The sequence below is a fragment of the Neltuma alba genome, unplaced genomic scaffold (assembly GCF_004799145.2).
Source record: "Neltuma alba isolate B1F8T4 unplaced genomic scaffold, ASM479914v2 tig00013210_pilon, whole genome shotgun sequence".
Taxonomy (NCBI): Eukaryota; Viridiplantae; Streptophyta; class Magnoliopsida; order Fabales; family Fabaceae; genus Neltuma; species Neltuma alba.
This window is the reverse complement of record NW_021637515.1, coordinates 147,440-291,618: the sequence shown is the minus strand read 5'-3', so window position 1 is coordinate 291,618 and position 144,179 is coordinate 147,440. Positions and strand designations below refer to the sequence as shown.

Below are 144,179 nucleotides of genomic sequence, written 5' to 3'. Positions count from 1 at the left end.
TCTCGTAAAAATATAATCAATAAACTCAACAAACTTTTCAGCAATTAAGGAAGATCCCAAAATAAATTGATGAAAACAAAGACTTGGAACTCCCAATATTTTGAACAACCCACAAAATCAATATGACCCTCCTCAGTAAGAGTCAAGTTTGTTAGAGAATGAAGTGACAGGTGATTACTCAAAGTGGTCTCCCCATGCTTATCATCATCATTACACAAACCAAATCTACATGTGAAGTCTCATTAGGCAACATGTCCTTACTATTTAAGTGCACATCCAACTCAAGATTTCCCCCACACTTATTTCTCAACAACATCCTCGTTAAACAGTCATGTCAAGGACCCAAGTAATATCAGTAGAATCAAAAGAAACACTACCTTTATCATGTAAAGCATTAATACACAAATGAGCATCCACACTCAAAGAGGATGTATTATCTTTGAACTCAATAATGGATGGGAATTCAACCAATCTCTTCATCAATTTCATCATCAGAATCATCTTGCTTAAATTCTCTATCGACCCACAAAAAATCAATAGAATTTGAATCAGAGGTATAGGAAGAAGTATCAACACATGAATTGCAAGATGCAACATTATTTGACTCAATAGAACCAGTCAATCCAGAAACATCATCAGTGCATGCATATTTGGTTACTGTACTATTCATGTCATCATGTGAGACGGTAGGAGCAAAAGGATATGGATCATTAGAGGGTGAAAATGTGCTATCATATGATAATTCACCATTTGTTTCCAATTCTCCAATTCTCCACTTTCCAGTCGCTATTGCATTAGACAACTGCTGAATTTGAGTTTGTAGAGTCTGAATCGCTTGATTGTGTCGCAATTCCCTTTCTTCAACTTGTTTAGTAGGATTTGCATCATAGTTTCCAGCTTGTTCTCTAACTTTAAGTCTTCTTGAATAGGCATAACTTGATGGACATATCCAAGATTTGAGGTAATCTTGCCACATTGGAATATTAGTCATAGTCTCCACATACTCTCTATTCTTGAATATGGATCATATCCTGTGTCACATCATGGACATAATGATAAGGCATAGAAATATAAGAATGATTTTCATAAGGAGAAGCATTCCAAGCCATCACAAATTTAAGATCAAAACATCAACACCAATAAAAGAAAAAGAAAACTAAACTAGCAAAAGAAGGTTGAAAAAAAAAAATCAGAAAATTAAAGAAGAAAACCTGGAAAATTGAAAAAAATTATAAAGAAAATTCGAAAAAATAAAAAAATAGAAAACTCAATGAAATGGTTGAATTTGTCTAAAATAACCCAGCCCTGATACCTAAAGGTATCAAAATTGATCAGCACACCCAAAGATGTTAAGAACCCAAATCTTACAAAAATCTGGGCAGTGAAAAGTTAATTTTCAGAGCAGGTGAATTAGCAAAATCAACCAAAAATAGAACAGGTAAAAAGAAAAATAAATCAAGGCAAACGGCGCCAAAATTGATGATGCCTTTTGTCGTCAAAGCACTCAATTAAACTAGGTCCCAATTAATTTGTAGTTTAGGGTCGACCTAGGTCATTACTTCCAAGGAGCAAGTTATGGGTTTCTTTAGGTAAAAATTTAGGTGATAAAAAAATGCAATAAATTGGACCTAAACTAAAATGCAAAATTCTAACTCTAAATGCAAGATGCAAATATCCTAAAATCTATATGAAAATTAAATTAAACTAAATGAATGCAATGCAATTTTTGGGGGGTTTTTTTGAAGGAAAATAAAAATAATGAATAAAGAAAATTAATCAGAAAGAAAAGAAAATTAAGAAGTGAAAATTGAGAAGTTCTCTTCAGGTAAGGTAGAGGGGACAACTTAGGATTTGCATGGATTTAACCTTCATAACCTTAATCAGTTAATTAGACCAAAGGGAAGTGATAAGAGAGTGGAATTAATAAACTTAATCACCTATTTGAAACAAAGGGAACCCTCAAATTCAAAAACCCTTAAACCATTAGAGAACTCATAACAGTGTAAGGTTGGTTAATTAAGCCTATTAAAACCAATGAAGATAATTCAATTAATTTTGGAATTTATGTTTGAAATTATCCAGCTAAACAACTAGACAATTAACCAACTTAATTAAACAATTAAGAGGCAAAAGAACCCAAATTTTGCAATTCAAACCACATTGATAATTAAACTCATAATGAAAACTCAATTATAAATTCAATTAACAATGCAAAGGTTCTAAACATAAATTCCAACAAGTATCTTGGCACAAATAAGATCCAAATATCAATTTAATCCAAGAATAAAATCGACAATCTAGAACTAAATTGTCTCAACAAAATTACAACTTGAACTCATTTAAAACTAAACAATTTCAAGTCCTTGAATTAAAAAGATAAATGAAACATCACTCCCTTGTGGTCTTCAAGTGCTAGCCCAAGGCTCTAGTCTCCTCCATGCTCCTCCCAAGTTGCCTCCCTATAAGCTTAAGCTTCCATCAAAATGTCTCTTCCTCCAAACTTGTTAGATGCCACGGCCATGAATGATGGGTGTAGATGAGAAGCTGTGCGTGCAGTGAGAAAAAAATGAATGGATGATGATGAGGGGTGATGATGACTGTTGGGTGGACGTGGAATGAAAAGGAAAAATGGAAAAGGGCGTGAGGCTAGAGGAGTAGCGGTGAAAGGGGAAGATTTGACGTTGGGTTGATGATGGTGTGAATGGAGATGGAAAGAGAGTGATATGTAGGCGTGCTAGAGGGATTATTTTAGGAGAGAAAAGGAAATTTTCTTGGATCCAAAACTCAAGCCCATTAGTAATTAACTGACCCACTTGATATTAGCCATTGGATTGTGCTTAAATTCCAAGAAACAATCTTGCACCATTGGATTTCCCATATACTCTTTCTTGACCTACAAGAATTTAAGTGCATCTATTAATGTAGATTATATCCAAATAAAATATAATCTCTATCAAAATTAAATATTAGATATGCACAAAAATTAGGCAAGAAATTGCAAAACTTTCTAAAACTAATCTTTCTAAAAATATGAGACTTGTTTCCAAAGAAATAGGAAAAATTGATTCCAAGTCAAAAATAGGAAAGCACAAAATATCTATATTTTTAATCCAAAATCTTACTTTTTATGCAAAATCCAAAAATCAAAAAATTTATCCAATAATGCATAAAAAATCTAATTAAGCTCAAAATTATCATTTAAATTCTAATTTAATGTGGGATAAAATGTATAAAAATTGGGTTTTATCAATTCCCCCACACTTAGCCTTTGCACTCCTGAGCAAAGCAAATGAAGACCAAAGAACAAAGGAAAAATCTAACAAAGGTGAATGTTCCAATTACAAGAAAAAGCAAGCCAAAGCATTCAACATCTCTCTTATCCAAGTGATCTTCTCATGAATCAAGAAAACAAATATCATGGCAATTTACTTAACAAAGGGGAATCTAAATCAGAAATCCCTCACCAAGGTTAATGTGTATGTCACTCATCACTCAAAAGTGTATTGGCTTGTGTTTACACTCACAATCATCCTACCCAATCCTCTTTCCATAGGCTTGACAAGAATCTAAATTGTCCACCAATCATAAAGTAATTACAAGTATAAATCAAAAGGACTTTTATTAGGTTGTAATGGGGCTAAGGTAAATAAAGAAAGGATAGAGTGTTTGGGAAAACAAAGGTGAACATCTTAGGAAATGAAGAGAGTCAATAAAAAATATAATGGAATGCAAGAAACTAAACTAAATTTGAATTGGGTCATTCTTTTTCTTCTTCTTTCTGCTTTTCTCTTCTTCTTTTTTCTCCCCCTTTTTTTTTTTAAACTTTCTTAGGCCGTTATATATATGCTCTTTTGACGCGAACCTTCATATTGGTGATACAAAGGCCCGGTTACTCAAGCATGGATAACTCCTTGGCACCAAGATGCTATTAGCACGCTCATAGCTCTTACTGGCCGTTTGACATGAAGATCGACATTGGTGATGAAGATCCCCGGTTACTAAGCACGGCTTAAACTAGAGGAGCGGAATCTTTTTACAATATTTTTTTCCTTCTTGTTTTTTTTTTTCAAATTGACCCAAACCATAACTCCAAATGTGTTTCTCCATCCCAAGCACATATAATATAACACTCTTCAACTCCTAAGACATTTAGAAGGGGTAGAATTTTTTTTTTTTTGGCTATGGGTTAAGGGAAAAAAAATATGAAGGCTCAAAAGGGGTTAAGCAAAGGATAAATGCAGAAAAGGGTAGGCTTTTGGCTTATCTGGCTAGAAAAATTAAAATGAATGCCTTTATCATCTTTATGAATGCAAATGCACAAACGTGGTCTCAAACAAGATTCAAGTCAAGTTCTAGATTGAGAAAAGAGATAGGAGTATACACACATGAAATGAAGACACGTATCAGGCTCAAAACCTCACTAGGTACATGATTGCTAGCTTAAATTCACCTAAGTCAAATCCATTGCCACTTAGCTTATCCGCTCAAAACATGATCAATCACTTTTCAAATCAAGAATGCATCATACTTGAATCACTTCAAACTTGCAATCTTCACATTCAGAATAAAACAAACAAACAAAAATTTTGAACAGAAAATTTCTTTCTTTTCTTGAAAATAAGAAACAAAAACCAAAGTAAAAACCAAGATATTTTTCTTTTCCTCATTTTAAAAACAAAAAATAAAAACCAAAAATAGGAACAAAATCCCTCCTCCACACTTAAACCATGCATTGTCCTCAATGTGAAATGCACATCTAACCAATACCAACAAGTAACGCAAGTAAAAGAGGAAGGGAGGAATACGACCAGATGAGCAGAAGTTTGAAGATCCAAATGAAGCATTAGAGTTGGCATATCTCCTTTGTCTGGTGGCAAGTCACATGAAAGCACCATTGGTATTTGCTTTTGATGTTCAAAAGACATTATCTCCTTCTTTAAGATCCTCAAAAAACGCTTTAATTCAAGTATGGAAGGTGTCTGGATAGGAGGAATCAATTCATATACCTGCACAAAACCATGACTCCAAGCAATATCCTGTCTCGTAAAAATATAATCAATAAACTCAACAAACTTTTCAGCAATTAAGGAAGATCCCAAAATAAATTGATGAAAACAAAGACTTGGAACTCCCAAATATTTTGAACAACCCACAAAATCAATATGACCCTCCTCAGTAAGAGTCAAGTTTGTTAGAGAATGAAGTGACAGGTGATTACTCAAAGTGGTCTCCCCATGCTTATCATCATCATTACACAAACCAAATTCTACATGTGAAGTCTCATTAGGCAACATGTCCTTACTATTTAAGTGCACATCCAACTCAAGATTTCCCCCACACTTATTCTCAACAACATCCTCGTTAACAACAGTCATGTCAAGGACACAAGTAATATCAGTAGAATCAAAAGAAACACTACCTTTATCATGTAAAGCATTAATACACAAATGAGCATCCACACTCAAAGAGGATGTATTATCTTTGAACTCAATAATGGATGGGAATTCAACAACAATCTCTTCATCAATTTCATCATCAGAATCATCTTGCTTAAAATTCTCTATCGACCCACAAAAATCAATAGAATTTGAATCAGAGGTATAGGAAGAAGTATCAACACATGAATTGCAAGATGCAACATTATTTGACTCAATAGAACCAGTCAATCCAGAAACATCATCAGTGCATGCATATTTGGTTACTGTACTATTCATGTCATCATGTGAGACGGTAGGAGCAAAAGGATATGGATCATTAGAGGGTGAAAATGTGCTATCATATGATAATTCACCATTTGTTTCCAATTCTCCACTTTCCAAGTCGCTAATTGCATTAGACAACTGCTGAATTTGAGTTTGTAGAGTCTGAATCGCTTGATTGTGTCGCAATTCCCTTTCTTCAAACTTGTTTAGTAGGATTTGCATCATAGTTTCCAGCTTGTTCTCTAACTTTAAGTCTTCTTGAATAGGCATAACTTGATGGACATATCCAAGATTTGAGTAATCTTGCCACATTGGAATATTAGTCATAGTCTCCAACATACTCTCTATTCTTGAATATGGATCATATCCCTGTGTCACATCATGGACATAATGATAAGGCATAGAAATATAAGAATGATTTTCATAAGGAGAAGCATTCCAAGCCATCACAAATTTAAGATCAAAAACATCAACACAAATAAAAGAAAAAGGAAAACTAAACTAGCAAAAGAAGGTTGAAAAAAAAAATCAGAAAAATTAAAGAAGAAAAACCTGGAAAATTGAAAAAAAATTATAAAGAAAATTCGAAAAAAATAAAAAAAATAGAAAACTCAATGAAAATGGTTGAATTTGTCTAAAATAACCCAGCCCTGATACCTAAAGGTATCAAAATTGATCAGCACACCCAAAGATGTTAAGAACCCAAATCTTACAAAAATCTGGGCAGTGAAAAGTTAATTTTCAGAGCAGGATGAATTAGCAAAATCAACCAAAAATAGAACAGGTAATAAAGAGAAAATAAAATACAAAGAAAAAAAATGCAGGAAAAACAAGATAAATCACCTAGAACTCAAACCTAAACTTTAACCATTGCTCCCCGGCAACGGCGCCAAAATTGATGATGCCTTTTGTCGTCAAAGCACTCAATTAAACTAGGTCCCAATTAATTTGTAGTTTAGGGTCAACCTAGGTTATTACTTCCAAGGAGCAAGTTATGGGTTTCTTTAGGTAAAAATTTAGGTGATAAAAAAATGCAATAAATCGGACCTAAACTAAAATGCAAAATTCTAACTCTAAAATGCAAGATGCAAATATCCTAAAATCTATATGAAAATTAAATTAAACTAAATGAATGCAATGCAATTTTTGGGGGGTTTTTTTTGAAGGAAAATAAAAATAATGAATAAAGAAAATTAATCAGAAAGAAAAGAAAATTAAGAAGTGAAAATTGAGAAGTTCTCTTCAGGTAAGGTAGAGGGGACAACTTAGGATTTGCATGGATTTAACCTTCATAGCCTTAATCAGTTAATTAGACCAAAGGGAAGTGATAAGAGAGTGGAATTAATAAACTTAATCACCTATTTGAAACAAAGGGAACCCTCAAATTCAAAAACCCTTAAACCATTAGAGAACTCATAACAGTGTAAGGTTGGTTAATTAAGCCTATTAAAACCAATGAAGATAATTCAATTTAATTTTGGAATTTATGTTTGAAATTATCCAGCTAAACAACTAGACAATTAACCAACTTAATTAAACAATTAAGAGGCAAAAGAACCCAAATTTTGCAATTCAAACCACATTGATAATTAAACTCATAATGAAAACTCAATTATAAATTCAATTAACAATGCAAAGGTTCTAAACATAAATTCCAACAAGTATCTTGGCATAAATAAGATCCAAATATCAATTTAATCCAAGAATAAAATCGACAATCTAGAACTAAATTGTCTCAACAAAATTACAACTTGAACTCATTTAAAACTAAACAATTTCAAGTCCTTGAATTAAAAAGATAAATGAAACATCACTCCCTTGTGGTCTTCAAGTGCTAGCCCAAGGCTCTAGTCTCCTCCATGCTCCTCCCAAGTTGCCTCCCTATAAGCTTAAGCTTCCATCAAAATGTCTCTTCCTCCAAACTTGTTAGATGCCACGGCCATGAATGATGGGTGTAGATGAGAAGCTGTGCGTGCAGTGAGAAAAAAATGAATGGATGATGATGAGGGGTGATGATGACTGTTGGGTGGACGTGGAATGAAAAGGAAAAATGGAAAAGGGCGTGAGGCTAGAGGAGTAGCGGTGAAAGGGGAAGATTTGACGTTGGGTTGATGATGGTGTGAATGGAGATGGAAAGAGAGTGATATGTAGGCGTGCTAGAGGGATTATTTTAGGAGAGAAAAGGAAATTTTCTTGGATCCAAAACTCAAGCCCATTAGTAATTAACTGACCCACTTGATATTAGCCATTGGATTGTGCTTAAATTCCAAGAAACAATCTTGCACCATTGGATTTCCCATATACTCTTTCTTGACCTACAAGAATTTAAGTGCATCTATTAATGTAGATTATATCCAAATAAAATATAATCTCTATCAAAATTAAATATTAGATATGCACAAAAATTAGGCAAGAAATTGCAAAACTTTCTAAAACTAATCTTTCTAAAAATATGAGACTTGTTTCCAAAGAAATAGGAAAAATTGATTCCAAGTCAAAAATAGGAAAGCACAAAATATCTATATTTTTAATCCAAAATCTTACTTTTTATGCAAAATCCAAAAATCAAAAAATTTATCCAATAATGCATAAAAAATCTAATTAAGCTCAAAATTATCATTTAAATTCTAATTTAATGTGGGATAAAATGTATAAAAATTGGGTTTTATCAGCAAGGCAAGGCAAGGGCTATCTGAACTCTTCTTTATGTTTATCTTTATATACATCATTCAATCATAGGATTGAAATAAAGACTTTCCTTTCTACTTTGTTCCTAGTTACTAGAAGTAGAATTAAAAAAAAAAAGAAGAAGGAAGTCTCAGGATGAAATTCCCATTACTGGTTCTTGTGATATTACTTATTATTGCTTAAGGATTTACTTACTTAATAGATCATCTAGAGTCAAGAATAGAATCTTTATTACCTTTTTTTCTTTGTAGTTAAGATAGTCAAAGATCTCAAGAGCCAAGAGCCAGGGTAGTAGGACTAAAGTAAGCAAGGTCCAAAGGTCAAGGGAAAGCAGGTGCGCTTAAGTTTTGCTTGCATTTTCATATTTTCATGAGAATACTTGACAATATCAGGAGATTGATCAACCTTATAGTGTCTTTATGGTTAGGGTTGTAAGAGACATGTTCTCCTGAGATCTTACCTTGATCATCAATCTATTCCCTTGCCCTTAGGGTTACAAGAGGCAAGTTTTCTTGGGATCTCAATCTGATTCTTATACTTGTTTCTAGCCATTCCTTATGTCCCCTCATATCACTATTACTAGTGGAACTTGAGTAAGCTTGCAATTGAAACTACATATTCAAGCATCATTTGTGTCTTTTAGCATACCTCCACATCTGCTTTTACCTTCCACAGGTATGGAGCGATTGACCTCTAATTGAGCAGATAAGCCTTCAAGAACAATGGAAGTTGGTACTTCTTAGGAGATCCTGGTCCATAATAGCTCTAGACAAACTAGAATTGGCATTCAGTTGGATACTCTCAGCCTCTACTCCAAAAAGCGTATTACATCTTGAGGTCCACATATCTTTGTAAATATTTCCCAAAAAGCATGTTCAACTTTCTTGATCTAACTAGTCCCGCCTTCGTGCATTAAGACTGGTTTAGTTTGCAACATTGAATTTTCATGGATTGGGATTGGGATTTGGGACTCAGAGTAATATTCATTAGAAATATGTTTGGTAAGCAATAATATTTGGATGGAATTTTTATATTATTTATTGTGATAATTAGTCAAAAATTAGTATTAAAAAAAACTACACTATCCTTATTAGTAAAAAAAAAAAGTCATAATGAAACATATCCTTCCCACCTTATTCTTGGCATTTTCCAGCGCTGATGGCATAAATCAATTGTTTGCCCCAGGATTTGGTTTCACTTCCAGAGTTGCTCTACTATACTTTGGTCACGATTCAAATGACCCCATTGATATCGTTTCGAGGAAGCAAGCTCTTGGAGGATGTGAACGAGAAGCTCGTGAAGGAGGAAAGGAAAGATTCAAGTGAGGAGCCGCGATGGTGAAGAAATGGCTTTGGAAGACGGTAACTTGACCCAGATGCCGACGCCTTTGGAGGAAGGAATAAACTTATCTAGTGACTTCTTGTAGCTTGAGGGGTTGCCGAAAGAGGTGTATTTTTAGTCTCAAGAAGATTAGCGGAGGAAGTGGGTTGAAGGGAGGGTACTTTTGTCTTAAAAGTTTTCAATCCTAGGACTGTTTCTTTGAGTACCATGGGGGAGCTGGGTTTGAGCAATCCTAGGTTGCCTTCAATCCCTCCTACCAAACATGTTTAATTGAGTCTTTCCCTGCCTGTATCCCAATCCCAACCCTCCAAATCCATGTACCAAACGGAGCCTAATTTCCATTTCTCCCAGTCCTTTCCCTTGACTAAAAAGAAAGAAATTGACTAAGCAGGCGAATTAAAGAATCACTTGCACTGGTAATGGTGGAAAAGGAAACATCCTGATAGAGGGATAATTTGCTTTCATGTAATAGCTTATAGGTTTCCCTTAATGACCTAAGCTATGGTACTTAAACTTTTCTGTTGTGATTAATTGATTGTGTAATTCATTTTCACGTTCATTCTCAATACCTGACAAAGTTTATGTCCCAGAAATGCCAAGAATCACTTTCATTTAGTTTTGCTCATAGTTAACCAAGCTCTGTTTCTCGTCTTCCTCATTCTCGATTTTACTGTCTCTGGTGTATATTGGTTCACATAATTAATGTATGATGGAATCCATATTCTCTTCTTTTACTTTTTTTCCCCCTTTTCCACGGGAAAAGTAAAATTTGACATGCACAATAACTGAATATTAGAAAAATGAAAATAATATTTTAATAATTTTATAAATATGATATTTGAATCATTCATTTTTTTTATCTATTAATAGGTGAGAATTGACTACTATGATCTTATCTAATTATAGTGTAGTGTAGCACTGTTCATAACAATAATATATCACATCAACGGTAATCACTTCAATATCTTTTTTGTGCCAAACTCAAACATACTTCAACAGTTTTTAGGGATGCTCTCTTCGAAGTTAACACACACAAATCATAAGGTAATAAAGATGGAACAATACAAAGGAGTGGGTTATGCCGGATTTAAATAATGAAAAATTACAATAAAGTCCCACTTAAGATAATTAAATATAAAAAGGTTTCTTGAAATCATCAAATTATTCTAAAGTCCTAAGAGGTCTCATTGCAAAAGATTTTATTTGTTTAATAACCAAATTGTTCTTAATTTTTTAAACTATGCATTGAAAAAATTAAAGTATAACGATTAACAATTATCACAGCTGGTATTAACAACACATTTTCTCAATACATCACAAAATTGTAATGCATGAGTTGTCGATATCTATTACTATAATTGTTAATCATTACATCTTAAGTTATTAACGAGATCAATGCATACTTTTACAAAAAAAAAAAAAAAAAAAAAGATAATAGCAATTTAGACAAATGGAATCTATTGTAATGAGGTCTTTTGGAACTTTAGAATAATTTGATTATTTTAAGAGACTTTTTTGCATCTAATTCTCTTAGATTAGACTTTATTACAATTAATGGGTCTCATCCCTCTTGCCACCACTCAAACATGTTGTCAACGATCTGTTATTTGTAGCAAGCTGTCGATCTTTGACTATCATCCACTTGACATGTACAGAGGTAAGTCCCATACTTCAACAAATAGATGTGAGTAATGAAGTAATTCTAAAGCGTCAGAGAAGTCCCATACTTCAACAAATCCATTTGACTCTGCGCCAGAGAAGTAGTGATCATCCATAGGTCACTTAACCACTGTGGCTTCCATAATCCATTATAGTGGCCACTTGCACCTTTTGTTGAGAGGTACAGGAAACAAATTTGAACAAGATTTTGAGGCGATCAATCCAAGCTTCACCTTCTATAGGTTGGAGAATTAAAGTTAAGGTGAGTCTATCACCACGCCATTACTTAACTAATCTCATAAACATCACTATCACTTCGATGTGACCTTCGACTCGATACTCTATTCAAAGTTGTACCCTGCACTTGTTAACAAAAAATGCAAGTGGCTAATGGAGGATAAAACTCACCGATGATGGGGAAGCTGTAAAAACACCCGTAGGTGAGAGATCAATGTGACTGACCTTCTATGAGTTCAAAAAGTTCTTCAATCACTAATTCTCTGCCATTCATCAACCACAGCTTGTTATGGTATTAGGGCTTAAGAAATATGGGGGCAGGGGTGGTTTGTTTTAAAAGTATGTGTAAACTATCCTTTACTCATCACGCGGGGGGTAGTTAAGGGTTTATATATCCAAACCACATTAGAGAGAGACCTAAGCTTTCCAACGCATCTTCTTCCCTCAAGACTATTTCACTATATTTGGACTTAGAGCAAACTTTAGAGCTCAGTTACGAACCCAAATCTACTTTTTCCCACTAAACTTCCGTCATGAATATTTCTCTACGTAATTACCACTATGAAGCTCCAATTAAGTAGAAAAGATTCCATGAAATAAATTTAGCGAAAAGAAGCAGATTTGAATGCTTAAATTAGCTTCAAAACTTGCCTAACTCCAAAAATGATGAAACAGTGCTTTAAGAAAGACTATACGTGTACAACACATCTGTGTGTGTGTGTGTGTGTGTGTGTGTGTGTGTGTTGGAGAGGGTTTCAAATGTGGCAGAGGTACACCAATGTGATTAGCAAAAGGCGTTTTAGCTACGCTTATTTTCAAAAATAAATCACCTCTTCCCTCATTTGATACCACGGATCTACAAACAATCCGATTATTAAATGAATCAAATGCGTCCACATGCCCAATTGATTTATTATTATCATTTTTGTGGGCCAAAAAAATAATACCATCATTTCAATTTTTTTTATTTTATTAATTTTGTTATTGAGTAATTTTTAATGCTTAATAAATAAATAATAGTATGATAAATGGAATTTTGCAAAAATAAAAATTAGGAGGATGTTACCGTTTCTAACCTCCCATAAGAAGGATGGTTTGGATCACATGGTCTGCGAAATTATTTATCTGCTCAATGTTATTTGGAGGAAGAGAAATCCAGCTCGACATCATGGTCTATAATGAAGAAAATATGCACAATCCTTTCTTTATCAGCTTTTGCATTTATGGAGACTGCTCTTCATCCAGAAAAGTTATATGTCTGATCTTCTACAGAGGTTCCTATTTCTTTAAATAATGCTGGATTGGACTTTTTCTTCACAAATTTTGTAGATCAGGACATCACTTTTGTCAAGGATACATATGCTACCAAGGAACTCTTTTAGTTTTTTTTTTTTTCCAATGAAAAAATCACTCTGCACTCGGACTTCCTTTTTCTCTCTAGTTGCCTTCGAGCTACTTTCATATGGATACTTAAATATGATCTTTTACAGTAGGAAACCAAACCACTATACATCACTTGTGTTAGGAAGCGTTTCATTAATTTTCCTACAGGAGCTCAACAGATTTCTCCAATAACTTTATCAAACTTTTATCTACTTAACATCATTTTGTGTTATATAAAAAAACGAAGGAAATAATACTTGTGAGTATGAATTTTTAGGTAAACTAACATCTATAGTTTTAAAAGTGAGTTTTATCCGTAGTTTTAAATATGATTTCGGATGTGCATGTAAGAAGATCTGATTTTTCAAAGTTGGTCTTTAAAACAAAAAAATATTGGACAAATCATAAAATGACAATTGAATTTCAAAGTTGCTTAAACGACAAAATGGTGACGAAGTATGAAATTGGCATTTCAAAATTTGGACCTAAACGTAGCTAGCGCGACGGAATTCCTCTCCCAGTTGATAGTCAAAGCTCCAGTAACTACGCTTCTTCTGGTATTGATTACTTTTGTTAAGCATACTTTTGTTTTTAGAGAGTTTCGGTGAAACTCTTTTAGATATATTATTTTTGTTTTCAAAGTTTTGATAACTACTCTTCATGTAAATATATTGACTATTCTTATTAAGCCATTCACATACTCTTGTTTTCATATCGATTATTCTTGTTCTTCAAATTTTGAAAATGAAAGTAGTAAATAACTAAATAAGAATATTCACAAAAGTCATCAATATCAAAATCAGAGCAATAAGTACCTATACAAGAAAAGTAAGCAAAACTTTAAAAACAGTAGTAGGTAGTTTAACAAGACCAACCAATACATTTACAAGAGTCACCAGAACTCTAGAAATAAAAGTACCCAAACTTTAAAAATAAAAATAGCTAATAGTTTAATAAGAATAGCCAATCATCAATCAATACCTTTACAAAAATACTAGTCACTGGAGCTTCAATTGTTACCTGTCAGAGGAATCGTCAGAGCATCCTCAAGTGGTGGCTTGAGGTGGCGATTAAATACACGAAAGGGAAAAAATCCTAAAGGTTCATTTTGTCTTTTGCCCCATACATTGAAATGCCACTATCACTGTAACACCAATATGTTAGCGAGGTCAATTAAAATAATGATGAACCACTAAAAGGTTTTATTCCTAAATTTTTTCTTTTAAAAAAAAAAGGCTTTTTAGAACATATTCCAAACACCTAGTTCAACCCTATAAAATGAATGGAACTTTCAATAAAACTTTGAATTTTTCAATGAAGTCTGACTAGTAGTTCGGTTCCTTAAAACCCTGAGTAACTTTATAAGTAAATACTCAACTACTTAAATAATATATCCATAGTATTATACACACTATATTTGCCATCACAACTGCTTCACTTACTTGTGCCTGCGAATAAAAGTATACGATACTTACTAAAATAATACATATATGTGATTATAAAGTACGCATATTATAAAGTGTATATATATATATATATATATATAAGTATATATAAAATATGACAGGCATTCCTATTCTTCTAATGCCCACCTTCTTCATTTACCATTTCTTTTCCCTTAGAGCTACTCGCCTACAACATGGAAGAAAGGATGGGATTCCAACAAATCTCTATAGTAGAAATTTTCATAAATTCATCAAATATCAAATAATCATGCAATACAAGTTAAAGAGAAACAAAACCTTCAACCTTGCAAGCTAAGTAATAAAGCATCTATGCATAAATAGATAGACAAGATGCAATAACTAGTGTGCACATAAAGCAGATATTGTCTCATGTAATATTATGACACAAATAGACATGCAGCAATCAATACACAACCTTACTGTCTTCCTGTCTTTCTTTCCTTCTGCCTCATTAGTATTATACAAATATCAAAACCTATCACATTGATAAAGGGCACTTGATCCCATTATAATGTATTTTTTTATCAAAAGAGATCATCTTTTAGGATCATGGTCTGATTCGTTCTGACACACAAGATCTTCTAAAGAGGCAAGTGTCTATAAGTAGATAAGCAGATGGAACAAGATTTTGGAACAGAAGAAATTAGAAAGAGTAATCAGAAACATCCTTAATTTTGTTTTTAAGAAAAGGATGGTGAAGCTGTGGAAAATGCATCAAGTAATTGTAAGGTTGCAGGTATATACATTCTTGATACCTAGGCCTTCTCTGCCAAAGAGCTGAATTTCAAAGAATGAAAGACACGTGTGGAATAGAGCCAAGAGATGTGCAAATGAGTTCAGGATTAGGATCTGGGTAATTGTTCAAGTTGCTCAAGAAAATCCTTCATTACCTAGAATTCCTCATCGCACGGCCATTATCTACTAACCTACCAGTAATTAGTTTGACTAGTAGTGTAGAGTTTTCCTTTAAAATCCATATTATATGATCTATGGATAGCAAAAAAAGCACGAAGGTGTGGAACATCTTTGAGTTGGACTTGTCTGATGACTTCCCTCAATTTGTGATAGACAAAATGAAGGCGAGCCCGTCCTTACCTGGAGAAAAATAATGAGATGTCATCATCCAATTTCAACTCAAAGATGTTACAAAAGATTAACAGAGCACTCAGTATTTTTTTGCTATTCACAGCCGATATAATACGAATTTTAAAGAAAGATAGATTCGCTCTATGAGAAGCAGTTCTAGGCAATTTGAAAATTTTTCTGAGCAACTTAAATGCCCAAATCATAATCCTGAACTCATCTAGTCTCTTCGCCCTGTTCCACACTGGCCTTTCATTCCTCGAAATCAAGCTCTTGGAAATATAGAAGCCCCAAGCATCAAGAATATACACCTGCAAATTTACAATTACGTGATGCACCCTGAGTAGCCTCACCATCCTTTTAAGACATCCAGCTATCCTCACAAGACATATGGGATGCAGTCCCCTTGTTTAAGATCCACGTAAAATACAAAAAGACAACTCTTCTGACGATGACCTCAACCTATCACCAAGCCATGAACATATATTCAAAGATTAAAGACAATAGCAGGAATCTACTTTTGCTTTAGTGTCAGGAATTTGCTTTTTATTTAATGTCTGCTTTTGTTCTTAATGCCAGGAATATGCTTTGTCTATGTCCATATGCTTTTGTTGTAAGACCAGTTGGCATGTAATAATTTCAGTTTTCCCAGTTGAAAGTCTAAGATATTTAAGGATTTTCCTAGTCATCCAGAGTTGTAGGATTATTCTTCTATGAATTAAAAAATGTTTCTTAAAATCTCTTTCCAATTTCTCCTCTTTTGAAAACTTGTTATGTCCCTACTCATAGATTCAAGTATGCTTTATGCACTTGCCTCCTCGAGGATTCTATGTATCAAAATGAATGAACCAGCCCATCATCCTAAAGGATGATCTCTTTTGAAATACTGTCTAAGATGAACTATTAATTAAAGGTAGAGTTTAAAGAGACTTGGGACTTTAAAGAAACTTATAAATTGTAATGGAGTCAAGTATTAATGTACCTTTTTACATATGATAGGTTTTGACATTTGTACAAGCTCACCAAGGAAGTAGAAGGAAAGCAAGACAATAAGGTTTGATTTGGAAGGAAGACTCAGGTAATAGCTCTTTCCTATCTTAGAATCATGTATTGATTATTATATGTCTGTTTATACCATAATACTGTAGTTAAGCATGAAAACATGATGAGGCAATATCTGCCACTTATTCACACCCTAACAATTATTTCATCTAGTCTATCTATCTAGCTTCGCATAGATGCATTATTGCATAACTTCCAAGGTTTTGTTTCCCCTTGACTTGTTTTGAATGTTTCCCCTCCGCATCTATTCTTGAATTTTTAAGAAAATAGACCTTTTTTAATTCTTGAAATTATCTTTGAAATTATTTAAGTCATTTTGGAGAAATAAACTTTTTCATAAAATTTTTAAGTTTCCAAAATTTTTAAATTATTTCATGTTTTTCTCCAAATTTCATAGATTAATAATTAAATATTTTTGACAATTCCTTTTCTCGAGATGGTACAATCATCAATTTGTGATTTAACATATTAGCATCATCTGAGGAGAGTTTAGTAAACACAAGAGCTAACTAGAGCTTTGAACCACTATTTTTTGTAATTATGGATTTTTGGAGTTCAAGCAAATAGACCCAGGATTCAAATATTTATTTTTCATTTTGAAATTTAATAGCTAAATATTATGTGAACACACCAGGTTCTTTTCAATTTTATTGCTATTTTATGGGTTATTTTCCCAAATACGAATGCACTTCTCAATTCTTTTCGATTCTGAATATTGGGAGATTTTAGTAAACATCTCCATTTAGACCAAAAAAAAAAAAAAATTCTCTAAGAGCTAAGTAGAGTTTTGAACCTATTTTTTTGCATTTTTGGAGTTTAAATATATATTTTTCATTTTAATAGTTATCTTATGGTTATTTCGAGCTAACTAGTCAAAGAAAGCTCATGTCTTGGTTCTTTTGGATGATGGTAATCATAGGACTTCATTTGATCCAAGCAACAGGCTCAATTTGCTCTCTTAGTTGTTTGCCGAAAGACTCACCAGCCTTGTTCTCTTTGGGTTGGTCATCTCCCACATTCTCTATCTTAGACACGATTTGTCCTAATTGTTGTGCCAAGCTAAGTGTGCGCAAAATCCCACCACTCTGGTTGAACTCAAGGTGATCCAATCTAGTCCAAATAAATTCTTAGATAAAGTCGGGCCAAGTTGGAACCGTTAGTCAGGTTAGACCGGATTCCAAACCAAGTGACCAAACCACTTGGATTAGTTTAGTCCAACCCATATGAATATTCTTTTTTTTTTTTCATATTCTGTATATTAGATATTGATTTTAATTGTCACTAAATGTTGTTAGAGATTTTTATGAATTTATGACTAAATTCTAATGTTTTGTTATTAGTGTCTATGTATTTTAATGTTTTAATACTATAATTATTTGTTATTGTCTTTTTTTCTCATAAAAAAAAGAAGTCCTAGACAACTTGAATAGGTCCAAGTAAATCTAATGGACAAAGTTTAGTCCAACCCGACCTCAAGTTGAAACTAACTAAACCATACTAGACCATGAGCTATTTTTTTAAGCTCGAGGCCTTATGTAGACTTTGCCTTGAGTTGATAACTGACAAACTATGATGTCTTCAAAAACACGTACCAATATGCCTAGCATCTCAAAGAACCCAAAAAACCATCTAAGAAAAAGACTTTCATCCTTCTGGTACTCAACCTCATTCTCTCCCTACTACTTCTACACCCCCAATTATATAGCTCCTGCCTATATTGGCCCATCTTTTTCCTACATTTGCCCTAGAGGCCTTTGAAGATACGAACCCCTCCATCTTCTCCAAATGGGGGTGAGTCTCCTCAAACCTCCGGGACTCCGTTTAGAGGTTTACAAGTCTTCGCAAATGGCCCTCATAGCCTTAAATAGACCACATTAGGACCTTAACCTACAAATCTCCAAACTAAAATCCTTTAGTAATCTCAAAAGATCATGGTCAAATTCTTTCTTGTAAGGCAAGAGTAGAGCATACTCGAATCTTAGAATAGATAGGGCAAGCTTTCAAAAGGAATAACAAACAAAGTTTCATCCATAAAAGACTAGAGGCTCATTTATATGGACTTTCTCACTGACTAAAAGACAAACTTGAGTAATGACACCTAATAATGCAACCCTACTTTCATAAAAGTAGAGATAGAGATTCCTAACAAAAGCAAAAGCTTACAAAGCTAAAGTGACAACTGGACATAAAGCGAAAACCGTCGTACACTTGAGCAACCTAATATGACATAAAGATTGACATAAAGTATATTGCATGACAAACATGATGAAGAAAGAATCTTTACTGAGTTAGTAGTGCTTGTAAATAGGCTAGTGATCTATATTAAGATCAATATAGTCTTCATCATAACCAATGTATTCTGAGTGGTCACTCTTGTATTCTTTACCAAGTAGTCTTCTTTTGGGATTTGGTTAGGTGGTAATTCTGGTTGAAATTGAAGACCTTTTGGTTGAGTAAGCTAAAGGATATCTTGGCTTGGTTGGGACTATGAACTTATCTGAGGGGTGATGGCTTGTAAGACAAAGTTTCTTTAGAAGTTTTTAGATACCGGTGAAAATCATTAAGAGCCATCACCCCTCTAGTTCTCGTGAGAGAATCTCAAGATCATGACCATAATGTGGTCTGTAACTCTTGTAACGTGAGAAGGAGACTAAGTGTCTTCACCATGTGAGAACTAGAGGGGTAATGAAGCTCATTCAAAAATGCCTTATAGAGTCAAAACTAGGATCACGACTTGAAAGACCCACTGGTGTTCACAATCTCGCTAAAGGAACTTTGTTCTATTGACTCCATCTTCTGTTTGCTAACACCTAAATCCATCGTTATCCCCAGTATTTTGACTTAAATACTCCTTCTTATCTCATCATCCCTATTATTAAAGGATCTATTCCAGAAGAACTATTATGGTATCTCTGGGTCATAGCCTTCCCAGCTTACTAATCTATCATTACCTTTATGATTTTAGGAACCAAAATTCCCATCTTGTTACCTATTTTTCAAATGTTTGCTCCTTTACCCTACTAGAGAGGAAAACTCTATAATGTCCTCAATTAGTATAATGTGTGAAACGCACCGACATCAAAACAAAACAAAAAATTTCCCGTTTCTTCATAAACAGAGACACTGACAAAAGTCTTTATACAAACAACCGTTTGAATTTCTGGAACACTTCTGCTTTATGGCCTAAATATAAGAGTCAGATAATGAAGAAATTAGGATGAACTTCAACTGCACTTAATGAACCAAATATTGGTGAAGATTCTACAAGTCTCCCTCTTGGACCTTTTCCCCCCAATCCTTCCAGTTCTCCATAACAGTTTGCTGTAAAAAAATTTGTCTTACATAGGAGAATGTCAAGATCCAAATCAGATAAGGTCAGTCCCAACCAAGCCAAGACATCTTCCAGTTTACTCAACCAGAAGGTCTCCAATTTTCTAAGCCAAAATCACCACATGAACAAGTCCCGGAAGAAGATTACAAGAATAATAAAAAATAGAAGAATGACCACTCAGAATATATCAGTTATAATGAAGGCTATACTAATCTCAATATAAATTACGAGCCTATCTATAAGCACTACTAACTCATCAAAGATTCTTTCATCATCATGTCTACCTTGCTATCTTCTTTATGTCAATTTTCATGTCATATTAGGTTGCTTTAAATGTAGGGTGTATTTTTGCTTTGTGTCGTCACTTTAGTTTTGTAAGCTTTTACTTTTGTCAGGAATTTCTACTTTTATAAAAGTAGGGTTGCATTATTCGAGTTTGTCTTCTAGTCAATTAGGAAGTTTATATAAATGAGCCTCTAGTTTTGTAGGGGGCCTTGAGTGTTGTATCTGTCCTTTATTCTATGAATGAAACCATGCTTGCTATAATCTCCCTTTAAAATTCTCTTTCTGAAAGCTTGCTTTGTCTGCTCTAAGATTTTAAATATGCTCTACACATAGTATTCGTATGTGGTTTTTTGAAACATATCAATAAGCTAGATCCATGCTTCGAGTTGTTTCATGCCATAAATAAATTTGAACACTCAAGAAATTTGTCAAACAGGCGGATCCACACCACTTATATGAGGATCTTGAGGTTCTAAAGTGAGTCTTGGAGGTTTGAGGAGACTCACCTGCATGAGTTAGGCCAAATGTTAAGTTGACAACAATTTCATTAAAAAAAAAAGAAAGCTCCTCAAGAGCCAAGTAAGGTTACCACTATGTTATGGAATTTTGAAGTTCGGAGTGAGTAAATGACCTAAAAAGCATCCTTAAAAAGCTAGAAAAGTTTAAAATCTTTGCTTAAAATATCATAATTTAAAATTTAAAATTTTTAAATAAATAAGGGAAAATTACAAATAAAGACCCTCCAATATATAATAGCAATTAGGGACCCTGAATTTGGAAAATAGCTTCAGAGGACCCGTCCCAATTGCAAATATGAAATGCTGATGGAATGTCCAAAATGCCCTTCTTCTTTTTTCTCTATCTTTCTCTCTCTCAACCTGGAAGTTGCTTTTTGTTGAAAACAAAAACCCAATATCTATTCAATGCTTCTCGTAACTTTGATTATGAGCTGTGGGCAGTAAACTAAAAGACACGATTCATTCACTCGATCGTGAGTAACAGTACGCCACCTAATGATATTAGGAACTAGGATACATCCTCACAAACCCACCTTCTATTATATAAGATGAACTAATGATATTTATGCTGAATGGAAAATATACGCCACCTATTTACTATTTGAATGTAAATTGATTGGGAGCAACATTATGATGAAATAAGAAGAGAGATTAGTCTTGATATCATTTTGATTCTCATTATAACTTTATGCCCACCATATGGATACTCCGGATTGAACCTCAATCTTCACAACATATATATAGTAACATTGTAGAACTATTTAAATTCTTATTTCAACAAAGAAATTTAAAATTGTATGAAAACCTTATTGAAACTTGTCATTGGCCTTACTTAACTTGTCATTGGCCTAACTGAATTTGTCATGAATCCTATATCAGAAGTGCTTATTGTCAAAGAAATATGGAAATTCTCATTTCAACAGAGAAATTTAAAATTATATGAAAACCTTATCGGAACTTGTCATTGGCCTAACTGAACTTGTTATAAATCCTATATCAGAAGTGCTTACTGTCAAAGAAATCTACAAATTCTCATTTCAACAGAACAATTTAAAATTGTATAAAAACCTTATCGAAACTTGTCATTGGCCTTACTTAACTTGTCATTAGCCTAACTGAACTTGTCATGAATCCTATATCAGAAGTGCTTGCTGTCAAAGAAATTTGCAAATTCTCATTTCAACAAAACAATTTAAAATTGTATGAAAACCTGATCGGAACTTGTCATTGGCCTTACTTAACTTGTCATTGGCTTAATTAAACTTGTCATGAATCCTATATCAAAAGTGTTTGCTGTCAAAGAAATCTGCAAATTCTCATTTCAACAGAACAATTTAAGATTGTATGAAAATCTTATCGGAACTTGTCATTGGCCTAACTAAACTTGTCATGAATCCTATATCAGAAGTGCTTGCTATCAAAGAAATCTGCAAATTCTCATTTCAACAGAACAATTTAAAATTGTATGAAAACCTTATCAAAACTTATCAATTAGCCTTACTTAAGTTGATATTTGCCAAGTTAAAATTGTATAAAAAACCTTGTCAAAAGTGACAAGTTTACTATGGCAAATGACAAGTTCCCATAAGGTTTTCATACAATTTCAAATTTCTCTGTCAAAATGATTGAATTTTCACATTGATTTACGAAGCAACAAATTCACTATGGCAAATAACAATTTCAACAAATTCTTTGTTGAAATTAAAATTTGCAGATTTCCGACAGCAACCACTTCTGATAAGTAGTAAATGACAAGCTCAGTAAGGCCAATGACAAGTTCCAATAAGATTTTCATACAATTTAAAAACTTCTCTGTTGAAAAAACTTTGCTGATTTCTAACAACAACCACTTCTGATAAGCAGTAAATGACAAGTTCAATAAGGCTAATGACAAGTTCCGATAAGATTTTCATACAATTTTAAATTGTTCTATTGAAATGAGAATTTGTAGATTTCTTGACGGCAAGCACTTCTGATATAGGATTCATGACAAGTTCAATTAGGCCAATGACAAGTTCTGATAAGATTTTTATACAATTTTAAATTGTTCTGTTGAATGAGAATTTGCACATTTCTTTGACAGTAAGCACTTCTGATATAGGATTTATGACAAGTTCAGTTAGGCCAATGATAAGTTAAGCAAGGCCAATAACAAGTTCCGATAAGCTTTTCATACAATTTTAAATTGTTTTGTTGAAATGAGAATTTGTAGATTTTTTGACAGCAAGCACTTCTGATATAAGGTTTTCATATTGTTCTGTTGAAATGAGAATTTGCAGATTTCTTGACAGCAAGCACTTCTGATATAGGATTCATGACAAGTTCACTTATGCCAATAACAAGTTCTGATAAGATTTTCATACAATTTTAAATTTTTCTCTTAAAATGAGAATCTGCTATAGGATTCTTGACAAGTTCAGTTAGGCCAATGACAAGTTCCCATAAGGTTTTTATACAAGATGAAAAATGCACAGCTCATGCTTTCTAGTCCATTACGTTACCCTTTCTAAACCCTAAACCCTTGATAGCTACTCGCACATTGCCAATCATTTATGAATAAAGAGAACATAAACTCAAAGAACAAATCAAAGAATATTAAAGGGAAACCCTCTATGTTTAGCTTCATTTTTTACTTACAAACTAATTAATGAGTAAGGGGGAAGAACAGAACAAAGAAGACAATATTCGAATCCCCCTTTTTGGGTATGGATTCAAGGAAGAGTGAATCGAAAATACACTTTCATCTCAAGCTATAATATATAGAGAGCATCCGATATGGAAGATGAAAACATTTCTTGCTACTAAGAAAGAGAAGAACGAAGAGAGGGAGGAAAAGAAGAACGAAAGGGAAGAAGATTTGGAGAAGAAGAAAGAGAAAAAACAGAAGGGCATTTTGGACATTCCACCATCATTTTATATTTGCAATTTGGGACCGGGTCCTCTGAAGCTATTTTCCAAATTTAGGGTCCCTATAATTTTCCCAATAAATAATAAACAGATCTAATAAATGACCCTGGTATGATATCTTAAATAAAAATTTAAAATTCTTAATGATTTATAGTTTTAATTTGATTTATAGTTTGATTAAATGAAAAAATTATAATTCTAATTAAAATAAAATAGTTTGACCCATTAAGGATGAATATTGAAAAAAAAAAAACGTTATGCCAAAAAAATGCCTTTGAGAAAATAATCTGACTTCTTGACTAATGCCACCTTCCCCCGGGGGGGAGAATCGCACGCACACAATACTAGTAAAAACAAAGTTTAATGGTTTGCAGTAGAGGCCGGCTGCATGATGCAGTCCTATCAATGGATTCCAAGTAAACATGCTACGTCTTTGGGATGATTCATTAACTTCTTTGTAAAGCTCAAAACTATTTGGTGATTTAGATCTGATATGTATTCATCCCAAAGTGACAAACACCGATCCACCCGTGTCTAGTGTTCTACAAGCACCATATTATATGCCATTACAGGTTTTAGCTGAAAAGTTATATGCCATTAGTCCACCCGCTAAATTAATGTTAAATTACTAAATTGCAAAGCTTCAACATATCTTAAACAGGACCAAGAAAGCAAATAGTGATGCTATGACACATACAGTGACATAGATCCTAAACAAGATCAAGAAACTAAGGGCAAACTCAGATGACAATGATGCTTTCACACATACAGTGACATAGATCCTAACTAGAACAAGATCAAGAAACTAAGGGCAAACTCAGATGACATCGATGCTTTCCCAATAGAACATTTCTCCATCAATTTCACACGACAACAAAATAATGTATGCAAAACTACACTGTGCTTGAGATCACTTTCATTTTCTATCAGAATTATTCTCTCCCTATTTAAACATCATAACAATACTGGCGAAGGGGGAAATCGGAAGAAAATAATCACTTGGAAATCCAATCAAGCAACACAGTTTGGATGGCTGTGCCACATAAATTTGATAGTGACCAAGGGGGAAATGTTTTAAAATGGAAAACATGTCCACCAATGGACCGATTTATGACCCGCCACACAAATCTTCAATACATTAGTAACTTGCGAGCATATTTAAAACCCAATTAATGAAAGACGAAGACCAATGCCGACTCAAGCATCCCATATTATTCATTATCTATCAGAAAACTAATGAAGCAAAAGAAATTTATAAAAACCTGGTTTTGCTAAGAGATATCGAAAGACAAGGGAGCAGAATCTAATGATACCGAAACAGCTACCCATCAAAGTCATAACCAGGTTTTATAGCAAAATTCCGATAGAAGCATCTAAAATTAATGCCCATCAGAATCCAATGAAGCGAATGAAAAACCACAAAACCTATGGTCTCGCTAGAAGATATGGAGAGAAAGGTGGGATCTAAGAATATCGAAAGAGAGACATTGCGTACCAAGAATTCAGGAAGCTGCGAGTTCTGGAGATCGAAGAGGCACAGATGTAGTTGCTGGAACTGAACGGAATTGCTTCTTGATTCTAGGGAAGCTTAGGATTGGCCCAACACGACGATCAACTTTTGAGGATTGAAAAAAGTAAAGAAGCCAAAATAAACAAAGGGAGAACAATATTAATAGAAAGCCCAATGTAGCCGTTGAAGCATAGAGCCGTTGCCGACGTAGCCGTTGGAGAATAGAGCCGTTATAGTGATGACGCTTCTTGAATTTTGGGGAGAAGAATTTCAATCAATCAGTCCCGCCGTCCTGCAAATGAGACGTCCATTTTAATTCCCTATTTTTTAAATTTCAAAAATAGCTTCATCCTAATTGTATTTTTGAGTTGAAGAAATGAGTATGTGATGGGCCTCCTAATCAACATGGCGACTAAGAGAGGGACTCTATAAGATTTATTAGTATGAAAAAAAGTGTCAAGGTTTTGAAGAATAATAATAATAATTTTTATAAAAGAAGAACTAAAATATTTACAATTAATTGCTTACAAAATTGCAAAAAAATACGGAATCCCAACTCAAAGACCTCAAGCCGAATAGACGCAACGGAACCTAACCAAAATATTTTGGTCTGATTCTATTCGGTTTTCTTCATCAGTTTGGCTCAGTTTGTGAAAATTTTCTTCTTAATTATTTTGGTTTTAAATAATTTTGAATATCGAACACAACAATTTGAATTGATGTATGTATTATCACTAGATTCCTTACGATGACTGAGCTAAACTGCCCTTGCAAAAAAAAAAAAAAAAGTTGACTGCATATATTGTGATGAGGGTATATAAAAAAAATAAGTGACTTTTAGTCTTCTTTTTTTTTTGTGCTGAAAAATTTAAATGAGTTGGATCCTAGGAGGTCTGCCTACAGATTTAGAAAGCATTTATAGAGATATAGATCGCCTACCAATAAGATTCTCACATTAACGATGAGATTCAAACTCACGAATTTATAAGTTATAAGCTGACTTTTTACCAATTAAATTAATTTTTGTTGGTTCAATAATAGCTTTTTTGTAAACATTATGCCATAATTAAGATTATGCGGACAAGTATTGACGCAATATATCCAGTTTTGGCAATTGAGGCGATGATTTGGAATGGCGCTCTAAAAAGTATTCTAGGCTGCTGATCATATTCCATATTTATTATTAGTAAATGAACATGTTAAACCAAACAAGTACTCTTCTGACCCTTAATATAAGACCTATTTAACTAAGTTGATTAGATCAACAAAGTTAAGTAAATTAGTTAACTATAGTTAAAAAAGTGTTTATAAGGATAATTTAGAAAAAATTAATAAATACAAGAAATAAATCTTATATTTAGAATCAAAATCAACTCAGCAATTAAATCATATACTAAGAACCGAAGGAGTAGACTATGAATCAATCGTAAGCAAAACTACTTGTTTGATAAAATTGCCATTTAGAGCTATTTGCTATGTGCAAATATTGGACACCGAGAAAAGATATGTTCAAAAGTAATTACACAAAAATTAGTTATCTAGCTCTTATCCTTAATAGAAGAGCTCGATAACTAATTTTTAAATATTAAAAAAATTAATTTAGTTAGTTATTTAAAATAAATAGGTAGTCTTTACTAAAACGTTTTTATTAGTCATATGTATTAAGATGAAAACTCGCTCTACATTAAGAAAAAAATAAATAAATATAAGACAAAATATATTGTAATTTTATATTTAAAATCATATTGAATTTTTAATTAGCTCTTATATTCACAACCAGGAGCTAGGAGCTAGGAGCTAGTATTAATATCTATTCTGGCCCTCAGCTTAAACCTTATCTAGGCTCAAAATTGCCGCAGCCATCCAAGCCTACCAAAGGCTCTAAACCATGCAGGTCACAAACAAAAACTTTAAACAGGAAAAAGTTCAAATGTGGCATTTGCTATAAGGAATTTGATTTTCATGTTAAAGCAGTGAATAATTTTATTTTCTTCCACCACACCCCCCCCCCAAAAAAAAAAAAAATAGAGCTGAATGGTTCAACTACTTGATCACAATTAGATGGTTCTATCTGTACAGACGACGTCGAGAAAATGTAACATACCATCAATTCTTAATCTGATCCTTCTTGGTTTCCTCTCATTCCTTCTCATCTTAGATGATTGGTGCTTGTCAATATGCTGTGGGTAAGGTACAACAGCAAATAAGGTTACAACATGAAACTTGTATCACTAACGCTCCCATCGGCCAGGACAATAATCTACAAGGATGCTACCTAGTTATGTGTCAATCAATCATGGCTACGGCCAGAAGAACTCTTGAAAAGATGGTCCTGGTGAAAAGGATCGTCTGCACCATGCACAGAACTCAACCGAGGAGAGAAATTCCATCCTGATATCGGCTCCATCTCATAGCTATCAGATCTTTTGTTGGCTTCTTCCCGGAACTTCATGTAGAACGTTGACGACCAGTAATCTCTTGCCAGATTCTGAGGAAAAACATTTTTGTATAGATGAAATTTAAACTATTTTGCTAGTCTCCAGGGACGAAATCTTCGCTTACCGTTTTCATCAGCTGCATTACTTCATTTAATGCATTATGGAAGAGATCAGGGCGTGCAAGATCAGAAGTCATCAAAATTTCTTCTCTGCTTCTATGAGAAATATTCACCTCCATTGATGCACCTGTCCATTTACAACTTGGATCTTGAGTAGTTGAGTTCAACAAATTTGTAGGGAACTCTTGCAACACATATTCTTCTATCATAAACTTACGCAAAGCCCGAGAATAATGTTCTTTCCCAAAATCTGGTTCCGATATTGGACCAACGCAGAATACACGCTATTTCCTACGGTAACAGAGTCAATTACTCTGCTGCCACTACTCCTAGCCATCAATAACGTACAGAAACCAACACTACCACTACAGTAAAGCAACTTCCTAAATTACTTTCTTACCCTTGTACTCAGACCACAAAAGCCATTCATGATTTCAAGCATCATCTTGTTTATTGGAAAGAGTAAACTCAAGCTCAATAGCTTAAGCATTTAAGCACAAAACTATGATTTATGTCAATTTTTTGGCTAGACGTTTACGTCAAATGGCTGAGTTCATAGAGTATTAAAGAGATTTGAACTTCTTTCGGCCAACAAGAGAGTTCAAGGTTTACAATCATGAAGTAACCCGTGATACATGCCAGACAAGCCAAAGAATAACAAATTAGTAGGAAAAGGAAGGCCTCGGAGAGTCGGAGTTACAGACCTGAAGCTATGTACTTCTCAATAATATGGCGTGTCATATAAATCCTTCTCACTGAATCATCTTCAGGTATTTTACTAAGCTCATGCACTTCATCAAAGAAGTGCACACTCTCCCCAGCCAAGCAACTGTAAATTAATTGAACAGAAGCATTACATAAATGTTAAAACAAAACTTAAAACCGTTTAATTTCTTCTTCTTCTTCTTTTTTGTTGGCAAAAAAGTTTCAAATTTCTAGGTCCAAAACAGTCTGGACCTGGTGATACTAGAGAGTACAGATACAAGATCCATTTATCTCTACTTGGTTTCCTATGTGCAAATTTAACATCTTTCATTCTGAGAAGAGTAACCCACTACAACTAAGTGCTTTATAACAGAGGATCTCTTCCTCAAATGCCCACCAAGAAATGAAGGAGAAAACTGTCATTTTGGTGAGGTGTAGTCAACCTTATATTTAACCTAATATCCACCAAGAAATTGGAATTTAGAGAAGGGTATTTAACCTATCGGCAAATGCCATAAAGGAGTGCCGGAATCTCTTGTTCAAGAGAAGCTTATCCAATGGCTCATTAGTATCTATCACAGATATTGGTTCATTGTGAGCTAATACCCCACTATCAGGTATGCCCAGTGCCTGACCCATTGTGCAAAACTCTCTGGATTCTCTTCGCCTCAAGCTGATTTGTGAGAGCAGTGGTTGTGAAGTCGATATTGAAAAGAAAGCCATTACAAGTATGCTGGCCTGTTAAATGAAAAGCTGAAAGTAAATATTTCAGAAACTGATGGTCTAAACTTCAGCTTTCGGTTAAACTAACAATGTAAATTACGACATTACTATGCAACAAAAGCAGCAGAAGTAGAGCATACCATAACTAGAAGCAAAAACCGGGACACAACTTGAAGCCATGAGATGTCGTCATGAATTTCATTTAGTATGTAAGCCGTAACCCACACAACTGGGGGCATAAAAAAGAAACAGTGAATTTTTCGGGCCAACAAATTTAGACATTCTGAGCCCCTTTGAGCTCAGATTTTTATATAAACCAGTTTCAAAGTCACTCAAGTGCTATCCTTAGTGCTTAGGTGGTTTTTACAGTATATAATACCAATCTTTGTAAACTAGTCAAAATGATGTGATAAAGGCAAATGCATACATTATAATATTCACCTTGTCCTTGGCCACACTTAGTTACATATCTTCCAGTATTCCATGGAAAGTTAATGGACCAAGTAGCAAGTGCTCACACGTGTTACTCTTCTTTTCATCAACAAATTGACCATGCAGATAAACCTCAGACAAAAAGTACAACACACAAACATGTCTATGTTTCACAAAAGCAGAACGCTCAGAAAAATGATGAGCCTATGATAAGAACTGCCAAAAAGCAACTACGTTCATCAAGATGCCTAGATTTGAAAAGAAAGGTTCTAATGTTATTCAATAGAGCACGGTATCCATGAGGACCTCTCCCTCACGGAAGCAACTTGTGCAGCAAGTTGCAAGAGATAGAGTTTACATGGAAGCAACAACCCCTAATAGAATAAGCTTATGCAAGATGAATTATAATTATATGTCAAACAGCGGTCAAGCAAAGAAGCCTAGTGTGTGTTGCCGCTTAAAAGGGATTATAAAGATTGGGATTTAAACCAGAAATTAAGCTGTCCTGCATTGCACCAAGGTTTTTGGCAAATCAGTACCCTAAGGATATTGTTTGATATAAATTTTTGCCATGACCGAAGTAAAGGATGCACTGCACCTTTGTATCAATATTTAGAATCAAAATCAATAATTTGAAATATTCAGAAAAATATGCTAACGGCCTAAGTTTGAGTTTGATTCCTCTTCTTCATCAAATTAATTTACTCTATCCAAAATTAAGCCATTTGCTGAAAACCTAAATCAGTTATTCAAAGAATATTGTTATATATTAAACCTTAACTTATAACTGTAGGGCAACTTATAACTGTAGGGCATTTATTAGCATGACCCTTAATATAACTAAAGAAAATTTCTGAGCCACAAAAGAACCTAGGCAAAGGCATACCAATGGACAAAACCGATACAAATATTCCCCGCCAGAGGTCTCTGAGTTCATCAAATCTGAACTCTATATGACGAACAGCTCCTGTAACTCCCAGCAAAGTGGTCACATATAATGCATGGAGACATACAACTGGGATGATCCACTGAACCCTCATGTGACAGTGATAGTTTAGAGGCTTCTTCGTATTGATAACTAAATCATGAATGAAGAATCCAGTCACAACTACTTACAAAAAAAAAAAAATTAAATATACAAGAAATATAGATGGGTACTAAGAGATAAGAAATAGACAGAAAAATTTTCTTCTTACAACCATGAACCAACCGCCAGTTAAACAAGAAATAAATATAATTAATAGATTCTTACAAGTAGCACCAGCAATCCAAGGAAGAAGAATAAGAGGAAGAAGAAGATATGATCTGATAAGCGGTAAGCGCCTCCTGAAATATCAAAAAACAAAGTAAAATTCTATAGAAAAGTTAACATATGACAATTCCTTTAAGGAGAGTGCAGTACATGAATAACAATGTACTAAAAACAGGACAAAAATTAAACATCGTGAAATAACTAGGCCAAGAGCAATTTCTTTTGGTCAACAATGCCTACTTTTTTTTGGGCAATGTCAACAACACCTACTTAATAATAGGGCTATTAAAAAAAATTAAAAAAAAAAAAAAACTACAAGGACCAACGCACTAATGAAACATAGCTTCGCAGTCAAAACCAGTTAGACATGCACAACAAAAGATTACATCAAAAAAATTATTCACTATGTCCAGTTCAAAATAAAGACTGACTGCATTTGGATTCAGGTAGGCAAGAGATAAATAAAAGAGATGATCATATCTGTTTAAGTGGGCTTGGGTTGGTTGGGTGGTTAAGAGTAAAAGACATAGCATAAGGAATCTAGAGGGTCATAGTCATAGTTCATAATTCAATTCCAATTTGTCACTTGATAGCATCACAAAGCTTTACTTACTTAACAAAAATAAAATATAGTTGAAACGCTTGTGTTATTCGACAGCTTAGCAGCAAACCAAACCCTAGTGGACCTTCAACCCAGACTGAAAGCAAATAGAAACATCAGGTTGTTACTAGCAATTATGCAAACATGCTAAGAAGATATAAATAAGTCGCTAATGATGAAAAGGGAATGAATTACCTGCCCAGAGATAGCAAGATTGCCACCAATGTCTCTTTTTGAATTTCACAAAATTGACAGACATCTTCACAAAAATTAAATGAGTTGAACATTACAAAATTAACAGGTAAACAGACAGCTACTATAGGAGTAACAACTAAGACGGATGAGTTGGTAATTATGGGATATCTAATGACATAGATCAAGAATTTTCATTCTACCACGGTTGAAAGCAGAAGGTTGAAGCTAGCAACAACTTGAATAACTGGTATCCAGAAGCTACTGCCTGTAGTACGAGGAATCTTGTCAACTAGAAAAGGAAAGATTGACCATGAGAGAAGCCTGAAAGACGGAAGAACTCTATGAGCAACAGAAAATACCATAATTGTTACTGTCTCAAATTGAACGAAAAAGAAACCAGAAAACTTCCCATAAGGATAGCAAAACAACAACAAAATAAATAAACAATTGATGAGCGTGCTGAAAGTTCTGAGACCACACGGCAAAGAAGTGAGAGAAGAGTTAGCTGATCTGCAGAGGTGGTAAATGACTTTTCACCAACCACAGGATAAATTTCCGAGGCAACCAGCAACAAAAGTATTTCCCATATCGAGAGATCTCTAAACAGAAAACGAATTCACTTCATTAATTTAAGCAGCGAATCAATCTCCCATCACTCAGGCTTTGCAATTTCATGCACTTACTGGATACACAGATAGATAGCCCCACACAGACATTCAATTAGCCGAGCAAGTGCAGTAATTATTAGCCAGTATGAACTTAAGCTAATCTTGCGGCCAGATTAGTTGTCTTACAAAACTAATTCCCCTTACTTGGCTGGATTGAGAGGGAAAAGAAAATAAAAAATGAAGAAACTTACAAAAGGAATGACAAAATAGAAACGGCGATGGCTACATAGTCGCTGGGACAACCTCCTTCCACGGCACAGCTTGCCATTCTGGATGCATTGGAAGAGAGTTTAGTTCACTGAAACATACTGTGATTGCAATGAATCCAACATAAGTCCGTCGTTCACGTGATTTTTGGGTTTCAATCTTTGACCATCGGTCGAGTTTTAGTCTTTTAAGCAAATCGGTCTCAATTTCACATGTCCTTTCCACAGTCGCAATCCTCATTCCTAACGCTTTGGCGTTTACGCAAGTTAGTCAATTGATTATTGATTAATTATATTCATTTTTTCATGAGATCCAGATAATTAAATTATACTGAAAAGATATCCTTGATAATATATGGAGGTAATACAACATTTAACCCCTCAAATTTATTTTCATTCTAGTTTTGGTTACTCGAACCTCAAATTATAGGTTTGGTCCTTCAAGTTTCTTTTTATTTATAACACTAGTCTCTATAATCTAATAAAAAAATTGGACCATTTTGCCCCTTTATGATTTAAAATATGACAGACCAAAACCAAAATAAGAGCAAACTTGAAAGACTAAATATTATATTAGACCTAATATAAGTTATCATAAGGTGTTTTTGATGGAAACCAAACCATGATTTTAAAAATAATTTTACACTATACGAAATAAGTATATGAAAAGAGTTTTATCTTGACTTGCGTAAAGATGCTTTTAAAAAACACTTTGGGGGAATTCCAAACACCCTCTTAATATAATCGACATAACTACAACAGTAACAACAAGTCTTATCTCACTAGGTGCGGTTATTTATATGAATTACACGATACCATTGTACTCTATCAACAACTAAATATTTAGATATGTTGTCGACAAGAAGGTTTCGTTCAATGACCTTATTGAGCGTTTTTCTCGGTCTTCTTCTGCCTCTTTTTATAGGACTCAAAACTGTCTAATATGCCTTTCTCATCTACACCTCTAATGGCCTTTTTTGCACATGTTCAAATCACCTCAAGCGATGTTTAACTATTGTCTCTTTGATAGGCACCACCTCTACTCTTTCTCTTATATTTTCATTTCGAATCTTTTCTTTACATGTATGACCACACATTCATCTCAACATCCTCATTTCTACTACCTCAACTTTATACTCTTGGTTTTCCTATATCACCTACTATACAACACAGCTGGACTTATAACAATCCGATAGAATCCTCTCTTAAGCTTCTTAGATATCTTTTTATTGCAAATAACTTCAGTAGCCTTTTTCCACTTTAACTATCCAATTTGTATTCTATGAAAAACATCTCAATCAATTTCATTATCCTCATGTATAATGGATCCTAGATATTTGAATTTTGACACTTGAGGAATGATTTGATCTCCCATCTTCCCTTCCAAATTACCATAGACTTGCTTCCCCCCAAAATTACAATGCATATAATCTATTTTTCTCTTGTTCAAGTGAAAACCTTTCGACTCCAGGATCCTTTTCCATAACTTCAATATAAAGTTAATCTTTTCTCTTGATTCAACTATGAGAACTATGTCATCCATGAAAAGCATGCACTTAGGGATTTTTTTTCTTGAATAAGCTTGGTTAGAACATCTAGAACAATATAAAACAAGTAAGGGCTCAAAGAACATCCCTGGTGTAGGTCAACCTTAATAGGGAAGTCTTTTATCTCACCTCCAAGCATTCTTACTTTATACATATCCTGTATAGCTTTGATATATGCAATCCGTGCGCATACCTTTCTTTTCCCAAGCTTTCCAAAGTACTTTTCTTGGCACATAATTATAAGCTTTTTCCAAGTTAATAAAAATCATATATAAATCCCTTCATATACTCTTATATCTTTTCATTAATTTCCTCAGTAAATAAATCACTTTTGTTGTGGATCTGTCCGGCATAAATCTAAATTGGTTTTTAGAAATAGAATTCTCCAACCTCAACCTATGTATAATCACTTTTTTGCACAACTTCATCATATGGCTCATAAGTTTTATCTTTTTATAACTTGCATAATTTTAAATATCTCCTTTATTCTTATAAATAGAAACTAAAGTGTTTTTCCTCCATTCATCCGGCATAGTCTTTAAGCTTAAAATTTTATTAAAAAGTTTGGTTAACCATAATATAAGCATATACTAAAGAAAACATTAAGTTTCATTAATTCTTAAAATCCAACAATTTTCTCACTAATTTATTCTTATTTAATTTATAATATATCTTGTAAAAATAAAATTAACACAATAATAAACAAAGGATAAAATTATATAAATATGACCAAAGAGGATGTGCACTTTAAAATCAGAGAAGGAAAACTGTTTAAAAGCAGAGAGCAGTACACACATAATTTACTATAAAACAACAAAGGATATTTGGGATCGATTTGTTTTGAGACTTGAGATTGAGATTGACTTTTGTTGCTAATATAATGTCTAGCTCCTCAAGTTTTTTTTTTTTTGAATTTGGTCTTTAAGTTTCAAATCTTATATTTTGGTCTCTTAATGAGCAAAATAGTCCAAATATTTATTAAATTATATAAACTAATATTTTAAATAAAAAGAAACTTAAATGACCAAAACCTTTGATCTAAAATTTGGAAGCCAAATATTACATTAATCCATTTTTCCTTTTTATGATAGGATTTAAGAAATTCACGGCAGTTGAGACGATATTTCTTTTTTATGATAGGATTTTTTTTAAATTAAGAAACACATGGCATAATGGGTGATCAAGAATACTTAATAATCAGTTTTTCTTGTTATGATAGGATTTAAGAAACTCATGCCACTTGAGACGGATTTTTTTTTATGATAATATTTATTACTTAAGAATTGTTGATGACTCATCTCAATGAAATATCTACATCTCGAAATGATGTGGTTCTGTTTCATAAATTTCAAATAAAATCCTTATTTTTTAAATACTAAAATAGAAGGTTGCTAAAAGTAAGTCTCCTGCAACATGGAAATCGATGTCCCATTTCATATCTGCCTTAATATGTATTATATTTATATATAGAGGGCGATACAGAAGATCGGTTCGCTCCACAAAGCTGAGCTTTTCTTTTTTATCCTCTCCCCTTTTGTGGTCAAACTTCTTACCAATCTGCCTTCTTAATGGAATATAGGGTCTCTTTGGTGCCCCAAAAACTATGGTTTGGAAGGTAAACTCATGGTTTGGATGGAATGTCACCCAAATAGTATCAATTTTGAAAAAATAATCTGAAACCATAGTTTGGGCCAAAATCATGGTTTTTAAACCCAAAACTACAGTTTCAGGAGAAGTGAATTCATTATGCTTCTGACTCAAATTGGAGAGCATGATTGTGTCTGTTAGAGTAGATCTCAATAATAATATTATTTTAACATCCCTCAATTATTTTTTATAAACATATTTAATCTTATATCTCATAAATATATATACACATATTAATTATTTATTAATTAAATTATCTTATGTATTATTAATTATGTTGGTAAAAAATATATTACTAATAATTTTATTCCTTCAAATTAAAATATATCATAAAATCTATCTTTTATGTAATTATCATATTAACTTATGCCTTTTTAGTAATTTGTATTTATAAAAAGTACTTCTAATAGCAACTATCAAAACACTCTTCACTTTATTAGAATCACTTTTTCACAAAATCTATTCTCCCAAGAATCTATTCTCCAAAAGCTATTATTCAAATCATGGTTTGGTTTCATCCAAACACCCCCATAACAATGCCCGAGTGTCAGGTTTGCTTGTCATCATCGTTGATGCTTGGTGGATGTATCAATCATCCTCCTCTTAAGGTAAGGAGTCTTCTGTGTGTTATAATCTATAATCTTTACGGGAATGAGAATTGCTCGAGAATTCATTGATAGTTGCTTTGCAGAGGGCTACTCTTCTTTTTTGTTGATCGAGCCTTTTTCCCTCATTCCACTTGGCCAGCCCTCTTCACGAACTTATACAATTGATGCCACAAAGATAGTCAACTCTATTATAGAAGAAATAGGGAAATGGGCAATGATCTAGCACCAGACGTCCAGAGTTGTGGAAAACCTTCAACCAGCAACTATTTGCAACTCACCTAGAATGTCAATACATACTAAGACCTTATTCACATTAGGAGGTTTGCTGGTCTAAGAGTGAGAAATAGTAAAAATATACAAAGCAAACAAGAAACACGAGAAGGTGCAGAGGTAATGTGCTTTTCTGCAATTTCTATATTCTAAAATAATACTGATTACACTAGAATTTAAAGACAAAAAAACCAACTTTTCTGAAAAATAAATTAACAGAAATAATTAGTAATCAAATCCATTCCTAATTTTCAGCTACCTATTATCCCACTTTCCTGCAAATTGTTGAGTCCGAGATTTTAGCATATGACGTTCCTCTCTTCCAGTGGGCCACTCTTACAAGACGTTAAATCAGTTTCAGAGATTTGTGGGAGTTACTTCTGAATCCCCTCTAGTATGTTTTGAATCACATCTCCAACACTCCCTCTTGATTCAAAATCGCTAACTCCAAGTAAGCTTCTAAGATACACATGCCTCTAAGTCGATAGAGCTTTAGTGAGGATATCTGAAAATTGAACTTCAGTGTTGCAATATTTCATAATTAATTCACCTTTTGCAACTAACTCACGAATGTAATGAAACCTCAAATCTATGTTCTTGGTTCTCCCATGAAACACTGGATTTTTTGTCATTGCTATAGCTAATTTGCTGTCACAGAACAACTCAGTTCCTTCTTCTTACTTTTGCTGCAAATCATCTAACATTTTTCTGAGCCAAACGCATTGACTTGCTACGGTAGTTGCTGATATATACTCTGCCTCTGCCATTGATAGAGCTATAGTAGCTTGCTTTTTTTTTACATCCACGTGATTGCTTGAACCCAAGTTAAAAATATATCCAGATGTGCTCTTCCTGTCATCTAAAGAGCTTGCCCAGTCACTGTCACTAAATCTAGTCAACTTAAAATGAGTTACAGGAGTGTACTAGATTCCATAGCCTACTGCTCTAACAATATATCTCAGAATTCGTTTTGCCACACCATAATGCTCCTTTGGTGGATTGCACATGAACCTTGACACAACACCTACCGAAAAAGATATATCTAGTCTTGTGTGTGTTAGGTACATTAAACCACCAACTAAGCTTCTATATAGCTTCTGGTTCACTTTTTCAATTCCATCTTCTTGCTGCAACTTTTGTTTAAGATTCATTGGAGTAGCTTTTACAGTGCAATTAAGCATATTAAACCTTCTCAGCAACTCTATTGCATATTTCTTTTGATAAACAAAAATTCCAGCTTTGTCTTGCACAATCTCTAGGCCCAGAAAATAATGCAAGAAGCCTAAATCTGTCATCTCAAATATAGCCTTTAAATTCTTCCAATAAGGATAGATTAGAGCCTGTATAAATTATGTCATATACATATAGGCAAACAATCATAAAGTCAATACCTTGCTTCTTTACGTAGAGAGTAGGCTCATTCTCACTTTTTGCAAATCCATTTTGTTGAAAGTAAGCATAAATCTTGTTGTACCATGCCTGGGGAGCTTGTTTTAATCTATAGAGTGCCTTGTTCAACTTATAGACTCTCTCCTCCTTTCCTTGAATCTCAAAACCTTCAGGTTGTGCAACATAAACCTCCTCTTCAAGGTCTCTATTCAGGAATGCAGATTTGACATCTAGTTGGTACACTGTCCATTTATGTTGGGCTGCTAGTGCTAGGAGAAGTCTCACTGTTTCAAACCTTGCAACAGGAGAGAATGTCTCTTCAAAGTTAACTCCTTGTTGTCGAGAGTATCCCTTTGCCACTAATTGAGCTTTGTATTTTTGAATACTTCCATTTGCATTAAGCTTTCTTTTAAAGACCCATTTCAACCCAATCACATTTTTACCTTCTAGTAAATCTGTTCGCTCCCATGTTGAGCTCTTTTCTATGGTTGCAAGTTCCTCTTTCATGGCCTCCATCCACACTTCTTCCGTTGCTGCGTCTTGATAAGCAATAGGATTTGAAGCTAGCATGACAAATTCATTATTTTCATAGATCTCTCTTAATGATCTAAATCTCATTTGATGATTCACTAGCTGAACTTGCACTACCTCTTGATGGTGTTGCAGGACTACTACTAGCTAAAATGATTGGAGTTGATGGATTAATTGAGGTTGTGGTTGTCTCCTCAATTAATGGCATCCAGAGTGGACTTGCATTGCTATTTGTATCATTTTCACCCTAATTCCATCTTGCATCTTCATTAAATGATATGTTTATGCTAACAATTATCTTTCCATCAAGAGGATCATGTATCTTATATGCCTTAGACTCATAACGATAGTCAATAACAATACATTTATGAGACTTTTCATTAAGCTTTTGGTGATGTTGAGAATTAACTAAGACATAAGCAATACAACCAAACACTCCTAAATGGCTTACAGTGGGTTTTCTCCCTTTCCATGCTTCATATGGAGTACAATCTTGCATTGCTTTTGTTGGGGAGAGATTTAGCAAATAAACTGCCATTGGTACAGCCGTTGCCCAATAGGAATTTGGCATTCCTTTCCCTTTCAGTAAGTTTCTTATCATTTCCACCACTATTCTGTTCTTGTGTTCTGCTACACCATTCTGTTCTGGTGTACATGGTGCTGTCAATTCATGTTGTATCCCATTCTGTTACACCTTACTACTAGAATGACTTAGAGTTCATTTGGAACCATTTTAGACCATATTGGATGGTTTGAACTCAAAAATTTCATTGTAGGTGTTACTTTTCGGAAATTCACTGCTCATTTGGTAAGTTCCAGATTTCTAGTCCAATTTCAAAAAATCATAACTTAATCTAAAAACATCAAAATGGAGTGGTTCAAAATTCTATGGAAAGCTCTTTAAAAGATCTTTCAGGAAAAAATAATCTTATGAACAATTCTTTTTGATGAAGTGCCAGATTTTTGTGGAAGTTACCACTATTACTTTGGTAAAAATCTTTTTTTTCAGATTTTCATTCTTAAATTTGAAAAATCATTAAAAATCATACGATTGTCCAATTTTAATGTGCTGCCTATCAAATTGAAGCTCAGGACATGATCTTTAAGTCTGCCAATTTTTGTCATAAAATTCGTCCAGGAACTTAATCAAAATGCTGCTCCAAGTCAACAGTTTAGTTAGGCTTGCAGCACCAAACATGCATGCTTTTACATAACCAAAAGTTAAATGATTTTTATGGTTTAACACTATAATCACCCTTGAATCTGTAGCTTTTCTTTGGATGATTCAGGCCCCAAAATGTTAGATTATTTTGGGAGGGTGAGATTTTAATGAAATCCCAGTAGCAAGATTAATAACTACTACATCAAACATGCATCATCATTAAAGCATTTCAATATTAGTTACCATAGGAGAACTAATCTTCTTATAAATAGATAACCTCAACATGCAAGGCCATGGTAACAAATGCAAGGAGAAACCATATCACAATCATCATAGTTCAATCACATGATAACAAGCATTCATGACACAATAAACAATACAAGGTTAACATCAGTGGTTAATTAAGTCTTACTACATTGATCCAAAAGCTCTTTGCTTCTTTGATCTTCTTCCTTTCCTCCACAAATATCAAGCCCTATCATCACAATAAGGGAAGCAACATTACAAACTAAACATACAAAAATCAATAGCAAAACTCAAGTAACCACTTATCCCTTTAATCTTTAATCTTTGATTTTGGAGCTTTGTTTCTTTAAATCCTAAAAATTCTTTCTTGGTTCCTACATGGTTTTTCGTGTAGATTCCAAATATACACTTAGATTTAAGAAAAGACATTTCCTTTCTCAAGAAACAAGTTGGGTGAAACATAGGGTTTGTTCTTCCAAAAATCACAACTTTGATTCTAATGCTTCTAATATTTATTCTTTAAATTGATCCTACACCATTTTCCTTTTTAAACACAATGGAAGTATCAAAACTTTGAAAATCTCATCCTAGGTTAGAGCTTTCATCTTGGTTGAACAGTCCCTTCAAGGAACCAGCCATGAAAAACCTCCAAACAACAATACAAAACCATTTGAAACAACCATGATTGATAGTGTTCTAACTAGGTTTTGCAACATAACTTCCTTCCCCTAACCTCAAGCATTTCGGCCAGCACCAACCCAAGGGAAAACTAGAAATTTTAACCATCAAATCCAAGAGAATCAAGTAAGAAACAACATAGGATCATCTACTAACCTTAGCTCTAAGCTTACTTGACCAAAGGTAATGTCTTTCTTCTTGATTGAGCTTCAAAAATGGATGGATAGCCCTCTTCTTCCCCTAGCTGAAATTCATATCTGAAATTGGGGGAGAATAAGCTCTCTTTAATGCTGAAAATATTCCAACTACCAATATTAATGATATACCACGTGTCAAGAGCTTAATCCTTCTTGTAGTCTCTCTCTTAACTTGAAGCCAAATGAAATTAATTTCAAAAGTCAAGATCCTCTCCATTTCAAGCTTGATACTTGGAAACTTTAAATACTTTTCATTAGGGGTTTGACAAGTGGCAAATTGTGGGCCAAATAAAGTGCAAGACTCTAGTCTTCACTTTATCAGTGCACTTTTATTCCAGGTTCAATTTCTTTTCTATAATTATAGTACTCTGGCTTCTGTAATTATTTTTTGTCAAATCCATGATTTATTCTCCTCATCTTTATCTTTCTAAAATGCCCTCTTTAACTCAGTCTCAATTTCCCATTAATTAAATAAAAAAAAACTATTTTCCTTCTCATTAATGATTTTTCCACTTGTCAAAAGAATTAGGAAAAATCTTGGATATTTGAGGGCCTCCTTTTAATCTGATAATATCTTACAATTCCTTGGAACATCATAGAAATTTTCTTGAAATTTTATTCTCTTTTAAAATATTTATTTGGAATTTTCAAATAAAATGCCTCAAATTAGCCTAAATCATCCTTAAATTCCTTTATAATTTTTCTAAGAGTAATTTGGTCATAAAACCAATTATACATCCTCATATAATTCTCAAGGAATATTATCCTTATTCCTTAATTTTCTGAGGCTTGGAAATATTTTCTCTACAATTATTTTTGACCAATTTTTCTTAATTAGTCAAACTTCCATAATTGACTTGAAAAATCATAATAATTATTTTCTACTAAAATTATTCTATTTCTCTTTACCATTTCTAGCCCTTAATTTTTAGGAATATCTTTATTCCTAATCACCATATTACTGGATGTGACACATTATCTTCACAAAAATGGATGAATTCATTTGAGAGAAATTCTCCACCTCTGTCTGTGCGCAGAACTTTAATGTTTGCTCCACTTTGCTTCTCAACCATGGTTTTAAACTTCCCAAAATTTTCAAATGTTTCTGATTTGGCTTTTAGGAAGTACACCTAGCTCATCGTGCTAAAATCGCTAACAAAAAGAAGAAAGTAGAAGCTGCCACCTAATGATTCTGTATTCGTGGGATCACACAAATCAGCACGTACAAGTTGACAAATGGAGACTTATTTTTCATAAATTTGGAGAGTTTACTCAAGACTTTCAGGAACAAATATTAAAGTGGCCTTTGGGTCAAAACGAAAGGACCAACGAAAGACTATTCAAAAGCTCTAACATTTACAAGCCTAAATCGCTTTCTTGACACTTGGATTTCAATTGACACGCCATTGTAACAAGACCTAGTTGTTGTTGTTAACTAATCAATTTTCTCTTTCTGCATTCCAAGTTATGTGTAACCCCTCAATAGATAACATCTTAGTCATTTTAAACTCACATCTTTTGTTCTGTGTTACTCAACATCCACTTCCTTCACTCTTTCAAATATCATATGTACTAGTTGATGACAAGTTAGATATATTTAAGGGAAAGAAAAAGACAAAAATACCCTCAAAAATCCTAAAGGACAAATTAGGGTAAATTAATTTCAAAATCTCAAGTCAAACCGCTTGTACTATTTTGAAATTTTATAATATTGTGAAATAACAATATTATCCTTATTTTTGATGAACTATTGACTACTTTTATATAGTTATTGATAACACAAGAGTAGTAAATAACTAAACAAAACATAGTCACTAAATCTCCAACAACACTTAATGCATTTTTTGAATTTTTGAAACAAAAGTAATCAATAGCAAAACTAAAGTAGTCAATAGCTAAACAAAAGTAGTCACCAAAATTTTAAAAATGAAAGTAGTCAATCACAATACTAAAATAGTCAATAGCTAAATAAAAGTAGTCATCAGAGTTCTAAAAACAAAAATAGTCAATAGCTAAAAAAAAGTTATCAATACATAAGAAAAAATAGCTAACAGAGCTCTAGCGACTGATCGCTGGAGCTCCAATGGCTAATCACCGATAGGGTCACCGGTGCTGGAGCTCCAATGGCTAACAGTGTTGAGATGGCAAAATTTTTTTTAATAATAATAATAATAATAATAATAATAATAATAATAATAATAATAATAATAATAAACGGTATTTGTGTAATTTTACAAGATTTAAAAATTTTAAAATGGTACAAAGGGGGTGAATTGAAATTTTAAAATTCACCCACACTGATTTGTTCTTTAGCAATTTCTAAGATATTTTATTATCTTTTTCCCTATATTTAACTCAATTGTATTTTCTAAGAATCGCATTTTGTGGAATTTCTTAATTTAAAATGATACATTACCTAACAAAAGAGGGGGAAAAGGGTGAAATACGCATACTCCCTTGTTGCACGAACTCATGCGTGATTAGACTTTAAACCTTCATTGAATCACTACACGTACAGCTAATAGTTGCCTCAAGTCCTATTCAAAGCACATGGACAGACCCTCCAATAAGTACCAATATGCATTTAGATATATATAACATCTCAAAAACTAATACAACACAAACACAAGGGAAATGGAGCGAGGGAGGTCAGGGTCGGAGAGTTTTCAAGCCTAGAGCAGCACGTAACTTGTTTGCTTCAGCAATCTCAGGATCAGGGTGATTAGTCTCATCGTCCTTCTTCTCCTCCTTCTTCTCGGGCTCATCACGACTTGCGTCACCATCCTAGTGCCTTCTACTACTTGGACTCATACTACTCCATGCATGTCTCTTCCTATCCCCACCATCTCTGCTCCTACTTCTGCTCCTAAAATGGCTTCTTCGTCTCCCTCTCTCCCGATCCCTATCTCTCTCTCTCCCTCTCTCGCTCCCTTCCTTCTCTTTTTCTTCCATACTCTTTTCTTCCCTCACATGATACTGGTCTCTGTCCCTATCCCTCTCCCACTCTATCCCTATCTCTATCACGGCCTCGCCCTCTCTCTCTATCATAATCTTGGTCATAATCCCGATCCCTGGCAACCAGACATCCAAAAGTGCAATTTATTTAGTTAACAAAAACCACTGATCCGGGTATCCAATTTAAAAGGAAAGGACTTGCAAACGATAGAAAAATACCTCCACTAATAGATCAATATGACAAGCAATTAATTGCTTTAACCAGCAGCATTTGAGCTTTTCTAACAAGAAATATGCAATTCCCTAATAGATCAGTTGATTAATTCACATGTTGATGTGACCACATGGAACCTTATTTAAGCAGCAATAAAAATGTCTGATCCATCATACTTCTCACTGCACGCACACAGTGCAAAAAAAACCCGGCAGAATCATAAAGCTCTCTACTTTAGGAAGCAATTGAGAACCACAATTGGCTATGAATGCCAGAATGGAGATTGAAATATGACTTTAAACAGGATATATGTTGTGCAACTTCAGAAACAGCATCCAGTACATTTGCGCCATATTTATAACCAAAAAAATTGTCATTATCCCAGCAATCACGTGATAAAAACCAACTTATGCTTACATTGGGCCTCTAAACCCAAACCCTGGCAAATTGTTTATGTATAACCCAAGAGCCAACAAAAGAAATCATACTCCATTCAGTCTCCTTGACAAAACTAACAGGTCAAGCCATGCAGATGCTTGCAATGAGTAAAAGATACCTGTGCCTATGACTATCATGTCTTCTTCTCTATCTTTGTCCCTCATGGGGCTTCATCCACGATAATAATCCTGTTAAACATTCAATGACTGGACCAAAAATTAAAACTGCCTATATTGGACTTAACAAGAAAATAAACAGAGAGAAAACAGCAAAAAAAGACAAAGGAAAATGATAGCTTCTTATTAAGAAGGGAACACACCTTCTCATAGGCTCCATCTTTCAGCCGATCTTTGACAGGCTGCTCATTTTCCTCTTTCTCTTCTTCCTCCTCAAAATCTTCTTTAAGAGCGCTACGTCGAGGTTCTACCGCACTAATAGATTCAAGAGTCCACCTATAAAAATAACGGAAGACAAGATGAAAAAAGATAAATAACAACAATAACGATAACTGAAAAAGCTTCTCTCGTAAGTACGAAGAGGTTTCAACTTAACACTCTCCTCACAACCCAAATTAAATAACCAGCTCTAAAATAAATAATACTACCTCTTGTCCTAAATATAAAACTAGTTTGACATTCAATTTAATCCTAAATATAAGATACTAATCTACTTTATTTTCAATATTTATCTATTTTGCTTTCAGGTAATCCTATAGTAGGGGGTGTTTGGATAAAACCAAACCATGATTTGGAGAATAACTTCTGGAGAATAGATTCTTAGGAGAATAGATTTTGTGAAAAAATTATTATAATAAAATAAGAGTGTTTAGATAGTTGTTGTCAGAAGTATTTTTTATATGTACAAATTCCTAAAAAAGGCATAAGTTAATACGATAATTACATAAAAGATGGATTTTATAATATATTTGAATTTGAAGAAATAGATTTGTTGATAATATATTTTTTACCAACATAATTAATAATATATAAGAAAATGTAGTTAATAAATAATTAATATGTGTATATATATTTTGAGGTTACTGGAGGGGAAAAGGATGGGAAGGGCAACGGAAACCTGAAAGATTGTTATATAGAAGCAGTAGCATTTGAGGCATATTATGTAAGATGGTTGATATTTATTAATGGTGGAGATGGGAGGGGACTAAGGGGAGTACTACCTTTATTTTGTGAAAATGATTCGGATATGTTTTGGGAAATTTCCTGTGAACAAATTTGAGAAATGAATCATGATCTTCAACTATTTTGAGAGCTTGTTGAGATTTTTTTTTTAATAAGTATGGCGTGTGTGGAAAAAAAAAAAACAAAGAAACAAGGGGGAGTACAAAGTTCCTAAAAAATATGGCTTGGGGTGGGGAAAAAAAAGGTTCCTCCCCGTTGATGTATTTAAAAACAGAATTACATCTCTTATATATTTATTATTTTTAATTAATTTTAACAATTAATTTTAATACTTGGGAGAGTGTCACCCACCTCCTGTTTTGGTTATCAATGGGGAAGGCTCATTGATGGCTTTCATTGATCAATTTAAAGATGTTAATTAATGACCTTGAATTTTTAAAAAGTAACTAAAATTGTCATTTTTTCTTTTGCAATGACTGAAACATGTGTATCAGGGGATCCAAAATGTTAAGAAAGTTAGAACACGGATGGCTAGAGGCTCTGACACTCTTCCTTTTTGTTTCAGAAGCGAAAATTATCTGCTTTTGTAGAAATCATGGTTTCTAGGCCAAAACTATGGTTTTGGCTTTTTTTCCTAGTGTTCAGCAATCTCTTTCCCCAAACTATGGTTTGGAATGATACCCAAACAGGCACGTAGTTACATATGTTAAGGAGTTATTATCAATAGCTAATTCCAACACACATAATTAATAAGAATATTTTAGGGAAGACAATAACTATTTACGACAAATAACTAACTTAACTAACTTTCTTAATCTTTCCAAATTAGTCAACTATATCTTATATTAAAGACCGAATGTAGTATTAAAAATAACAAAGCCACAAAATTTACAAAGTTGCCTTAGTTTGACAAGAACAGATTTTCAAAGGTTTACAAAACAAGTTTTACAAATTTAGCAATAGATAATCATGTAGGAAAAGCAAATTTTACATGGAACAATTACTTTACCAGCTACCCCATAAAACTATTAAAAAGGAGAGGCCTTCACCATGAAAATGCAACACAAAAACTATAAGTAGAACATAAAGAATTGTCACAACAAGTTCTAGATAGAAAGTTTAATTTAAGCAGTTAAAGAAAGAAACCTTTTCTTAATTCGAGGCAAAGCAATATCACAGGAGTAATCTTTAGTCAAGTGCGAATCAATAACCTCATCCACATGTGTCAAACTAAACTCTGCACATCAAAAACAATAAATTTGCTCAAATTGTGAGTCCATATGCATATGGCATAATAAACATATTGATTATAACCTGACATGGATTTTTTATTTTTTATTTTTCCTCGTTTTGCGGGGAGGGGTGTTGAACTGACATAAAACTGATAAGGCAAAAGCTTTGATATGAAGTTTAAAATCTTACGGCCATCGGGTAACTTTCACCTCTGTCAAGTATAGTGTAACTTCTGTTAAGTTATTTCTCAATGTATTTCAGTTAAGCATTCTGTTATGTATTTCACTGGACTCTCGGGTATATATATACCCTTTTCTTCATTAATGAAAATTAGCTTATCATTTTTCCACATCAAGTCACATGGTATCCAGAGCCTTTTGATTTTTCCACAATTTTTTCTCTCTCTTCACTTTACTCTTCAGGTCCTCATTTTCTCCACTCCCCCCTTTTCCCTCTCTCTTCGATACTTTCTAAGCTCCTCCCATGGCATCTTCTGCATCCTCCGAATTGTCTATTGATCAATCCAGTCGATATTATATTCACCCCAATGAGAATCCTACTCTTGTTCTTGTCTCTCCCCCTCTCGACGGATCAAACTACCATGGTTGGTCTCGTGCCATGCGAATGGCCCTGTTATCGAAAAATAAGCTCAAGTTCGCTGATGGTACTCTTTGTTGTCCCTTATCCGTCAACAAACTTTTTTCGGCATGGGAGTGGTGTAACAATCTTGTGTAAGGCTGGCTGACCAAGTCTTCTTACTCCAACAATCTCAAAGAGTATTCTCTGGCTTGATAGTGCTTCAGAGATTTGGAGGTATTCCCAATCCGATATCTTCCGCATTGCTAAAATTCAGGAAGAAATTTATAGTTTGCGACAAGGTTCTTTGACTGTAGTGAATATTATACTCAATTGAAAATTCTCTAGGATGAACTTTCAAACATTCATCCGATTAAAGCATGTTCTTGTGGATCAATCGATAGTGACCAAGCTCATATAGAAAAGGACAATGTGATTCGGTTCTTGAGAGGATTGAATGAGCAGTACACCTCTATAAAGTCTCAGATCATGCTTCTTGATCCGCTTCTACCTATTAACCGCGTTTTCTTTCTTGTTCTACAACAAGAATGGGAACTTCATCTCTCTGTTCCTTCTATTCCTATAGTTTTATTGGCCAAGGGTCCAGCTCGCTCTACCAAAGCACACATTGGTCCGCCTAAACAGTGTTCATACTGTGGGAAACCTCAACACACTAAAGAGACTTGTTATAGGAAACATGGATTTCCTCCTGGCTTTAAATTTCAGACTTTTGCTGCGGTGAATAACTTTTAGTTCCAAACTCTGGTATTGTTCAAGCAAATTCTACTACAAAGCCTCCCCTGCTCCCCACTCCTCCACCAACAATTGTTTCCACCATTTTGGTTCGTCCTCAACTTTCGTCTAAACAATATCAACGCCTCCTTAATTACTATTCTTTCCTCGCCTCAAACATCTTCTTCAATTAATCACATCACCTCCTCTTCTCTATCATTTTCAGGTAAATGTAATTTTGTTTCTACCACTACTCTTGTTACTTGGATCATTGATTCAGTTGCCACTGATCACATTTATAGTTCTTTAGCTCTATTTTCTTACCATTCAATTTCTCCTGTCAAAGTTAGCTTACCTACAGGTTCTCATGTTAAATAAATTTTATATAGCTAAAAAATATTTTAAAACATATACTTTCAAAATGTCTAATATGTTTGAAACTCCTATATTTGTCAAAATAATGTGATGAAAAATTAATTACAAACTGGCTAAAAAATATTTCAAACACATATTTTTTTATCATATAATATAAATGATGTTAAATTGGGAGATTATATAAATAAGTTAGATTTATAATTTAAATTAATTTAAAAACGTGTTACAAACATGAAAAACAAATATTTAGTCAATTTTATATTTATTTAAAGAATTTATCAAATGTTCAATCAATTTCTTATGTATACGTTAAATAATTTCTTAAGTTTCTGCACTAATATGATAAAAGCATTAAATAAATAATTATTTGCAAAAATAAAAAAATTAACAAAAAGAAAAAAAACTCTTAAACTTTTCAAAAAAATTTTAGCCAAAATTAGCAACTTAGTATAATGAAGGGTAAATTATAGATAAAATTTATTTTAACATAAATTTCAATTTGAAAAGCGTTTTTGTAAAATTAACTTAACAGAGTTGGTAGTTTAATGTTAAAAAATAACAGTAGGAATTTAATTTTAAAAAATTAAAACTTTAAGGAGGTTAAATTCAAATTTTGAAATGTTCAGAGTGATATGCAACTAGCCGAAAGTTCAAAGAGTTTTATATATGAATTAAGGTATAAATTTGTTTCAAAAATTTTTACTTAGAATTGATGTTGATCCAAAAATTTCAAAACATAGCACTCACCCGTCAAAAAACTCACATTAACTATTGAACAATTGATATTGGCTATTACTCCTCCAATCCTTAATATATGACCTAATTCTTGAGTTAGTTTTGGTTCTAAATATAAGACTCATTTATCATATTTATCAATTTTTTCTAAATTACCCTTATAGATATTCTCTCAACCATAATCAAGTAAAAGAAGGCTATGAGGCATTAAGAAAGATGATTGTGGTATTTTAAGAAAATTTTGTCACATTTCTTATAATTAACTAACTTACCTAACTTTCTTAATCTAATCAAATTAGTTAAATAAGTCTTATATTAAGGACCGGAGGAGTAACATTTTTAATAGTAAGGGATAATATTATTCCACTTTATTACTTCCAAGACGACCTTAAACCCCAAAGAATTTATAGGGCAAGTGCTTTTTCCAAAACAAATTTGCATATTAACTTTTTATTTATTATAACTTCAAAATTTTAATTCATGTTAAATGCCGCGTTTTTCTTATTGATCTGACTTGACAATCTCGGTCAGTACCTTACCAACAAAAATGGTGTGAGATTTAATCTAAAAAATTAAAACATCAATGAAGTCCAATTTAAACATCGTACAGTTATATGCAGCGGGAAATTTTGTAGATTTTAGCCTAAATTTAAAATCCAAAAAAATTCGTTATTAAGTTTTAAACATCATAAATTAATTATCTTCATGTGACTCAAATGTTAAGAAAATTTTATGTAATTTTAACTAAGAACTAAGAAATTAACATTATTTAATTTTAAATTTGTCAGCATCAAATTAAAATAAAAGCATGTATGAACATCAATATTATAATAAATCACGTTATTACTCATAAATCATAAATAACCTAATTTATTTCCCAAATTTTATGTGATAGGTATATAAGACGTGTTTAATTAAGAAGTAAAAGCATATGTAAGTCTAAACATTACTATATGCTATAAAACAATTTAATTGTTGGCACAAAAATTTTCAGATTTACTCATTTTGTATTTACAAACAATTATTGCCAAAAAAAAACATAAAATTGCAAATACCTCTGGGTTAATTTTTGTAATAGCATAAGGGCACAGTGTCGATATAAAGTATTAAAATCAAAATAGAAGGACAAAAATCATACAATATTAAATAGGCCCCATTGGAGAACCAAGGTTGTTTAGATATGCTGGCTTTATGAATTGAAGAGACATAAAGAGGCACCTTTTAATTTTAATATTACAATCCGATCGAATGGTGATTCAAACAAAATAGGGCTTTTTATATTTTTAAAAAATAATAATAAAATACAAAAGATAAATATGCCTATTTACATTACTTTTTCATCGGTGTAAAGAAAAAATCAAATCATCAAGAGGAAGCAGAAGCTGCATACAAATCCTCAAAACTATTTTCTTCAGCCCGCGATTCACTTTGGACGCCTCAAATCACATGAACAGTTACAATAAATGCACAACAATAAGAAGCTTCTCCCTCTCAAGGGCCAAAGCAAAACCACTTTTTCTGCATTAAACATCACAAACAAATCATCATCATTATCAATCTCACATAAACTTTACAATGATTAATACAATCAATTGATCAAGCTTTTAATATTTGGAAGACTAGGTTAGATAATAAGGGCTAAAATGGTCTGATAGCCCTATTAGTTTAACATGTCCCAGTCATTTCGAGCTAAGTAAAGTCAAAAAATAAATAAAATGAAACTAAGTTAGGTCGAACTAGTCAGATATTGAGATGGACACTGTGATGATTAAGCAGCAATAGGATTTCGATGAATATGATTGGAGAATAAATGAAAGCATTATATAACCTTGGAGTCTTAATTGGGTAATTATATTGTTTCTTTTTGTCATTATCTCTATGAGAATCAATTCTTTGCTGTGACCCAATTATTTCAAGCCAGGTGAGATCAATGAATTTTGAGACTAGGCAAGGTCAACCAGTTCAAAAATAGGGAAAGTCTAGCCTAACTATGACGAACTCCTAGAAACAAGATTTTTGATAAAAGGAGAATTGCAATTAATTCCTAAAAAAACATAATTGTTATAATGACAAAACAGTTTATAATGATAAGTTTCATAATAAAAAATGATAACTTACTTATCATTAGGACTTTTTGATAGCTATTTCCTTTACATGGGATTCTATGCTCCTTTTGATAAATGAATGAAAGAATGAACATTAATTGAATAAGTATTAACCTTGAAATCGGCTGGGTGGTTTTTTTCCCCATCATTATCTCCATGAGAATCAATTCTTCATTGTGAATCAATTTTAAAGAAAAACGAATTAAATGAGACCAGGCCAGGTCGAATCAGTCCGGAAATAAGGGAAGTCTGGCCCAACTATGGACACCTAAGAGCAAGATTTTCGATAAACAAATGAAGGAAACAACGAAGATTAATTGAATAGAAGAGTATTAACCTTAGAATTGGAATTTGGTGATTGTTTCTTTTTATCATCTTTTTGAGAATCAATTCTTCGGCTTGAGGAATGGCGGCCGGAAGCTCCACCGGTTTTCTTCTCATCTCTAGCTTTGTTGAAGATGACAGTGAATCCTTCTGCAGAAGCTGGATCATTCACATCCCATTCCCCAAACTTTGGTAAAGGCCTTCCTTGCTCTTGCTGGCACACAAATCAAACAAACACATTCATCAAAAATTATTCACAAGAACAACCTCCAAAATCCAAATCCAAACAATTGGGAGAGATCTATCAATCTTACCGAAGACATTGAAATGAAGGCGAAGGAGGAAAAGGATGTGATTGAAATAACAGAAACACAAGAAATAATAAGAAGGGAACAAGGGGGGAATTAATTGGCAGGCTTTATGGATGGATGAGAATTTTCTTCTCAATTAAAATGTGTTTTTTTCCCTTTGGGATTTTTGGTTTTGGGAAAAGCTCAGAATCTGATGGATGAGAGATTATTGAGAGGTTTATAATTTATAAACAAAGTTTTGGTTGTTTGGGGCCAACTCGTTTGATCTATTTAGGGGAATCTATGTAGATCTTATACAAAGCAGGAGCACCTTGCGTTTTTTATAACGTCATCAACAAATCCCACCACTTCAGTTACAAAAATTAGTCACATTTTGCCTTTTATAGCTTCTTCACATTGTTTCCACAACTATATTTCCCTACTCAAGTGAGCGTGAAAGATGATAATATTGGTCCTGTTTGGTATAAAACATTAAATATAAAGGACAAAAATTAGAGTTGAAACTGAGAAAAATCATTAAAGAATACTACTTTTAGTCCTGATTATAAGAAACAAACGAGGTTTTATAATTAGAAATGGAGGTAGTATGAGTAATTTTCTTGTTACCTAGGATTAGACAATCCCATGTAGGTGGGATTAGAAAATACCATCTAAGTAGTAAGCCCACCTCAAGATGAGTGCTCCCCTATTCTGACTTCCCCAAAACCTCCAGTAGCACGGCCGAGACAGCGATGGGTTCTCTGCCCTTACAGGGATGGAGCGAAAATTGGTCAATTGGAAATGATACTTTGAATCATAGCACTATAATAAAATACACAATCAACCAACATTTATCAGCCACCTCCTCCAATTGTATATCTCAATACCATATATATGAATTTACCTAACCTCAAATAACAAGCAATCACTCGTACTAAACATTCTTTTCGTATTTTTTTTTTAAATTTCAGTCACAATTCCTACCCATTATTTTTAATAATTAATACTAAACAGGACCATAGAGTTTTTGTGTGTGTTGCATATGTGCACACACGTACAAAAGAATTTTTGTGAAAAAAATAACAACTCATTTTCTAAACATATATGTCAATCTTGTGTAAATTTAAGTTATCTAGAACTTGTAATTATCTGTGCATTCTGTTATTTTAAATATATTAGATTTGTTCTACCAATGTATATGTTATTATTAAATACTCTTATAATCTTATTTATAAGGCACTTCCAGCATATTTTATCCTGACTAAGAAAAACCATAAAATGTATTAACTTTCCATTAAAATATAATAACTTTTCAACTTTTTCTCTATTTAATATATACACTTTTTTTAAAAAAATAACTAGCTACACCATAATAAATGAAAGATAAAATAGTATATTTACATTAAAAATATAATGGAATAACTAATAAATATGACAAAGAAAACATTCTCTCTCTAATCCTATTTGACCAGAGGAGTAACAACTAGTAGGTACTTTTGTATAAAATTAATGACTTATAAATTATTATTCCTCCAGTTCTAAATGTAAGACCCTTATACTAGTGTGTATAAGGTCTTATATTTAGGACCGGAGGAGTAATAAGATTTAATAGACATATTTTGTCTTGGTTTGTGTAATTTGTATATGTTTTTATTAATTTTTTAAAATTTTTATTTTTAATACATTTTAATAATTGTAATATATCATTTATTGTGTGGCATTGCAGAAGTTAGCGTCTTGAAAACGCCCAGATAATTTACAAGTTAATAGTATAAAATACATCCGAATAATAATCATTCTAGTTTAGAGTGATAGAGCACATTGTAGCTTAATAGTTCATTTAATGTGTAGTAATCATATTTTAATAATTATATGAATTTGACAACTATCAATATGCTTGAATAGTTGTCTCCTCCAATTTAATAATTATGTTTAATTTTTATGACATTTACCCACCCCCAGATTATTCTGTTAAAAGTACTAATTTCTATTTTCAAGGTAAAAATAATTATCTTTAATTTTTATCAGTTTTCAGGTAATTCTTGTACGTATGCTCCATAAATGAATGTTTAAGAGGAATCAAAATAGGGTTGTTGTAAAAAAATCACAATTAGTCAATAAATTCTGTTTGCATTGATTGTTTTTCCTTCTTTTTGCCAACGTGCATTGATGATTGTATATAGCTTGAGGGCCCTTTTCTTTTATTTATTTATGGCTCTCATTCAATTCAAGGATAGATAAACAACAAAGGATTGCTGTTACGCTACTGTCTACTGGTGCATTAATGAAGTGGTAGTTTGAAACCAAATACTTCACCAAAAAGCAGTTATTTGCATATTCATTTCCTATTCTTTTAAATACAGGGTTTGGAGCATTGTAATATCCACGAAAACAAAACTACTTTAATCATACAATACCAAGATAAACCCAAAGGTCCCGTACCAAGTATTAAAAATATGAGGTAGGGAATTAGGGATTGAGATTGAGATTGAAAAAATTTACTAAATAAGTGTTTAATATGAAAAATTGCTTGTTATATGTAATCAAACAAACATATACTCCTCCGGTCCTAATTATAAGACCCAATTGACTTATTTGAGGAGATTAAGGAAGTAAGTTAAGTTGGTTATTTATAATAAATAAGTGTTGTTATTCCTAAAATATCCTTGCTAATTAAGTATATTGGCTAAAACTATCATTATTAGAAGGATTATCTTGGAAAAAAATGCATAAATATAAGAGAGAAAATGGATTGGGTCTTATAATTAGGACCAAATAAAAAGTCAAATTGGGTCTTATAATAAGGACCGGAGGAGTATATGTGGAATTGGGGTCCTACTTCCATGAGTTTGTTTAATCCTGTATAACAAGTAATTACTCATATTAATTACTGTTTTAATGATTTTCCTCAATTACAATTCCAATCCGTATCCCACATCTTCTATCATGAATTAAACTAATATAAAAGATATCCCCAGACATTGAAAAGTGCATTCTTTGAACCCCTAAAATGCCAATGCAGACAGCAAAACAGGATACTGACTATACAAAAATACAATAAAATTAGGATCTTCATGTTTCATAGCATTCACGATTTGCAAATGAGAATTGAAATGGCACTGCTTAGTTGCACTGTTCAGAGGGATGTTGACGACGACGACGACTATGACAATTCCCTCTGCAAGATCGTTCCCAATAGCCATAAATGCAAGATGAGCAGATAACCAATAACTCCTAACCTTGCTCTGGAACGACTCGTGAGAGCCCGGCCACCATAGTTTTTATATATGCTTCCTAAGTTTCACGACTCATGAATTTAGAGAACCTACAGTTCATGAGACAAACATTTGAACCAACATTTACCAGATTCCATCAAAACGATCTGCAATTAACTTTCCTCGTTTGGGTACAAATCCAGTTTTATTCAGAGACTTGAATTGATGGCTTTACAGCAATCTAGAGTTAAGTCTTGCAATTTTTGTTGTAGCATTTGGGAGTAACTGAAATCTCATGATTACCTTTATCATCAATATCAGATTTGTTGATTAAACTACTGGGTTCTGAATCAATATCAAGTAGAAGATGGTCTGTAGATCCTTTTCGCATATTTAGCATATGAACAGCTTGTAGGACAGAAGATGTTGCTTTCTTTCCAAGTGACCCCTGTAAGGAAACAAAATCCTTACAAACATAATTTCTTGGATTAACTTTTTCCAAACCACCTATAATATATGGGGTGTCAAATACTTATACATGAGATGATTCTATCACCAACTACCCCAAAGACGAAAGTTATGCATATTCAAACAACATAGAAACCAATTTGATATACAAGAAAATCGGACGAAAATTTCAATTAATGTGAATTTAATTAAATATCCTTTATCCTTAGTCTGATGTATAAGAGCTTTCCATAGGTATGATGTTATTAAGAACTGTGTTCTATGCAATAGGTTTCAAATGCAATCAAAAAATATTTTCATTTGTAGCATCAGGCATTGTATTGCTTCCCAAACAACTTAAGTGGATGCGATAAGCAGTCAAAGTTAATCAAATAAAGGATATCAGTTAAATAAAGAAGAGGCACAAAGCATAACAGATATAGACAATGCGCTAACATGGTATATTGATTTGTAAGAATATAATTAACAAGCGTAATTCGCAATTTTTCAAGTTGACATTGGAGTCAAACCTAGATGGTGGTAATATATAATATAATCTAGTTATGAAAACCTTACTATTTGCGAATGGACTCTGCTGACATGCGTATAAAGCATAAATTAAATTTAAACATTAATTGCATCAACAAAGAATGTTATGCTTAAAGAATAACGTAGCCACCTCTTCAACTTCAGATATCTCAGATGCAACAGGTGATGCGGCTACTTCAAATATGCTCCTTTCTTGATGAAATTCAGGCTGAGAAGTCCTATTTTGGATTGAGTGTTCAAGTAACTTGACTTTGGCTGTCAATTCATCAATGACCTTCTGGTCACCAAGCAACTTAGTACTCAGTTCCTGGTCTCTAGACTTTGATTTTTCTGATCCTAGAAGAATAGTCATGACCTGCTTTTCTAGTACTGTTATTAGTCCCTTTGCACCCGCAGATTTTTTGTCTCCGTTCCAATCACTGGCTCCCAACATATCTAATATTTTCTCCAAAGAAAAGGAAATCTCAGAGTCATCATCCTTCCCATTTTTGGAATCTTCACAATTTCTGTCAAGTTGGTTGACTTCCTCATTCAGACGCTTAACTTCAAGGACCTTGTTGTCAAGGGTTAATTGCAGCTCCTCTTTGTCATGAGACAAAGAGTTCACGTGTTGCCGCAACCTAGTAACAAAATCAATGATGTGAAAAAGCTTCTTTACCGTGGTTGAAGTATGTCGCTCCATATCATCTTCTCCTGACTCCATGATAGGTATTTCAATCTTATCTATTTTGTCAGAAAGGGCTGTAGCCTCAGATGTGGAAAACAGAGATCTCTCGTTCTCTTAAAAAGAAAAGACATCATGTCATATACATGTTATTGGGGAAAAAAAACGATATTAAGGTCAAGAAAGATTCCAACATTTACCTTGTTCCTTTGTTGATAAAGTACTGTACAATGATGAAATTTCTGCCTCTTTTTCTCTAAACTTTTCTTGTAAGGCATGATAATCCTCTAGGTCATTTCTAAGTCCTCTGCATGAACTTTGTATTGTTTGTATATCAGACTCTAGTTGCACAAATCTACTTTTATTATGGTCTCTTTCGTTAATGACCGTTTCCAGAGCAGCTCTTGCCTCATTCAACTCGCTTTGCAGATCTTCTACTGTTGCAGCTACCTCCTCCTTCTAAGTTCAAGTTGTTTGATAAAAGTTTGAGTTTTTGTAGTAGCATTTATCAACTTTTGTGCTGTTTCCATATATTTGTTATTCCGCTGACTGTTTGCTTGTACAACGGTTTCATTGTTAAAATTTCCTGCCACAAAATTGGAGTCTGATTCCATAACACGCCTTTCAATTTCCATTTGAAGTTCTCTGGTTGAATCAGTGCATGCAGACAGCAAAATTGACATATCATTCTCTAAAGTGGCAATAGTTTTTTCCTGCTTATTATCTCTTAATAGTTCCGTGGTATTTGTTCTTGCTTTCAGAGTTTCCATGTACGTAGAAGTAGTTTCAATATCAGTCTTTAGTTCTTGTAGTTTTGCCAAAAGAAGAGAGGCTAACTCGTCAATACAAGCAGAGAAATCATCAAACTTATCAACCGTGAGTTTGTTTCTCAACTGAAACCCTTTACTATCTCTGCAGATAACGAAATTATACCATCAATATCAGCATCATTTTTCTCACTGTTGTCTAATTTGACACCAAACTTTTGAAGGTCATTGGACAAATATTTTGTCGCAAGCAGATCTTCCTGGGATAAAAACAAAATGGCATACACTTAATAATAAGAAAGCTGTTGGAGAGAATCTAAAATAAATGAAGAAAACATAAGAATTTTTTAATGTAACATGAGTGCCTCCAGATGCATATATGTGCAAGTCAAAAGATTATTAATTGACGGAAACAAGAAGAAATAACAGCGAAAAGAAGAAAGTCACTATTACCTCTAGAGTAAGTCGCCTTCTATTTTTCATGCCAGTCATGTCATATATGTGGTCCCCTATATTGTCAAGAAGGAGATCCATGGTCTTCAGGCTCTCAAATTTCTTCTCTAGACTTTGTTTCACTCTAGGAAACAGAGTATCCTCTTTTATAAGCGCTTGTAAATCATTGAGGAATTCAATGATCTCAACAGGCTCATTTTGAAAGCTGTGCCTCTTGCCAGCTAACTCATCAAGGCATGAAGTTAACTTGAGTGATAATAGCTCTTCCTTAGAAATTTTATTTGCATCTTCGAGGATAGAAATACCATCTTGTGCCTTCAGTAATGCATTACTCTAAGATTTAATAGTTTCAGTTGAATCCTTCAATTTTTGAGCCTGATGATCAGATTCGTTTTGCCATTTTTTCAATTCATTTTCCACATTGGTCTGGATAATTTGATCATTATTATTTTTTTCGGTCAACATAGTAACATTACTCTTAAACTCAGATAGTGCATTTTCTATATCCTCTATATTTTTCCTGGCCTCTGCTAGTTTACTTATTTGCGGCGTAGCCTCTTTAACTCTCTGTAGGTCCGTATCTGCATCATCCCTACTGACTTGATCCTGCTCCTTTCCGTTGGTGAGAACATAAATATCTTTTTCTGCCTGTAATAGTGCATCTTTAAGTGATATCGCACTCATGCAAACCTCAGCAGCTTCTTCTTTCATTTTTTGTAATTCCTCTTGAACGCTCATTTTCTCAGTTTCTAATTCCCTCTTTTCTTCAACAAGTTGATAAACTCTATTCTCCGAAGATGATAATGCTTGTTCCATGCATTTTACTGTTTCCTGGGCTTCAGCTAATATTCTTTCAGAGACACCGGCTTCCTCCTTTACTAGTTGCGACTCTTTCTCTGTGAGTAGTTTGCCATTCAGGCACTCACTGACATAACCAGCAAGCCACTTCACCTTCTGCACAGGTTCTTCAAACACTAAATCAACTGGAAGAACTATACCATCAATCGACTCTGTCAGTCTCTTTAACACGCTATTTCTCTCCAGCAAGAACTGCTCGAATTGGTTCCTTTCATTTTCCACTGACAGAAGATCAACCTTCACTTTTGGAATGCTTTCCATTTCTTTGGACAATCTATTAATTTGGTCCCTATAGTGAGAAACCACAGATTCTTGATTTTGCATATCAAGCTTTAACTTCTCAATCTCCAAATTCTTTTCATTCAGAAGACATTGTAGATTGTCCCTATCTTGAACTAACCCTTTGCCTTTCTTAACTGCCATGGATAATTTTTCCCTAAGCACAGCTGACTTCTCCTCAGATCGTTCATGATCTTTTTGTAGAGAGTCCTTCTCTTCTTTCGGTCTTAGAATTTCCTCACATGCCACTTTCAACTCATTTGATAGACTGTTCATTTCAGATCTAATTATAATCTCCTCTTCTAGCATATCCTCATAGAGCGTTAATTCACCATATTTAATATACAAGAGACTTCTAATTCTTTCAAGCATTTCATAGGAAGGACCCCTATGTTCTTTTATCATTTGGAAGCAGCTGTTAATGATCACAAATGTATCGGAAGAAAATATATCAATATTATCATCTTCCAGGTTAAGGCCGGAGAGCTCAACCATCATTTTCACAATATAATCCTTCTCCCGTGAAATTTGATGACTTTTCAGAACAATCTCTTCATATTTGTACCTCAAATTAGTCAATTCAGATTGAAGGTAATCTTTTTCCTGCAATCCCATCAAAAGTGATATACTTACGTAGTCAATACAGTCTTCGCCTGATTCCCTAATCACAGAAATTTCTTGACGCGAAACATTCATATCATCCCTGGCTCTTTGGAAGAAGCCACTAAGCCAATTTATTTGGGATTCCAAATTTGATGACGAGACAGGTTCTGGCATCTCTATCAGAGATAAAGCATCCTTCAATTTTTTGAACTCTAGGAATGCATCTTTAAGCATATTTCGGTCATTCACTTGACATCTTATTTTCTCTTGCACATCCAACAATTCAGTTTTATCAGGTTCAGTTCCAGACAAGATTTCTTTTACTTGTTCAGAAAATGTATTACTCTGTTCTAAGGAATTCTTAAGGGATTCAATCATATGTTCACTTCGGACCAACTCCTCTTTTGTAATTTCAGCAGCTTCTAGGACAGCTGACTTCTCTTGCAACTCCATCAAACAGGCCTCAAGCTCATTGGATTTAGAGGCAAGAGACTGCTTTAATGCGTCGCGCTGTTGCACCAATGCCTTTCCTTTTCCCACTGCCTTGCTAAGCTTTTCTCTGGTGTTGGCATAATTAAACTTTTACTGCTCGAGTTCCACTTGTGTACTTTCAAGTTCTGCATTCAATGTCCTTGTCAGCGCCCTCACCTTGTCAAGCTCCTCCACCAGTTTCCTTTTTTCGTCATCCAATTGAGCAAGTTTTTCAACAAGTTCTTCTTCCTTTCTCTTGAGACCTCGTAATTCATCACAAGCAGCAATAAGAATGTTTTTAGCACAGTTCTTCCCCCTGGCATCCAATGCTACCTTAGAGAAACATTGTGCAAGGTGATCAATTTCAGAAAGAATTTGATTATAGTTTTCAATCAAAAGAGAAGTGCCTTTTTCAATATGAACTATTTTGCCACTAACAGAATCATCCAATCCTTGCTCCTGATTGACTACTGTTGCAATTGAGAATATTATTTTATCCATCACAATCTCAATATTATGATCCTTTTCAAGCTGAACTTCTGAATTCTTCTCAATTGAGTCAAACGAAGATGCAACAGATGCAGCGACATCATGTGATACTAATGAAACAGCAAACTTTGTATTAAGGTCCAGTATCTCTTGATCTTTCATGGAAAGAAGGGCATGAAGGTGCCTTATGGTAGCCTCGGAGTCTGATCGTTCTTCAGAAGTGGTTTTGGCAAATTCCAAACAGTCAGTTATCACGTCCTTCACTGGAATATTGGCCATCTGAACCTCCTCATCCCTAATTTCAACTTTAGCTTCATCTGGTAATGACTGCTTAACAACGAGAGCCTTTAGCTGACGATGAAGATTGAGCACTCCTTGGGCTAAAGTTTCTCTTTCTTCCTGCATCACGAATAATATATGAAATTGTCTTATCGATACAAAATTTGAACAAAAAATATAATCTTACATTATGGAACCTTGTACTGTTGCGCAATACTTTCTTCATTGGCAGTGGTCTTCATCATTGTATGCTGCAACTGTTCCGGCTTCTCTGCCAAATAACCATCCCTTATCTCATCCCCCAGTTCATTAGAACGACTCTGCAGGTGCAGAGCCTGATTTTCTTCAAATTTCCCTTTCACTTCTCTTGCCTCAATTTCTTCCTTCTTATCAATTATCCTAACATTCTGTGTGCTAAGCTCATGCGGGCAATCAACAAATGTATCTTCTTTCACAGTAGCCGTATAGTTTTCGTCAACATGATCTCGCAATGTACCTGCCAAAACCTCATTATCCAGATCAGCACGTTCTATCTGCGCCAAACAATTCCAACAATGTAACGCACAATCGATACCCTATCTGCTCAATATTTGAATGAAAAATTAGCATCTGTTCACTTTCCATAGCTTCGGTGCCTGATTATTTTCAGTAGAGGGTTCAGACGAGGATTGGGTAACTCCATTTGATTGTTTTATAGTTTGATCTGCATGGCCATGCCCCAAACCGGACGTAGCATGAACATCCGGAGCCATAGCCACATATTCATTTCCATTTGAGATCCCCTTCACATTTTGCTCTCGGCTTCCTCCAGCCTCATATCCTTCCCTGGCCCGACATGTGATTCTCATTATTTTGCTCGAAATTCGCAGGCATTTCAGTCGCTCATAATCGAACTGCCACTCAAACAAGATTCAGATCTGCATCTAACATGTGGATGGATCGGAATCGTTAAATACGATCAAAAGCCAAATTCAAGGTAATAGACAATCAACTTATCAATTAAACGAACCAAAAACATAAAATTAAGCCTGTGGAGAAAAATGCAAATAGGCGTTTATCGCCAAAACTGGAGAAATGATCGTCAGGTTTGAAGAGTGAGCAACTCGAGAATTCAGAGTGATTGCGAACCAAACTTGAAAACCTGAGGCTATTGGGCGAAATTTTGGAATTCCGTTTTTTCCCTGAATGCTGAATGAGAAAGGGATCGTTATTAGTCATTTGGAAGCCTCTTGCTGGTTTCCAATTGGCGCCACAAAATCAAGCTCCCGCACTTGTCTTTTGCCTTTTAGTTGGTTCTTTTGTTTTTAATGCATATATACGCTTCCGGTTGTTAATATACTCTTCCGGTTCTTAATATAAGATCTATTTGACTAATTTGATTAGATTAAGAAAGTTAGGTAAGTTAGTTAATTATAAGAAATGTGACATGTTTTTCCTAAAACACTATGATCATCTTTCTTAATATCTTTCTCCTTCTTCTACTTGATTATAGTTTAAGGAATATCTATAGGGGTAATTTAGAGAAAATTGATAAATATGAGAAATAGGTCTTATATTTAGGACCAAAACCAACTCAACAATTGGGTTCTATATTAAGGATCGGAGGAGTAATACCCTTGTACAAGGGTCATATATTTAGAACGGCGAGTACCTATTTATTTAATTTAATATAAAATTTTATTTTAATCCTTTAATTTTTGTAGGTGTATTAATAATACTAGTAGTTTCATAATAAAAAAAATACTACTAATATTGAATTTTAAATATTAACAAAACATTCTCAAATATTGACAGATTAAGTTTAATTTTTAGAAATAAGAATAATTGTATAAAAAATTGTCATTTAATATTAACAGTATTTAAATTAAAATACTAAACACTTTATAAAATTAAGAGACCAAACCATAATTTTATTTAAAATTAGAGGATGAAAGTTATACCTTTACTTCTTTTAATTAGTTTACACCTTCAAAAAATTTTAGTTATATTACTAAAAAAAAATAAGTGTATAATTTTATTAAATTTATGGACTACTTTCACGCCCAATATGAATTTACTGCATCCTCTTCTTCAATATCTTTTTAAGAGACTTATTGCATGCCATTTTTTTTCATAAAGAATATAACGCTAATTGATGGTAGTAAGAAAAAAAACCAATTTTTTGTGAAGAAAAACGAACTTGATGTATCTTTCATTCAAAGTATTAAGAAAAAAAATTCAATATTGATTTAAATTTTAATAATATTTGCATTGGTAACAATTAATTAATTAATTTAATTTAATTGAGAACACCTAATTTAAGATTCAACGATGTTCTGATAATTTTTAAATATCATTGTAAAAAGTTATATTAAATTTAAATGACAACAAACAGTCTTATTTTATTAGATGAGAGGCTGTAGGCTAGCATATTAAACTTAAACCTCATATGAATTTAGGGTCTCCATGAAGTTGATGTCCCCATCAATATGGTGTGTTCTACTTGGCAAGCAAGAAACTCACAAGTCATTACATTTGACCCGTCTACTTCATACAAAACAAAACAACCGCTCTCTGGATAACTGTTACAACGACCTCGTTATTATGTCAAACTGCAGAAAGAGATTGCTTTGAAAACCGAAACCAAAATGGCCCTATTTGTGGGCTTATTCGTCTCAATGAATGCTTCAACGCCACATAATAATATTACTCCATCAACATCACATAATAATTTGTGCTCCTGTTTGAATTTGAATATAATTAAAATATTCTATTTTCAACCATCCCCATATATAAGAACGACCCCCTCTCTTTCAATTCGTCAAAGATTTATGCTGAACAGAAGAAGAAAATAAAGGGGCAAATTCTCGATGAAGTCGACATGAATTGTTCAAAAACAAAATTTCCAGTCCCCATAAATGCTAAATGTAGACATTTTGAACAGGAGATGGTTATGCAAAGAAAGTTATAGATCGGCGGCTAAATATATATTAAAAAAAAAAGATTACTTGGTATATAAACAACAGATTATCAGTTAAAATATTCTAGAAAAACAAGGAGGAAGCATTTTATTTTCATTTCTTCTCTCACTTTCCATTTTGCAGTCATAAAAGCACCTACACCCACCTTGTGGTATGAAATATGAATGTATGACCTGCTCCAACAAGTAACACACAAGATGGATTTGAACAAAGGGTCCTCCACAATGACTTCTAAGAAGGGGACCCTTACAATATACATTATGCATTGTCTACAATGACATATAATTATATATGGACTAAAATTCCATAACTTCATCTTACCAGAGCAATATGCAGAAATGTCTAGAGATATTTCTCATCACCAGGCTGTATTCACATTTGCGGCCTGGCCTTCGATTTCTGTACATGGCTTTTCACCATAATGTGGAAAAATCAAATTAAGTATTCATAATACATTAGGAAGAGTGCATCTGGGTAATCTTTAGGTAAGCTATTGATGTAGAGGTAGAATCGCAACAAGTCCTCCTTGGACACTGTTTCGGCATCGACAACGTCGTCATTACAGGTTAGCACCCATAAGTCCTCTGAATTAACTCTCCTCAAGCTACCGCGACAAAATGGACAAGACTCTGACCTTCTGTTCCTGCAAGTACACAAGAGAGTGTCTAAATTCACTAACCCCATCGCCCATGACTCAACATGTTTTTCTATGCATTATATGTAGTTCAAGAAATGAAAATATACCATTCACAGCTTACGAACAATATGACTTATAAATTTATTTGGCAAAAATTTTATATGTTATATTAATAGTTGATTATTTGATCCCTAAAAACTTTGATATACACAATGCAAACCCCGAAAATTGTTTACTTGCCATTCGCAAGTCTTTTGGATCAAGCACAGTCGCCTCGCCTATTCCTGCTTAAGCACTAAGACTGACCAAAACCAATTATCATTGAGTTTAAAAATATTCAGAAGCATGTATCATTACAAGACTCTAAAAAAACATTTCCTCAAGGTTTTTTTTTTTTGTGCAAAGTCATCCGTGGGTTCACTCGCTGAGACCACTTATTGAGAGTAAGAGTTAATTGTAGACAAACTGGAACTTTATATGGTGGATTCCCTGTAATTATGCCTGATAAACAGGCAAGTAAACACGAACTAAACCTGCAACACAATGAGCTTACCACTTGCGGTAGCATTTGATACACATGGCATGGCAGCAATTAGGCAAAACCATTTTGGTGCAACCCTCCAAGCAGATTCCACATTCGTCCTCTCTCTCAAGATCCACACTGCTTAGTCTCCCATCTGCTTCGATCTTCTTCTTCTTAGAACTGGAACCTTCTATGCTCGAATAACCTTCCTTAGGAACTTCCAACTTCTCCAAGCTCCCCTGAAGCCGCTGGAGAGATGGCAATATAACGGCTAAAATTCAAATTTGGATGACACAAACAAATCAAGATATAATTAGTAAAGCAATCATGATCGATCATTTTCTTTTTGTAAAATAAAATAAAGTTCCTCGTTTGCAAGTGAATAATTCACACACCATAAAAGTCCCTGATGGTAGCCTTCCTTCCATAAGCAGATATGGTTGATCTTCCCTCTTTGTGAACCTATTATAAGTAGAATAGGAGGGCAATGAGGAATAAGACTCTGGTAAACCTCTCCCATAAAGAAACACTGGAACAATACAAAACCAAATTTCTAAAAAGAGCCAACAATTCGTAAACATGCACAATTTGGAAAAAAAGTAGCCCGTGAATGTATCCGAACCATATTGACCACTTATATCCATCACTTTAAACTAGAAATCTACACTTCACATTTTATCAGGTGAAGGAGTCCTTGTCGTTGTCAGCGTCATGTTCATCATCCATATTTCCTCTAGCTAACAATAAATAAAACTCACCTTATAGATAAGCACATGAAAGAAGCTCAGATATCTTTGAAGAAAGCAAGCGCAAGAGCAATCCATCCATTGTAGCAAGAAGAGAAAGAGTGGGGCCCAGTCATTGTAAACCAATTTCATCTGAAGAAGAGTCCCACCCTTGGCTCTCGGAATCGCAGCAGCCCTAAACGGAACAGACCCATAATCCAGAATTAGAGGGGCGAGCGGCCCCCGAAAATTAAATAAATAAATATAGTGCTCCCAGATAAATTGACAATAAAATTAGGGCTGAATTCAGAATTACAAGTTCAACGAACAAGTTTGTTTATTATACGGTTGAATTTAATCGACATGTAAGTCGGAACACGACAAGCGACGAAGTACTAACGAAAAGGCTTTCATATGAGTATCAGGGTTGATAACAAGCAAAATAATCAACAGTAGAGTATCAACTACGATAGTGATCGCGACGAGTAATTCAACTTCCCAACGCCTATGACCAAAAACTGCTAAAACAAACAAGGACCCAACTTGAAATTCCTCATGATTTTTCAAAATTAACACGATGATCAGAGAAACAAAAAAGAATGAGAAGAGTCGAAAATTAAACTTACAAAGCATTGGCATGCTGAATATCAGCCTCCAGCATTTTGAGGGAATCCTGGTAAGGTAATCGGGAAAGCTGGTACGGCATCATTTCCATCTTTCCCTGGAATAAAACTTTGTAGGGAAGAAGAATAATCAACTGGTGACTAATTAGGTAAATAGGGCCAAGAAAAGGCAGAAGTGTGGGACTGAGGGTAATAATCAAGCGAAAAGCAGAGGAGGAAGGAAGATAGAGAGAAAGAAAGGAATCGATGAAGCAATGAAAGAGGCTTTTGTGAATTTAATGGGTTTATATGAAAGCTTTTTTCAACCTTCGCCGCTAAGGGCGGCTCTGGATATAGCTCTTGTGGCGAAGACGAAACGGGTAAGGGTATGTATGTATGTTCTTGCCGTAGAAGAACGAATATTGACGAGACGAGAGGAGACGATAACTTGGGTTTGTTGGGAAACTAAGCGCCGTATATTCTCTCTAGTTTTTTTTTAAAACAAAAAAAAAAAAAAAACACCCGCTACGGAAAGAAATGGACAGGAAAAATATACTCCTGATTTGGACATAAATATAAAATATTAATTATTTTTTAAAATTAATTTACTTAATTTATAAATTCATATACAACTTAGTGTTGTATTTGGATATTTTAGAAAAATCATATTATATTTATTATGATTAAAATTTATTTAATTTTTTAATCTATTTAAATCCAAATTAATTAAATAGTTATTATAATTTTTTCCCCCATAAATAGTTATAATATTCAGAATTAAAAGGAGTATTATTTTTTAACATAATGGTAAAATGATAATCAAGAGCTTGGGAAAAAAATGATAACCAAGCGATATCAAAGATTCACCTCTAAATTATACTTTGGGATGCTTAGCACCGTATATTCTCATTTAATCATAGTTCTTAGTATTGTCCCTTTTGAGGATGTTAAGTTGCTGTTCAAAGTTTATTTCTAATCAATACCATTATAATATAATTGCAATTTTAACTTAAATCATATTATGAGGGTAAAATCAAGTAAAAATATCTCGCGGCAAAAGGGGGGAAAAAACTAATTTCTCTCACAATATTTGGAGTTCGAACTTCATGAATAAAAAACAAATCATATTTATGAAGCTCCCCCTAAGTAAGTCGAACTTTGATAATGCTTCTTTGGGTCCTTTTATAAACGTCAATAAACTGTTTTACATAAATAAAGAATTTTAATTAAAATTAGTTGTTTATGGTAAAACCTCAAAATTATTCTGGAGGAGTTTCATTAATTAGTAACAGATTTTATAGGTTAAAGTATATTTTTAATCTTTTAACTTTATAGAAGATTTCAATTTGGTCCCCTTATTTTTTATCTTTTAACTCTAAAACAGTTTTAAAAAAATTATGATATTGAGATCTCAAATATTGATAAAAGATATGTTAACATATCAAATTTAATTTTTAAAATAGCCATGATTGTTATAAAAAAATCTTATTGTTTAATACTAATAATTTTAAAATTAAGAGACAAAATATACTTTTTAAAGTTAAAGGATCAAATTAAAACATGATACAAAGTTAAAAGAGTAAAAGTACATTTGAGCTAATTTTATATATGGTTAGGAAAACTAAGTAAAAAAATTAATATTTTAAATAAAATATATTATACTATGAAATATATATATATATATATATAGAGAGAGAGAGAGAGAGAGAGGTTTTTATATTAAGTAATAGATAGATACCATATAATCTATTGACATAACATTAAGAATCCTAACAACTTGATTAATTTATAAATCATCCAATCAGTGCACAACACCCATACGCTACTAGCTGTATATGTACACACACAACTAAAACCAACCGCTTCCTAATGCCCAACTACTTATTAAACAGGAGAATACACATCCACCTTCTTTTTTCTCTTTCTTTTTGCCTTTTTTTCTGATAAATGATCGTGGGCTGATTTCCTTCCTATACTACTGTTTAAGAATTGTAATTAGAGGATTATAATTAGACATGTTTCTCCCTTTTTAAGAAAAACATACTTTTCTGCATGGGGTATTTTTCTTGCAACTGTTTGATGAGAAATTATAATATAAGAGCTTAATAACTAATTTAGAAAAATTAAAAAAAATTAACTAAATTAGTTATTTGTAACAATATATATTAACTTACCTAAATTATCCTATCTAATCATGTATATTAGAATTATTTCTTTGTGAAAATTCTTTATAACCAATAGTGATATTTTTTAAAAAAATTATAAATTTGATATACAAAGTGGATTAAGATATTATATTTAGGATCAATCCAATCTTCATCTAACTCTAATATTTAAAACAGGAGAAAGTACTTTATGCTGGTATTATACACCCTCCCCAATTTATATTGTATTATAAATCACTTCCAATTATCTCACTAAAATGAAGAAGAAGTGGTTAACTTATTGACATGGTTTGAAATGAAACTTCTTTTTTTTTTTTAATTTTATTCAAGATTATAGAGAAACATTACATTAAAATAAAGTCCTTCTGGAGTAAATTGTAACAAGGGCAATATTTGAAAATTTGTTTATTAAAAACCCATAAGTGACTTATAATTAAAACATATTTTTTTAAAGAACATCTTATATTTAGGATCAAGAAAAATATAAATTGACAAAAACTCGATGAAGTCACTGCTTCATCAAACTTTTAACCAGCTTCTAATAATATTGATTCATTCACTCAATTGAATCTGACCATGCTTCATAAAAATAAAAATAAAATCAAAGCATTTTGAAAAACTTAATGGTTTTCCTTTTAGAAAGGGACCTATAGAATGATTTGATGATTGATGAGGATAGATTCTTATATTTAATGGTTGGCCAAAAAAATATTATTTTATTTAATCATTGAACAAGATATTATACCACTATGTACTATATGCTAATATTCAATTGTATTTCATGGTTTAACGATCTACTCATCCGGTCTTTAATAAAGGACTTAATTGTTAAGTTAATTTTAATCCTAAATATAAGACCTATTTCTCATATTTATCAATTTTTTCTAAATTATCCCTATGGATATTCTCTCAACCATAATCAAATAAGTGGGGAGAGGATATTAAAAAAAGATGATTATAGTGTTTTAAGAAAAACATGTTATATTTTTTGTAATTAACTAATTTATCTAAATTTTTTAATCTAATCAAATTAGTTAAATAGGTCTCATATTAAGAATGAAAGAGTAAAGTACAAAGGCTAATGTTCTGTATGTGTTTGTTCAATTTGATGAGTGTATAATATTGTACATTAAACAAATAAAAGCGTGCAAGTGAATGGGAATTTAATTAATACCATGAAATCAATTATTTTATGGCTCTAATCAACAATATTTTTTTCGAGTCGTTTTCATAGGAAGCAGAAGACAAATTATATAAATTAAAATGTTAGTTAAAATTTGTTAAAGGTAATAAATATATACAAATGCAATTTATTTGTCAAAATTACCATATTTATGAAAAGAAAGAATGACCGAATATGATAATTAATTTAGTGCGACTGAACAATAATTAATAGGTGAAAATTAAAAAATAATATGAAAAATTTCAGACAAATATTAATATCTTTCTTAAATAATAACATATCATTATTTTCTTGTAAAAAAAATCACACATATATAGAACTTGAGGAAGTGTAATTATGACTTTCTATTAAAAATAATCTCCCCCGTAGCCACACATATTCGTCCTATGGAAATTAATATACATGAAATGAGAAAATTAGTTATATGTTCAAAGGCTTAATAAGTTGAAAAAAAAGAAAGAAAAAAGAAATACTGAATGGAATATAAAGAGAGATTTCCGATTTCTGATGATGAGTTGGACCTCGGATACTTATTTATTATAAAATATAAAATGAGCTGGCGGACCAATCATCATTTGATTTTGAGTTTATCCAATTTCTGGTGGCTGGTTGACCAAAAAAAAATTTCTGGTGGCTGGCTATCCATTAATTATAAATTATTTAATTAATGGTATTCTTCACATGAAAGCAGCAGTTCTTAAAAACTTTGAAATTATTTTTTTTAATTTTAAAATAGTCATCGCTTAAAGCAATGTATAAGTAAAGTAATCGACTAAACTGATCAAATGACACAAAAATTTTAACTACATTTCAGTAAAATGCGTTTATATTAATTTTCTAGTTATCTTTTACATTTTTTTCTCTCCCGTAAAATTTTTAATCCTTGCGTTTAAAAATAATTTAACTTTATAATTTTGGTCTTTATTTCAAAGTAATTGACCAATGGTGATTTTAGGACTCTAATAGTGTATTGACTGCTTTTATTGCTGGCAGTTTTGGGCTTAGCTCTTTTTGATTCTTGATATTATGATGGTAGGGAATATGTCAAAAGATTATAAAATAGTTGAATATAAGGATATTTTAAAATTTTGTAAAAATTAATTATTTGGACCTTATAATTTTGTCTCAATTAAATGGTGTCACCCAATCTCAATAATTTTAATGATTTAAAATATTAGTCCTTAATATTCAATTTTATTTCTTAAAATGTAGGGATTGATATTTTAAATGTTTTAGTAGCATTTAGTTAAAAGTTTGTGAACTTAATTTTAATCAAATTAAAATTACAAGAGTTGAGTTGTTCTAATTCAAAGATTGAATTATAAATGAATCAAAAATTTGAAATGTAAAAAATTAATTTTTCCTAAAAATTTGTTACGAGCTACCCACTTTTTTTTAATAATGTCCAAAATGGTCACATATAGTCATATAGACCAAAAAGAAAAAAAAGAAATAGGACATCTCTAAAAATACATATAACGATTATTTGAAGAAACTTGAGATGTTTTTAAAGTAAAGTTAGAGAAGGCAACCAGTTTGATGACTGTACATTAAACAATCGTTATGTATTTTATGGATCTAATTAACAATTCTCTTTCCATTCATTTTTATAGAATATAAATAACAATTTACATAGATTAAAAAGTTAGTTTAAATCGTGAAAGATAAGAAGTATATAAAATATAATTTATTTTAGAAAAACACCATTATTTATGAAGAAAGAAAATGAACAAATAAAATAATCAATTTACCAAGACTAATCAATAATTAATTGGTATACGAGACCTTTTCAAACATAAAGAGCCATTCAATTAGCTGAGAAATATGGTGAAAATTGAAAGGCAAAAATAAAAGTCAGAGATATATATAAAAATAGATTACAGTTGATTGACTTACATAAAGAAACATTATGATTGGTGGCCCCAAAAAGGAAAAAGAAAAAGCAATAACCATATTATTAAAAGTGAGTTTGCGTAATGAGAAAGATATGCGTGTCAACATTATTACATCCTTCCAAAGTTGAAGGAAGCTTTTGTGTATATGTTGAATTTACGATGAAGAAATAAATCATTTTACGATTAAATAAAAAAAGTATGTACTAAGAAATTTATCTCCAATTGCGTAAATAAATGTTTTTTGGGTGCTCAATCAGTCAATCGTGATTCCAAACAAAGAGTGTTCAAGAGTTGGCCACTTAAATTAAATGATTAAATATAATATGGTTATTTTGGATAAACAAGCATCCATTATTTTCATTTAATTAGGAAAATTTTTTACAATAAAATATTATGGCTATTTTGGATAAACAGGCACGCCGGTTAGGTTCAGGACATGCCGTTTTCGAAAGGAACTACTGGAGTTGGTTTTTCTAAGGCGCAGTCTATGAAAATACGGTCAAATACACATAAAATCTGGACCAGAAGCCGTATTTTTTTTTAATAATTTAAATCCCTCTTTTCGATCCTATTGAGAAGACCATGTTAATAACGCCATGTAAATTTTTTATCAAAAAAAAAACTTATTAAAATTTGCTACTTGTTATAAAATGTCAAAACAATCCCTAAACGAAACTCACTAGTTTTTTTTTTTTTTTTGCCAAAATAAAAGTCACCGGTTATGAAGAGTTTATTTAGTAAGTTAGAAATTAAAGTTAAATATAGTTTGTTATGAATACTAGATAGAAGAAAATTATTACATTAAATAAAACATACTGACTCAAATTCTATACGTATGCGTACTTGATCATAGATGTAGTAATAAAATCAAACATCTCTCAAATTTATTTATTTTTTAATTATCCCTATTAATTGCACATACTGAAAAAGATTTTTTTTTAATCTATGAGATGGTTTTTAGGGAAAATTTCATAAACCCCGCCGACTGAAAATTAATATTAGCCAACCTAAAAAAAATTCTGACATTTTACCTTATTCCAATGAACAAAATCTCATAAGTGAAAAAAAAAACCCATATTTTATTTTTTAAAAAAATTATTGCACATCGTGGAATTTGGACTACAAATAATCAAATTTGAGTTGTTAATTCTTGTAAATTTTATGGGTGAATAAATAACTCAAATTTGATGATTTTCAGCCTAAATTCAGTAATTTGCAACCACAAATGTAATTGTTTTTGTATGAATAGACAACTCAAATTTAATGATTCATAACAGAAATTCAACAATTTACAAAAGAATAAAAAGAAATTTGTAATATCAAATATAATTATTTTCGTGAATGAATAATTCAAATTTGATTATTCACAGCAAAAATTTAGTAATTTGCAATTCAAATTTAGTTATTTACGAGAGACATGAGAAAAACACAAATTTCGATATTTGTAAGAAACATAAAAGAATTCAAAACTCCAAAATAAAGTGAGTGTATTTTTATCTTTTTATCCATAAAATTTTGGTCCTTGAGAGTGCAGTGAAACTTCAAAATTTGACTGATATTAATTGTCTTGTGAAGGGTTTATTGAAATGATTAAATGATGTATTTTAAAAAAACTAACAAACATTTGTTTAATTAACAACAAACTTAATTAATTTTTTTAATATTTATAAATTAGTGACCTATTTAAAACCATGTTAGAAAGTCTGACAAATTACTCTTTCGATCCTTAATATAGGACTCAATTGTTGAGTTGGTTTTAATCTTAAATATAAGATCCATTTATCATATTTATTAATTTTTTCTAAATTATCCTTATGTATACTTCTTCAACTATAATCAATTAGAAAAGAGAGATGGGGTATTAAAAAAATGATTATGATGTTTTAGAAAAAGTGCATCACATTTCTTATAATTAATTAACTTACCTAACTTTCTTAATCTAATTAAATTAGTTAAATAACTCTTATATTAAAGACCTGTGTGTGTGTGTGTGTGTGTGTGTGTGTGTGTGAAGATCAAGTTATTATGTGTGTGTGTGTGTGTGTGTGTGTGTGTGTGTGTGTGTGTGTGTGTGTGTGTGTGTGTGTGTGTGTGTGTGTGTGTGTGTGTGTGAAGATCAAGTTATTAGATAACCCCTACGCCAACGAAAGAGAAAGCCTCTCTGCCACGAGAGTTCAGACTTAAACCTAATTACGTCTTTTTTAGGTGCGTTTGATTGTTAGTACGGGAACCGGCACGATTTTGATCATACTTCCAAGAGCAGAAGCAACCAATTAGAGGGTTATAGGTAAACCGTTTTCCGCAACTATGGTTAAACTGGTTTTGACGTGAAATTTTGACCAGCCAACGCGGTTTTTTAAGGTGTTATTTATTATTCCTATTATATATTTATATATATTTTTGGTGACATTATTCCTATTATATTTGCTGTTGAGTATGTAATGAATCATTTCCAGAATATATAGATAACAATTTTACAATTCTTACCAAATAAACAGTACAAATTATAGAGAGAAAAAAACAAAAAATACAAATTATAGAAGAAGGATGATGTGTGTTTAGGAGGAGAACAAAACGCATAATTTTTTTTATCATCATAATTAATAATGTGACTTCTCATATATAATGAGAAAATAAGTTTGTTAGTTGGAATTTGATTAATAGACATAATCATTGATCAATGATTAATGGCCATAATCATTGGTAGTTATAACATCCAACCCTCAGAGCTATCTTTTTCATATACATCTAGTGTCTTAAAGTATTTTGTGATATAATTTGGCCTTTAATATGTTAAAAATAAATCAATCACACCCCAATTTAACACCCACATACATCCAATTAATTTTGTTATAAGATCTAGTTTATAGTGTAAATTGATCTGCAAATTAGATTTTATATTGATGAGTAAATTAGTATTTAAAATGAAAATAGGTTTGTCATCCAGAACTATATTGCTTGATAAAATTTGTTTGCACTTATAAAGCCTTTAAAATTTTTATCCTCACTGAAAGTAGGACTTGGGATCTTAAACACCTTATTTAATTTTCAAATTATTTTGACACTTAAGAGAAGTTATGTTATAATTATGGGTGAAGACAGATTTAAGGAGCCCATTAATTTTTTTGAGCCTGATTAAGGAGCCCATTAATTAATGGGTTGCATGTTTTCGGTACTGCCTTTGGGCCCCACCTTTATTTGATTGGCATTGACGACATAGGGGATGTTTGGATGGAAATCAGGCCATAATTTCAAAAGCATTTTTTTGCTTTACAAAATAAATAAGTAGAGAAGTTTGTTTCGTTTTGTGGAAAAGTGCTTCTCAGAAGCACTTTTCAAGATTGCCAAGCATCCCCATAGTTTGTAATAGAATTTGCCTGGTTCAAGGTACAATTGTTTTCTTTCCTATGCAATGAAAGTGATTGGCCCAAAAATCGTAAGAGAAAATTAATGTGTGCGCCATATAGTCTCAACATTTTTGAATTAGGTCCCTTACATTTTGTTTGCTTTTCCCTCCAGGTTGAAAACATGATCCAAGGACCTAATCGAAAATAAGGTCATTCCTCAAAGAATTGAACCAAGGATTGATATTAGAAATCCTTGGCAAAAAAAATGAGAAAATAAAATCAGGAAATCGTCATCCGTATTATTGTTTTCTAGAATTAAGTTATATTTTAAACCTAAGCAATAACTAAGTTAGGATTAAAGGACAATTTTAATAATAAAATTTTACGTTATAAGCATCTAGTACTATAAAATTTTGAAGGGTACAAAAGTATACATCAATTTTAAAAAATAAACAATTTTCCCACTTTGCCTACTTGACCCAAACGTCCTTCTTTTTTTTTCTTCTTTTTCAAAGTAGGTTTCGTTCATTTTCACTCACTCCTCTCTTCTCCTCAGTCTTCCTCCCGCATCTTTAATTTCCTCAAACTCTCTCCCCACAACACTGATTTTCCATATCCTTTCTTATAGAGACACAGTGAGAGCAGCCTTGTGGCATCATAATGGCCGCCTCACTGCAAGCATCCGCCACCCTCATGGGTTTCAATTATAGCGGAAACACTAATTAAAAATAGATAGCTACACAGGAAAAAAAAATTTTCTTCTATGGTCACATCAGAATTACCAACAGATTCTTCTTCTCTTGGTACAATATCACTCTTTGCACCCAGGCTCACTTGCTCCCTTCACCGTCATCACAAGGACCTCACTCACAATTGTGTCGAGGCCACCAAAATTACAAGCTTCACCCTCTCCTCCCCTGCTCTCCTTGTCTTTGTGTGTTTCCTTTTTCATTCATTTGTTTTTAGTAATTCTTAGAATAGCTAATGATGTGTCCAGAGATGAACCTATGAAACCCACAAAAACAAAGAAAGAAACAGAAAAGATAGAGCGATCTGATGCTGACGATTCATTTAGGGAGGAGCTGCTTGATGGTGGCGAAGGAGGAGCCGATGAAAGACGGCCGAGGAAGCAAGGAAGAAAGACGTACGGCACATGATAAGGAAGAACCTCTAAACCATGTGGAAGCTAAGAGGCAAAGGCTTGAGAAATTAAACTAACGGTTCTATGCTTTAAGAGATGTGGTGCATCTTCTTGCCAATCCAATTCAACGCAGCCATTATCATTGACTAGTTAAGGGAGGCAAAAATCACCATTAACATAGGCAGCCCATGTTAATGCCACTAGTTTCAAGGGATAGCTGAGAAGACGCGACTTTGGGAACAGAGGAAGTAGCTGGTTCAAGCTCTTCTTAGACAGGAAGCAACACGATCTATGCGGTTTGAGGAAAGAAGGGGCTATGTGATGAAGAAGTGAGATAAGTGAGAGGACAAAGAGAAATACTCCTCCGGTCATTAATATACGATCAAATTATTGAGTTAGTTTTAGTTCTAAATATAAAATCTACTTCTTATGTTTATCAATTTCTTTAAACTACTCCTATAAATATTCTCTCAACCATAATCAAGTAGAGAAAGAAAAGAAGATATTAAAAAAAATGATTATAGTGTTTTAAAAAAAACATGTTACATTTTTTTATAATTAACTAACTTATCTAATTTTCTGAGTCTAATCAAATTAGTGACATATGCCTTATATTAAGGATCCAAGGAGTAACATTTAAGAGAGTGACGTGTGATGTTTTTATGGGGAGTGTAAAGTGTTTTGAAGTGATAATAGTGGGCTAAACAAATAGTGGGACCCACTTAAAAAAAATAAATGGACGTTTGGACTAATCGACGGGAGTGAGAAAATTCCACCACTCCTTCCGGTTTAAAATATAAACCAAAGTTAGTTCATTTACATTTATTAAGAAATAAAATAAAGGGAAAATGACAATAAAATACCACTTGAATTCCAAAAAGACAGATAAGGGACCTGAATAAGCAAAATGACAAATAGGGCACTGGGTACCAATCTGGAATTTATATTTTCGGCCAAAAGACCCAAATGCCCTAATGAAATGCGGGAAGACCGAAAGCTGAAAGTGAGAGAAAGGAGAGAGGAAGACCGACGCAGTGAGAGAAAGGAGAGAGGAAGACCGACGCTGATGAAATGCGGGAAGAAGGAAAGAAGAATGTTGGAAATGCTATTATCTTACTCCTTCGCATCACCATTCTGTAGAGATTGTTGATTTTGGTTGTGGGAAAGAGGATTTGTAGTGAGAGAGGGAGTGAACCGAAGCGGAAAGATGAAGCGGAAATCAGAAAACTGGCAAGCAATTACGTAACGTAATTGCTGTCATATGCCTGCTGGTTTTTGGTAAATCCCATTACGTGAATGGTAAATTTCACTATACATGTAGTTAATTATGAATTTTACAAAATACATATTGTGATTTACAACTTTTGTAGTGAAAGTGACTACTTTGTTAATGGGTTTTGCAACCTGTTTTCAGGAGATAAACAACTTGTTTGTAAAAACTAATAAAAGTGACAACTTTTGTAGTCACGTTGAATTAACTGGTTTCAAAATCCATTTAAGAAGTGGTCATTTTCACTATAAAAGTTGTAAATATCACTGTGTGTTTTGTAAAATTCAGCGTCAAATTTTATTGATTTTTAGAAACAAGTTGCTCATCCCCTGAAAAGAGGTTGCAAAACTCATTTAAGAAGTGGTAATTTTCACTATAAAAGTTGTAAATATCACTCTATGTTTTGTAAAATTCAGCATGGAATTTTATTGGTTTTTAGAAACAAGTTGTCAATCCCTTGAAAAGAGGTTGCAAAACTCATTTAAGAAGTGGTCATTTTCACTATAAAAGTTGTAAATATCACTGTGTGTTTTGTAAAATTCAGGGTCAAATTTTATTGATTTTTAGAAACAAATTGCTCATCTCCTGAAAAGAGGTTGCAAAACTCATTTAAGAAGTGGTAATTTTCACTACAAAAGTTGTAAATATCATTGTATGTTTTGTAAAATTCAGCATGGAATTTTATTGGTTTTTAGAAACAAGTTGTCAATCCCTTGAAAAGAGGTTGCAAAACTCATTTAAGAAGTGGTAATTTTCACTACAAAGTTGTAAATATCACTGTGTGTTTTGTAAAATTCAGCATGGAATTTTATTGGTTTTTAGAAACAAGTTGTCAATCCCTTGAAAAGAGGTTGCAAAACTCATTTAAGAAGTGGTAATTTTCACTACAAAAGTTGTAAATATCACTCTATGTTTTGTAAAATTCAGCATGGAATTTTATTGGTTTTTAGAAACAAGTTGCCAATCCCTTGAAAAGAGGTTGCAAAACTCATTTAAGAAGTGGTAATTTTCACTACAAAAGTTGTAAATATCACTCTATGTTTTGTAAAATTCAGCATGGAATTTTATTGGTTTTTAGAAACAAGTTGTCAATCCCTTGAAAAGAGGTTGCAAAACTCATTTAAGAAGTGGTCATTTTTACTATAAAAGTTATAAATATCACTGTGTGTTTTGTAAAATTCAGCGTCAAATTTTATTAGTTTTTACAAACAAGTTGTTTATCTCCTGAAAACAGGTTGTAAAACCCATTAACAAAGTAGTCACTTTCACTACAAAAGTTGTAAATCACAATATGTATTTTGTAAAATTCATAATTAACTACATGTATAGTGAAATTTACCATTCACGTAATGGGATTTACCAAAAACCAGCAGGCATATGACAGCAGTTACGTTACGTAATTGCTTGCCATTGTTTTCTGATTTCCGCTTCGTCTTTCCCACAGGTTCACTCCCTCTCTCACTACAAATCCTCTTTCCCACAACCAAAACCCACCAAATCAACAATTTCTACAGAATGGTGATGCGAAGGATTTAGTTTCGTCAACTGGAGGGGGTTCGGTTTCGTGGAGTGGAGTGGAGGGATTGGTTTCATCGAGTAGAGGGATTCGGTTTCACTGAGGGGAGGGATTAGTTTCACCGAGTAGATGGATTGGTTTCGCCAAGTAGAGGCAGTTTCTCTTTCGCCGAGTGGGGGGAATTGCTTTCGCTGGGAGGAGGCGAACACAATAAGGGCAATTTAGTCTTTAGGCCAAAAATCAAAATTCCAGATTGGTACCTGATGCCTTCTTTGTCATTTTGCTTATTCAAGTCCCTTATCTGTCTTTTTGGAATTCAAGTGGTATTTTAGTGTCATTTTCCCTAAAATAAAAGCTGTTTAAAACAATAAATGTATAAGGTATATATATATTTCTTTCAAATATGCCTTCATTAATGAGAGAATAAGTAAAAACTACTAAATAAAAAAGGAAGAAAGAGAATATATCGGGGCAAAAGATGAGAGAGAGTGTGTCCTGAATAAATTGAATTAGTGGAAGGAAATAAAGTGAACCAAAATGTAACTAAAAACAAGGCGTATTGGAAAATATTCATTGAAGCTCCTCACCTCTATTCATTTTGTTTAAAACACATTTCTCTCTTCCCATGCTTTGTAAACCGGTCACTTTTTGTGATTAATGCTATCAATAACCAAAAAAATTAAATACATATGTTAGGGGTAAAATGGAAAAATATCCATTAAATGGTTAGATAAATTTGAAATGTTATCTTATTAAAAAAAAAAAAACCAAACCCCTTAACAAATGTTAGCTTATATTTTGAACCGGAAGGAGTATTTTTCAAAGATTGCGTGCATTGTTGCGCTCTTCAAAACTTTTTAGTATCTAACACTCAGTGTAAAATTTTATTATTAAAATTACACCTTAATTCATTAAGTTATAGTAGTATTTCAAATTCATCATCCACCTGTCCAATCCATGTTATTAGAGATAGTAAAAAACAAAAAAAGATAACACTATCTTTCCCCTAAGCTTTCAAAAGGTAATGCTGTGTTGGCTCCTAATTTCTCGATTCATCAACTTAATGTTGCAATAAAACACTACATGCACTAAAACAAAATTGAATGCCGTCGCGAAGGCAAATTCATCAACACTTTCGAATGCATCGCATTATTTTTAATAAATTAAAATTCTTATAGTTCTTTTCATTCGGTTGTTTTCTCAATCATAGGCATTAATCCTTATATTCATAATTAATTAATTTGTAAGAAAAATAACCCTAGTATTTTTTTTTGCCGAAAAAATAACCCTAGTAGTTGATAACGTGATTTTCACTCATAATACATCTAGATTAATTTTAATACATGAATTTCAATAAAATCAAAATCAACTAAATTGCAGATTATATATAACACACACACACACAAAACGACTATTACAAGTATAATAATCTTTTGTCATGTCAATAATAAATAATTTTATTCTATAATTTTAATTTTATTTTATATTCTGTGACAACTTACATTCATCGCATCAGTCATAAGGACTAATACATATAATGAGGAAAGTGTAAGTAAACTAAGAATTTAAATTAAAAAAAGGACCTGATTAAAAATTTTCCTTAAAAATACTCAAAAGAATAATTAATTGATATTTCCCATTAATGGATGTTTGAGTGGAAACCAACTTGGAGAGGTATCTGTGACGTGTGGGACTTTTTCAAAGTGGGGGTAGGGAAGAAAATTAGCAATGGTGAAACAGCCTCTTTTTGGTTTGAGAACTGGCCTGAAATGAATACCCCTCTAATCAATCTCATTCTAGGAAGGGAAGGACTGATTGACTCTAATGAGAGAGTAGTGGATTATGAGGATTCTTGTGGGAATTGGAGCCGTGAGAAACTAAGTGCCTGGTTGTCTCGTACAGAGGTGGAGCATATCATGTGTGCACACCTACCTAGTAAGGAGAGAGGAGAGGATAAATTTATCTAGAAACCATTTACTGATGGGTCCTTTAATATCAAATCTGCTTACTCTTTCTTTTTTGCAGGGAATGGACGAGAAGGGGACAGCATATGGAAAAGTCTATAGAGATGGAAGGTACCAGAGAAGATTAAGTCAATCATGTGGTTGTTTACACATGGTAGGCTTCATATTGCCGAACTCAGAAAGCGAAGGAACATTCAGGAAAATGATGCTTGTCCATTTGGATGTGATAGCGAAGAAATAGCGATGCATTTGATGCGAGATTGTAAGAATGCTGTGAATAGATGGAAATCATTGGTCTCACTTGATAAGTGGCCATATTTCTTCACACTTCAAGGACAAGAGCAGATCGGTTGGAACCTCAAGCATGAAGCAGGAACTGCAAACACAAGGAAAATTCAATGGGCTATCTTGTTTGGGATACATTTGCTGGGATATATGGTCTTCACGTTGCAACAAAGTTTTTGAGACAGAGACTATCAATGTTCCAACAAACACTCAAGACTCCTTCCATAGAGCTTGTTGGGATAAAAAAATTGTTGAACACTGTCAATACCTATCTAATTCTACCTTGCAGGGGAGTAATGCCATTCACACTCTGGAAAAACATGTCACACTGAAGGTAGATGGTTCGGTGCTCATGGACGGAAGAAGTAGTTGTGGAGGAGTTATGAAAGATGAGGAAGGCAGGTGGGCTTGTGGGTTTTCTTGCAAATTTACCTCAGTCCCACCAGTAATAGCAGAACTAATTGGGATCATTAATGGATTGCAAATGTGCTGGAATAAAGGGTATAGGAAAATCCTAGTGATATCAAATTGCATAGAGGCCATTAATTTTTATATTCGTGGACACCTGGTTAGAGATATTATATATTACATTAGGGCCATATTCAATATGAACTGGTAAGTCTTAATTAGACATGTGGACAGATGTCATTTATTTGATGCTGATAGTGGGAACCCACAAGGGAAAAATCTCACAAACCTACAACCGATCCGAATATACACACCTCAATAACGTAAACAAAGGTCTGGTGATCCACTTGAACTCTTGAACACGAAAGAACAAGGAACCGAAGTGTTGTGATCAAGCCTTAATAAGTCTGTTAGTTCAATGAAGAGCTCTAGAGAGAATCCCTCTCAAGTCAGAAATTGCAAAATGTAATTTTTTTATTCAAATTCCAAATCTATCTCCAAAATGAAGATTACAATATCTTATAGAGGATACATTCAGAAATCTGACCTAAAAATCATTAAATACAATCCCAAAATGAATTTAGGTAGAAAAATCAAAATATAAAATATTAACTTAAATAAAATTATAAGGACTTGATTTAAGTAACTTGAAAACTCAAAAGTCAAATCTGCCAAATAATTATGAAATCGCTCAAATGCATTTAATAAAATATAATCTGCATATCAAGCCCAAAATATGATTAATTAGGCCTAAATGAGTCTTCTCATGTGTTGTACTTGATCCAAACTCCTTAAATTGAAGTCTTTTAAACTTAAGATATGATCAGCAGCCCCATTTTTAGCCCAAATGACATTAGTGAGGTCCTTAGTATTTTTATCCAAATTTGATGCTCCAACAAATGTCATTTGCTTTGTCAATGTCTTGCACTAACCCACTCAAAGCTTTCTTAATTCTTTTAGCTCTTACTCTTGTAATTGGTATAGTTGGGATTTGCAATGGATCATTAGAAGTTGAGGAGCTAGCTTGCTGTATCGCATCATCATAGGTTAGAAGAAAATTTTTGTATCTTTAATCAATCTCCACCTTAAATCGAAGGGGTGGATCTTGATCAAGTTAGTTCCTTTGTATTGGTGTTTGCCTTTGTTAAATAAAGTTATTCAGTATTATTTTAAAAAAGTGATTTTATAGTATACAAAGAACCAAAAACCCCCTAAGAATCAAATCAACCGTATTAATTAAACGTGCTTACACTGATGGGAGAAGAAGCAAAGGGGAAATCAACTATATGTTCTTGTACGAGAATCGGGCTGATGCTGTCTTGCTATTCTTCATTTGTATCTGTTCTATTTTCTTCGCACGAGCCAAACGTATTACAAAGGAATTAACGCTGAATTGAATGAGTTTAGCTTTCAAGAATGACTCACAGATTTATCAAAAAGCAATGTCTATGGTTAGGAAACACTGAAATTTGTAAACATTCTGATTTTCAACCATTATTATCTGCTCCAACTAACAGATCACTATCGTGTAGGCATATGCAAGTAATATTATATCATTCATAAACATTCTTTCAGAAAATATACACAAACCCCATACAAAATGTGCCTTCTTATCTTGCGGTAGGGAGGCAATTATTGGACAAGTCAGGGCTCTCAATTTCGAGAAAGCTTGTGAGTAATGTTTTCCTCGAAGATTGAGCCTTCGAACTACCTGAGGATGATAATTTCATGCTTCTGTTTGTTCCTTTCTCGATGTTGATTGCTTCTTGTATAGCCAGAATGATCTCTTGCATCCTGGGCCTGCACGCCCCGTGTTGTTCTACGCATTGCAGTGCGACTTCAGCAACCCTCCAAATCGATTCGGTTTTGACGTTCCCCACTAAACATGGATCCATGATGCTTATCACATCGCCTCTGCGAATTAATGACCTTGCCTGCAATCCAATTCAATGTTTAGAGTTTGCCGCTGATTTTACTCAATTATTGAAGCTGATAATGATATGCTTTTCCTTGCATTGTGCAGATTCTTTATGAATAAACCGCATGATTTGCAGTAAACTCTGTTTTGTACTGAATGTTGAATCTCAATGATATTGATGTTGATATTGATTTGACAGGATCGACTAAACATACCCAGTGAACAATGTTCATTTCAGCACCGTAATCTTCTGATGATACAGGCTTTCTTCCGGCGATCAGTTCAAGAAGTACAACTCCAAAGCTATACACGTCACTTTTCTCGGTCAATTGCTGAGTTGCATAGTACCTGTTGGGCAAATTTACTGACTGAACTTAGCACAATAATATTATAATCATGGACACAAGACCAGACCCATGATTACTTACTCAGGATCCAAGTAACCTACAGTTCCCCTGGCAATACTTGATATGTGAGTTAAATCTTCTTCAGCTAATCTTGAGAGTCCAAAATCTGACACTTTTGCTCTCATATTGATGTCTAGGAGAATATTGCTGGTCTTCACATCTCGGTGTATGATACTTGGATTGCATCCTGTATGTAAGTATTCAAGACCTACAGAAATGGAAAATTGTTGTGTGATTTTCTGCTTCAGTATCAGTGCTTCAAATTCATATTGTTATTTGCAAAAATAAATAAAGAGGATACACATTGTATGATTACTTGCAGACCAAGAAGGTAGTCAATAACTAACCTTTAGCTGCATCTTCTGCTATGCGAAGACGAATTAACCAGTCTAAGTTTTCCTGCTTAGCAGAACCTGTGAAGAACTTGAGAATTTATTTTATGAACCAATGTTTTACTGCCAAGCATATAAATGAATACAAGCGTGTAGAATCAGACCATGAATGTGATCCCGCAAGGTGCCATTGTGCATATACTCGTAAACCAGAATACGCTGACATTCTTCTTCACAATATCCAATCAAAGGAACCAAGTTTCTATGATGAATTCTTGACAGAAGGGCTACCTGCATTTGTGATTCTCCAATCAATTAATTGAAAGATTTTCTTAAAATTCTCCTAGTTCCTCTTAGCTAGTGATGAAACGTATGCTTTAAAGTGGGTCTTTTGCAACTTGAGTTCTCCCGGAAGACCTATAAAAATCTAGTATTGTTATAGCGGTGCAATATTTACATTTTAATACGGAGAATGCTTTACTGATGTCTGATGGAATCAAAGCATCTGATTATTTTGATTGAAGATTTATCTTCTTAATTATGATGATTTGTTGCTGAGAGCAAACGCTACCCTACGTGCAGTAAAAGATTATTTTTATTTCAAGATTGGTTGAACAGACAAGTTTTTGGGAGTTGAATTTGAACACTACCTCAGTGACAAATTGATGGTTTCCATAGGTGGATGAATCACTCATAATTTTAACAGCAACTTCTTTTCCATCTTTCATTTTCCCATAGTACACAGATCCAAAGCTTCCTTTGCCGATTTTCTTTGCAAAATTATTAGTAGCTTCTTTCAAGTCTGAGAGCCCCATATAGCATGCAATGCCCTCCTCCATTAGACTCCCTCCCCGAACAAATGAGTATGGACCTATAGGTTTGGTCATACTGCGTCCAGAGATACCTGATGGGCACAAGAAAGCTTAGTCGGAAAAGTTTGTTTCTCTATCCGGTTAAAGTTACAAGATTTGACTTAATTGACTGACCATTTTCATCACATTTCTGTTGAGATGCCTTCCGAAGATTATGCATTAGCATCAAACTTCCTAAAAATAATATTGCGAGAATCACAAGAACTCCTATCGAAATTCCGAGTATCAGCTTGAAGTGTTTCTTGGTCCCTTTATGTAGTCCAGGATTACCGTCATAGCTGGAAGAGAAAACAATATGACCATTACCTCCTATGTTACTTTATTTATATTCATAGTGGTGTCCCTGTAAACTGTTTGGCTGCGAACCAAAATTTAGAAACATATGCTGCAGTGGGCACACACTTACTTGAAAATGATCTTTCCAGATACTAATCCTGCTGGTATTTCCCCAGTAAATGAGTTATTTTGTATGAACCTGTAACAGTTTGACAAAATGCTGCACAATTAATGGACATCGAGAAGTAATATACTGAAATGTTTCAGTTTTTCCTGGAATCTCAGAGGTCTAACTTTGATAAATAAAATTACTACATACAGTGCTTCTAAGCTTGGCAAACTACCCAGGTAAGATGGTAATGGACCCCTCAATCGGTTGTTCTCTAGATGCCTGCACGTCATTAATTGCGAAGTTGAAGTTAAGGAAATGAAAAAGGTGTTTTCTCCTCCTGAGCACTCTGAAACAAGTTATTCAGGAAACTAAGCACTTACACAATCTTTAGATTGATAAGATTGCTCATGTCAGGCAGTGAGCCAGTAATCAAATTTCCATCCAACCACCTAAGAAAACCAGAATATAACATAAAAAAAAGTTATATTAACAAATAATTAGAGAAATTTATTATAAAAATTATTCATTACTTACAATTCTGTCAATTCTTCCACTTTGTTAATATCAGATGGGATTGTGCCCGTAACTTTCCTTCTTGACAGGTTTCTAACACAAATAACCAGAGTCAGTAAAAATGAATACAGCTTCAATGTCTAGCATATCTTTGAAATGAAAAATTCTTTGAATCTTAAATATGTCTGGTTAAACCTAAACATCTATCCCAGTATCTCAAATTCTTGAAAAGCAAACTCTCTTTTGATGCAGGTTAGAAGTCAATATGTGTTCTAAGAACTGCTGTTGAATGTCTGATTAGTGGAGCGGCAATTAGAGAGATACTGACATGAAATGGACTTGACAATGAAAGTAATTACAGTTTTGTGATTCTTGGAAGCGTGGCAGCACTGCAATTTACCCACTCCCAGGGAGTTGGAACACAAGGATCACCTTCGTTCTTCTGGACACTTTCAGCGGACATGGAGGAAAATTCATTTACAACAGTCACTGCAAATTGACAAAAAGGTCAGGCATCAGTTTTATTTAATACAGAAATGTAAATGGTGGAATTTATTCATGCAATTTTATCAATACTTAATTACCCATCCATATAAACTATGTTGTATGCAAGCCAAAAGAGTAAATTTCTCACGGATATATGCTGACTTTAACGACTTACAATCTTGCCTGTCAGTCTTTGGAGCAATCAGTTGGTATTTGCTTATTTCCATTGCATTTAGAAGTGGCCCTCGAGTAGAATCCCGGGTCTTAACAAAGGAGAATGACAGAACAAAATCCAGAGTCACATTCATGTAACTAGGTTCATAAAGAGTGTAGCTGCCATTGGCATTCTCAGCTATGTTGACCACTGCATTGCTATAGTCAGGTATAAAAGGCTGCTCCATTTTGAATTTTCGAGTCTCATTCTTACCCAGATCTTGAATCTCTGCGAAATAAGCATAAGCTCGAGCATTGGCTGGGAAGTCTTCCAGGTTAGTTCTGTAGCTGAGTACCCCCCTTGTGCCAACAACTGCAGTTTGCATAACTTTGACAGGTGGGCATTCTCTACTTCCTATCTCTATGTCCCTTGTTGTATTAATCCTTTCGGTGCCTGGGGCCACCCCAACAAGATAATTTTGCCTTTTAACAAGATCTGATTCCCAAATTCTATCATAGGGGTCATCAGGATACCTGAAATTTATAGGTAAATAAAAAAAGTTTAATTTAAATTGACTGCATCATTTATCTCGATATTTTCCCCCCGAAAAAAAAAAAAATCCTTGCTGCAGATAATTGATTTAGTTCCTATTGCTGTCTATTATTGAGGTCCAATTTCAAAAATCTTCAAGCAGATGCAGAATATCCAGACCTGATAGCATCCTCACTTGAAGCGCCAAAATTGATTCTTGCAGCGACTTTTAAGAAGAAATTGTCTTCAAAATCTGTGGCATACATTGAAAGATTCAAGGGCCTGAGCTCTAGAGTTGATATGAATGGTGAACCAGTGGTAGCACAACACAAGCAAACATCAATAGAGTTTGAGGGGGCCCTGATAATCATTTCCTTCACATAAACTCTTGAGGCATCATATATTGACACAGTGGCCCATTTAGTTGCATCCAAGTAGAGCTGAAACTGAGGGTATGTGTCTCCACTTTTCAAGTTTCCATACTGAAACGTTGCTCGCACCAGGTATCTTCTTCTCTCCCGTGTGTTTAGTGTGTAACAGTATTTCCTGTTGTCTGTGGGGAAGTCTCTGCGTTTCTGATACTGTATCCTGTTTCCATTTGGACCTTCTACTTCCACTTGGTTGCCATGGTTCATAATCCCATTGTCTGAAATCCATGCCAGTCCTGTGCTTTTATCAGTGTAATTACCAGTGCCTCCACAGTCTATGCTGATGAACTCTGCATGAGAATTCAACGGTTGCTCAGATTTAAAACCCCAAGAAGGTCCTGTTTTCTTTTTCCGGAGCATTACTTGGCATGATTTTCCAAGATTAAGCAGATTCTATTGTGAGATTTTGTGTCGGTGTGATTTCTGGATAAATTGAAGAAGATTTCTTCGGATGAAACTGAATTGGAAACTTAATTCTTAAGCTACGGAACATAGAGACATACCTTGAACTTGGCATACTGCAGGTGAAATTAAAAGATAAAATATAAGTATAATCAGTAGAGAAAATACACCCATTGAAGCTAGGAAGACAAACTAATAATTTGAACCTAAGATATTTGAGTGATTGATAAAAATTAACTGCTTGTTTGGTTTCAGCATCTCACCCAGCTTTCTTCCACTTACCTCCATCAACTTTTATTTATTGATGAGTTTGTTGATTGTTCATTCACTTTTGTCCCTTTACTGATGTTGGAATCTTGCTTTTTTCCACAAAAGAAGATTTCAGGCTCCCTTTTCTTTATTTATTTTTTCTTCTTCTTAAAATTAGCGTCACACAAGTCACAGGCTCAATCTACAAGGCAAAAGAAAAAAGGAAAAAAAAAAAAAACTTCGAGACCTATCGCGTATTTATATTGTAAGGTTGATTTTATGCATAAAAATTTGTCGTGTGGCTACAGGACATGTAAAGATATGATGTTGTGTGTGTGGCAAAACAGACTGTACTCATAATCCGAACATGCACCATATGGATTCTCATTTGCTTTATTTTGGTTTCTTGTTAAATAATACCTTGGACTGAATTCAAAAACCTGTGCTTTGAAGGTATGAGAATGTCAGTTTGATAAAATTATGCTTTATTCAGTTTTATAAAATTATGCTATGTAGTAAGAATAAAAAAAAGGAGACATTAAAATTTTATTTTATATATTAAAAGTGGGTATGAGATCCCAATTGGAGGAGTTAATTAAATAATGAAGTTGAATTACTGCTTTTGCATAGACCTCATAATCTTATCAGCTGTGTAACTTTGGACCACGTTGAGTGTTGGCTTCAACTTTTTAAAGTTTGAAAAAGTCTGCATTTCACCAACATTAGTATGTAGACTGATGCCTGCGGTCCCCCTCTTGTCTATATGCAATCTGTGGTACGAATATTTTAGAGATTTTTTTTCTTCCATTTCAGGTGGGAAAAAAGGGAAAATTTGGGGGAAATATTCCATTGAGAATTTTATTCCTGATGAAAAGTGCCTCATAAATTTTTATACATAGAGGCATCGGTACTCTATAAATTTTGTATACATAGAATATCATATTAAAGAACATTTTATTATATACCAATCATCAATTTGCCTTAATCCAACACTTTTTTTTTTTTAAAAAAAAGAACGTATATAACTACAAGAGGTTTAATTTACTTGCCACTATTCTTTTATTATGTTGATCCTACTTTGTTATGGGGATTGTTCACACTTGCACGTAACTTTCAGGAGCATGTAATCTTATGGAAGACGGTTTCTGCAAATTCAATTCAGTGGGCAAATACAGAGCCCTCTTGGTCGAATTGAATTCACTTTGTTTGCTTATTTAACTTGTCACTGAGGATGTCCCGTTACATCGGAAAAGACAATTCTGCGGACACACATCGACAATCAATCATATCCGCCTAGGATGCTTTTAAAAAAAATAAGTAATGATATCCAATTGACTAATTTAAAAAAAATAGTTAAATTAGGTATTTATAATAAATATGTGTTATTTTTTTTAGAATATCTTTTTTAATTATGTGTATTAACTAAAATTATCATTTAATAAAATTTTTAATATATACAACTATTACAAGGATTATTTTAAAAAAATAGATGAATATGAAAAATGAAATAGATTAAAGTTTTATATTTAGAACCAAATTAAAAATCAAACTAGCTGTCATATTAAGATCCGGAAAAAGTATATACATATATATGAGGTTCTAAAATATTACAGTCGTTTAACTAAACTTGGTTGATCATGCGTGTGAAAATGCTGACCAGCGCAATGACATGGCAATCTTGCGGGCAGCTATTGTTACAGCCAATTCATTTTGAAATAATTTATGGACAACTTTTTAATTATAATTTACTGAATAAAAAGTAACTAGATGAAAGGAGTTTTTTCTGTCCGTTCAACGAGAAGCCATTAATGTGTGGTCAAAACACCATCTTAAATATTTGTAATCGTTCTCACGACTGGGTCGCCTCATTAAAGCCAGGAAGCCACCCTTCTTTCTACTTCTTTTTGTTTGCCTAGCATGAGGGCTGCACCATCTCCTTCTTATCATTAGGTCCTCTTTCTCTCCTCACGTCAGCCACACTTCACTTTCGTCCGCACTAAATTCATCAGGGTAGGTGGGTGTCGACTTTAATGGAGGGAGGAGTAGAGGTTGGCGTTGGGTTTGATTAATGCCCATTCTTCACTCTTCTCACCCGCCACTTAATATTCCTCAACTGCCTCGTCCAGCGTTCAGTTTGATTAAGCAATGGAGAGTCTACATTATGCATAAGGCAGTTAGGTCACCACATATAAAATTGGAAAAATTACGTACAGGTCCCATAGAAGGCAATTTATTCATCTAAGGTCCCACAAAATGTTAAAATCACTGACAGGTCCCAAGGGATCTCAAAGTAATATTTTCGATTTGTAAAATGACATTACTGCTCCTCATATTCCAGATTCACATTTGCTCTGTCATTGCGATTTACAACCTCAGCAGCGACTATTAACAACCGAATGAGAGGGCATTAACAACTTAAACAGTATCTATTAACAACTTACTTTATAGAATCATATAACCTCCACATAAAAGTAAATTATAACCAAATAGTATAATATAACAACTTTAACACTAAAATGGAAAGCTTTTTGATATCATTAAGAATTTTAACTAAACCCAATAGGATTATAGTAACATTTTAATGCGAAGATCCATTTACAACCTCAACGGTGAGTATTAATAACCCAAAGAGAGCTGTTGACAATCTAGGAAGTATCTGTTAACAACTGACTTTATATGATAATATAACCTCTAACAACTATATAAGATTAACTTTAAGACTATTTAGTTATAATTTAGTTAGTTATAGTTAGAAGTTATATTATCCGATAAAGTTAGTTGTTAACAGACACTGCTAAAGTTGTTAATAGTTCTCCTTAGGATATTAATACTTACTGTTGAGGTTGTAAATGGATTTTCGCATTAAAATGTTGCTATAATCCTATTGGGTTTAGTTAAAATTCTTAATGATATCAAAAAGCTTCCCATTTTAGTGTTAAAGTTGTTGTATTATACTATTTGGTTATAATTTACTCTTCTGCGGATGTTATATAATTTTATAAAGTAAGTTGTTAACGGATACTGCTTAGATTGTTAATGCCCTCTCATTCGGTTGTTAATAGTCGCTGCTAAGGTTGTAAATGGATCTTCGCATTAAAATATTACTATAATCCTATTGGATTTAGTTAAAATTCTTAATGATATCAAAAAGCTTCCCATTTTAATGTTAAAGTTGTTGTATTATACTATTTGGTTATAATTTACTCTTATGTGGAGGTTATATGATTCTATAAAGTAAGTTGTTAACGGATACTGCTAGGGTTGTTAACGCCCTCTCATTGGGTTGTTAATAGTCGCTGCTGAGGTTGTAAATCGCAATGACAGAGGAAATGTGAATCTGGAATATGAGGGGCAGTAATGTCATTTTACAAATCGAAAATATTACTCTGAGGTCTCTTGGGACCTGTCAATGATTTTGACATTTCGTGGGACCTTAGATGAATAAATTGCCTTCGGTGAGACCTGTACGTAATTTTTCCTATAAAATTAGTGGACATTGCTAGAATTTAACCACCGTAGCATTTTAGCATTCTTTTGAAATCATCATAATACTTTTACACTTAAGGTTTCATTTAACCACCGATGCCAGCAGCACTTTTTAGGGGAAAAAATAATGATTTTTTTTTTCATTTTTTTCACACACATATCTATATGTGTATATATGCACGTTCGTACATATAAAGACAATAATAAAAGGAAAAATGGCAAAAAAAATCCCTGAATTAGCAAAATAGCCAAATATACAGCTGAATAAACTTAATTGCTTGGAAGGACTAGGTCTTAAATTCCAATTATGAAATTAAGCCCAAAAAACAAAAATGCCATTCTTCTCTTTCTTTCCTTCTTCTCTTCCTCCTCCTCTCTCTCTCTCTTCATCCTTCTCTTCCTCTCCCTCTCTCTATTCACCTCCCTTCCACCACCAATCATTTAGTTGCTTACACATTTATTAATAGGATTGAGCTTGTGACTATAACCATCGATCTCTATTACAAGAAAACTAGTGACCCATCATTAATGATAGTTGGCAAGAGCAATCAGATTCAAGTTAATAACAATGATGCCCTGGAAATGGTATACAGAATCAATGTTGGAAAAGATGAGATTCCATCCACCCAACTATTATTATGCTTCACAATTGGCACAACGTCATCTTGGCGGGTTGCGGTGTGGATCGTTGGGTTATGTGGTGAAAGAGAATGAGACGTGAAGTTAGTGATGGAAGATGTTATTAGTTGGAGGATGTTGTAGTTAGTTTGAAGTGCACTTGTAACTGAATCTTGCAAAAACTAGTTACTGTCAAAGCACATTTGGTTTTTTGTTATTTGGTTTACTATTATTGTAATTTCATTTGGTAGTGTTGTAACTATAGACTTGTTACTATGATAATAGCAACATGACATGACAATCTGAAAATGTTAGTTTTTTTTGTTTATAGACTAAACAATGCTAATATTTTGTATTTATCAGTTCTAAATGGTAACAATATAGATCTATTTAATGTTCTGAAGTTAATGAGAAACCTAGTCACAAACTTATAATTTCGCTTACCAAACTTGTTATTTGGTTTACTACTTTTGTTGTTTACTTACTACTCTTGTCATCTAGTAATGAAATGTGAAAATAATAGCAACTTTTCATAAAACTTAATTTTATGAGAAACCTAATCACAGAATTGTTATTTTGCTTACCAACTCTTGTCATTTGGTTTACCATTTTTGTTATTTGATAGTGAAATATGAAAATAATAACAATTTTTCATGAAAGTTAATTTCATCATAAACCCAATTACAGGCTTGTAATTTCACTTATCAAACTTGTTATTTACCTTACCTCTCTTGTCATTTAGTAGTAAAATATGAAAATAATAATAACTTTTTATGAAACTTAATTGCATGAGAAACTCAATCACAGAATTGTTATTTCACTTACCACTCTTGTCATTTGACTTACCATTCTTGTCATTTGATAGTGAAATATTTTTATTACTGACCTTGTTAAATACCAACTCAGATACCTTAGTAACAACTTGGATTTACCAAACAGTGGTTGCATGTACTTAATCTGTTTGGTGACAAGAGAACATTAAGTGAGCAGACCATCATAATGTGCACTTGTCACTAAATATTGCAAAAAATGGTTGCTATCAAAGATATACTGGTTTTTTGTTATTTCATATACCATTGTTGTAATTTTTCATGATGCTATTGTAAATACAGACTTATTATTATGATGGCAGTAACATTACATGATACTCTAAAAATTATAATATTTTATTGATAGGCACAACAATATCCTCATTTTATATTTATTAGTTGTTAATGGCAATAACATAGATGTGTTACATTTTGTGAAGTGCATGAAAAATAAATCATATATTATCTCAAATAAATTAGTATTGTTGAAATAATAGTTGAATTTGTTATTATTAAATGTTTCAATTTGAGTCAAGATTATTTCCATATTTGATTAACTAAGTGTAGTATGAAAAATAATAAGTTATGACAAGCATTTCGTAATAAGTTAAGTTTATGTTAACATGACATTTTTTCCACATTTGAATATAGTGAGAAAAATAACAAGTTATAACAAGCATTTCATAATAAGTTAAGTTTTGTGTTAAAATGACTTTTTTTCCCACATTCGAATGGAAAATTACAAGAGTAGTAAAAAAAAAATAACAAATTTTGAAAAACATTTCATATTAAGTTTTTCTTGCAAATGACATGATTTTCACTTTTTATTGACTGTTGACAAGTGTAGTATGCCAAATAACAATTCATGAATGAAAAATTACAACTTTGGACTACAAAAATGCAACAAATTTGACATGCACTTCAGAAAATATAGCACATCTACATGGTTACTAGTAAGAACTAATAAATATAGAAATGCATTCATTGTTCTACATATCAATAAAGTAGCATCATTTCCATATCATCATGTAATGTTACTGCCATCATAGTAATAAGTCTACAATTACAACACTATCATGGGAAATTACAACAATGATATTTGAAATAACAAAAAACTTGTATGTGTTTGGCAGCAATCATTTTTGGCTTCCATTCTAATTTTCACCTAATTTGAAGTTTAAAGGAATTGAGCTATTGTCAACAAGCTTTTCAGTTCTTTTTACTATCTAATTTAACTTTTCCATTTTCTTCTGTTCTTTATTCAAACCATTAGTTCTCATGAACAATGCCTCAACACTTTCACTTTCACAAATAATCATATCTTACCTTCTAATAGAGCCAATATCTTCCTCTATTTTCATGATAAACTCCCCATCATCAGAGGTCTCATAAACCTATTTTTTCTTATGGGACATAGGATGCTTGAGATTTATAAGATCAGCATCGAAAAATTGCAAGTTCCTAGGCTCCTTTTCTTGGCATTCTTGCTGCAGTCTATCAATGCTATTATCTTGAAACAGGAAGAGAGAGAAAGAATAGCATGAGAAATGCACAATTAAATCAAAATGAATAGCAAACACATAAGTAAAGCTCAAAACTTACCTTCTAAAGTAAAGTAATAACAGCTTGAATTCTAATAAGAAGACCCGTTAACATTTCACAGGGATTTGAAATCTCCAATTAAGCTCCCTCCATTGCAAGCAGAGAAGAGAGGGAGAGAAAGAAAAAGAGAAGAAGGAAAGAAAAGTAGATGGGGTGATAGAAGAAAAAGAAAAAGGAGGGTTATTTCTGTTTTTTTGGCTTGATTTCATAATTGCAATTTAAGATCCAGTCTCTCCAAACAATTAAGCTTATCCAGGTGTGCATTTGGCTATTTTGCTAATTCAAGGTTCTTTTTTTTTTTGTCATTTCCCCATAATAAAATGGAATTTTTGTTATATTATAACAAAAAAAAACATCTAAAGTTACTCAGCCTATGCTCAAAAGATCAAGGTAAAAGTGTGTTGTCGTTAGTTTTTTCATGGTTAACACAGGAGATGTCATTTGTTTCCTTAGAAAAGTAAGAAAATATTAGACAATTTTTATACAAAGGAATAATCTGTTTTTATTTCAGAATATATGCATAATTGTTTCAAAACCAAAAAAAAAAAAATTACTCGAAATTCTTATGAGTTATTAAAGCTAAAAATATTTTTTTGAAAATATTGTGAAATTCTCCATATACCCTCCTGTGACATAAATAACATTAATTAAACTGGGAATAGCAACACTTGTGCTACTTTAAAATGAAAAAAAAAAATTAAGAAGATAAAAAAAATGACTGTTGAAATTTTAAAAAATAAAATAATTGTTCAGGTATCCACATTTAATATCTAATAGTGCTTCAAACAAACTTTTAAAAAGACAACACTTGTGCTTAGTGAAAATAATGCATAATTTACCTAGAAGGTGGATGTAATGATACAAAATTTAGAAGACATATGGTTTCAGTATATTCTTAAGCCCCTAATTGGGAGGAAAAAAAAAAAATCAAACGTTGCATACGGATATATTTTATAGCACCTAAAATTTGTCCAGTGTTAGAAATTTAATCATGGAATCCAACTGATTAGTGATTGTTATGGGTAACAATTGAGTGTCACTTTTTCTTTTCTTTTCTTTTCTGGTTTCATAAATTGACATTGACGTTACTCCGCGTACAAAAAGCGACTTTCATAAATAAACATTCTTGTTTTCTTCAAGAAAAATGAAGGATACTTTTGAAAATTGTGAGACTTGATGTCATAGAAAGATGTGATATTGTTTATTGTTGAGTGTTAAATTAACAGTATTGAGATAGTTTTATTAGTATTAAATTGCACATACTTAAACAAAAAACATAGGAAAATTAGTGCTTTAATTGGGCGATCCGAATAAAGTAAATTGAATCGATCCTGAATATTATTATTTGGTTTTTTTAATATATGAACTTTTTTTAATTGGTTACTTTTGATTTTATATATTTTCTAACGAACCAAATAGTTGGAAAGGTTTTTTTTAAAAGTGGTTAGAAAATATATCACTAACATAATTAAAAATATACTATAATATTTTGAAAATTATTAACAATTGAAATACCAATAATAAGGCATCTTATAATTATAAAACAATGTTTAAATGACCATAAATATAAGAAAATAAATTGATTGATACAATTTTTGATCCCTCAAGTTTGTTCTTATTGATTTTTATCTCTCAAGTTTTTTTATTTAAAATATTAGTCTTTATAATTCAAAAAAAATTGGATTAATTTGTTTTATGAGAGACAAATCCTATGATTTAAAACTTGAGAGATCAAAATTAAAATAAGAACAAATTTAAGAAACTAAAAATGATATCAATTCAAAATAAATTGCCAATTCCATTTGGGCCCGCTTTGTTTGTATCATGTTCCTAATTCACACCAAAATAGTAATGCCAATGAATAGAGCAAAAGGTTATTTTTATCATTTTTCTCTTGCATTCGTTTTCAGGAATGATGTCCATTGAGGAATCAGTTTGGCGCACATCACTTTGATGAGTGCAAACTCATCAAATTTGAATAATTTAGGTCTGATTTAGACAATTTAGATTTTATTCTTATTTATTCAAAATAATTATTTTAACAGGTATATAATTAAAATAAAAATAATCTCTGAATTATCATTGAAATTTTAAATTTTAACCATTCACATCCAATTTGAATAATCCAAATCTGATAAGTTTAATGAGCCCTCAACTCAACTGGTTCTTGCTGATTGATTCTATGGAATTATCATTCGCGTGAACATGAGAATGTCTACTCTTCATGGAATCGGTACCGGAAAGCGAAGAATGAGCCGAACGTACTCTCTCTTGAGTTCTCATTGCCATTCCATGGACCAGTCAAACCAAATCAGGCAAGACAGTAACCACTCCAATTTCTTTTCTCTCTTCCCCAGCATTAGTATTATTTTTTATATAGTAATTATATTTATTACTTCTTCAGCTGTAAATGTAACGATTAGTAGAAAAATTTACTTTAATTTTAAATATAAATCTCGATTTATTTTGTTTCTAAATATATAATTTTGATTTGTGTTTCAAATTTATAATTATTGTTTTCTAAATGCTCTTATTAACTATACATATTAAGAAGCTTTTTATTGAGAAATTAATTTTCAATATAAACAATTAAAAAAGCATTTTAAAGAAACAAATACATGTTCCTTTTATAGATAAGTAACATATATTTTTTTTTTTTTTAATAAATTATTTATTTATTTATTATTTATAACTGAGTAGCACACGACCAAATCAAATTTGAGCATTACTTAATTGATAAATTTAAATGTCAACTGCAAGTTGTTCTAGTAACATAAATACACATTTACGTGCGTGTGTGTTTAAGGATATCTTTCGCATGAGGAAAATGAAGAGAGAGAAGGGAGAGAAAATTTTTTAATGAGCTTGATTTTAAAAATTAAAGAAGTAGAATAAAAAAATTTTAATCAATTTTTATTATTCTTTTACCTTATGTTTTCTCTTTAATGAAATTTTAAAACCACACTTCTCTAATTTTTTAAATCAATTCCCTTTCCTTTATTTTCCTCATACATAGGGTAGGGGTCTGTTGCATATGAGGGAAATAAAAGGAGGAGGGGAAGAGAAAAATGTAATGAGCTTGATTTAAAAAATTAAAGAAGTAGAATTAAAAGTGTTTAATTAATTTTTATTAAGGAAAATTCCTTAAAAATACATTTAAATAATCCAAATTTTTATTTTGATAATTAAATTTGTCAAACTCTTAATCAAGTCAGGTGGTTCAAAGAAGATTTTAAAATTTTATGAAATGATTCTAATGCCCATTCATTAGAAATCAAAAGAAAATTCTAAATTAACATGTTTTATTTTGCAATTAACATATTTCAATATTAAATTAACAATTTTCTGTCTCCATAACATACTTACAATAAGTTTTTAAATAAAATTTGATCATAATACAACTTTAAAAATTAATAAATTTAATTACATAGTTAACCAGTTTCAGTTCTAAATTAACAACTTTGTGTCCCCATAACACTTTGATCTTACAGTTTCCTTTTATTGAAATTTTAAAACCCCACTTTTTCAATTTTTTAAATCAAACTCATTAAAATTTTTCATTCCTTCTCGTGTTCTCTATTTTCCTCATAGCAAACATAGGGTATTTGTATAAAATAAAAAAATTATCAACCCTAAAGGGATCTCCCAAAACCACAAGAAAAGGGGGCTAGACGGTCAACCAACGCATTAAAATGGATTGCCTAATAAACATAAAATTAGAAACGAAAACCCAATGTCACATGAAGATGTACACAATGCTGGCAAAAAACGCAGAAAGATGTGCACTACACCAATAAAGGAAGAAATATTATTAGCACATTATTCCATTTACTTAAACTTATCAGCTGAATAATCTATCAGATAAAACATTTTCAGCTTCATTTCCAAATGGAAATTCATATTCAAAGAGTAAACAACCAAAATCTTATTTCATAACATAACATAAATTTTATATGTTTTTTAAATTAAAACTAGATAACATTGCTTAGAACAAAACAACAGTTACATCTGGTCTCCCTCATCACTTTTCTCCTCTAAATACAGAGATAGAGGTTGATCAATGATACAAAAATTGTTTTCAGTCTTATGAGATAGTTTAGCGAGAAAATCAACAATGTGATTGGCCTGGCTGTGTACATGATAAATTTGTACTACCCAATCCTCATGGATCAAAATCCTTGCATCATTTATAACATTTCTTAAAAAGGTGTTCATAGCTACCACCCCAAGTTAACAAGGAAATGGCTTCTATACAATCTGTTATATGTTCTCTTCTGTTTCAATTGAACGATCTCTTTGTTTACTGCTATGTACATTACATTATGAGCTAAAATTAAATAAAAAACCATTTTTTTGCTTCTTGAGATCAATAACAAACACTTTGAGTTGTTAACATTGGACGGAATTCAAATCTTCTAAAGTAGGACACAAAAATGCAAAATCAGAGGGGCGTGATGAGTGAGAAGGACAAGATTCAAATCATTTCGATGTTTTAAAAAAAAAAAAAGAACAAATAATATAAAATAAACAATAAATACTTACAATGATGGTGTCGCTACTCCCTCTCCTCCCGAGGGATACTTTTGCAATAGTATTAATTAATCTCGGTCAAAGATTGTTGCGCCAAATTATGCAGAGGACGAGACGATGCCTTAATTAAGATTAATTCTCATCATTAACAAAGAACAACTGTAATGCACTAAACTTGATCCAAAGTTAAATAGAGAGGATTTCTTCTTACTAACCCTTACTACTCTTCCGATTTTTAATATAAGATATATTTAACTAATTTGATTAGACTAAAAGTTAGGTAAGTTAGTTAATTTTAAGAAACGTGACATGTTTTTTTAAAATACCATAATCATCTTGTTTCATACCCCCTCCCTTTTCTACTTGATTATGGTTGAGAGAGTATCCATAGAGATAATTTAGAGAAAATTGATAAATATGATAAATGAGTTTTATATTTAGGACCAAAACTAACTCAACAATTGAGTCATATATTAAAGATCGGAGGAGTATTATACTAACCATGGAGTTAACGTCATCTTATAATCAGGACGGTAAGGAGTAGTCTTTTTTTTTTTTCCCAAATTTTACTTGACTAATTTTAAGTTATACTCCATCCGTCTTTTATTATAAAAAAAAAAATAGCTACTAATTTATTTAAAAATAATAAATATGTGAGATATGTACAAATTTTTTTTAATCATATTTTTATTTGTAAAGAGAATACATGAGAAATAATGAGTAAGATTTATTGCCGAACGAAAATAAGTGACATATATTTAATGGGTTAAAAGTAAAAAAAACTAGTTTAAAATTTCGGACAAAGAGAATTTGTTCCTTATATTTAAAGACACTACTATGAGATAAATTATTTCTTATAAAAATGGGTTAATACAATTTTTAGTCTCTTAAATTTGTCTTCATTTTAACTTTGGTTTCTTTCCTCAAATTTCTTTCTATTTAAAATATTGGTCTTTATAATTAATAAAAATATGAATTATTTTGCTTCTTGAAAGACCAATGCTCAAGATTTGAAACTTTAAAAACTAAAACCAAAATTCATGTTAACTTAAGAGACAAAAAATTATACTAACCCTATAAAAAGAGACTGGGAGGGAGCACAAGATAAATATGTAGGAAGTTTTGTCACATAAAATGGAGAACTGATTTTTTTTTTCGGTAGATCTAAAAAGGGTTACAATATTTTTGTATATTTAAAAAGAGAGTTCAGATAAGCAATATGTAAGTATTTCTATAAGTAATTTTTGAGTAGAGAGACATATCTTTTAATAAGCCAATTACTTTTTTTTTTTCCAAAACAAGAAAAGCCCATATTCATGTCTAAATATGTCGTATTGTGGACTGATGCTGAGCGTGGAGTAATTCCACGCGTCTTGAACTATTTCCACTTTGAAATTCTAGCCAACCTCTCTGTACATATGAAGACCGAGAATGAGAATGAGACATATCCATCCTTATTATTTCCTGTCTTCGCAATAAAACATCAGACTTGTTATTGTCGTTTCTTCCTTTTGCTGCCTCAGAGACAAAAGCTGCCTCACCAAATATTCTAACCTTTCTATATATAATTACTTTCATTACCGGTTTCTCAATCTGATCATGCGTCACCACAGCTCAATTATGGATTCAAAAGTTGATCCACTTACTACTCGTGATAATATTATTTATATTTCATTTTCAATACTTTTATTGACATCAAGGAAAAGGATTGAAACTTCTTAATGTCTAAAAATTTTAAAAATTATATTTTCCCAATATTAAATACTACGTCGTATCTTAAATATAAGAGCTGATTGAAAATTTTGATTTAGTCCTTAATATAAGATCTTAGTCCATCTTATCTCTTGATTGTAAGGAGTTTCCCACCAAAAGATGATTTTAATCATCCAACACACATTATTGAACATGATAATTTAGAGAGATTAATATATATTTGTGACAAATAACTAACTTAACTAATTTTCTTAATATATCTAAATCAATTATCTGACTTTTATATTAATAAAACCAGATAGTATTTCCTTATTCCAAAGTTAACATTGAATGAGGGTAAGAGAGAAAAATTAAGAAAAACTGCAATAAGCAATCAATGTAGTGTCTTATAAAAAAGTTAAGTGTCATATAAATAGGGTCCAAAGGAGTATGATGTAATGTAATATTGTGATAAATTTAAGTTTTCTTAAACTCAAATAAAGTAACTCTCATATTATAAATTTTTTTGGGGTACAATATTATAATTTTATGAACTCAATTTTTTTGGTACATTTGTAAACTCATAGTCTTACCTGCAGAATGACCCACTTATTTGGGCTTTCTCCAATCCCAAAATGAACCGATGATGAAGGACGGCCCAATACCAAATGGGCCAATGTTGGGCCCATGACAGGACGTGAATCAGAATGTGAAGCGGCACACCACCAACACCAAGGGGCTGAAATGACCGGACGCCAGCTATATTCTCTTCTCAAAGCAAAACACACACATATTTTGAATGCATTATTATTATTATTATTATTATTATTATTATTATTATTATTATTATTATTATTATTATTCATCAGCATCTCTGGCTTAGAAGTGAAAAATAGGAAGGAAGAAGAGTGAAACACACATATTGCCAAAAAATAAAAAAGAAGAAGAGGGGAATAAAAAGCTAAAGTGGGTGGGAACCAAATGGAAGAGAATAAGAGTGTCTCATTGTTTTCGTGTTTAGCTTTTTATTAAACAAATGAAAAGCTATACTCCACTTTGCTTAAGTTGCATGGAGTTGATCCCTTTCTGTTTAGCCAAATATTTCTTCTTATCCCCAAAAGAATTTCTTAGTGGGAATTTCCTTTTCCTTTCCCAGCTTCCTTCCTTTTTCTTAATTTGTTAGTTTATATATACTGCTAACCCCACTCCCCAAAAGTTTAGCTTCAAGAAACTTTTATTTAAAACCAGAGGCAATATATAAACACTACAAGAAGATAGTGATTCTTTCATGAATATTTCTTATAGACCAAGGGCAAAGCTTTTTTTTAGTCAATTTCTCACAAAATATCTCTCTAAGCATATTTTTTTCCCCTTAGAGATTTCTCATAGAAAATGCACCAAGGAAAAAAAACTACATGAGAAACAAGAGAGGTTCCTAATAATCTCAAAATGGCCTGTTTTAACTTTGACATTTGATAATTCTGAGTAATACATGTTCGAGTATATTGTTGAGCTGAAATAGTAACTCTTTCAACCTGATTTTTTTTATTTGGTTTTTTTTCTTTTCTATTCTTTAAGACTCTAAGGTTATGTTTGGTAGGAAATATTGAAAATGAGAGATTGGCATGGGATTGGGATTGTAATTGAGAAAATCTATTAAAAGAGTATTTTGTATAAAAAATTGCTTGTTATATGGGATTAGCCAAACCCATGTATGTGGGATTAGAGAATACCATGAGGAAAATGGTATTCCCTAATCCCACCTCTATGCGTTTGCTTAATCCCACATAATAAGCAATTACTCATGCTAAATACTATTTTAATGATTTTTTTTAATTGTAGTCTCAATTTCAATCCATCATTTTCAATGCTTCATACCAAACAGGACCTAAGAGTATGCTAGACAGTGAGGAACTAATCCCTTTCAAGGTGTAAAGATCACATAAGTGGGTTTTGCCTCTCTCATTAAATTCTATTTTACATATATGGTTAGGAATCAAATTATTAACATAATTAAGAGACACAATTATCTGCCAACCATGCCGAACATTGTTGGTTCTTTGAACTTGATTTGATTTTTTAATTCATAAGGTTCAACATTCAAATTAATACTTAAGTGATGTTGATTTCCTTTTCACTCAATCCTGTTGCTCGTTGTATTGAATTTTTTTTTTGGTGATTTCTATACTTCCGAATATTTGAATGGAATATTTTTAAGGTCAAGTCAGAAATTATTTCTTTTTTAGTTATAAAATTAGGTTAAAAAAACTAACTTTGAGTTTAATATATGGAAATTAAAGAAGTGTTGGTGAATATGGTGGGTAGTATCTATGAAGGGTATAGGAAGTAGTGGAGGGGAGGGAATGAAAAGAATAAAAAAGAAGAGGAAGTGGACACGACGACGTAGAGAACTTTGGTGATGTTATTGGTCATCACGCAACTTGAATTTCTTCATAACCTTATTTTATACTCGTCCGATGCTTAATATAAGTATTGCTTAACTACTTTGAATAAATTCAAAAAGTTAGATAAATTAATTTTATATGATGTGATACGATCTCCTTAAAATATTTCTATGTAACATTAGATCATATATCTAATTAATAATTTAGATAAATTAGTTTTAAAAAAATAATAAATATCAGAGATAAAATAGATTAAGTTTTTATATAAGGACTAAAACTAACTCCCTAACTAGCTTTTGCATTTAGTATGGAAGGAGTAATATTTGCCGTTAATTATGATTAGTGAAGATTAGTAAATTAGACATTGGATCCTAAAGTTGTTTGTAGTTCATGCTTTGTGCATTAATGCTCTAAATGAGCCTGCTGGCCAGTTTTCTTAGCATGTTAAGAAGGAAATGCATGGTGGGTTTGGATGCGTTTTCCATTTTATTCCAATAGCTTTTTTCCCCTAAATGAATAAAATTGGGGTTGGGGGGGGGGTTTTGTGTCTAAAAGTAAAATGGATTGCTGAAACTTAAAAGTGACAGATTGAATAAATTAAATTGCTATTGGACTCAAATTTTATATTGGTGACCTCTTTTGACGATTATCCTTAAGCTACGTGCCCCTATATTTACATGTGATAGAATTAACAATTATTTCTAAGTGGAGATGAATTGGATGTTTATAAAATTTTGAATTTTTTTATAATTTCTTTAAACAGAGAACACTTCTATTAAAGCTTTCACTCAATTTGAGATTAAAAACTTGAGATACCCTTTTTTTATCTTGAAGATATGGCATATTTTTAAGAAATCTAAATTAACTCAATTTTTATAATTTCTTTAGTTGTGGCTATGAAGCATCGATACTTGAGAAAAAGGGTTAATACACTCCTATAATATAACAACTGATTGTACTTCATCACACATGCAATATATTTTAAAAATTTTATTATAATTTTTTTTATTTGAGATGTTCCCAATAACTCATAAACTTAGTTTCATTATTAATTTGCTTTTGGAATGCATTCTAAAACTCAAATGTTTTATTGTTCATTTGTTGAATATGTACATAATTGCATATGCATATCTCCCACACCTATATTTTTAAAGTTTTAAGATTTGATGGACCTAACATATTGTATTGTATCGTGTGCCACGCATCTTTCTCATATATGTGCATTGAAAAAAACTTACATCAAGTTCTTTATATATATATTATGCCAAGTTTTTTAGTTACATGTGACCATATATTCCTTTTTTTTTTTATGGGTTTATAATTTAATAATATTTTAAAAATAGGACATAAAATAATATGTAATTGAAAAATTTCACATAATGAATATAAGAAACTCGATTTAAATTTTGTCCGTATACATTAGATGTTCTTTATATAGTTATTCGTCCTAATCCTTTCTCCTAGGACTAGGGACCCAGACACACCCATCACACATATGCCAACTTGGCTTCTGGGGGTTAATCTCACAACCTTCTTTATCATTTGAGGGATTGTGCTTGTTGGGGGGGGGGGTGCTATAAGGGTTACAAGGTTCTGGTATGAAACCAAATCTTCGAAGCAACTATGGCTCTGTTTGTTATGAAGTATTACGAGAGTTGAGTTAACATATTACATAGCTCATTTTAACGCATTTAGTATGAGGCACTAAACAATACTTGGGATTGAGAAATACCGTCTAAATGGGTTACGCAATATCACCACCCCATGGTATTGAAAAATCATTTTTTTTCACTATATGTATTACAAGTATAAACAGCCATTTGTTAAGTTATGCAGTTTTCATTTCTTTTTTTTCAAAACAATTCTCCTCGTCAAGAAAAAATAACTTTTGATTTTCAAGGAATATCTCATCATTGACTTACAATTAAATTGGAGAAAAAATTGCATAGAGAATTTCTCTCAAAGGGTGTACGTACGTACACTAAGACATTATTAGAAAACAATTGATAAATGCAAGTGTTGGATCATATTTGATGTTTTTTATTTTCTAATTAGAATAAAAAAGATACTTAGGATCGCATCATAGCAAGAAATAAAAAATTAGATTGAACACTAAACCGTTTGTGATAGTGATTCAAAGGTTAACGGGTCAGATCAGGGTTAACTCAAAATCAAACCATTCATATTAAAATAATATAGTTTAATTGAAAATAATAAATACAACAATATTAATAATCACTAATAACAAAATAATATAAGAAAATACAACAACAACTTAATTATAACAATAACAAAGTATAACAATATTGAGAATTTTGATCTTTATGATTTTTTTTAATAACTAAAATTAATAATTATTGATACTGAAATTATGAGTTGGATGAGGAAAAATAAAATCATTAGCAACATAATCATCCAAATCAATTCGTCCTTGGTTCACCCCAGTTTGACCAAATTGATACCAGTTTAACACCCAAACTTGACTTGACCATTAGCTGGTTTTTTGGTTGAATCGGCCGATCTGGTCTGGTTTCTTTCCTCAGCATAAAAGTCATTCAAAATAATAAGTCTCTTGCACTTCCCATTATGTTTTTTCCGCAAATATTGAAGGTTTTATAAGTAGTACTTATATATAAATTAAAATTTTCAAATTAATTTTTTGGAAGAATCATGAAAAATAAATCATTGCTGATATTTTAAACTTTATAATTTGTACTCTTAAAAATATAATAAGACATTGTTGTACTGAATATTATATTATAATTAAAGAGAATAATAATTATAACTTTGAATGAGTGTAAAATCATTTATATTTTTTATCTTAAAGATAATTTTAAAAAAATTATTCATATATTATTTCAGTTTTATCGAATGTGGCTGTGGGGATAATTCTGATCAAACCATACCATTAATATAAAATATAATATAGATAATCATATTATGAAATAGTCATTGGTGGATCCAAAGCATGGTATTACAACTTTATCTGAATCGGCCAGTTAGAAGTTCAAACCGTCAGAGTTAGATTTTGTCTTTTTCCCACTCTTTTTATACTTAACATGAAATGATGTCGTTTTATATTTTCAAAAAGTATTTTATTATCAGATTTGTATTTTAATAATTCTATTTTGTTAAATTAGGCGCGGTTTATATATGGATATTTCATTGATTTGAGAATTCATACCTTTTTATTTAAATATAACCTTTTGATGGTTATATACAAAGATTTTTATTTTTTTTAATAGAATTATATTATGTTAATCATGATTAGGTTGACTCCAGTTCAACCACAACTAGGTCTCTAACTCTTAAGTTCTCAGTATCTTGATGCAAAGATGACATCTTAGAATGCAAAACCTTAAACATATGAAATGGGGGCTGAAATTTGATTTAGCATTCTCTATAAAGGAACTCAGTAATTTTTACAAAAAGATGAGGGCAAGGGCAAACACCCCCATCCACCCTCTGGATCCTCCATAGAAAACACTAGAACTTGTTTCAAACTTTGTGCAAATACAGGAAATCCATTGGATAAAGAATATTATGAGACGTTTAAGCATTAATTAACTTCATTTTATTGGTGCCAATTGGCAAATCAATGTGATGGGTTAGGGCACGTAACGATCTCTGATTGCAAAATGATTGGCTTATCTAACATTATTGAGCAAAGCACATTCATTTTGATTTGCTAAATCATTCCAATGACCTTTCTTAAGTGCACTCTCCATTAATTTGATGCCTAGTTCCGATTCTTATACAAGAACATAATAAATATGCATTTCACTCTCAATCCAATGAGGCAACCATCTATCCAAATAATGGCATACGGCTAATAAGGTGGAAGTTGCATGCTTTTGTTTTTTATATTTTCAGGAAAAAAAAATACTGTGTTTCATCATAGTCAATTTCAATCTATATTTATATTTCTATAATGCCACTTGCATTATCTTTGTTTATAGATTTTTATGATCAGTAACATTTTTATTTTTAAATATGTTATTTGTGTAATGTTCTGGTCAATTATAATCTACATCGATATATTGGAAACTGTAGTTATTTGTGGTCAACTTATATCAGGGTCTATGTAACTTTTCCATTAAGGAATATAAATCAATCCCTATATTTATAGTTAATTTTGATGAAAATTTTTATTATTACAAAACACTATTACTGCATCAACGACACATTATTGCTATGTTAATATGTTGTCATCTCCAGATATTTTGATGAAAGTTGATCATATGATTTGGTTATATTTCCATAAAAAAAATTAGCTGACGTCAAATTTTATGAATGTTCTAAAAAAGTCAGATTTATCATGTCAACACAGTTAGAGTGATGGGTTTCTTACAATATGGTGAATCAATATTTAAAATGTCTTGAAAAGACACCATATTTAGCACATAATACTCCCTCAAACAAACCCCCCCCCCAAAAAAAAAACCTATATACTTATTTTTTAACTTTTCAATAAATTTATTGTTATTTTTTTATAATAACAATTAGTTTACGATTTGTTACCAACAAAAAAAAACAATTAGTTTATGAAATTCAACCCGACTAATTAAGATCAAAATGTATTAGATAATTTATAGTATGGGTGTAAAGTTCCGTGCTAATAATATTTTTCTTATATAAAGCTTGAATTGAAAATATTAGTTAATAGGAACAAAATTATCAAGCATTTGATTTAACTGTTGCTGGAAGGAAATATTAGTCCCTTCCCTTCCATACTTAACATAAAACTTAATAGAGGGGTTTCATCTAGTCCAAGCTACAAAATCTCAATTAACTTTGTCATTCAAATTTATTTTTTTCCTCACATTTTCCTATTAATTACATGCATAAAGGAAGTTTTTGTCACAAAAATAGTTCTCATGCAAATAAATAAAAAAACGTATTTTTAAAAAAATTATAAATTTAATTAATTTTTTAATATTTATAAATTAGTTATCTAATTTGTAGAAAAGCCAGAGCATTATTTTATTATTTTTTAATTTGATTGGTGATTTGCTTTGCATGCAAGTGTGCATGTTGAGGCTGGCCTAAAATCCCAAAACTTCAAAGGCAAAAAAAAAAAAAAAAAGCCTGGAAGGCGTGAAAAACACGCACCAACGAGAGGGGGACAGGAACATGAAGCACCATGAGCATTCTTGAAAAGACCAATCATATTTTTTGTTGTTTATTTTTGGTGAAAATATTTTTATTTTTGGATGTTTGTGGGACTGTCTGTTTCAAGTCCGTTTCAGGCTGTAAAGCAAGAAGGGTCCCCACAATCCCTTAGAAAAAGCCTTAATTTTGGGCCATGCTTTTTCTCCAATATTATACCTTTCATTTCGCTTGGCCTACCAAAATTCCTCAAATTTTGGGGATCTTCCTCATTATTGTCTTATTTGAGAATATTTTTTGGGTAAAACTGAACAAAAATAAACATTTTTCTCTTTTAAAAAAGTATTTTGGGCGGTAGTATCATGTTCTGGACAGTCGGTCATTTTAGTTGTCTTATAATATTTTTATTACTTTAGTATGTGTATATATATAGGCGGCAAGCTATATTGATCGCACGATACTGTTGTAGTTTATTAACAACTAACTCTTTAGATAGGCTGTTAACCAAAAGATCTCATTCAATGATCTTCCTCTACCTCTTTTCAAAGAGCTCCATATTGGATGATTTTTCCTTCTCATCACCCCCTCAAATGATCTTTCTTGTACATGTCCAAACCACCTCAAAAGAAGATTCCTGGTATAATTAACAACAAACTCCTTTGTCTCACCTCCAGGTGTGTTTTTGTATTAATAGTTACCCTTTATGTAAAACTCCTTTCCTCGAAACATAAAGAGCTTAGCTCACTAAAACGTTATAAGCTTGTCATAAAACTACTACTATGGTAGAAAAGAAAAACTGTTATACAAGCTACCATAGTAGAAAAGAAAACATGTTAACATTTTTAACACTGGCAATTAAACTGTGAATAGAAACCCAAACAAGTTGCATGCAACCAAAGATCTTTCATTCATTCATCAATCAATCAGTTTATTCCATTAGGCCTCTGAGCCTCAGGCTCGGGTAAATAGGGAAATTGCACAAAAGCCCATCCAATTATCCACATGAACAAAAATTCAGAATTTTGTACAACAACAAGAACAGCCTCCAGCCAACAAAAATAGAGAGTCAACATCTCCAACTTATAAATGCACTATGTCAACCAAAATATTTTCAAAATGACCCTACACATGGCGATATACAACTATCAATACATCTACACAAGCCAGAGGCATTACTGCTAAAAGTAGCTCAAGCTTTGGTGTCTCTTCTTGACAGCGTACACCTAGAACCTTCACTTGAATACATTATAAACCACGTGATGAGACAAAAGTCCCAGTAACCAACTTTTTCCAATTCAAAGTACAAACTAGTAGGTGCTCGTGAGGTGTCAAGTGGGGACAGTTTCATATAAAACTGTAAGTGATAGCCACAAAGAATCATGCAAGTGCAATGATGCAACCTATCAGCATATCCCTCACTTTGGGGGATTTCAAAAAGTCGAATCTAGCCTATCCCTCACTATGGGGGACGTAAGAGCCACAAGGGCCTATCCCTTACTATGGAGAACGTAAAGAGCCAACCATCATGCATTAATGGAGGCTTTACCATGTAGTAGTATCAACTAAGACTCTTGCCATTTCCTAACACATGAATCATGCTCAAATATTTACTAATGAATAAATTCACATTTCACAAGTATCTTCAACAGGTAGCATATCTTTCAAAAACTCTCAATACATTAATGTCATGCAATACCCCACAAGACAATTTCTCTTTTCATATATAAAATACTTTTAGAACACCATTTATTACTCGGCACACGAAAACATAAAACTACTCACAGTACCATAACAGCATGTACAAAGGATTGGAAAGTGGTTACCTCTCGCCTAAGCAAGGAATAAAAAAACACCATGATGCCTCGTGCATCAACAAAATACTCACAACAAGTCTGCACAAGTACACAAACGCACAACCACCATGTATTAGTTAACAAACTAATAAAATGGTCAACACAATACTTGGGGACTCAAAATGCTTAGTCTCAACCAAAACTCTACCCAATTCACAAGAGCCAAACCATCATAATAACACTCTAAAAAACACAAGAGACCATTATCAATCTAGTTTCCCTTCCAAAACATCAATTGAATTCAGAAACTCAAAGTCCCACTCTAGAAATTCATCACCCAAACACCCAATTAGAGCAAATCAAGTCCTACTAACATTCTAGACCGATTAAACATCCAATGCAACCCTCCTTAACATAATCCAATTCACACAACTCAATTTCAACCATACGTTATCATCCTCAATCATAAACCTCCATTTTCACAAACCCTAAAATCCCAAAACTTCAAAATCTCCAAATCCAAGAAAACTACACCGATTAAATACTTAGACTAACCAATAGCAATCATTTAAACTCAAAACAATTGGTCAAAAACCTCAATTCCAACAAAAACTAGAAAGCCCTAGGATTCCTCTACAAAATCGTTAAAAATCCCAAGAGAAAGAGTAAATTAGAGATTAGATCCACTTACTTGAGGCAATGGACCCTTAGAAACACCTTCCCCAAGCCAAAAACATGAAGCCCTAGCAGAGCTTCAACTCCTACCTCTAGAAAATCTGATTTTTGCACATCAGACCCTTTCTTCGTATTTAAAGACGTGACCTTTTTGTCGCGGCAAACACACGGATTTGTCACGACTAACTAACCCCGAGAGGGATTTTCTGACTTGGAAAACCAACCTTGTCATGGCCAACTTACACTTCATTACGGCGAGAGATTTTTCCTGAGAGGAACTCTCGCTCACTTGAGTATCTTTCGTCACAACGAAACCCTATTCCTGAAAGGAAACTCTGCCAATACTCTCCGATTTGTCACAGCGAACAAATCTTGAGAGTGATTTGTTCACCTGCTTCTCCAACTCACTTTGATCCCAAACCAGACACCAAGATTTAAGCTTAAACACCAATTATCCTAAAAAATCAGAGTTAAAAAGGCTATTAAAACTCAAAATAAAACTCCGAACAACACCTTAAAACTCCGGACTTATACACCTGTATAATATATTCGTATATTATATCCCGTCCTAACTATAAGAGCTAATTTGTAGGATAAATTACATTACAAATTGTCTTTTATGTTTTGGACTAGAGGTATTATCTTGTATCACTTTGATATCTCCAACATGCACACCTTTCTCTTTTAAACCTTTTCAAAGTAATTTTCTCAATGAATGATTGTAAACTTTAATCTATCTATATATATACTACTAAATATTTTTCTTAGAAATCCTTAAGGAGGTTTAGCAAAATAAATGAAGACACTTATCTTGGTCATTGTACAACTTCACTCATTCGAGCTTAAATAATTGGCGAAGGAGTAACATAAATAAACATATTTAAGTAAAAGCAGAAAGATCATATACCGGTTGAAAGATGAGAGTGATTTTCATGTAAGAAAAAAAAAGATGAGAATGATGGTTCAATATTGAATAATTCAGAATCAACTGCAATTTAAAGCAAATAAGTTCCAAGTTGATATTCTCTAATTAATGTATACAAAATGAAATAATTTTTGAAAAATAACCAAAAAAATTAGCTGTTAAATTCCAACATGGCAAATAGGTGATTTTAACAGATTTTAATATATCAAAACCATTATAAGAGTAGTTAGTATGATCTATTTGTCTTTTTGAAATTAAATATATTTTTTTTGTTGTTATCCCAATAATTTTTTTAAGAAAATAAAATAATAATTCTTTTTTCTATATTTACATATTAAAATATAATAATTATTGCATAATAACATTATCAACAACAATATTAATTGGTGAGTCCATGGCGAGTTGCCTTAGCCACATGCAACAGTCTATTACTTTAGGGGAATATTTCAGCTCTGAATCTAATACTGACATGTTTGTGTGTTTGGTTTAATTAATTGTATTTTTAAAAAAAATAATAACACCAATTACACACACACACACTCTTATATAGGATAAAATAACAATAATTCATCACCATCATCATCTTCTTAATTAATTAATAATGCATCAAACGAGAACATTCCATCCAGTGATGCAAGTGCAGACCACGTGCCTTTCCACCAAAACATGAAATGAATTCCTTTTGGGCAGAAAGCAAAATGAAACAGATAGGCCAAGCCATGATGGTCTTCTTTTTATTTGATTCGTGTCATATATAAAATAATATTTGAATAATAAGCCAATGAGGTTTGGATTCTTTCCTTGTAAGCCGTACATTTGTACCTCCGTTGTCATCAACCAAACATAATTAACGAATCCCACAAAACCTACCCTCTCCTATTACTCAAAAAAAAAAAAAAAACACTAACATTATTCTTTCAACTTTGGAATATAATCTATGCTCTTATTAGGATCTAAGAGTTACTTTTAAGTATAAAACCTTAATTCATTTTATTTGTTATATTTATTATTATAACAGATGTGATGTGATTATATACTAACGTATTTGACTTAATCTATATAGATTAATATTAAGTAGTTTTTATGTTAAGAATGATACGAAATAACTAAAAAGCACTTGAATTTAACCTTGCTTTTCCGTGTTTCATGTTCTTTAATGTCTCCACTACTGTTTTTCCTTCAACTTCTCTCTGTCTTTCGGCAGTAAAAGTCTCCTACCTTGATTAGCAAAGACTCTTTGTTCACACCTACACCTGCCAGCTATCATATGAACTAAGATGCAAAAGAAGTTTAATTGCTTGAATGAGGATAGTTCAAAAAAAGAAAAGAAGAAGCCTTTTTTACGCATCAGAACCTTTATATTTGTGATTATGAAGAAGCTGTTAAAAAATGTGACTAGTTGCATGTAACTGGAAGTTGTAATAAGAAACTTAGTTGTCATCCAATGTGATGTGCAATTCCAGCCAAGACCTTCTCCAACTGTTGGGTGCTTAAGTTTGACATTGACCATTTAAGTTTGTTTGGATCTACCATCTTACATACTTTCCTCGTAATCTATAAATTAAGATTGAAAATATCCTTTTAGACCATTTTAAAATAAATTCAAATGAGTGTTTTTGTCACTTTAGAGGTGTTTGGATACCTCCAAAAATACTTTTTAAAAGTGTTTTCATACTCATCTCGTATAGTTTTTTTATATACCGTAAAATTACTTTTAAAATTATGATTTGGTTTCTATATAAATACTTTTTTTTATGGAAAACAAAAGTCTTTATTTTCACATATTTATCTTATGCAATGCAAAATTACTTCTTTATAGCTAAATTTTAAATTTGATTCAAAATGAATTAATTAGTCAGCACTTTCCAATGGGTATTATCAATGAGATCAGAGAGACGGCTATGCAAAACTCGTCAGCTACTTTGGCCATATATATCAAACTTTATTATTATCGATTTGACTCCTCTTGGGTGTAAAAACCTTTCTTTAGACTATGTATGTTTCATGTTAATGGCTTACATGCCTCTACCTAATCGTTTCTGTTCTTTGTATAAATTATTGTTCGAGCGTTTGTATTATTACCAAAAGAAACTTAACTATAACTTTTTCTGTGATATGTATAAAAAAATAATTTATATTTTATTTCGTATAAATATAATTAACTTTCTACTATTTAAGCTCTTTTGAATTGTGCGTAGAAAGGTTAAAGAAATAATTAAATAAAAGTATGTGAAACTCATAAAGAAAGTAGGGAGAAATATTATAAAAATAAAAAAAATTGCTTTTGACAATAGCTTTGAATTTGATGTTTTATAGGACAAAACCTAGATCCGTTTACTCATCACTATTAGGTCCAACTTTTTAATCAAATTTTTGCATATAAGTTTTCCTTAGTAATAAAACTTCATATTAATAAAATTCCAAAATATAGTTCTATTAGACTATTATTAAGAATAAAAATGCATGACAAGATTTGATTGAAAAATTAGACTTAATAAATATAAACAAAAACATCTAAATTTTGTCTTACTTTATATTGATAACTCCTTACATTGTAGCAGTGAAAAAAAAAAAAAAACTCATTGTCAGATGGGATAGGATCATTTCTCTTCCAACCCCATTTAACTACCCAAAGCGCATAAATAAACTTTTTATTATTTAAATATAAAAAATTAAGTAATTTTTATCTCTTGAAACTTTTCTCATATATTTATAATGTTAATTTTCTTACAAGAAGCACATTACTTTTAAAAATAAAATAATAAATTTTCACTATTTACTATTTTTAATAAATCACTATTAGTTATTAAATTTATAAGGAACATTATTTCATTAACAATGAGTAGTTTAACTTCTCATTAGACTTAGCCCGCACATGAGGTCCATCTAATTAATTCTTATAAATGCAAAATTTTATGCAAATTAATTCTCACCATAATTTGAACCAATTTATATAGGTTAACGTTTATATTTGGTTTTTTAACTTTATATAAGATTTTAATTTGATTTTTTAACTTTAAAAAATATATATAATGCTTTAATTCTAAAATCGTTAGTTTTAGATGATGTTTAGTAACAATCATAGTTATTTTGAAAATAAAAAACTTAATATATGTTAGTATTAAAAAATATTTTATCAATTCAAAATATCAATATTATTTTTTTTGTTAACAGTTTTAGGATTAAGGAGTTAAAAAATGCATACATCTATATTTTAATTTCGAAATGTTAAAAGGAATTTAAACATATTTTTAAAGTTAAAAATATTTAAGTAATCTATATACAATGCAACAGTTATTTTGAAAAAAAAGTCATGCTCCACTAGCTCTAGCAGAACTAAATTGAATATATAAAACAATAAATTAGATTTTTTTTTGGTAGGAAAACAATAAATTAGATTATTCATGAATCATAAATATTATAATTTTTTTTTGTTGGCAAAAAAATGTTATAATTTATTTTATAAATTCCATTAAAAAAAATGGAACCTACGCCAGTTTTGCCTCCAAACTATTCTGCGCCGCGGAGACGGTTAGCCATCCGGCGCCAATATTCGTTGGTGGATGCTCTCTCTCTCTCTCTCTCTCTGCTTTTTCATTTGTTTTTTTCGCCACTCAGTTTAAAAACCCAAATGAGCCACCTTTTTCATTTCTCACAGGAAAACTCGTCCTTGGCACAATTCTTGTTCTCTCGCAATCTGAATCCGACCGTACTGTAACCTCTTCCTCCAACAAACATGGACAGTAGTTTCTCTTCTCCGCGACGCGACGCTTTTCCTGCTGGTCTGCGAGTTCTCGTCGTTGATGATGATCCAACATGGATAAGGATCCTTGAAAAGATGCTCAAGAAGTGCTCCTATGAAGGTTTTCTTCCTTCTTTCCCTACTTTTGCCTTTTCCCTTTCGTGTTTCTGCTGCTTATATGACGTGCTAAGAGCATATCAGTATAATCTTTCAGTAAGGGGCTTCAATATTTATCGAAATTTTTTTATTGTTCTCTGTCTGTTGGTTTAATTATGGGTATCCCGGTTTCGGTCCAGTTTTTGAATATTTGATATGTTATGGGACTAGTCATGTTTTTTTGTTTCATTTTTTCTGTTCAATGTGCTACCACAAAGGTTCCCTCTTGGTATGTAATATGGCTTTGAATATTTAGCAAATTTTAGGTTGAATAAGGATACTTCTGATGATGATTTCATGTTCCGATGGTGATTACATGCGTTTAAATTTTCTGGTTGAATTTGAAGTGTTACTTGATAGTTTAATCACATGGGTTTCTTAAAGGGAGATACTTTTCAAAGTAAAAACTTGCTCGCTGTTAGTTCTGTTCTTCTATGGTGGACTGAACGGGGTCATTATCAAATTATACACTTTGTTTTATGTTGTCACGAGTCTTTGATCAAATATGGCTCTCTGTGGAAAAAAACAATATGGAGAGTGAATAAAAGAAGTGCCTTTGTCGAATTTGATTCCTTTTGATCTTTCAACTGTACTGGTATCTTTAGAATTGACTGGTTCAGTAGCCTCTTCTCTTTGCCCATTGGAAACATGTGCGGTTTGTTCCTGCCTTCATGAAAGAGAAAATTTGCACTTGCTTACTTTTATGCCTTGTTAATAAACTACTACCTCCGGTCCTAATTATAAGACCTCGTTTATAGTCTACAAATGAGGTCTTATGAATAAGACTGGAGGTAGTATTTGACTGTATGAACCAGTGAGAGTATACAGTTTCAGTGGCCTCTTCAAATGTAAGATATGAATGCAATACCTGCAAAAGATATTGTCTTTGTATCCAGTAGTAAAATTAAATCTTATGAAGTGAGGAAAATGGTATATGTGCTTACCTTTGGTTAAGCTAAGTAACAGCTGTTTTTTTTTTACCCCCCGCTCCTTGGGAAAGACTGAAGGTTGAAACTGCCCAACTTGGATGAGATCTAACTTGATTTGGAAGTCTTAGCTAACCTTATTTCTATTACAATGTTAAACTGACAATCGAGAATATGGTTTTCTCTCGTTGGAGGCCTGAAGCAAACCATGTAATATTAAACATTATTGAACTATTGATATGATTGCTTTGAGATTGGACAATGCATCAGGCTGCCTGATGCTTAATCTAAAAGGCACTGGTACCAGTTGGAGTTTTAAACACACAAATAATGGTGTTCTTCATGATACTCTGCTAATCAACAGGTTAAATCGGACTTCAACTCATTAATCATATTGACCTAATGGAGTCATTACTTCCCGAACTTATTCCTATTCTTTTAATCATCTTAATCATGTATTGCGTTAATAAACTGTATTTTTCCTTGAATATTATAAATAGAAGTATTCATGTTGGACATCACCCTCCTCGGTATCCTTTGTCATTCCATTGCCTTATTTCTAACAGTAACTCTGATTTTTTGTGTTTCTTTCAGTGACCACATGCGGCTTAGCAAGGGAGGCTCTCAACTTGCTTCGCGAAAGGAAAGATGGATACGACATTGTTATTAGTGATGTAAACATGCCAGACATGGATGGTTTTAAACTTCTTGAGCATGTTGGGCTGGAGATGGATCTTCCTGTCATAAGTCAGTTCCCTTAGAATTATATATTCAACTATCTCTTTAAATGATCTTTGATCACATTGACTCCAAAAAGTCCATCCACTGACAAGCTGAAATTTGTGATGCTGGGCAGTGATGTCTGTAGATGGAGAGACTAGCAGGGTTATGAAAGGTGTTCAACATGGAGCATGCGATTATCTCCTCAAGCCAATTCGAATGAAAGAACTACGAAACATATGGCAACATGTGTTCAGAAAGAGGATTCATGAGGCAAGAGAATTTGAAGGTCATGAAGGATTTGAGGGCCTTCATTTAATGAGAAATGGATCAGATCTGTCGGAAGATGGGATGTCATTTGCCCTTGAAGATATGAATTCCATGAGGAAACGAAAAGACTTTGATAGCAAACATGATGACAAAGAATTTGGAGATCCATCTTCCACCAAGAAAGCCAGAGTAGTCTGGTCTGTGGATCTTCATCAGAAATTTGTCAAAGCTGTGAACCAAATTGGATTTGACAGTAAGTTTTCTGAATCATCATAATTATTTTAATTTGAAATCTACCAAAGAGAATTGACCTCTCTATGAACAAAAGAATGATACCAAAGCATAATCTTGTTGCTAAATGGCCAGTGTCAAGCATAAGGATATTATTAATGCCTATCTTCTCTTTGGCAGAAGTTGGCCCCAAAAGAATTCTGGATTTGATGAATGTTCCTTGGCTGACGAGAGAAAATGTTGCTAGCCATTTGCAGGTATGTGTCCTAGTCCCTGAGCATTACTTCAATTGTTAGTTCATATTACCTCTGGTTTTAGATATAAGATCCACTATTTGCACTGCCAAGTTGATCTTATATTTAGAACCAGAGATATTATTATATACACACACAGTGTATTACAATTGAAGACTATTAAGAAAGAAGCTGGTATCATGTCTTTCTTTTAGATTGCCATCTGGATTAGATAATATTTCAGATAACTTAGCTGTCGCTAGTACACATGAGAAATCACTTTTGATAAAAGTAGTGTGCAACAACTTCCCCACCATTGTTCTTTAAACAAATTTTAGAGAAAACTGTTGCTTATTCTCTATCTAGTTTGATGTTTGAAAACAATGAGGCCTCATTGAGAATTGTTTCTGCAGAAATACCGGCTCTACTTGAGTAGATTGCAGAAAGAAAATGAACAGAGATCTTCCTCAAGTGGGAGCAAGCGTTCAGATTTGCCTCCAAGAGACACTGCTGGAAGTTTTGGATTTCAGAACACAACAAACGGGCAGCAAAACGATGTTGCAGTTGACAGCTACAAATATTCAGATGTAACATTACAGAGTCATACCTCTGAGACCAAGATTCACAACGGTGATCTCAAGGCAACTGTTTCAGATTCTGCAGAAGAAAAAAGAACTTTGTCTGGAAGCATTCCTGATACAAAAGTAAGTTCCCAGATAAATCTTAAGCATTCTTCTTTTGGACCCCTTGAGTCAGAAGGAAGCCATGCAGTATTTGATTGCACCGTCCCATCGACACAGTACACCTGGAATGAAACTCCAGAGATGCCGCTCAAGAAAGAACACAAGTCATTTCTTCAATTGGAAGATAGCTTCAGTCATTTACCCTTGCATGTCCCGCAGCATCCAGTCCAGGTTGACCAATCACATTCAATTGCTTCAGTTAGTTCCAACCCCTCTATCACAGAGGGAGAGATTGCTGCCTCCATTGAAACTAAGCCAATGTATACTGATCACAAAAGTGACTATGCCAGTCCTGTGAGTTCAATAGGGAGTGTAGTGGACAACTTTCCTACACAGTCCAAGAGCCTTATGGAGAATGGTCAACTTTCAGAACCCACTTCAACTAAGAATTTGGACATGAAAACTCAGGGCATCAATCTAGGCATCAATTCTGACCTGGCTTTTTATCCCGAAAACCTAGTTTTGGGAGGTGAGGTGGCTTCGCTACCACTGGACGAGGACTTGCATTTCTATTGGCTGCATGGTGAATGCTATAATATGAACTGGGGATTGGAAAATATAGGAATGCCAGAGTATTATGATCCAGGTCTTGTTGCAGAACTTTCAAGTCACCTACATGATTCAGCAGATTATACTGTAGTAGATCAAGGCCTATTCATAGTATAGTCAATCACCTTTCATGCATGAAATGGCTACTTGATGCTGTTGTTGGTAATTGCAATTTGCATCTACTATAGAAGAATTTCAACTGTTAGGGTTGAGACATTCATCCTCTTATCTGAAAGACTTGGATATGGCTATTTGTATAAAATGTGAGTGATGGCAAAATTAATCTTAGTAAGGTTGCTTCTTCAGGCTTATTCTGTATCTTTACTCTCTCAACCCGATTCAGTAGGCTCTGAACTTCATGCTTGATGATTTTTTTTTTTTTGGGGGGGGGGGGGGGGACCAAGCATAAATATTAGGAGAAAATTAAAGCATGCGAGGATCACTCTCAATTGGAGGACCCAACCTTTTAACAGGTGTTCTTACCCGCTAAATATTGGGAGAAGCATTTCTTGTGGACCTTATTTGCCAGTGAAATGAATTTGCTTTTTTATGATGTTAATTTTATTCGTGTCATTTTTGAAATTTTTGTTATTAATGGGAGGCTTATGAGAATTTATAAATTCCTTCAATATATTTCAAACTTTATGCACTTCCCTAGGCTAGTGTTCAACAGATGAATAAGTAGTAGAGGAGAATTTAAAAAAAAAAATCATATATAGATAAAATTAATTTGTGATGATGTTTTCTTAATTTTCTTCCATCACACATTTTATTTCTTGATGTAGTGATTGTTCTCTAATGACCTAGGTATATCAAGATATTCTTTTTAGATAATTTGAATGATGTTAAATATTATTTTATTTATTTTCATTATTGCTCCTAAAATACATTGGGAATACTTATTAATCTATCTCTCCCTTGTTCCATGTACCTACTTCTCAACACTCCCGAAGTTTGGGATTTTTCTTTTTGGGATAATATACTTAAATACTCCTCCGGTCCTAATTATAAGACCCAATTGACTTATTTGAAGAGATTAAGGAAGTAAGTTAAGTTGGTTATTTATAATAAATAAGTGTTGTTATTCCTAAAATATCCTTGCTAATTAAGTATATTGGCTAAAACTATCATTATTAGAAGGATTATCTTGGAAAAAATGCATAAATATAAGAGAGAAAATGGATTCGGTCTTATAATTAGGATCAAATAAAAAGTCAAATTGAATCTTATAATAAGGACCGGAGGAGTACTATACTTTGAAAATATCTACCAAAGAACACCAAGTATCTGAAATTTTTTTTCCCCTTATATCTTCGTGTATACAAAAGCACTTATAGGGGTATTTATATATCACCTACTAACAAAGTCCTCATACTAACAGTTAGATTCAAACTTATGATCTTGTGAGTTATGAGCTTACTCTGGGTTTGTTGAAGTTTGGGAGTTAGCAATTTTCAGAACGAAGAAACGAGAATTGGGCTGCTTCTCGCATGTTGCTAGCCGCGGGTGTTCTCTCCTATTCGGCCCTATTTTACTTGCTCTTGTATCTTTTTTTTTTTTTGATACAATGCTCTTGTATCTTTTGTTGGTTTCCTGCGTGCACATGTGTTCTGGTTTCTTCGTTGGATGTTGGACTAACTGTATTGGGCCCTCTTCCTTTATCTTGAGTAGGATGGCTTTTTTTTTTTTTTTTTTTATTGCTACTTAATAAAAGTTATTTTTTCCTGTAACCAAAAGAGCTGTCTTTTTACTAACGAGGGTTAGATCTACCGGAAGAAACTAATTTCTCATAACGTGATGAATCAAGGTTCGAATTTTTATTAGGAGACGTACCCACATTTACTACCAGACAGTATCTTGAATAGGACTGTCTCCAATATAAGGATATCTATACTTTAGGGGGAAAAAACAGAGTTGTCTTTTTATTAAAAAGAATCCAAACAAAAATGTAAAGAAAAACAAATGGGTTGTACCCAAAAAAAAAAAGGTACAAATGGGAGAAAGGTGAACAGTCTCGTCGTCTAGTAAGGAGAAGCGTATCCAACACATGAAAAATGGTTCCTTTGACGGAGTTAAGGGGTGTTTGGATTAGCTTTTAAAAGATATTTTACAGAATAAGATATAAATATATGAGAATAGTTTTGTCTCAACATATAAAAGTTTTTTTTTAAAGTCTTTATGAAGTTTTCCAAACTATGCATAAATATTACCGTATGTGCTTAATAATTTAATATAAGATTTAGTTCATAGTTTAAATGATTTCGTTGATATGCTTTTTTATGAAATAAAATTATTTTAAAAAACTTTGAAAATTTTTTAAATGTTTAAACACATATATATGATGAATTATTTTGTCATTTCATTAATTTCTACTTGTAGGATTCACTATCAAAACATTAAAAAAATTTTTTTTAATAATTTGTTGTGTTTCATCAAATATTAAAAACAAATCTTACATACATTCATCATTAGTATGATTTTGCGTCTTGACATTCATTTTTCAGAATTTATCATTACCATTTTATGGGGCAAGGAAATTTTGTGGGGGGGGGTTCATTTTGTTATTTCGATAATTTCTATTTGTGGAGCCCACTGTCAAAGCATATTAAAAATCAAACAAGCACTCTTTTTGCCTATTAACCAAACAAATATCTTAAAAAGGGTTTATAGCCCAGCAATCAAATAAATATCTTTTAATAATTTTGTGTGTTTTTTAAAATTTTACCTTTTAAGTTATTTATTTTCTATTCAAAAAATGACAAATGATTTCTTGATTTATAAAATGCTAAATGAGAAATTTTAAAAATAGGTGTGTCGAAAAGTTAGAACAATAAATGGATAGAAGGATTTTTTTAAATTTTCATGAACCAAAACATCTAATTAAACAAGAAGCTAGATTTTCCCATTACTTTTAATTAATGGGTAAACATAGTATTTTGTTGGTGCTTTGAAAATGTGTTTTATGGTGGGAGAGCCTCATAAATAAGGATGAATAATAAGCATTTCCTCCTCATTTCTGATTCTGACTTCAAGGTCAGCTTTCTTTTGTACTTCTCATTGGACTACAAATGGTGTCGTATTGCGGCAGCGGAAAGAGAGGGGAGAGTAACGACGGTCGAGTGAATTGAACTATTTAAGTCCGCTTTGGGGATTTTAGAGGAAAGAAAGGAACTCAAATTTGAAGATCAAGAAAAATTTTATCATTTTTTTAGGGAGAATTGTAATTAGGTCCCATTCAAGGGAATTAAATGTAAAAAAGTCCCTTAAAATTATGAAATTATTCTGAAGTCCCAAGGGACTTTTTTGCAATAAATTTTATTTGTTTAATTACCAAATTACCCTCTCTTTTTTTTAAAACTTTGTATTGACAATTGAAAGAGCAGTGGTTGACAACTCAGGGTGTAAGGATTGACAACTATCGCGGCTGGTTGACAACACATTTTCTCAGCATATCACACCATAAGTTGTCAAACCAGCCGCGATAGTTGTCAATCCTTGCACCTTGAGTTGTCAACCACTGCTCTTTCAGTTGTCAATGCAACCTTAAAAAAAAAGAAGAAGGGTAATTTGGTAAGTAAACAAATAAAATTTAATGCAAAAATTTTTTTGGGACTTTAAAATAATTTCATGATTTCAAGGGACTTTTTTGTATTTAATTCCCTTGAATGGGACCTAATTGCCATTTTCCCTTTTTTTCTATATGTCTCTTATTTTAAGAGCTACTGTAAAGAATAATTTAATTATTTTCCCCTTATATTTTTTTTTAGTGATAGGCTTATACTTTATTTGATGATAGAATATTTTAAAACTAATTAACACAAGCTGATTTTGTAGAATCCGGAGTTGTCCTTATACAGCCTCCAACCAGTTATTGTATTCACAGTTTCCTCGAGCAATGCTTTGGATATATCTAATTACATGTCAATTCCCACACTAACCCTGTGTTGGGTTCAACCAAGAGGAGAGGGGGAGGATTTTAATAGAGAAAAAAAGAGGAAAAAGGGAGGGGAGGGTTTTAATGAAAAGGACGGAAGGAGAGGGGTTTTAATGTTATCTTATTTGGTTCAGGAGGAGAGAGAAGGGAAAATATTTTTATATGGACAATTTTATCCTTATTTTATTTGGTTCATATTTTGTGAAATGTTTACTAAAATATAATTATAATTATATTTAATGTATAAAATTATAATTTTATAATTATGGAAATGAATGGTTTTTTACCACCTACTAAAATTAAAGTTAAATAAATATAACTATGATACAAAATTAACAAGTAATACATTCAATATTATCAAAATGAATATTTTTTTGCTAATGATGACAACGAATTTTCATACCTTCTTTTTATAAAATCTCATTTCAACTATCTCACTAAAAATTAGGATATAAAAATAACTTCCAAATATAGTAAAAAAAAGTAATGAATAATTTAAGTGTATAGGTACAATCGTTCCATAGGCAATTCTCACGTAAATTTGTAGAGATAAAACTTTCATAATAACCATATACAAAAAAGTGTTACATCATTAGCAGCATAACTCATCATCAGCATTAATCATAACAGGCTGGTGTGCATATCCAAACATGTTTTGGTTAGCAAACCACAACAGTAATCAAAAGTTATCAAAAGTCATCAAAGGTCATCAAATATAACAGCAATGGGTATAATAGACTAATTAGACCCAATGACATCCTTCATCATCAGCTCCATGAGCAAATCCTTGCGTGCATCACCAGGACATTCACCAAATGTTTTCAGTTGGTCAACATCACACATTAGAACACTAAAGATCTTAGCAAAATTAATTGGTGAAAAGTCACCGTCTTTAATCATGCTCTATATTTCGTTCCCTGATTATTGTGGCAGCTTTTGATAAGTTTCTCTCACTACTTGAGTTTGCTCTCTAATTGCGTGATTTCCCTCTCTAATTGCTTCTGCAACTTCAATAATGGCTAATTTAATCACCATTATTTCCGAGTTTTTTTCTTTGTTGAAACTCACTTTTTGCTTCTTTTTAGAGTTTCTTTAGACGAGTTATCTTGATTGACACTATTGTCAAGAGCATCAAAATGGTCTAGGGTGATATCAACATCAGTAGGAAGATTATCAATGTTATGAGTTGTATTAGTGAAGTCTTCCTCATTGACTGAGTGCCTTCTTTTTCACATCTCACCAATCGTGCGACTTCCCTCCCCTGATACTTTATCATTTCCATACAAATAATATCAATTACATCAATTAATAAGTAGCAAATCAATGTTCTAATCATTAATAAAAATTCATCATGTCACACAGGAAATGCTCCGAGTAAAATCACAAAAATATATGTCTAGAGACAACAGATTATGATATGAAGAGAAGAGCCAAATTATATATGTGGGCCTAGGTGAAAGAGAGTAAACACGATTAAATAAATAACAACATTAAGCTTTCAATGTATCCTACACTATAAAATCACCTCCCAAAAATTATTTATCTACTCACTTTGAGAACCATTCAAAACACTACTATGGTAGAAAAGAAAGCAATTACATAAAGCCATTATAGTAGAAATGTTTCAACTCATCCTTCGAAAACATTCTTGAATAAAAGATTTTGAGTAATTAGAACAAATAACACTATGTTAAAAAGGATTTAATTCCCACTAACATAGTTATGTGAAATAAGCCCATGATTAACACAACTAACACAATCCCAAATATCTCAAATTGGGCCTCCGAGTGTCAAAGTCGGGAGCAACAGCAATACCAAGCCTGAAACACAAATAAAATACTGAATAGTCGGTATCATAGATTATAAACAATCAATAAGTTTCATAATCATTACAAGCACAAACCTAAGGCCTTCGGCCTAGTACTAGCACTTAAGCCACAATTCAGATATCCACAAAATGAGTTTAATAATTAAATTAAATCTCTAATAAATAAATTATGCAAAACAAAGAGGCCCTAGATGGTAATATACAATCCTTTAGCACATACAAAAAGGCGGAGGCAATATAAGAAGCTGTAAAAGCTTAGGCCTCTAGATTCTTCCCTGATGGTGTGATATCACATCCCGAGAAATTTCACCTAGACAAAGCAAGTTAAAAATTGGGATAAAGGCCAATGTAGAGACTAGATAGGGAGACAAAACAACTTTTGATGTGAAACTCTGATAAGGTTCGGGTTGGCATTTTCATAGTTATCAGTTTAAGAAGGGCAAAACGGAAAATTTTGAGAAAATTCTAGAAAATTCCTAAAAAAAATGGGGAAAATGCAAATTAGAGATTTTGAAATCTTGATTGAGACCTGAAGGTGGAATTATTGTGAAAACAAATCATTACAGAATTTCTTGTAAATGGAGGTTTTTTAGGGAATTATTGGAAAATTGGAGGAAAATAATTATTTCAATTAGTTGGAGGCCTCAATAATTCTGAGAAAAATATGGAAAAATTATATAAATATTTTTTTGGAATTTATAAAATTTGTTTTAGGCCTTGGGAATAGACATTAATTTTAGGGAATTTATTTTTCCGCAATGACACTGATAAATGCCTAATTAGAGAAAATTCAAAATAAATACCTAGAGGTGGCAAAAAATTCTGAAAATTTCTAGATCATGTTCTTATATTAAAAGGTGAATTATCATGGAGAGAAATAAATTTTTGGAGGTCTAGAAAAATGATGGAATGTTACTGGTGAATAGTAACAGATAAAGTTTCGGAATAGTTTCATATTGTGTTTTGGTTTGTGGGCTATCTTTTTGGACCATCTTAGACCATTTGTGGGACCCACATTAGGCCCAATTAAGGCCCAATTTGGTGCAGCTTCTGGACCCTGCTATTTTTAATTAAAATAAAACCCAAAATTGTTGGAAAACTCTAGTAATGGACACTTATTGTATAGATCTAAAGTTATACGGCATTTGATGGCTGCCAACTCACCCTATTATGTGGCATTTTGGGCATCCAATTTGGGGAGGAAATGGCAGGTTGGTTTGTGTATAAATACCCCTTCCTAAAATACAAGAAAAATGTTAGAAAATTCTAAAAATAGATGGAGGTGTTGCCACTTTGTGCCTAGACCAAGGAGACTAAAATTCGTGAGGTATTTGGGCAAGGAATCATTCAGTTTTTATCAAGGAAGCATCAAGGTATGTTCAAGCCTTCCTATCCCTAAGTTTTATTTAAACTAGTTTAGTTAAGGTTTTGGCTTGAAAAATCAAGTAGTGATACTGCCCAATTTTTGGTTTGATCATGTGATATTTAGAGAAGGATAGAAACCTTAAATATCAAGTGGAATAAGCATGGTTAAGTGGTGTATGGATTGATTTTTGGAAGAAAATCAAGTTAGGGTTTTTTATGCTTCATTTCGACCAAGCACTGTTCATGGGTAGGAGCTTGATTCACCTTGATATGATGATTCTAATGGGTTCAAAATATGTTTTTGTGTAGGGATATGCTAAAGGGAAGTGCATAAAATCATTGGAATCAAAAATAGAATTTTTGGAAGCTTGAACCCCCTATTCAGCCAAACTAGTTTCATGGGGAAGGAGTTTGATTTTCATAAAACTGATTAGATATTTGAATTCCTCATGAAAAATTACGTAGGATTGAGCTAAGAGATCATTGATTTCAAAGGAGAAAAAATATTGTTAAAAATCAAAGAAAAAGGAGGGAAATTGTTAAGTTAAAGTTAACGGGTTTTGTTCAAGTTGTTTAGCTATTAATATAGCTCCGGTGATGAGGAATCAAGGAGGAACATAACCCCTTAAGGAGACTAAAATTATCAAGTGATAAAAGATAGCATTGAATTATAGTTTGATTGTTTATCTTGCTTGATAATGTGATTATGTTGTTTGTTTGGATTGAGGAACTTGTGTTGTGGTTATTGTGGATTGGATGACCTTGGTATGTGCTTTAGCCAAATACATGGAATTATGTCAATGTGGAAGTGTTTATGTTCCTCTCCGAGCATGATGTTAAATATGATTTTTTGTGGCTGAGGATGTCTTGAAGTTTTATAACATGTCACATTTTATCTTGCTTGATTTACATGATAATTATAGTTCAATCACTACTGAGATTTCTATGAAATCTCATTCATTCTATGTCAATTTATGTTCAATTAGGGAGTGGCTCATCTATGGATCAAGGCAAAGAAATGGTGTTGAGATAGTGGAGCTTTATGTTTTGTATAACACGATATTATGTTATGTAATGTTTAATGAACTTTTTATTAAGTTTGTAATGGATTATGGATTATATTGCATTATATTTATAATTGTATAATGAGCTTGGATGCTGGAATTATGAGTGATGGATTGCCAGCATGAAGTAGTGCAAGGGAAAGGAAAATAAAATTTAAGAAAAAGGTGATTAGAGGATAGAATTACCTAATTTAGGGGCAAACTTGTGCCACATAAAATAATGAGCAAATGGACGAGTTTTGATCTGAAACTTGACAGGCTTATAGAGCTCATTTTTGGCTTTAAAACAAGTGATAGATCACTAAAATTAAATTTTTTTGTTAAAAGTTATGTTCTTCTAAAGTTGAGTTAAAATACTGAAAATTCAGAAATTGACCAAATGAACAATGTAATTTGTCGAATTTTCTGGCTCTATCTCAGATGGATGAGTCCAATGAGTATTTTTCTTTTAAAGAACTCTTAGCAAGCTTCACTTGAAAATCAAAACCACCTTTTTTTTTATTTTTCTAAAATCAGTTATGAATTTTTAAATTTGGCCAAGAAGACTGTGAACAGTGTATGGATAGACTGAATTGGAAAAATTTAAACCTGAAATTTTGCATTCTTGTGCTATAGGAAATGGACTATAATGGTTCTAATTAATGCATAATATGGTAATAAAGGATGTGTGAGATACGACACTAGAACTTTCACTTGGAAACATTAGTAACAATGGGATGAGACATAGGCCTCAGTAACTAACAGTCTAACTCATCACACACACTAATATGTGCTCGTGAGGTGTTAAGTGGGACAATTCTGGATAATAAGTAATCATACATATGTCTCAACATCATTGTACTCAAAGTTCAAATTGAAATTCTCAAATATCATAATAATGTATTAGTCTTATCATGCAAATACAATCCCAATGACTACATTATCTCACCATGGGAGAAATAAGAGCCAAAATAGCTATTCTCTCACTTTAAGAGATAAACCTAAGCCGATCCCTCACTCTGGGGGAATTCAGACAAAGGAGGACGTTACCTCACTAGAAGGGAAGCACCAGAGCCAACCATTATGCATTAATAGAGGCACTCATCATATGACAGTAATAAACACAATTTACTTACCAATGCCCATCATATACATCATGCTTAAGAAATCCAATAAGTAGTCAATTTCTAATTCTATAATCCATTTCCAAATCAAAGTTTAAAGTGGTAACATATTATCAAAAACCCAAAGATTGCATTTTCAAAACTTAGTCCCACAAGACATAGTCATTTTCAATATATCAACATAATTCCAAGTATAAACCAAAATAATTTTTATAGTTTCAAAACAATAAAACTACTTACCAAAAAGAGTGGTTACCTCTTGCTTAAGCAAGGATTAACAGCCACAAAAAAGCTGCTTCGTATGCAACAACACCAAACACAAACAGTTTGTACAAACACACAATCACCACAGATTAGTTAACAATTAATTAAGTGGTCAACAATAACAACTAGGGACTCAAAATTCTAATTCAACCTAAAACTCTTATCAACTTCAAATTGACTAATTCAAAATTCAATACACTATCGTAATAGATTAATCAACTTATAGGAATCCTCAATTGTCTCCCAATTATACTAATTGATTACAAGCCCCAATTTTCTCAATCAAATTCATCATAAAAAATACCCAAAAATAAAAATCAACTCAAATCAACATTCTAAACCAATTAAACATTAATTCTACCTCATATTAACATAATCCAATCATCAAAACCCATTTTGAATCATTACAATATCATTAACTATCATAATCCTCTCAAAACAAACTCTAGGATTAAATTTCTCCAAACTCTAAATCCAAGAAAAATAAACTGATTAAACACCTAGACTAGTCCATAAAAGTCACTTAAACTCAAAATAATTAGTCAAAACCTCAATTCATTTGAAGTCATTGAAGAACCCCAAGATTTAACTATCTCAATCTTAAAAAACCTAAGAGAAAAGAATAGAAATGAGGTTAGAAATACTTATTTTGATGTTTGAAAGCTCAAATGTACTCTCCTAAACTGAAAGCACCAAACCCTAGCAAAGCCCTTTGAGTTTTTCTCCCCAAACCTCCTAAAAATTGCATTTGAAACAGACTTATAAAACTAGATTTCAATACGTTCGCTATAGCGAACATCTAACAAATGTTTAGCAAATGACAAAGTCAATACACTGTATTATTTGCTATAGCAAACATCTAGTAAACATCTAGCAAAAACACAAATAAAGATTCAACTTAAAAAATTCATAACTAACTCCAAGAATCTCTAAAAATTACAAATTAGGGCTCTTTGAAAAGCTTGAGATGTTTATTTTTTAATGCAAAAAAGACCACTCAAAAGTAAGATCATTTGGCCCTTGAAAGCAACCAATTTTCAAGACTATTCAAAAATATTTAGAGGTGTAACCTCCAATCATCAATCTTAGTGCTTCTAAGCCTCAAACCTCCAAATTCAACTACTCAACGCATCAAATTTCTCACTAATATCAACTTAATTGATTTTAAACCTTGAGATTAAAACCTAGGATGTTACATATACTATGTGAATTTAGAAATGAAGTTTTAAGGTGAAAATTTGAAGATGGCTCACAATGCCTTGCATTATATCTCATCTGGCACATTTTACAATGATATTGTATATAACAAAAATAAAAACCATAGGTTAAATGTCATAGATAAAGAATGAATATAAAGATGAACTAACCTCAATGAGTTGTTCCTCAACCTGATCTTCAGCCTCCCATAATTGGGTTGATGGTTTCCAAGCAAACCCACTTAATCCACTTTTAAAAACGTCATAAATTTCAGAAAAATTTCCCTTCAATGTTTTTCACTTGTTCTTAATTTTATTCTCGTCCAATTCAATATCAAGTAAAGTACTCATCTCTTTGACAATGTTATCATAAATAGTGCTAGTGAACATCCTATTGACTTTGTTCCCACATTTATATTGCTCCATAATGCATCGACAAAATAATCATCTATAGCTTTAGTCTAATTCAAATTTTACTTGTTTGATTTTGGGGCCATACCATTAATAAAGTAAGAAAACAAGTGATGAAAGAAATTTTATTAAAATACAAAGCATACTTAAAAGCACCAAATCCCAAATTTCAAATAACAATACTTCAAAGTCTAACTTCAATTACAATCAGGTCAAAAAAATCTTATTAAAATACAAGGCACACTTGAAAACATCAAATACCAAATTTCAAATAACAATACACCGAAGTCTAACTTCAAACTTATTAAAATACAAGACATACCTGGCAACATCAAACTTTGAATAAGAATACATCAAACTTATTAAGATTTAAAGAACACTTGAAAACCAAATAATAATTTCAAACAACATTGTCACCATGTTTCATTAGCCTATTTTGATGATCTATCCACATTTCATTTGCTATAGCATCTCTAATAAGCTGTCCTCGGGTAACCTCCTCATTGTCACCAGGTCACTCATGATTATTATTAGTAGAAATAGATTGAGTAGATGATCTACTTTTTCTATGAGATCTTCACTAAGATCTATGCTTATTAAGTAGTTATGGAGAATGCAACATGCTCCAATGATAAGGTTTTGGATGTTTATTCCATAAATAGGCTCTGGTAAATTAGCTAAAATGTTAAATCTTTTTTTCAAAACACTAAAAACTCTTTCAATTGATTATATAATGATGCATGTCGCAAGTTGAACAATTATTTATAATTTTAGGCTAGATATCTTTCTGAATACTTTTTCAAATGATAATGGACACCTTTATAAGAAATAATGAGCCACCAATCAACATGAAGCTAGCATCTATAAGGTAGTATTTACTCTTAGGAATTTTCAACTTATCTTCTTGTGTTAATGCATTTTTTCATAATTGATAGCATACCAAGAAGTGTTCAATATAGAGGTCCTGAAGCCCAAGAAATACTCATCCAATTAGAGGCCCAACCAGCCCTCTAAAGTGCTCAAAGGATTTATAGCTTCAGAATGCTTACATGGAGGATGATATGGATTATCGCTTGGACGATGACATGGACACATGTGGAGCTTGACGTCACATATGGAAGGCCACCCCGAAAGCTACCATGGCATGTGAGTCATTAGAGTGTAAACACTTGGACCTTAAGAAAGACAAGAGTGTGTTCTAAGAGCCTAAAAGGAGATTTGAAGCCAATTCCTATGTAATTAAAGGCCAAACACAATCATATGTACCTGGAGGAGTCCATTAGAGCTATAATCTTTCAAATTGGGGCCCAAATGCATTGTGTTATGGACTATAGGAGTTCCAGAACGAGATTCAACCATATTCAAGCCTAAATGGGTGTCTAAAAGGCCCATACATGCTTATGGACATGAATAGCAATTATGAAGATCTACTTGGAAGGTCCAAGAAGATTGAAGAAGCATCAAGAGTGATCTTATATGATATTAAATAGGATTTTGTTTGTTTTAATTAGTTTCATATTTTACAGTTTCCTATTTTGTATTGATTGCTTCTTGAAGACAAAGACTTACTTATTTTGTATTGCATTAATTAGTAGAGAGTCAAATAATATCCTTCTCATTAATGAAGGGATCCTGCTAGTTGGTGTGTGATCTACATTATTCTATCTTGACTAGCAAGTTAGAGTATTCTAAAAAGTCTTTTGATTTTTCTAATTTTGTTGTATTTTCGCATCTATTTTTTATGCATTTTATGTAGTTAGTGTCTTAAGCTCTAAAAACTTATATTGGGCTTTTAGGGCTTAGGTTATCAATTAGGATTTTCATATTAGGGTTTTCAAGAGTCTTAGTCTATAAATAATTCAATATGTATTCTTTTCAGGAAGATGATTTTGAATAATTAATAAAATGAGAATTTTACTTCTCTTTGTGTGAGCCTTGCTTGCATCCTCGTATTCTTATGAGAATACTCGACAGTATCAAGGGAGTGATCAATCTTACGGTGTCTTCATGGCTAGGGTTGTAAGAGACAGGTTCTCTTAAGGTCCTACCTCGATCATCCGTCCGATTCCTTGTGTTTGGGGTTACAAGAGATTAGAGATAAGATTGTGATATATATATAAATATAGACACACAAACACTACCTTCGATCCTTAATATAAGATCTAATTGACTAATTTGAGTAGATTAAGAAAAATAGTTAATTTAGTTATTTGTAATAAATATGTGTTGTCTTTCTTAAAATATTCTTGCTAATCAAGTATATTAGATAGAACTATCATTATTACAAAAACTGCCTTGAAAAAAAATAGATAAATATGAGAGACACAGTATATTAGAGTTTTATATTTAAGATCAAAATAAAAGTTAAACGAACTCATATTATATTATTGACCGGAGGTAGTATTATATAGAGTAGGTCAAAAGTTTTAAGAAAATGATTTTAATAAATAAAACATCTGAACTTTGTATGCCGGGAATGAAAATTATGAATAGATCGAAACACTATTTGGGGATAAAAAATAAAAGGAGGTTGAATGGTCATGGGCTCACTCATCATCATTATGACTAAGAGATGATGGTATTATCGTGCAATAAAGAAAATTTGATCCCATATCAAGAGAAAACAAGACATTAAAATACGTTAAAAATTCACAAAACCTAAATTAGTTAATTAAGAAAAATACTTAGGGTGTTTTAAAAAAACATATTATATTAACTAATTTAACCAATATATTTAATTTATTCAAATTAGTTAATTAGATCTTACATTAAGAATAAGATGAGTATAAATTTATGAAGGTTTTAGAGTAAATGATTAACTACAGTCCACCGAGCTTCCTTCTGGGCAAAAAGGAACACAGCTTTACATGAAAGATCTATATGAAATTCTCTTGCAGTTGCAGAAGAGATTAAATGCAATTTCTTTTCCTGATATTGCATTCTTTTATCAAATGGATTGCTCGCCTTTTTTTTTTTTTTAATCTCTATTGTTCTTTGTCAGGATCCAAAGATCTCTTTCAACAATAGTAGTTGTGCTATCCTCATGCGTAAAGTTAAAGCAAGGAAGAAATCCTTAATTTTTCATTCATAATCTGCTTTCAGGTTCAACTTTTGCAGCATTTTCAATGAGTTAATTAGGAAATTCAAGGCGCGCGATCACAACTTTAGGATAAAAATATTTTAAAAGCAAGTTGATAGAATTAGAGATTTAATTTTTCAAAGGCAAAGCAATAATTTACTCATTCCTGGTGCAAAATGTTCCGACATTCCTCCAACAAAAGCTATATATAAAAATATATTTACTATTACGTGTTCAACACTTGAACTTGCAAAGATAATTTTATATGATATTTTGTGTCAATAATTTAAAATGCTGTCTGTCCTTTGTTAATCATTGATATCGAATAAGTTTGCAGCGAGTTAATATTACTAATAAATTTTAAGAGAGGGTTAGGTTTATTTGTAAGAAGCTTAAAATAAGTTGTATTATCTATTGTTTGTAGATATCTTTTTAAAATAACTTTTATTAGTATAATGACTGCAATTTACTTTTTAAATTCTATGCAATTTCAGAAACTACCCAACTAATTATTACTTTGACAATTTTCCCCACTTGGACAGCCAAAAATGCCTAACAAATCCAAGTAGACAAGATCATAAGCCTACAAAAAATCTAGATAATTTGCTGTTTTTTTGGAATTGAATTGAAAATGGCATCATCAATTTAGGTTAACATGAGTGTAACTTTTGTTTATTTTTAAGAAACTGATTTATATTTAATTTCCAACCTTTGTGTTTTTGACCAGGGCCAACTTATCTTTAGTTGACTGCAATTTGTATTTAGCTATGTGCAAATGTTGTTCATTTTGTACATAATTATAAATATGTTATATACAGTTAAAGAAGAATTTTACCCACTTAAAATAGGTTGCATTTAGATCTTTAAACGAATGTCATTTATTTTTTAGCAATAAATTTTGTAATAAGAAACTTTTAGAAAAATTTTCTTTTTTATAGTATCACATGAAGTGAAAACCCACACGTTGGTTGGTTTCCAAATTAAATATCCGTTGGATGAGTTCTTTGCATCCCCTTATCACGGAGGACAATGGTGATTGTGGGGTGGCCATGGGGCAGCTGAAATCTGAAAGTTTATCTTTTTTTGGGTTTGTTTTTAATATTTATAACATAGAATTTTTTAAAAATAATTTTATAGCATAGAAAATTGAATAGAAAAAAAATTATGCATGACGGTAAACCAAATAATTTTATATAAATAAACAATTTACGAAAATATAATAAAATTTTCATCATTTCAAATTTTATGTGAATTAATAAATATTTATTCAATGTAAACGGTTAAAGATTATGTTTAACAGAATTAAACTAAATTAATATTGTACAGATATGAAATAATAAAAATCTATATTCATATCATTTCTCAGTTTTTATAATCTCATATAAATGATCTTCCAAACTATTTTTTTTTAAAAAAGACAATTATAATATAAAAAAAATAAATATCATCCTCAGTTTATAAACAAGGCGTATATATTTTGCACTTTGAATATGTCTTTATCTCAGATGAGAGATACTAATATTGTCATAATACACTGATCACTCCATGTCAGTCTTATCTCAAATCCACAAGGGAGAAAATTAGTTTTGAACTTTGATTGATGTAACTCTCCAACTGCAACACCAAAAATAGCTATATATTATTTTTTTAATCCAAACCTCTAAGGCAACAAATAATTATATATAGATAGATAAATAAATATAAAGTGAGATAAAGAAAAAAGAGAATATATACATAAGAATATAAACATGCATTAATAAATAATTATATACATGTGTTAGGAATTGGTAGGGAAAGCACTGGGTGCTTTTTTCATTAACCTTGATATCAACTTTCAACTGTTCTTTGTTGATTTGGGGGGGGGGGGGAACCACCGCTCTTTCTTTTATTAATTAAAAATCAATCTCAACCATTCTTTCAGGAGCATCAATTAATGTTACAATATTTTTATGTAAATAAAAATGTGATTTTTTTTTGGTAAATGTAATTTTTTGGGTAAACTTTAGCTTTTCATTTTATTCAAAAATGGAAAAAGCAAAAGCATAAGTTGACCATCATAATAAATAACAGCTGAAGCTGAAAAAGAGTGGATTTGAAAGGAAGATCATTTGGTATGATTTCGTGGTATAAGTGTTCAGAAAGTTATTACTATTATAAAAACAAAGATGGATTAATGGCTAAGAAGCACATTAATTATATCCTGTAGAAGATCTGTTTCGATTGAATTTTGAAATGAGGGATACTTGTAAATTGTAAGATCATACTTTCACTTCATGTCATCCTTATCCCAAATCCAATATATATCCTTAAGTTGAAAAATTCATTTGAGCTTGATGTAAATCTCCCCCCCCCCCCAAAATTAACCACAAGTAATTTTTATGTATATTAAATATAGGCATCTCTTTCAATGAGGATTTGAATTTTAGTTTACTATATTGTGAGAGATTAGCCCTTTTCTATTAGATAGAATTCCTATTGGTTGAACATGATATAACTCTCCCACTACAATAAAACTCATAAATTGTGCCCCTAACCAATTCATTAATTGTTTAATATAGTTAATACCACTCTGATTTTTATTATAAGTAACTTGTAATGCATTCTTGGATCCATTTTCAAATTATTAAAGCTCTTTTCTCTCTCTCTTCACATCTATAAATTATTCTCACATCTCTCTCATTTTTCTCTTTCTAGTGAGAATTAAATAACGGTAAATTAGAAAACGATCAACAAATACTTTATAAGTGACTTATATTTAGAACCAAAATTTTTTTCTACAAGTGACTTATGATAAGGATTAGAGTGGTGCTGATGAGACTTTTGAACAGAAAATTGCTGTTCGGGACTTGAACTGCGAACAGAAAAAATTGAAAAAAATGTTTAACGTGACTCAATTTCTCAAATAGACTTTTTTCCTGCAATTTTAAAAGGAATAATTTCACTAACATGCTTATCACACCTATTTAATTTCCTGTCAAGACGTTTAAGTTAAAACGTTTCAAGAAAGCCATAGGAAAAAGAGATGATGGGCATAAAAGATGGGGAAAAAATCTAATAAATGAGACGTTTGCCCACGTAGAAAATTTAACTCACTTTTCCTCTGGTGATTTAAGAAAAAGTGAATGATATTTAAATCCAAAGACTGAAAATTAATGACAGTTAGGTTTGTCAAAAGCTTTTGAGAAATTAATATAAACTTCCGAATTTGCAAGGGTTTGAATTTTGTTAGCACATTAGTTTTCAAAAACAAAATTTTTTTCGGAACCTAATTGTCATTAATTCCCACTTTTTAGAACCTATAAGTCATTCTCCCTCCACGAAATCGCCCATATACCAGAAACATACATAGCTCTCTGCTTCACGTAAAAACCTAATGGCTATATGCCAATTTGTTTTAATTAATGAATGAAGTAAATAATAATTTTTTTTAATTATTTTGCATTATGCAGAAATACCTAGCGTGCAGGTCACAGTTAAGTCGATCAAAGCTACAAGAAAACGACTAATAGCGGCATCTTTTTTAATTTCAACTTTGCCATCTTGATCATTTAATAGCCTTACCACCGTCCATCCCATTATTATTGTATCACTTGGCTCGCTCCTTTTTTTTTTTTTCAGAAAATAAAAAATAAAAAATAAACACAGGCATCTTTATGTTAAAAGTCTATTTGAGACGATACTAAGTCCATGTTGTTTTTTTCATTATTTTTATAAGTTTTCCTTCCTACAATCTACTCCTCCTATTTTACTCCTATCCAAATATATAAGGTAAATATGAACATCTCTTTCAATCAGGAATTCAAACCTGGTTTCGTAATGTTATGATGAACTAGCGTCTTTTCATAGACTTAATCCCTTTGGTGGGCTCCTTTATATAAACGTTATGTACATCCTCTCAAACAACACAGCATAAACATAGAGAAACATACACGCTCGAAAACTACAAACACAGTGATGATGAATCTCCAAGTTGAAGTAATCTCCACAGAGATCATCAAACCTTCGTCTCCAGCTCCTCATCATCTTCGACGTTATCAGCTCTCTTTTCTCGACCAAGTCTCTCCTTTGGTCTATAATCCTCTCGTTCTCTTTTATGCTCATAATGTTTCTACGAATCCTAAAAAGGATCACTCCAACATGTCCTCCATTACCGACCACCTCAAAAGATCATTGTCCCATGTTCTGACTCATTACTATCCTCTTGCTGGGCGACTCATAGATAATACCTTCATAGACTGCAACGACGAGGGAGTTCTATACTCAGAAACCAGAGTGAAGGGCCAGCTCTTGGATTTTATCCAAAACCCTAACCCTTCTGAACTTAACCGTTTGCTTCCATTTCAACTTGACAAGGTCACTGAGATAACCTTCGGTGTTCAGGTTAATGTTTTTGAGTGTGGCGGAATTGCAATTGGTGCTTGTCTTTCTCATCAGGTCGCAGATGCTTTGTCGTTTTTCACGTTTCTCAATTTCTGGGCTTCTGTTGCTAGTGGTAGTGGACAAGTTGAGTCGACAAGTTATCCAAGGTTTGTGTTACTTACTAACATTTCTTCATTTTTTTTCCCTCTATTGCAAAACAGCTTCTTCTTGTTCTTCTTCTTCTAGAGTCGTAGACTATGTTAGGTTGGACAACATATAATGTTAAAGAAAATTCAGAATCATCATTGAATGTGGTGGAATTGTGATTGAACCAATCACGAATAAATTAATATGTTTTAAATAATATAAGCTTAAAGTTAAAAAGAATAAATAATTCTTTATAATAAATTATCTTTAAATCCAACGATGAAAAGTAATATATAGTAAGATAAAAGGAGATATTCATCCACACACCATAATTTGCATCCAAAGTGTACATGTTTGATAAATTTATAATTTTAGAATACAAACAAGCATCTGTTTTTTTTTTTTGGGGATATTTGCTTCTTCCTTTTTTTTTTTTTTTTCATTTTCCAATGCTTAAAAGATATGAACATAAATTATAGCTTAGAAACATGAATTAAATTCTTAAAAAAAAAAAAATTTGTCCGGAGGAACTGGTTGACCGCCGGTTGTATCGATTCTCCCCGATTTAAGACTCTTTCAACTGGTTCTCCACCGATTCTTTAACCAAACACTTGACAAGTGACTAGTCTGATCTGATCTGGTTCCCACAAATTGGCATTAGTAATCTGTTTTCTAGACAAACTTTTGTATTAATAATAATTAGTGCTAGTTTTCCTTTTACAGCGATAGGTTTGTGTCGGCTAATCTCTTCCAACCCAAAAACACATCAGGGTTCGATGCTAGGTCTGGAATCATAAACGACAACATAGTCTCCAAAAGGTTTGTGTTTAATGCTTCAGCAATCGAAGCTCTGAGGACCAAATATGCTCAAACCGATGAGAAGCTCCCTTCCAGAGTAGAAGCCTTATCAGCTTTCATATGGAGTCGTTACGTGGCAGCCACACAAGACCCACATGGCGGCCCACAAAAAACCTACGCGGTGGTTCACGCCGTCAACCTCCGTCCGAGGATGGAACCACCGTTACCACCAGATTCCTTCGGAAACTATTACCGTGTTACGATGACGCTCATTCCAACGTTAGAGAATGAAGAGGAATGTAACTACGGATTTCTGTTTATAAAACAGGTAAGGGAACAATTGAAGAAGATAGACAAGGGCTATGTGAGAAGGCTCCAAGAAGGAGCAAATGAACATTTGGATTTCCTTAAGGATAGTTCGTACAGAGTGCTTGTGAAGAGAGAGATGGTTTCGTTTAGCTTCACCAGTTTGTGTAGGTTTCCTCTGTACGATGCTGATTTTGGATGGGGAAAACCTACGTGGGTAGGTTCCCCAGCTTTGACTTTCAAGAATCTGGTTGTGTTCATCGACACCAAGAATGGTGGTGGCATTGAGGCCTATGTTAGTTTGACTGTGGAAGACATGGCCAAGTTCGAAGCTGACAAGGAATTGGTCGCATGTGTTCATAAATCAGATACTTGATCCATGGCATGTCTGGGGAAAGGTTTGGATCAAACGATTTGATTGTCATGTGGGATCGATCCTTGCTCTTTCTACATATACTCGATCTACTTGAGCCTGAGGAGTATCTAAATCCACAAGTCTGAGATATCCAATATTGATCAATTTTAGGTCTTTATACATATTTGTATGTATGTACGTACGTACGTATGTATATCAGCAAGTCAGTACGTGGGAAAGAGTAGTAGCAGGATAAGTCGACTCTTGGTCTTGAGAAGTAAATATATCCAAAGAGAGACAAGTCCCCCTAAAAATGAACTTGCGTGCGTGCGTGCGTGTATATATGTGTATAAAATATATCCATATTTGGTATTGTGTGCTGTTCGGAAGATAAATATAAAAGTGATAGTTCCTCTTAGTCATGCAATCATGATGAATCAAAGTGTGTTTATGAAGAATTAATTATTAGTATTTCCAAAAGCTACTATTTTTTGAGTTATAATAAATTTTTCTTAATATAATCAAAATATTCAAACTTATAAAAAACATTCACTCATTAATATAAAACTCAATTGATTAATTTAGAGATATTAAAGAAGCTAAAAATAACTTAATTATAACATTTATTACATGATCTCTCTAAAACTTATATATATCATTAGATTATACTAGCTCTGGTCCTAAATATAGGACTTAATTTGCAATGTAAATGATATTATAAAGTAGGTTTTATGTTTATGACTAAGGTAATATATATTATAAGTTAGGCAAATTAGTTTAGGAAAAAATCGTAAATATAAATACCTTAAAGTAATTCATTTAAGAGAGAATTACAATAAGATTCCAAAAAAAGATAATTACTAAAAAGTTTTAATATATGGATTAAATTTAAGGATTTTAAAATTTTGAAAATTTTAATAAAGGAATATGGTTCTTGACTGGAAACCCTAATGCACTTTAAGCAAATAACATTTATATTCTATATTTTCAGTACTCTAGCATTTTCAGTTTTCTGTTTTGTCAACTTTTTAATAGTCATTTTAAACGTTTTTAATAATTATATTCACTATTTTTAACAATTTTTTTATTCTTTTCAATGTTAAAATTATGAAAGCTAAGTTTAAAAAAAATATACTTTTTGTTTATTGATGCAATAATTAAGCAATAAAGATGTGAGCATTCATTATTCCATTTATTTCTCTAATCAAAATCTCTTTAATTTAATCTCTGTTTTAAGCTTCAAATTAAACCCTTTATCTCCACAATTAATGAGTTTATGAGCATTCAATTATTTTCTTCTTGTGAGGAATATTCTGACCTAAGAACATGAACTTAAGCATGTGAGATGGATGGCACAACCTTCTGTGTATTTGCACTAACGTATATCACCAAAAATAGAGGGAACTTTGAAATTTGAATGGGTGAGATTTAATTCACCACTAATAAAACAGAAATGGATGAATATAACACATACATTGGCGTAAATAATTATTCCTTTTATTAGCCATGAAATTACACAGCCCAAATCTCAATCATAATTATAATGCCACATTCATTCCCTTCATTAAGCGGTTTAAAACCATATTATTAGCATAAAGCATAACTGCATGAGGGATCGAGTTATCGACAATTTGTCGCCTTTAAGCAGTAAAAGACTAGAAGTAGACACGTGTTGGCAGTAGAGGGCCCCAAATAGTCCCCCCCCCCCAGCGGGATATACAGTAGCAGCCTAAGGTTACAAGTATGATTCAATTCACAACCTGACACTCATAAAAAAATTTCATGCCACTAAATTATAAGGCTATATATTATTAAATATATATTATAAGTGTAAATTTTAGTGAAGATTTGGTGTGTATTTCAATAAAATTCTTAAAAGATTTGGTACATGCATTTATGTATTTTGGCAATTTTATTAAATTCTTCAATATTTTCTTATATATGCATTTATGTTAGAAGATTTGGTGTGTATTTCAATAAAATTCTTAAAAGCAGAACTTCACACAGATGCACACTCATTAATTAAATATTTATATATACATAAGCTGATGAATCCTCGTACGTAGATATAGCTAGCTAGAGAGCAGACTTCAGACTTGAATATTTGGAGAAGGCAAGAAGCTTCACAAATTAAAATGGCCTGCCCTCATTTCTCAGCCGCTGCGATGTATAAATTGATGCTTGCGGCCATGGTGATGATGCTCGTCATCTCATTTGGTATGTGTACAACTCTTTAATCAAATATATTATAAGGAATTTTCTTCAAAAATTGAGTGGTTCTTCTCATAAATCCCGGAGAAGGGTATTAATTATGTGTTTTTTCTTATAAAAGACTGCCCCTATTTAACGTTTGAGGAAATTAATTTTTCTTTTTTCTTCTAAAAAATGTAATTAATAATGATTACAAATATGGGTAAACTTGATGATTTTTTCTTCAGTTTTAAATAAATTTCATGGCTTAACCACATCTTTTTGGTTCTAATAAAGTGGTTGAATGTGGCTGATAATGAGAATAGAAGGGTTGTTTGATTTGTTTTTGCTGATATAAAATGAAAGTAGTGGGAAAAATGCAGGCATGAGCTCACAATATTGCCCAGGGCCATGTGCGCAATTTACAAGATGTGACGATTATTGCAAACTGATGGGCTATCAAATAGGGCAATGCGTTCCTCCTGAAAATTACTTCTGTTGCTGTGCAAAATCTGACTAATGCAACTTCATTTCCAGTTCTCCTCTATAATGATGAGTCAATGAATTATATATGTACTCTTAATCTTCTGAGTTATAATATCTCCTTGGTTAAATATATATATTGCCAGCTATTAAATATATATATAAGAATAAGCATGATTTGAATGAGTTTATTACACTTTATGTCATTCGCACATTCACATTAATTATCTCTTAATGGCGGGATTCACTAGACTGTATATTAATCAATTATTATGAATTATGATCACATTTATTGTAAACAAATAAGTATGCTAACAGCAGCGCAATAATTAACCATGTTCGGATCAGCTTCACAGGATGATTATTTATAGGGTAAAAATATAATTTTAATTCTGATCTTATTTTTTAGGTATTATTTTATTGTTGATCTTCTTTTGGGATAAGGTGAAAATTTTTTCAAAAATTTTCACTCAAGAGTACTGGACATCGAAATTTTTTTTGGGTAAAAATTTGTCTCGAAAATTTAAAATCGTAACAATATTATCTCCAACTATTAAAAACCCAACATTGATTGTTAAAATATTGATATTGATCATTAATTAAAATATTGATATTGATCGTTAATATTTTTAAAGATAGGGAATAATATTGCTATAATTTTAAACTTATGTTAAGGTTTACCTAGTATTTTAAACTATTTTTGATGGTTATTGGTAAAGTTTTGGCCCCACTCTATTAAAAATGGAGATCCCAAACTCCATGTGACAGCTGGGCATTTGCTTTTCAAACGATGACACGTAATTTTTAAATAGCCAACTGTGCATTGGGGGGGGGGACAAGAGCTCAACGCTCACACAAAATGCAATCCCTCCTTCCCATGACTGCCTCGACCTTCCTCTTTTCCGATGACCTAGTGAACGATTGAGACAGAGGCCTCCTCCAGTAATGAGAATGGTGGCAACAATGACCTTCTTCATTTAGCAACAATGGTGGCGGCAACCGCCGGCGAATGAATTTTCCAGATTGATGGAGTATGAGCACGAAGGCAGAGATATTTAACGAAAGAGAAGTGGCGGCGCTGAGGAAATGGCACCAGAAAGCGAGGAATTGGAGGTTAAGAGGAGTTGAGGTTCAGCGGGAATAGCGTCGAAAACGTCGGGGCCGTCCATGCATCCGGCGTCTCCCTTAAGACACTACCGGAGTGAAGTGGATACCGTCGGCGTCCACATGTCTCCCAGAAGATCAAACATGGAGGCGGAATATTCTGCATCTCCATTGCATTACATGAAGGTAGCTTCATCTAACCATCAGCAGCAGCAAGTGGAAATGAAGCCTCAACGCGGTCAACGTCAACCTGAAAGTCAAGCGCCTCCCTCCATTAATGTAGCTCAACATGAGTAATAGCTTCGGTTGATGAAGTTTTTTTTAAGTGAATGCATGGAAACGTTCGCGCACACACGCAAAGGTGTCAGTTCATGCTACTATTTATAAAGGATAAATGCTTAGCTGTCAAACTGAGTTAGGGCCCGTTTGATAGAAAAAAATCAATATCAATCAATATCAATATAACTTTACTATCTACAGCATATATTAGCAGACCCTCAATATAACTTGGCTTTTTTACTGGTATACTGCAAATAGTAAAAATATGTATATCAAAATCTGACAGTTTCAAAAGTATTTACTAATATGTTATACTTAAAATTGTTCTTCAGAAGAACAATTTTTAAAGCTGTTTTTCTGGTGAATGATTTTTTTAGAATCAGTCATCGATTTGCGTGAAGTAACTGAAAATCATTCTTCTGA

At 32.4% G+C, this 144,179-nt stretch overlaps 5 protein-coding genes, 1 long non-coding RNA gene and 1 pseudogene across 9 annotated transcripts; 2 read left to right on the top strand and 5 right to left on the bottom strand.

The window, feature by feature from the left end:
* Positions 1-27,097: 27,097 nt before the first annotated feature.
* Positions 27,098-32,691, bottom strand: LOC114735501 (regulator of G-protein signaling 1). Of its 4 annotated transcripts, XM_028923199.1 has the most exons (12): positions 32,497-32,691; positions 31,838-31,958; positions 31,638-31,701; positions 31,455-31,539; positions 30,842-30,915; positions 30,476-30,667; positions 29,298-29,386; positions 28,934-29,172; positions 28,434-28,558; positions 27,735-27,856; positions 27,448-27,660; positions 27,098-27,352 (listed from the first exon to the last, which is right to left on the bottom strand). In XM_028923199.1, exons 1-11 carry the CDS (start codon positions 32,571-32,573, stop codon positions 27,463-27,465), a joined length of 1,386 nt encoding a protein of 461 aa, XP_028779032.1. In that variant the 5' UTR covers positions 32,574-32,691; the 3' UTR covers positions 27,098-27,352; positions 27,448-27,462. The 4 variants fall into 4 exon arrangements, with proteins under 4 accessions (XP_028779032.1, XP_028779031.1, XP_028779034.1 ...); XM_028923198.1 differs by having other exon boundaries at positions 27,098-27,660; positions 32,497-32,690; XM_028923201.1 differs by having other exon boundaries at positions 27,098-27,660; positions 31,838-32,236; positions 32,497-32,554.
* Positions 32,692-43,435: 10,744 nt separating this feature from the next.
* On the bottom strand, positions 43,436-60,190 carry LOC114735494 (myosin-9-like; annotated as a pseudogene).
* Positions 60,191-64,122: 3,932 nt separating this feature from the next.
* LOC114735498 (E3 ubiquitin-protein ligase AIRP2) lies at positions 64,123-66,818 on the bottom strand. Its single transcript, XM_028923194.1, has 5 exons — positions 66,448-66,818; positions 65,855-66,017; positions 65,492-65,558; positions 65,127-65,367; positions 64,123-64,579 (listed from the first exon to the last, which is right to left on the bottom strand). The coding sequence occupies exons 1-5, from the start codon at positions 66,534-66,536 to the stop codon at positions 64,369-64,371; spliced, it is 771 nt and encodes a 256-aa protein (XP_028779027.1). The 5' UTR covers positions 66,537-66,818; the 3' UTR covers positions 64,123-64,368.
* Positions 66,819-83,025: 16,207 nt separating this feature from the next.
* Positions 83,026-88,351, bottom strand: LOC114735485 (probable LRR receptor-like serine/threonine-protein kinase At1g67720). Its single transcript, XM_028923184.1, has 15 exons — positions 88,130-88,351; positions 87,379-87,916; positions 86,689-87,200; positions 86,387-86,516; positions 86,049-86,120; positions 85,895-85,963; positions 85,722-85,793; positions 85,533-85,601; positions 85,241-85,404; positions 84,905-85,158; positions 84,419-84,545; positions 84,270-84,335; positions 83,944-84,130; positions 83,731-83,863; positions 83,026-83,531 (listed from the first exon to the last, which is right to left on the bottom strand). Exons 1-15 carry the CDS (start codon positions 88,200-88,202, stop codon positions 83,208-83,210), a joined length of 2,790 nt encoding a protein of 929 aa, XP_028779017.1. The 5' UTR covers positions 88,203-88,351; the 3' UTR covers positions 83,026-83,207.
* A 10,842-nt stretch (positions 88,352-99,193) lies between these two features.
* LOC114735487 (uncharacterized) lies at positions 99,194-117,925 on the bottom strand. The gene is made up of 3 exons (XR_003739274.1): positions 117,857-117,925; positions 102,322-102,332; positions 99,194-99,207 (listed from the first exon to the last, which is right to left on the bottom strand). It is a non-coding gene; the product is annotated as an uncharacterized LOC114735487 (long non-coding RNA).
* Positions 115,571-119,802, top strand: LOC114735484 (two-component response regulator ARR11-like). Its single transcript, XM_028923183.1, has 5 exons — positions 115,571-115,784; positions 117,340-117,492; positions 117,602-117,988; positions 118,147-118,223; positions 118,613-119,802. The coding sequence occupies exons 1-5, from the start codon at positions 115,658-115,660 to the stop codon at positions 119,606-119,608; spliced, it is 1,740 nt and encodes a 579-aa protein (XP_028779016.1). The 5' UTR covers positions 115,571-115,657; the 3' UTR covers positions 119,609-119,802.
* A 17,843-nt stretch (positions 119,803-137,645) lies between these two features.
* On the top strand, positions 137,646-140,083 carry LOC114735500 (vinorine synthase-like). Its single transcript, XM_028923196.1, has 2 exons — positions 137,646-138,261; positions 138,965-140,083. Exons 1-2 carry the CDS (start codon positions 137,690-137,692, stop codon positions 139,719-139,721), a joined length of 1,329 nt encoding a protein of 442 aa, XP_028779029.1. The 5' UTR covers positions 137,646-137,689; the 3' UTR covers positions 139,722-140,083.
* The last annotated feature ends 4,096 nt before the right edge of the window (positions 140,084-144,179 follow it).

What these genes read in the sequence shown, in the direction of transcription:
- LOC114735485 (XM_028923184.1), bottom strand. Translation starts at nt 88,202, where the DNA reads ATGGGTGTATTTTCTCTACTGATTATACTTATATTTTATCTTTTAATT. An exon ending in ACAGAAATGTGATGAAAATG is followed by an intron (nt 85,159 to 85,240) that starts GTCAGTCAATTA and finishes TGTGCCCATCAG; the next exon opens with GTATCTCTGGACGCAGTATG. An exon ending in GTAGGTTACTTGGATCCTGA is followed by an intron (nt 83,864 to 83,943) that starts GTAAGTAATCAT and finishes TTTGCCCAACAG; the next exon opens with GTACTATGCAACTCAGCAAT.
- LOC114735498 (XM_028923194.1), bottom strand. Translation starts at nt 66,536, where the DNA reads ATGGAAATGATGCCGTACCAGCTTTCCCGATTACCTTACCAGGATTCC. An exon ending in TTCATGTGCTTATCTATAAG is followed by an intron (nt 65,559 to 65,854) that starts GTGAGTTTTATT and finishes TACTTATAATAG; the next exon opens with GTTCACAAAGAGGGAAGATC. An exon ending in TACCATCAGGGACTTTTATG is followed by an intron (nt 65,368 to 65,491) that starts GTGTGTGAATTA and finishes TTTGAATTTTAG; the next exon opens with CCGTTATATTGCCATCTCTC.
- LOC114735484 (XM_028923183.1), top strand. Translation starts at nt 115,658, where the DNA reads ATGGACAGTAGTTTCTCTTCTCCGCGACGCGACGCTTTTCCTGCTGGT. An exon ending in CAAGAAGTGCTCCTATGAAG is followed by an intron (nt 115,785 to 117,339) that starts GTTTTCTTCCTT and finishes TGTTTCTTTCAG; the next exon opens with TGACCACATGCGGCTTAGCA. An exon ending in GAACCAAATTGGATTTGACA is followed by an intron (nt 117,989 to 118,146) that starts GTAAGTTTTCTG and finishes TCTCTTTGGCAG; the next exon opens with AAGTTGGCCCCAAAAGAATT.
- LOC114735500 (XM_028923196.1), top strand. Translation starts at nt 137,690, where the DNA reads ATGATGAATCTCCAAGTTGAAGTAATCTCCACAGAGATCATCAAACCT. An exon ending in GAGTCGACAAGTTATCCAAG is followed by an intron (nt 138,262 to 138,964) that starts GTTTGTGTTACT and finishes TTCCTTTTACAG; the next exon opens with CGATAGGTTTGTGTCGGCTA.
- LOC114735501 (XM_028923199.1), bottom strand. Translation starts at nt 32,573, where the DNA reads ATGGCAAGCTGTGCCGTGGAAGGAGGTTGTCCCAGCGACTATGTAGCC. An exon ending in TTGGATTGCTGGTGCTACTT is followed by an intron (nt 30,668 to 30,841) that starts GTAAGAATCTAT and finishes TTCATGATTTAG; the next exon opens with TTATCAATACGAAGAAGCCT. An exon ending in TGTATCGGTTTTGTCCATTG is followed by an intron (nt 29,387 to 30,475) that starts GTATGCCTTTGC and finishes TTATGCCCCCAG; the next exon opens with TTGTGTGGGTTACGGCTTAC.